Source organism: Curcuma longa, chromosome 15 (assembly GCF_044706935.1).
Source record: "Curcuma longa cultivar G26 ecotype Majalengka, Jawa Barat chromosome 15, ITB_CL_G26_1.1, whole genome shotgun sequence".
In the NCBI taxonomy this organism is placed as follows: Eukaryota; Viridiplantae; Streptophyta; class Magnoliopsida; order Zingiberales; family Zingiberaceae; genus Curcuma; species Curcuma longa.
The window spans coordinates 5077008-5198787 of NC_133875.1; the positions used below are offsets into that span (position 1 = coordinate 5077008).

At 38.5% G+C, this 121780-nt stretch overlaps 20 protein-coding genes and 1 pseudogene across 27 annotated transcripts; 9 read left to right on the plus strand and 12 right to left on the minus strand.

Annotated features, from left to right (window-relative positions):
* Window positions 1-5358: 5358 nt before the first annotated feature.
* On the minus strand, window positions 5359-6094 carry LOC141845811 (myb-related protein Zm38-like). The gene is made up of 2 exons (XM_074733815.1): window positions 5817-6094; window positions 5359-5731 (listed from the first exon to the last, which is right to left on the minus strand). The coding sequence occupies exons 1-2, from the start codon at window positions 6077-6079 to the stop codon at window positions 5410-5412; spliced, it is 585 nt and encodes a 194-aa protein (XP_074589916.1). The 5' UTR covers window positions 6080-6094; the 3' UTR covers window positions 5359-5409.
* Window positions 6095-9638: 3544 nt separating this feature from the next.
* LOC141845809 (3-dehydroquinate synthase, chloroplastic) lies at window positions 9639-13367 on the minus strand. The gene is made up of 8 exons (XM_074733813.1): window positions 12999-13367; window positions 12778-12928; window positions 12510-12677; window positions 12177-12403; window positions 11243-11366; window positions 10290-10352; window positions 10070-10213; window positions 9639-9997 (listed from the first exon to the last, which is right to left on the minus strand). The coding sequence occupies exons 1-8, from the start codon at window positions 13313-13315 to the stop codon at window positions 9866-9868; spliced, it is 1326 nt and encodes a 441-aa protein (XP_074589914.1). The 5' UTR covers window positions 13316-13367; the 3' UTR covers window positions 9639-9865.
* A 1445-nt stretch (window positions 13368-14812) lies between these two features.
* On the plus strand, window positions 14813-18513 carry LOC141845810 (rac-like GTP-binding protein 5). The gene is made up of 7 exons (XM_074733814.1): window positions 14813-15205; window positions 15773-15860; window positions 15949-16058; window positions 16136-16199; window positions 17805-17869; window positions 17948-18013; window positions 18098-18513. The coding sequence occupies exons 1-7, from the start codon at window positions 15107-15109 to the stop codon at window positions 18197-18199; spliced, it is 594 nt and encodes a 197-aa protein (XP_074589915.1). The 5' UTR covers window positions 14813-15106; the 3' UTR covers window positions 18200-18513.
* Window positions 18514-19689: 1176 nt separating this feature from the next.
* LOC141846144 (ubiquitin-conjugating enzyme E2 5B-like) lies at window positions 19690-20670 on the plus strand. Its single transcript, XM_074734139.1, has 4 exons — window positions 19690-19875; window positions 19947-20074; window positions 20158-20262; window positions 20362-20670. Exons 1-4 carry the CDS (start codon window positions 19806-19808, stop codon window positions 20503-20505), a joined length of 447 nt encoding a protein of 148 aa, XP_074590240.1. The 5' UTR covers window positions 19690-19805; the 3' UTR covers window positions 20506-20670.
* A 3075-nt stretch (window positions 20671-23745) lies between these two features.
* LOC141846697 (protein EARLY-RESPONSIVE TO DEHYDRATION 7, chloroplastic-like) lies at window positions 23746-27935 on the minus strand. The gene is made up of 4 exons (XM_074734730.1): window positions 27109-27935; window positions 26402-26568; window positions 24805-24889; window positions 23746-23935 (listed from the first exon to the last, which is right to left on the minus strand). The coding sequence occupies exons 1-4, from the start codon at window positions 27933-27935 to the stop codon at window positions 23746-23748; spliced, it is 1269 nt and encodes a 422-aa protein (XP_074590831.1).
* A 2590-nt stretch (window positions 27936-30525) lies between these two features.
* LOC141846698 (thaumatin-like protein 1) lies at window positions 30526-32722 on the minus strand. 2 transcript variants are annotated; one of them, XM_074734732.1, is made up of 3 exons: window positions 32566-32722; window positions 31793-32465; window positions 30526-30856 (listed from the first exon to the last, which is right to left on the minus strand). In XM_074734732.1, exons 1-3 carry the CDS (start codon window positions 32630-32632, stop codon window positions 30685-30687), a joined length of 912 nt encoding a protein of 303 aa, XP_074590833.1. In that variant the 5' UTR covers window positions 32633-32722; the 3' UTR covers window positions 30526-30684. The 2 variants fall into 2 exon arrangements, with proteins under 2 accessions (XP_074590833.1, XP_074590832.1); XM_074734731.1 differs by having other exon boundaries at window positions 31793-32722.
* A 1305-nt stretch (window positions 32723-34027) lies between these two features.
* Window positions 34028-37997, plus strand: LOC141846696 (uncharacterized). Of its 4 annotated transcripts, none has more exons than XR_012603353.1 (10): window positions 34028-34173; window positions 34259-34615; window positions 35344-35549; window positions 35674-36088; window positions 36168-36375; window positions 36998-37105; window positions 37211-37285; window positions 37365-37434; window positions 37584-37787; window positions 37880-37997. XR_012603353.1 is itself a non-coding variant. In XM_074734729.1 (9 exons), exons 2-9 carry the CDS (start codon window positions 34386-34388, stop codon window positions 37658-37660), a joined length of 1389 nt encoding a protein of 462 aa, XP_074590830.1. In that variant the 5' UTR covers window positions 34028-34173; window positions 34259-34385; the 3' UTR covers window positions 37661-37854. The 4 variants fall into 4 exon arrangements, 1 of the variants encoding a protein (XP_074590830.1); XR_012603354.1 differs by lacking the exon at window positions 34028-34173 and adding an exon at window positions 34198-34254 and having other exon boundaries at window positions 34354-34615; XR_012603355.1 differs by lacking the exon at window positions 34028-34173 and adding an exon at window positions 34198-34254 and having other exon boundaries at window positions 34384-34615.
* Window positions 37998-38997: 1000 nt separating this feature from the next.
* Window positions 38998-40211, minus strand: LOC141846622 (uncharacterized). Its single transcript, XM_074734657.1, has one exon. The coding sequence runs from the start codon at window positions 40127-40129 to the stop codon at window positions 39092-39094; it is 1038 nt and encodes a 345-aa protein (XP_074590758.1). The 5' UTR covers window positions 40130-40211; the 3' UTR covers window positions 38998-39091.
* A 3300-nt stretch (window positions 40212-43511) lies between these two features.
* LOC141846699 (uncharacterized) lies at window positions 43512-47306 on the minus strand. Its single transcript, XM_074734733.1, has 6 exons — window positions 47003-47306; window positions 46228-46427; window positions 45412-45552; window positions 45267-45347; window positions 43850-43974; window positions 43512-43766 (listed from the first exon to the last, which is right to left on the minus strand). The coding sequence occupies exons 1-6, from the start codon at window positions 47226-47228 to the stop codon at window positions 43715-43717; spliced, it is 825 nt and encodes a 274-aa protein (XP_074590834.1). The 5' UTR covers window positions 47229-47306; the 3' UTR covers window positions 43512-43714.
* A 785-nt stretch (window positions 47307-48091) lies between these two features.
* Window positions 48092-49845, minus strand: LOC141846740 (uncharacterized). The gene is made up of 2 exons (XM_074734780.1): window positions 49312-49845; window positions 48092-48266 (listed from the first exon to the last, which is right to left on the minus strand). The coding sequence occupies exon 1, from the start codon at window positions 49806-49808 to the stop codon at window positions 49317-49319; it is 492 nt and encodes a 163-aa protein (XP_074590881.1). The 5' UTR covers window positions 49809-49845; the 3' UTR covers window positions 48092-48266; window positions 49312-49316.
* Window positions 49846-51079: 1234 nt separating this feature from the next.
* LOC141845865 (lon protease homolog 2, peroxisomal-like) lies at window positions 51080-61657 on the plus strand. Of its 3 annotated transcripts, none has more exons than XM_074733864.1 (17): window positions 51080-51187; window positions 51391-51500; window positions 51585-51696; window positions 52530-52699; window positions 54482-54573; window positions 55003-55182; window positions 55392-55475; window positions 55569-55696; window positions 56260-56461; window positions 56567-56773; window positions 57866-57996; window positions 58139-58352; window positions 59127-59426; window positions 59532-59726; window positions 60347-60592; window positions 60751-60852; window positions 61337-61657. In XM_074733864.1, the coding sequence occupies exons 1-17, from the start codon at window positions 51081-51083 to the stop codon at window positions 61418-61420; spliced, it is 2664 nt and encodes an 887-aa protein (XP_074589965.1). In that variant the 5' UTR covers window position 51080; the 3' UTR covers window positions 61421-61657. The 3 variants fall into 3 exon arrangements, with proteins under 3 accessions (XP_074589965.1, XP_074589966.1, XP_074589967.1); XM_074733865.1 differs by having other exon boundaries at window positions 51391-51482; XM_074733866.1 differs by lacking the exons at window positions 51080-51187; window positions 51391-51500; window positions 51585-51696 and having other exon boundaries at window positions 52543-52699; window positions 54484-54573.
* Window positions 61658-62696: 1039 nt separating this feature from the next.
* On the plus strand, window positions 62697-63524 carry LOC141845868 (NDR1/HIN1-like protein 1). The gene has a single exon (XM_074733871.1). The coding sequence runs from the start codon at window positions 62741-62743 to the stop codon at window positions 63350-63352; it is 612 nt and encodes a 203-aa protein (XP_074589972.1). The 5' UTR covers window positions 62697-62740; the 3' UTR covers window positions 63353-63524.
* A 292-nt stretch (window positions 63525-63816) lies between these two features.
* LOC141845866 (uncharacterized) lies at window positions 63817-67737 on the minus strand. 2 transcript variants are annotated; one of them, XM_074733867.1, is made up of 2 exons: window positions 66782-67737; window positions 63817-63949 (listed from the first exon to the last, which is right to left on the minus strand). In XM_074733867.1, exon 1 carries the CDS (start codon window positions 67667-67669, stop codon window positions 66803-66805), a length of 867 nt encoding a protein of 288 aa, XP_074589968.1. In that variant the 5' UTR covers window positions 67670-67737; the 3' UTR covers window positions 63817-63949; window positions 66782-66802. The 2 variants fall into 2 exon arrangements, with proteins under 2 accessions (XP_074589968.1, XP_074589970.1); XM_074733869.1 differs by lacking the exon at window positions 63817-63949 and having other exon boundaries at window positions 66566-67569; window positions 67639-67737.
* Window positions 67738-69804: 2067 nt separating this feature from the next.
* On the plus strand, window positions 69805-71037 carry LOC141845867 (protein STAY-GREEN, chloroplastic-like). The gene is made up of 3 exons (XM_074733870.1): window positions 69805-70080; window positions 70157-70330; window positions 70418-71037. Exons 1-3 carry the CDS (start codon window positions 69949-69951, stop codon window positions 70913-70915), a joined length of 804 nt encoding a protein of 267 aa, XP_074589971.1. The 5' UTR covers window positions 69805-69948; the 3' UTR covers window positions 70916-71037.
* A 3552-nt stretch (window positions 71038-74589) lies between these two features.
* LOC141845898 (kinesin-like protein KIN-7J) lies at window positions 74590-85697 on the plus strand. Its single transcript, XM_074733901.1, is given in 15 exon segments — window positions 74590-74613; window positions 82518-82671; window positions 82740-82829; window positions 82907-83007; window positions 83096-83209; window positions 83294-83375; window positions 83441-83508; window positions 83601-83645; window positions 83722-83846; window positions 83941-84274; window positions 84358-84459; window positions 84539-84928; window positions 85022-85320; window positions 85393-85441; window positions 85443-85697. Coding segments are annotated over 12 exon segments (1917 nt in total). The 5' UTR covers window positions 74590-74613; window positions 82518-82671; window positions 82740-82829; window positions 82907-82953.
* On the minus strand, window positions 76873-78062 carry LOC141845886 (B-box zinc finger protein 20-like). The gene is made up of 3 exons (XM_074733889.1): window positions 77822-78062; window positions 77378-77737; window positions 76873-77295 (listed from the first exon to the last, which is right to left on the minus strand). Exons 1-3 carry the CDS (start codon window positions 78005-78007, stop codon window positions 77023-77025), a joined length of 819 nt encoding a protein of 272 aa, XP_074589990.1. The 5' UTR covers window positions 78008-78062; the 3' UTR covers window positions 76873-77022.
* A 9858-nt stretch (window positions 85698-95555) lies between the features above and the next one.
* LOC141846108 (aluminum-activated malate transporter 10-like) lies at window positions 95556-98048 on the minus strand (annotated as a pseudogene).
* Window positions 98049-99937: 1889 nt separating this feature from the next.
* On the minus strand, window positions 99938-104118 carry LOC141846109 (uncharacterized). The gene is made up of 8 exons (XM_074734097.1): window positions 103924-104118; window positions 103620-103764; window positions 103359-103527; window positions 101896-102166; window positions 101536-101801; window positions 101227-101442; window positions 100907-101015; window positions 99938-100402 (listed from the first exon to the last, which is right to left on the minus strand). The coding sequence occupies exons 1-8, from the start codon at window positions 104072-104074 to the stop codon at window positions 100341-100343; spliced, it is 1389 nt and encodes a 462-aa protein (XP_074590198.1). The 5' UTR covers window positions 104075-104118; the 3' UTR covers window positions 99938-100340.
* Window positions 104119-108361: 4243 nt separating this feature from the next.
* On the plus strand, window positions 108362-109203 carry LOC141845899 (protein TILLER ANGLE CONTROL 1-like). Its single transcript, XM_074733902.1, has 3 exons — window positions 108362-108560; window positions 108640-108706; window positions 108785-109203. The coding sequence occupies exons 1-3, from the start codon at window positions 108555-108557 to the stop codon at window positions 109201-109203; spliced, it is 492 nt and encodes a 163-aa protein (XP_074590003.1). The 5' UTR covers window positions 108362-108554.
* Window positions 109204-110456: 1253 nt separating this feature from the next.
* LOC141846676 (myricetin 3-O-rhamnosyltransferase UGT77B2-like) lies at window positions 110457-111979 on the plus strand. Its single transcript, XM_074734713.1, has one exon. It carries the CDS (start codon window positions 110507-110509, stop codon window positions 111878-111880), a length of 1374 nt encoding a protein of 457 aa, XP_074590814.1. The 5' UTR covers window positions 110457-110506; the 3' UTR covers window positions 111881-111979.
* A 1989-nt stretch (window positions 111980-113968) lies between these two features.
* On the minus strand, window positions 113969-121607 carry LOC141846311 (ABC transporter G family member 45-like). The gene is made up of 14 exons (XM_074734329.1): window positions 121272-121607; window positions 120336-120934; window positions 120075-120235; window positions 119857-119960; window positions 119395-119560; window positions 118366-118541; window positions 117937-118269; window positions 117451-117741; window positions 116713-116796; window positions 116504-116637; window positions 116194-116421; window positions 115952-116123; window positions 114823-115077; window positions 113969-114741 (listed from the first exon to the last, which is right to left on the minus strand). Exons 1-14 carry the CDS (start codon window positions 121566-121568, stop codon window positions 114472-114474), a joined length of 3270 nt encoding a protein of 1089 aa, XP_074590430.1. The 5' UTR covers window positions 121569-121607; the 3' UTR covers window positions 113969-114471.
* Window positions 121608-121780: the final 173 nt, after the last annotated feature.

A 121780-nucleotide genomic window follows, 5' to 3' on the forward strand; every position in this document is an offset into this window, starting at 1 on the left:
CTTCCGTTTCAACACCTGCTTTACACCCAACTCCCTATGAATACAGCAGCCTAAGATTCACAGCAAGAATTGATATTACTCCTTATCCATGCATCATGGCTTGCCATATTTGCAAGTTGTAAGACAATGCACAGATACTAAAACACTCATGTCCAACGTCTGAGTATGAGCATTTACATGAAATAATAGAAAATGATGCTATGAGAAGAACATTAAATGCACTCCTTACCTTGTACACGATTGAAACAGAAATACCAGCAATGAACAGAAAAAATGGCATTACGAAGTCTGCCAAATGTACACCGTCCCAGGGAGCATGACCAACATATGGCAACACAGAACCAGCATAATCAACAAATACCATCAGCTGCAATATAAAACTAGTGTTATAATTTAACAACTAAATCACCTAAAATTTCTGGTATAATTCGGCAACGTATCGCAAGCAGTTCAAATTTTATCCAACGTCTCCCAAAGAGTGAAATATCACAAGAAATTTCCAACGGAGAAAAAGACCTTCGTATGCATTTTCAAGTAAGGTGTCAAGATATGCTCCATATGTTCACTATGCCAATATCAAATCAAACATTTTAGTCTGTCATAACTCAACATGTCTACTTTCGCTCCAGATTCTCTGCAAACGATCGAACAAGTGGTGATATGGACCTCTCAACCATAACCTAACCATCATCCAGCCGCAGAACAATAAATACACCGATATCCATCTCGAGAGCACCATTTATTTCTTAGAAGAAAAAACAACAATTAAATCCGAGAGCTCACAGCGATCCAGAGACCTCGGAAGACGTCGAGAGAGGCGATTCAAGTGGCTGCGGCGCTCTTTCCTTCCTTCCTCGTCGCTCCGGCTTCTTCACCGCCGGCGTTCAGTTGGACGTAGTCGCCCATTCGTCCGCCGAGAGACCAGTCCGAGCAACGAGCGAGGAAAGCGTGGATAGGTCGCATAAACAACACTTTTTTTTCTCGTGGTGCGTTGTATTTTGCAACAACATTCGACGGAAGAAGAGATATGCACCTCCGCCTTATCCTGCACCGCCGTTGCTCCGCCAAAGCGCTCTGAGAAGTCTCCCGAGCGACACTTTTCTGGTGGAGACTAGCAGGTGAGCGGAAATGAAGGACGGGAAGGTGATCGTACTCGAGAATGTGGTTCGAGTGAGCGCCAATATCTTGGCGTCACTCCGTATTTGTTACCGCTATTGGAGAACTCGTTGGACCCGACTGTTTCTGCAATTACTAGTCGGGTAATTTATTGTGTGGGTAAGCCTGCGTGAGTGAATAATTGTGCGGAGGTCGCAGAATTTGGTACGTTTGGTTTGGAAAAGCAGGAACGGTCGCTTGCAGCGCACGGGATCATTAAATTATTTAGCGAAAATTAGGAAATTCTTTTAATTTTTTTATGTATATATAAGTTATCTACGTGACTACCATATGATACTTGAGCGTCATCCTGTCCCCGGAGCAATGGTGCAACGATAGAACATCCGGATTGTAACTTAGGGACCCACGGTTCGATCCCTAGCTACAATGTATTTGCAGGAATTTTCCTCCAAATGGGGAACGCAATCAAAGGATGCTGGACATCTGGATTGGCCGCCGTATGCGCTTCCCGATTTACCTGGTGGTCGGTGGGAAAACTCGCGGAAATCACCGGACCGACCACCCCCAGAGATGTGGCTACTGGGATTATCATTTTTTTAGCATCATCCTGAACAATGAACAATGGTACTCTATTAGAACATTCATAGTATCACTCAGATAAACGTGATTCAATTCCCAACTACAGTATATTGTTACTTATGATTTGATCCCCAACTACGACGTATTTACAAAAATTTTCTTTTAAATGGGGAGCGTAATCAAAGGATACTTGGCGTCTAGGCTAGTCACTGCGTGCACTTCCCGATTTACCATGGTGTCCGATGGGAAACTTCCATGGGACCGAACCGGTCATCCCAGGGATAGTCAATGAGACTAACTGGAATAGTGGAATTTATTTCAAACATGCCCCGAGGGCACATATCTTCCAAACATAGAGCCCATCATAGCAATGTGATTATCATCTCTCTTAGTTACTTTTGAAAAAGAGTTTTAGTACAACGATAAATTGTTGTCATGTGACTCTCGTAAACAATCACTTGTAAAGTAGGATAATTAAGATTACATATAATATTTTTTTTCAAAATCTCTTATTAATAGAAATTTCATGCACTAAACTGCATCTCAGCTACCTCTGTAATATACTAATCTTTTTTTCTTGAACCTCAATTCTACTTGTCTTGACCATGATTCATTGGAAGAATCATAGTTATTTAAGGTGGGAGACATCCAAAAGTTCATAGGTGCTATAGGTATATATTTTTACAATTCAAAATATATAGAGAATTGTTATTAAAATATTTCACTAATAAAATTATATACAATCTATAAAATATTAAACAATAACATAAATATAAAATTTACTAGTAAATAAATATATTATGCATATAATTTAAATTATTTTTTTAAATATTTAAATTATAAAAATCTTCATCATCTTTCTCAATCATATCATTAATATCATCACTAGATGTTTTAAATTTATATATCTAAATCTTCATCAATTTTTTTAATACTGATTTCTTTCCTTCTCTTCAACATTAAGACACGCGCTTAAGTCGCTTAGGCACAAGAAACTTGCCTAGCTACGTCTAGGTCTCTCTTATTGATTCTTCCCATAGTTATTAAAGATACTCGTCTGACAACACCTTTCTACCTAGACACAGTCAGGTGAGTACCTTTAATAACTATAAGAAAAATCAAGAACATAGTCCTCAAAGATCACAGAGATGGAGTTGGGCCTAAAAAATCATCACCTCTTATATAGTATCATTTTTGAAAAGAGGAGTCAAATGCCTTAGGCCCATTATTATATTAGGTGGTATCAAAAATATGTCACCCCGTCTCTAGAGGAGAGATTGAAGAAGAGAAAAATAGATGCATCGAGAAGCATCTTCATCATATTGTTTGCTACTGAAAAATAGTATGCACCGAGGAGCATCTTCAGAGATAGTCAATGAGGCTAACTGTGATTTATCATATTTTTTTGTCTCTCTAATTTCCCTTACAAATCCTTTTATCTTTAACTTACATTTTTTTTGTTTCATGTGATTTGGAAACAGCCTCTTGCCAAAGGCAAGGTAAGGCTGCGTACAATGGATCCTTTCCCCGGACCCCGCATGGTGGGAGCTTCGTGCACCGGGCTGCCCTTTACATTTTTTTTTTGTTTGTAATACAGACTAGAAAAATGGGAAACTTAGAAAGTTCAGCTATGAACAAATTAAGAGCTTGTATTCCTGCTATTGTTGCTCTTGTCTGAAGGATGTTTTCATGTGCAAAAAGGACCTTTTGGTTTCCAAAATTATAGTAGGGCATGTATCAATGCAAATTCTAGTCATCACCAACCTTTCATCATATCCTATTCTCTCATGTTTTTCCATGCCTCAAATGCTGCATGCATGCTTCACTTCATTTGGACGCATGCTGCTGTTGTAATCTGATTCGATTCTGTCAATCTATGCTTTAGAAAAAACATCAACAATGGTAGTTTTTTCAAGCTTGTATCAATCATCAATGCCCACTGAGATCTTCCCCCTGAAATCTAATTTGTTACGGCATCATCATCACCAAACATTTCTGTATCATGCTCAGCAATGACTTTCCTGCAGTGCAGTTTGTCAATCATGTGGCAGGAAAATGAGTAACAGAGGCCATTCAGTTGCTTAGACACTGTGCAGGCATTTCTGTAGCTTGGAAGAACAGATTTGCTGATGCGTCACAGTTATACATTTTTCTGGATGGAACAAAAAGGGTGATGCATAATTAAGAGGTGAGTTTATCCACTATTTTGCCAACTCGAATCCGAGTGTTCATCTTTAATTTTTCTGGTTCTTACGTGAGTAAATCTGGCTGGTTGTGGAATATATGCTACTGTTGCTTTCCTTAATTTGACATTTTAGTTTAGCATAGTGTTACAGGTTGCAACAATAATAATCCTTGTCTAAGTTGGTGCATGCTTCGATCATACTGTTGAAACAATTAGTAATTTGGTTTTGAGTGTTGAGTGACATAAGAGAATTGGAGATCAATAATTCAATGAATATACACTTGAATACTTTGGTATTCTATATAGACAGTTCTTCCATAAAGATCAATATATATCTAGAGCTCTTAATCATTTATGAGATGTTGAGAACATATGTTATACTTCATTTTTGGTTAGGGGGGAATAGCTTTACAAAGGTATGTAAGAGTTGTCTCGATTGAAGTCACAATAATGCTTTGTTTAAGTTGGAAATTAAAGAGAATTTTTGGGCCTTTTTAGTTGAAAGTAAATGCGACATGTAAGATAAATATTTAAATAGTCTAAAAATAGTCAATCAATATATAAAAGACAAAAAATAATCTTAATAAGAGGATTAAAATTTTTCAGAGCTTTCGAAAACAATTTTAATGATGATTTTGGATATAATAAATGTAAATCTGAATGAGTTTTGATTTAATATATTATAAACCTTGTGATTCTGATTCTGGAATTAAAAATTATAACTTCTCAATATTTAAAAACCAAGCTTGGTGCTAGTTTTGAGCACCACTTGATTTTCAAAATACAACACCACTGAGGTGCGATGTTGTATTTTGAAAACTAATACCACATAATATGAATTCTAATTTAATTAAATTAGAAATTTTAAAATTAAAATCAAACTAAATTATTCAAAATAATCAATATTTAAAAAAATCTAAAATCCTAAAATAACTAAATCAAACGCTCAAATTCAGTCAGTTAATTAATTTTAATCAAACTTTTACTTACCCCTAATCCTTAATCATGCATCAACTTTTATAATTAATAATTTACAAATAAAAAAAAAGATTAAAAAGGTGCTTGAGCCCTACCTAATCTTTTGGAAAGTGCTAAGTAGGTGATGGAAAGAGACCTCTCTCTCTCTCTCTCTTTCCTTGTTTTACATGCCGCATTTTCTTTAAAGATCTAAATAGATAATGCTCGCGTGCCATTAATTATTTTTCATGCATCACACCTAGATATTTATTTATTTATTTATTAAAAAAATATTTTTAACTTCTTATCTTATCCATCTAGCTACTTTATCTTTTCATAGATGGGAAGATTTTTCTATTATCTCCCTCTTCTCTTATCACAAACTATTTAACTTACCAGTCAATTATAATTTTTTAATTTATTTTTTCACAGACAATCATAGAATTGACCATGTAAACTACACCAAACTATTTAACTTAACAATTAAGAACAATTTTCTCAGTTTTTTTTTGTTGTTGGTTTGTTTGTTTGAATTCTATTAAACCACAAATTTTCTTTCCTAAAGATTTACTTCATCTGAAGGCTTCTGTAATCAACAACATTGCAGTGCTGATGAAGCAGGCGCCTTCCTCCCTGTTGCTGCGGCCTGGCACAGTCCTGCACTTGGGCGGCTCGGCTCTCGTTGCGCGCGAATTCGGGAGGCTCATGCACAGCTCCAAGTTGAGGTCCGGGCACTGATCTGCCGCCTCCTCGTCGGACGGCCGCCGGTCGATCGGTCGGTGCGTGATCGGATCTACTCCCTTGCTCAGTAGCTTCCTCTTGATGTGTGTGTTCCAGTAGTTCTTGATCTCATTGTCCGTCCTCCCCGGAAGTCTAGCAGCTATCAATGACCATCTACGTATCGAAAGTTAACAATCGATCGCTAATTAACGATGATTACAAATAAAAACGTTAGGATAGTGAGGAAGCATGCAATTACTTGTTGCCAAGGACGGCGTGGAGGTTGACGATGAGATCCTCCTCGTCCTTGGTGAAGTTGCCGCGCTTGAGGTCAGGGCGGAGGTAGTTGATCCACCGGAGGCGGCAACTCTTGCCGCACCGGAGGAGGCCGGCGGCCTCGGGGAGAGAGCGCCAGCAGCCTTCGCCGTGGGCCTTGATGTGCTCGATGAGGCGTCGGTCTTCTTCCTTGCTCCAAGTTCCTTTGTTGGTGTGAGCCTTCTCGCAACATGGAGACCTTCCCATGCTGACTAACTTAATTTCTCCTACCTTCTCCCACTTAATCTCTAGCTCTGCCTAAGTGGCATGAGGGTTGAGATTTATAGGACTTTGACTCGTAAATTCATTAAAATATTGTTTATTATTAAAATAATATTTTATTCCGTCTGACTATATTTTTATTTTTGATTTTATTGTAGTGGCTATCGAGATCTAACTAATACGTACAATATACATACTTCAATTTTGATCGATATATAGGCATCTGGGTTAGCCGCTGCATGCGCTTCTCGATTTACCCGGGTGGTCGATAGAAACTTGCCCTGGGACTATCGAAATCATAACTACTAGGGATTAAGTCAATGGGACTAACTGGGATTATCATTTTTAATTATAGTTGCTATCATATGATTGATTAATATTATATTTTAATAATTACGGAATTATAGTTGTTATACAGTTATAACATATCATCTTTATACAACATTATATTGTAACAATTACAATTCGTAATTGCTATAATATAGATAATTTATTTCTAATCAACACTGTTCAATATTCTATTGTACCAACTATAATTATAGTAATTATGAAATTATAACTATTACAATTGTATAACAATAAAAAATCATATATGTTATAATTATATAATAATTATAATTTAATAATTATTATAACATCATTCAAAATAAAAAAAATATTTTTAAAAATAAATTAAATTAAGATCCCAACCATCTGTAGGAAGAGACAAAGCCAGTTGGTCACGACGGAGGGTATTGCTCATATAAGGGCAGTCTTTTGCTGTAGCTCAGCCCTTACATTGCTCAATACTCCTTGATTCGTTGTGTATGAACTAAATTGATTGGTATAATTTAATTTGTTATTGTATGTATATCCATATAAAGTCAGATGAGATGCGTCAAATTAAACATGCCGAGGCAATATCTTTTATCGTGATTAACGGTAGTTTTTTGATTTATCTCCTCATAAATGATCATGAAATCAACTGTGTGGAATCGCTAAATAGTAAATTCCACCTTTTACTGAAGTGGGATGTGCCAAATAAAAGATCTCTATGACTTTATTATTATTATTATTATTGAATTTAAAAATCCCTCACAGTAAAGAGATGCGTGGGGATTTTAATACCAAACAAAACTTTAAAAGATAATAAGAAATAAATGTGTTTCATTAAAGAAGAGTTAGAGGATGTGTGTTACATGTTTTAAATTGGTAGAAGCATGAAGAACGCAGATGATAAACACATGAGCAAGGACGATCGACAATGGACTAGCTAACAATGCGAAGGGCACTAAAGTGACACTCACTTGTATGTGGCAAGCAAAGCTTTTACGTTGCATATTAGGTGTAATAGTATGGTGCTTTAATTTGTTGGTGCACTTCACATTTTGCATTATGGAATTGAGACGTGGATTTAGTTTTTATCATGTAGAAAAATCATGACTCGCACCTAACTAGTCCACTAACATCGAGCACGCGAACAAAATGGTCCGATCCATCGCAAGTGGTGTGATTTCGTGACTCGACTAGGGTACAAAAAGTATATCTCGAATCGACACAATGTATTCGGGTGCGGCACAAGAGACAATAGAGAAAACACACTTTAAAGTGTTTCATTTAATTTCTCACCGAGCACTTCAAAGTCGATATCACCATTAAGACAAAGACTCCATAAAACTTTGGTCCACCAAAACACTACTTGAGCTAGTTAAGAAATGGCTCGAAAAGTCGACAACTAGAAAGCTTGTATTCGTGCACCTAACCAATGATACGAAAAGGCAAGCCGCACAAACTAATTTGGAACTATGTTGGTGTTGGAGCCGATAAGGAATGTCGCAAAGAAGTTAATAAGACTTCAAGAGTCAATCGAAGACTTGCAACTTATCTTCGATCTTCTTATGCCCCACTTTGGATCTTCCATCACTATTCTTGGTGATCCATGTGCCATTTTAAAATAGGACGTTAAAGATGACAACAATGTCTTTGCATTAAGCATGAACTCATTTCGAGAGGCTTTTTAGCTAGAAGAGCATTTGCTATGCAAAATTAGATTTCAAACTTCAAATAGAGCAAAGTCTAATTTATAGATATTGTAAAGACGATTGAATTCGATAAAAGGAGAGGGAACAAGAAGCAAGATGACGATAAGATAAAGACACATAGCCGTGATAGAAAAAGTTGAAATTATAATTTCTAAGCTTTGAACTAAAGAAGTAGGATGAGTTTGACAAATAATTATTCAATGATATAGATAATATGTATTAGGTATCTTTGATAAAATCTAATATTCTTTTCTTTTGAATATTAATTAGAACATGAATAAAATCCTAAGAAGGTAAGTTGAATTTAGGTACCTTTCTAAAGTTGACTTGTATGTTGAGTGACCATTTTCATCGCTTTTTGTAGAATTAATAAACTACCTTTTTGAAGTAGGAGTCAACTCAAGCCCTACCCTTTTTTATTAGTAAATGCAGCTTGTTAAAAAAAATTATTGAGGATTCGATCATATTTAATATGTGATTTTTCCCCAACAATTATATATATATATATATATATATATATATATATATACACTATACTATGTTGCACACCTCATGAACATCTAATATATTTTTTATTTTTAATTTTCATTTCATTCAATCTAAATACTATACCATAAACTATAAACTATAAATCCTGAACCCTGAATATTATATTCTAAGTTCTAAACTCTAAAAAAATTTATACTAGATATTCACGGAATGTACAACATAAGATATGCATATATTTATAAAGATGATATGTGAGTATAATATATTGCACACTCATCCATAAGACTTTCTACGATTCAAATGTGTCTTGGAATATTTTTCTCTAAAAGATTTTCATCACTTTTGGACATTTAAATTTCCTTTGATATTTCATTTAAAATATTTGAAAATTAATTTGATTATAAACTTGTTTGTCAAATTACAATTTTCATTTTTAGAAATTTTTTCTGAAATAATTCACTTATAAATAGTTAATGTTTTCAAACAAACTATTATCTAAAATTATTTAAAGGAGTAGAATATGAGATGATAGATTTATTATTACATATGTGACAAGGAAAAGAGTGGATTTCCCAACTAATCATGTAGCTTTAAAAGTCGAATTAAATTACAAGTGGTTTCAGAAAACTCACAATAACTAGAAATGTCCTAAAATCAAAGGTAAGTAAATTACATTTATAATTAAAAAAGTATATGATCTTTAACTAATGAATTTAGGATGAATAATTTGAAAGAAATAATAAAACTGAAACATATTCAGACGTATCACATGTCATTTAAATGGATCAAAATTAAGTCAAAAGGTGATGAACATGTTGAACTTGAATTCAAACTCGTCATAATGATTGTTTAACTTGAATATAAACTAGCAAAAATGATAGTAGAACAATCAATCATTTATAATTCTACACGTTTAACTCAAATTCAAGTTCACAATAAAAGGAAGTATATATCTACTGCAATTAACTCGGGCAATTTTCTTTTCCTTTTGGTCCGAACTCATACATTTTATTGATGTCAATCTCTGGGAAGTATTTTCAGGTTCTTGACATCAAGATGAGTCAATGGATTAAGAATGAATGTTACAGTATGTAATGTATCGATACCACACCTAATAATTTAAACAATCTTCACTCTCTTGCACGAGTCGTTATTGTTTTATACAGAAAAATATTTGTTTAGGATCAGAAGAAATCTACTTAAGGAGTATAGGACTTACCTTTCAAAAAGCTCCACCATTGCAAGGCTACAATTCCAGACATCAGTTCTTGCAGAAGGCTCGGAGAGTCTCATCCAGTGCTTTCCGGTCGTAGTCGCCGGTGAAAACACAATTTCCCAATGGGCCCTTCAGAAGGATTAATCTTAACAATCCGTCAGCCACTTTCTTATCCACCTGTGACAAAATGAACCGTGAAGTTTAGCAAGGAGCTATCGAAAGAGAAGGTTTGTGGTTACTTGTACTTACAGCCATGACAGATTTGAATTTCTCCACCGTCATCACCTCTGGCGGATGAGTTGGAAGCTTGGCCTCTTGTAGAATTCTATGAACACGCTCCACGATAGAATCATCAATCCAGCCTAAGCGCCGAGACATATCGACCGCCATCACCTATTACCCGAGCATTGAATAAAAATTTCAGAGACGTGTACAAGAAAGGGGACAAGAATTGCAGGCGTTGCCTCACCATTCCAGCTGCAACAGCTTCTCCGTGGAGCCACTGTCCATAGCCATACACTGTTTCAATGGCCTGGACACAGTACATATGATGTCAGTAGGGTAAAATACATAACCTAGAGTGAAATGAAGGATAAAGGTGCACAAAACAAATTTTTACATGAACAATTAGGTTAAGTAAGCACACCTTACTCATTATTCTTCAAAAGGTTTAAAAGAGGGTAAAAAGATGGCCACTACTTGCCCATCTTGTCTTAGTTTTATTTCTCATCAGTTTAATTTTGTAGTTAATTGAACTTCTACAAACTTCAAAACCCACTTCCAGTAATTATTCGCTACAGAAGTAAGAATGTGCAGTAGGCTTATAACCCTAATCTGTCGCAACTTGCATTTCAATGTTCCTAGTGGATTGAATCATGGACCAAAACCTACTCATTCGTCAACGGTCAAATCCTTGCAGTTTTCCATGGCTAAGCCAGTCAGCTTTTACAGGGTTGTTTAGGGTGGATGGGACAGACATCAAAACAAGAATAGAAGCATCTGGCTGTTATAGGTACTTCGGGTAAGCAGTCTTCCAAATTTAAGGCTCTAGCAACAGATTGTGTATAGGGATCTAGATTCTAGACCATCACTTACACTTGTGTAGTCAGCCACGCAAATCCCATGATATTAAGCAATCAGACAGTTAATCGACCAAAACAATGACTACTATCAAACATCTCACTTTGGCTGTTAGACCCAACCAAGTACCCTGTTTGCATGATGTTAGAGAACTGTCTTATTAGTATGTAATTTCATGAAATAAGAAAGCCACGATCAGAAAGTGAAATGTTACACCAGTTAGAGACATTTCTAGGAATTTAGAACATATATAAAGGAACAGAAATAACCATAAGTAACAAAGTAAAAAAAATCCATTAGAAACAGAAGATAGTACAATAGAATTCTAAACTCAGAACTCACATGTCCAAATGTATGCCCCAAGTTCAATGTCGCCCTCATGCCACTTTCTTTCTCATCTAAGGAAACAACCTCAGCTTTGTTTTCACAAGAACGTTTAATAGCATATGCCACGGCACTTGGGTCTCTGCAGCAATATAGAAACACGACCCATAGAGTCGTACAACAAAAAGTTAGACTGAGTGAAGAAAATTTACAGTGATGAGAATCAAATGTTAAAAAGCTTCTTAAAAAGATTAGATATGAACCTACATCACAGAAGTTCAAGATGGATGTTAACACCATGTATAATATAGAAAAAAAGATACCCAATTTATTCAACAAGCTGCAATTATTACTGTAAAAAAAGCATGAAATATACCTTCCTTTGTTGGAAGGGAGTGTAAAGATCACTATCCACATTTCTAGTCTTTTACAATTCTGAAGAAATACACTTGTGCTTTTAAAATGACAATGCATAAAAAAATGAGTGACAGTACTAACATCAAAACTTTTAGATGTAGTTGGAAGCTGCAAGTGTCATTTCATCATTTCCTCCAAGTGAATAGAGACACCCTTTCTATGATTAATTTTATCAAAGTTTGAATTACGTTTTTTTTTCAATCTTTCATGGTTCTTTCCCATTGCATAAACCCAAAACAAAAATTGCTGCCAAGAAAATGTTGAATAGGATTCTAAAAGCATATAAAAGCAACCTTCAAGGGATAAAATTTGATCGAATTCTCTAGCTTTCTACCAGTCAAATTCTGTTTGTGAAACCATTGTTCAATTTTCATTTCAACAGGCTGTCTAGAGACCTTCAAATGAGGAAAAACATTTACAGAATTCACAAGATGATAAGGCTGGAATGGTCTTAAATCAGACAAACAACATGATGGTCAAACATAATATACGCATCATGGTAATAAATCATGTAAAGGATAAACTGTTGTGATACCTTGCCAAGAGAGATTGCATATTTCTTTCTTGCCACTCAAAGAAGTCAGCATCTCTTATAAGCCCATACTTTACAACCTCAGCTATGCCAGATGCTAGTTCTCTGTCAGGTAATGTGTTTAGAGTATCAGTATCTATCAACACACTTTGTGGCTGATAAAAGGCACCAATCAAGTTCTTCCCAAGTGGATGGTTTACTCCAGTTTTTCCGCCAACTGATGAGTCCACCTGAACAGAATCAACATCAACCCAATCAATTATCAACATTTAACGCCATCAATCACTACACGTCATTAAGCAACTAAGAGGGCAAAACTGTGTCTGAAACAATTGCCTGAGCCATTAATGTAGTTGGAATCTGAATGAAGTTAACGCCACGAAGGAAGGCAGCAGCAGCAAAGCCACACATATCACCGATGACACCACCACCAAGTGCCACGAAAGTACAGCGGCGATCCATTCTGCATTCTATGGCCTTGTCAAAGACCTTCATTAATGTTTCCTACACAAATCCCCAAACAGTCCAAGTATACAAAGCTCAGAAAAGTTAATACAGAGTAAAGGTAAACAAATCAAAATCGAAGAGTGTGCTTAGCACCAACCATGTTTTTATACTTCTCTCCATCCGGCAGAATCACACTCTCCACTGTGACGTCCGGATTCCCCAGAGTCAAGGCTTTGACGACTTTGTCAAGGTACAGCGGCGCAATCGTAGTGTTCGTGACGATCAAAACGCTCTTCCCATGAACATGCCTAAAGCGACCAATTCAGATTGCAAATCCAAGGAGGACTGCAGAACGCGAGGAAGCAATTAGCAAGTTACCTCTGGAGAAGATCGGGCATGTCGAGCAAGCCCGATCCGATGTAGATCGGGTAGCTCCTGCTGCCGAGATCCACATCGACGACGGTGGAAACCCTGGAATCGCGCCTCTCTGTCGCCTCCTCCATCACCGAAGCGGCGCAGGCCGAGATCAAGGGTCGAGTCCGAAGGCTGATCGGGGAGGGAAACGAGAGACAAGAGCGACCAAGGCGTTCGCGGCGGTAGGAAGGGAAAGCGCCGGTGGGAGCCGAGGAGACGGAGATCTTGGGCGAGGAGCGGAGGGCGGAGTTGATGGAAGGAAGAGGAGAGGCAGCCGCCATGGAGGAAGAGGAGGCGGAAGGTTGGAGGGTTGACGGAGGAGGCGGCTTCGCTTTTGGCCGCTTGTTTCCTTTTGGAGTAATTATAAGCTCGCGGCGGAGCGCGGGCGGGGTAGGTCGGACGGAGGAGGGTTGGTGGAGGCAGCTGGTGGTGCCGCACGTGCGAAACGTATGCGGACACTTCATTCCATGCGGATGATCCAGCCCAGCCCAGCACCAGCGGGCCGTCCTAACACGGCCCAGCCACACCTATAATAAATAAATAAATGAGGGAATATGATTAGTTGTATTTAATAATAAATTTAAGCAAAATAATGAGATTCACTGGTTTATATACATTCTTTAGAGGAACAATGCAATCATGAGAAGCAACAGTGTGGCAAGATGTTTTTTTTTAATAGAAAATGTAAATATTAATTATTAAAACAAAAGATATGTTTTTTTTATTAAAATAAATTATTATTAGTACGAGAGAAATATGAAATATATAATTGAAAAATGCTTAGTTGGTGGTTGGCAAATTGAAGAAGAAGAGCATGAGACATGGATTAGCCTAGCTGTCCTTCAAGTGTGCCAAAACATTGCATTTCACCAAAATATGTACCTTTTATGTCCTTATTTTTCTCCTATCCAAAATATTATATTTCCACTCAATATTTTTTATTAGACAAATTGCATGTGTGTCCTTATAGACATGTTATTTTGCATACTTACCATTTAAAATTTTAATTTTACAAATATAACTAACGTAAATATCATTAAAGATATTTAAAAAGACAGATCTGATATTCTACGCTACCCGGTATGTGACACAGCCGACCTCCACCGCTCTCAGCCGCCCTCGCCGTGCCGTCCGACCACTGTCGACCGTCGGACCGAGCCTAATCGATGTGCCACTCGCCGACGCGTCGGCCGCGTCGAATTCCGATCGGATTGTGGCTGGAATCCGACGCAATTTGGCCGAAACGCGACGGCAGTGGGACGCGCGCGTTCCCGGCCAAATCGCGATCGGAGACCGGCCGAGGAAGGACCGGCGTGCGACGACGGTCCTTCCTCGGTCGGTCTTCGATCGCCGATCGGAATCCGACCATGATTTGGTCAGGAACGCGCGCGTCCCATTGTCGATCGCGTTCCGGCCAAATTGCGCTGAATTCCGACCATAATCCGATTGAAATCCGACGTCGGTCGACGCATTGGCGAGTGGCGCATCGATCGGGCCCAGTGCGACGGCCGGTGGTGGTAGGACGGCGCATCGAGGGCGATCGAGAGCGGCGAGGGTCGGGGTCGGAGGAACACTGTGGACGATGGATGATGGATCGTGTGGTGCTCACGGGTGCGCACAAAGGAGTCGCGCAGAATATCAAAATCGTTTAAAAATATATCAAATACTGCAGGCCTATTTTAACAACAATAAAATCCTAAGGGGTATTTTTGAAAAAGTAGCACAAATTTAGTAGAGTAAGATGAGTTGGCTTCTGCGAGGAGTGCTTTAATCGCATGATTCCCGGCCATTTATTCTCTCTTCCGGCCAAGTCCAGTGCCAAAGTTGCGGCCCTCTCTCCTCCATCCTTCTCGCTTTCTCCAGATCTTCCACCTGCCGTCGCTAGGGTTGGGCGTAGTGGCGGAGATCTTCGATCTGGCTGCGGATGCCTTGCTGAAGCAGCAGTGAGCAGCGGCCGAGTTCGAGTCCGAGAAGAGGGAGAAAAAGGTCTCCTTTTTTTGTTGTTGCTGCTTTTCCTCCAATTTCGCGTCCCGTGTTGTCGTAGGAAGACGCGTCAGAGATCGGTGGAAGAGATGAGCGCGTCGAGGTTCATAAAGTGCGTCACGGTCGGGGACGGCGCCGTCGGCAAGACCTGCATGCTCATTTCCTACACCAGCAACACTTTTCCCACAGTGAGTGCTAGAAGATCCGATCTTTAGGGTTATTTGGTGCTTCGATTGTGTCTTTAACGCGTTGGATCAAGCTTGTGATAGCTTGTCAGCGTAGGAAAAACAATGTGCTGTGTCGCCCCCTTTTGATGGTCTTGAATTCTTGGAGTTTTCCTTTCCAATTTGTCCTTCGATTACCAGGAAAAATATTTGGTTGAATCTAGGTTATGATTAGTCTAACCATGATGCCCTTTTTAGATTTTTTTTAATGCTTATACTCTAAAAGAGGATCTAATTATCTAAAATATCTGTTTTCTAATTCTTCTGTTATATTTGAAGGAAAAGTGGCTAGATTATAAGGGTCATGCTTCCTCTAAACACATGCATTTTATGATTGAAATTTGGGCAATATGGTTTACTGATTAAATGTTTCATCTGCTTTATTTTGTTGTTTGGAAGTGCAAATGTGGATAACTTAATTGAAACTTTATTTTAATTTAACTTTTTATTGTTGTAAGCTTATCTGAGAAGATATGAAGATGTAATTAAAACTACCTTCAGAGATACTTATGCACTTAATCTTTTGAGCAGGACTATGTTCCAACAGTGTTTGACAATTTCAGCGCTAATGTAGTGGTGGACGGAAACACAGTCAACTTAGGTTTGTGGGATACTGCAGGTATACTCGAAGTCTGCCGTTGTTGTCGATGCATTCTCATTCTTTCTTTTAAATGGTAGTGGTATAATAAGACACTTAGATTGAATAGGCCAGGAGGACTACAATAGATTGAGGCCTTTGAGCTATCGAGGAGCAGATGTTTTTTTGCTTGCCTTTTCTCTCATCAGTAAAGCCAGCTATGAAAATGTGGCCAAGAAGGTTGTAAAATGATTATAGATATATCTTTTCAATTTTTAAAATTAGTGAATCTTTGATTTCATTTTCCCTATTTTCAGTGGATTCCTGAGCTGAGGCACTATGCACCTGGTGTCCCCATAATTCTTGTTGGCACAAAGCTTGGTAATGATTAATTTTATGATATATTTTCTTGTTACATTCTCTATTTGCAGTTTGGTTATTTGCTAGATATTGTTTGCATGAGATGTCCGTGACTTAATTACTTTAAGGCCTCTTATCCGCTGTGTGTATCCATCTTCGATTCAAGATTAGTTCAATAATTGCTTTCTGATTCATGCACTTGAATCAATGATTAATCAATATGCTGAGCAATGAGAATCTTAATGACTCTTCCCTCGATCGTCAATGGGGTTTGAAGAAATCAAGTGGAGTTTGTACATGACTTGGTGTACACCTAATTCATCCTGATCTCTTGCCAGTGAATATTACTAACCATAGACAATCCAAGCTACTGAAGTAACGATTAATTTTCACCTGAGTGTAACTTGGTATTTTAATTGATTAAAGTACTGGTTCTAAGGTTATCCTGCAATCTGTAACATATTGTCTACCAATTTGTCGGTATATGCTACATATTCTAGTTGGTTTAATGTAGACTTTTTGGATACTAGTTTTCCCAATCTCGATTGATTCTTATACAAAGTTTTGGCTAGCATGTTATTCTTATCACTTATCAGTCAAGCACTTGTAGGTGCTCCTAATACACCTTACTGCCTTCACGAAATGCCTCTTGTTTAGTTGATTATATAGACCATAGACATTCTGCTGTTTGGGATACTTTTGACAAGTATTGGGATAGTAATAGATTCATTTTTGCAATGCAACTTTTGAACTTTACTCGAGTAATCTTTTTAGTGTTACAGTCATAGCCATTTTCAGTTTTTCAGTTAGACATTCATTCAGGTAGTTGCTAGTTGTTAAAGTTAGATTAACATTCATCTTTATGCTTTCTTGTGTCGTTATACTCCATCTAATTGTGACACTAAATTTCCTAAGTTTCAGGAATGAGTTTGACTACTTTGAAGCTACTAATCCAATTAGCTACCAAATATTACCTCTTAATTTGGCCTGTTTTGCTTTTCTCATCTCCATTTATTTATTTTTTTATTTCTTTCACTGATACTGTTAGCTTCTGCTGAAGTTAAAGTTCTTGAACTAGGTGCTTATGCAGTTGTATTTGATACAAGGCATCTTTTTGGATTTACTAACAACTGTGATAAGAACTACTAAGGTGCAATAAGAACTAAGAATGTGTATTTTTCAAATCATTTAAGAGAGAGATGAGAGCGTGGCTCTATCAGTCAGTGCAATAGTTCATATCGGATGGTGCAACACCGACTGTGGGATGAGGACAGAAACACCAAGTGAGAGAGAAGCTGTGAGGGCATGGTGCTTATGTGGCAAGAGAATGGAGGAAATTAGTTTAGGTTTACTGGTTTGTGGTTTTAGTTCATAAAATTGTTATTTTAACCCTCTAGCATCAAGTGATAAAAGGTTATTTTTGGACTTACAACAAAGTCGGTTAGTTGGATCAGTTTTTGGCCGGGTGGTTTACATTTCCCTTCTGATTAGAGAATCAGATTGGACTAGGAACTGGGTCTAGTTTTTTCCAACCTATGTGCAGGAAAATCGACTAGAGTTATTTTTTCTTCTCGCTCCATTTGACAACTTTTCATGTTGCCTTAACTGTGGCAGCCGTGTTTGCAGATCTTCGTGATGACAAACAGTTCTTTATCGACCATCCTGGTGCATCTCTCATAAGCACCACTCAGGTAAAATATGGTAGCTAATTCTACAACTTCGTTTCATAGTTTCGATTTGCATCTTTTGCTTACCACAGTTGACTGTAGGGAGAGGAACTAAAGAAGCAAATAGGTGCTGCTGCTTACATTGAGTGCAGTTCAAAGACTCAACAAGTATATATTCCACGCAAATTTCATCTCGTTTTGTTTTTTCTGTTCAGCTTTTCTAATTGTATCTTACTAAAATGCTGTATATAGAACGTCAAAGCGGTATTTGATCAAGCCATCAAGGTTGTACTTCAACCACCCAAGAAAAACCGGAAGAAGAAAAAGCAACAAAAGACTTGCTCAATTTTGTGACCATTGAGCTTGCAAAAAAGGTTGAGGTGAGAAATCATTCTGCAGAAACTCACTCCTCGTGTTTTGAAGTCTAGCATTGACGTATGATTTACAAAGGTCGCTGCTTTCTGGGAGAACAGGTTATATGGCTTCATTTTGACTTGTGACGATTTGTAACTGACCTGTTGAAAATGTACCTTAATATGATCAGTTCGTGTTGATGTCTAGAGGAATGTTGTTTGATCCTTATTTTCACAAACATGGTGTTATTAGATTTCTGTATTTTAGACCATCGAAATCCTGTGATGAATGTAGTGCTTGTGTTTTTACCTAAAGACTCTGAATCATGAAAGCTCTAATTATGACTTACATTAATGTCATCAACAAGTCATGTTTTTTTCCTACTATTTAAAGGCACCAATGTGGATCTTATTGTGTATTCCATGATTCCATTGTGCAAAATATTGCTTGTGAATTGCTCTCAGAAAACAATATTTTGTGGAAATAAATTATCAGAATTTTGTTGCTAAATTTCTGCAACAGTTTTTGATGAAGGCATTTACTATACATCATTTTGTGTTCTTGGCATTCTCTTTCCTTTTGTGTTTTAAGATTTTTGAAGAATTTATTTTGTTCATGTTAACTGGATTGTATTAAATCAAAGTTAATTAGATAAAATATTGAAATGAAAAAAAAATCTACTGATTGGATCTACTCAAGAATTTTAAGTGCAACTTTTAATATGGGTTTCCTTAAGTTTTGATATTTGACAGATCATAATAAAAAAAGCAGAAGAAGAAGAATTTGAACAAAATAAACAACTAATGCTGCACATAGAATAAATACATTTTACACACAAGTTCTTATCAAGCTCTATACTGAAATGAATTTCCATACCTTTGTCAATAAATCAACCATTGCCATTACCATCATGTTCCTATCCTCAGATTCGTGTTCTTTGGTTTGAAAAAAAGCATTTGTTATCATCCATTCTTTTTGTGGAATCTACTCATCTTCTCAAGTAGAAGAAAAGCAATTGAAATTGTATTCTTTGTTGTTGATTTTCAATAAAGTTAGATTCCTGGGCTATACAATTTGAAGTTTGAGTTGAATGGTTTATTTGACGGAAAAGAAGAAACCCTAATTGGAGTCAATTATTGGCCAAATTGAACAAGGAGTTGGGTTTCAGATACCTAAAGTTGTGATATAAAAAATTAGACCAGTGTGAATAATCCTATCAAAATGGTGGCCGCCCAAAATAAAGTTGATATAGTAGTCCCTTTGGTCAAGATATGCCTCCAAAAAGATATTGTTATGATTCCAGATTCCTGCTTTATTTCTGTGGTGCACTAACCAAAGCATCCAATGCTCAGCCCTCATTCCACGGTCCCTATTAAGACTTATCAGTATAGCATGAATAATATGTCACATTATGATACGATTAACACGACAAAAATGTTGATAACACAAATTGTCGACATAAAGTCTCCACCCTCAGGCATCATGGATAGTCCATACCTTGTTATATAAGTAAAGCCAGTATGGCTCCTGCCTCACCTCAAGCTGAAGCAGCCCAGGATCAAACAATTAGCAGAGGAAAACAGTTGTCTCCTCATCCAGTGAAGCCATGGCCTTGAGGAGAATAATCAAGGAGCTCAAGGACCTGCAGAGAGATCCGCCAACTTCTTGCAGTGCAGGTATTTTGGAACTCTCTCTCTCTCTCTCTCTCTCTCTTGAAAAAGAAAGTAATGAACTATAATGTTCTCAGGGCCTGTAGCAGATGACATGTATCACTGGCAAGCTACAATTATGGGGCCTAATGACAGTCCCTATGCTGGTGGTCTCTTCCTGGTCACTATTCACTTTCCTCCAGACTATCCATTCAAGCCTCCAAAGGTATAAAAAAAAAAAAAAAACCCTATAATTTTAGAATCCTAATTCAGAGATGCATCTGTGAGTTTGCTGGTTCATATCTGAAGGTAGCATTCAAGACAAAGGTCTTCCATCCAAACATCAACAGCAATGGCAACATTTGCCTGGACATACTCAAGGATCAATGGAGCCCAGCTCTCACCATTTCAAAGGTCAAAAGGAAAAGCAAAAACACCAAGTTTAGTTATAAGCATTAAGTTTGATTATACTACGATAAAGTTAACCTATGTTTTCATAATTGGATATTGTAGGTGTTGCTCTCCATATGTTCACTGCTCACAGACCCAAACCCAGATGATCCACTTGTACCTGAGATTGCGCATATGTGCAAGAATGACCCCTTAAGATATGGGTCTACAGCCCGCAGTTGGACCCAGAAATATGCCATGGTTTAACAAAACCTCCTCAAGAAACTGAAAGATTTCTAATTATAATGCTTACATTTAATTGTACCATGATATATATTAGGGGTCTATATGTACACACCTCCATATTATATGTAATAAGCCGAGGAAATTTTGAATCAATCATGATGGCAAGAGTTGACATATTTTGGATCAGCAGTGATTGCAATGGGTGAAGCTAAGAGTATAATTTGGTTGTTTTGGTTTGTCTGCTATCCTTATCTCTGGGCTGACCTACACAATTATTATGACTTAATTCCAAAAACTTTAACTTGCTAGGAATGATCTAAAAAAAATTTCTAGAAATAACTATGCAGGATAACTAGAACAGTTCATATGCTGGATACATGTAACCAAATCTAAGTAACATGCAACCTCAGGACCAAGTTGGATGAGGATTAAGAGTTTAAGACCATGAATAAGTCACTAAAAAGTAAAAAATAAAATAAAGAAAAGAAAAGAAAGACTAGCTCAAGCAAGTAGAACCATGGAAGTACTAGGAAAATATTATGAAGATTTGCAAGCGAGAAGTTTAAACTCATGATCGATTCTCTAATATCATGAAGGAAAACAAATAATTTTTTGAATCAACTTAGTCTATAAGTTTTTTCATCTGCATAAGAACTAAATTAACATTATGAATCTGTACATTCCTAATGTATATCCTCAACTCATTTGATTCTGTATTGCTAAATTACGATATATATTTCCACAACTTCCTTTCTCTTGTTCAACTTATTCATACTCGCTAGCATGAGTTCAAACATCCATTGACATCATTGGACAAACTTAAGATGAGTAGCAATAGCCACAAGAGTTTTGAGTATGGAATTGAGAAGGGCAAGGATGAGGATGCAATTTAGTGAAAAGGTCAATAAGTTGGTTAGAAGAAGTAATATGGCAGGTTCATGTAGAGTGCTTTGTCAAACATATTGATTATTGAACTGACCACAAAACTTGACATGATTATCTCGTTCATAAAAGACTTCATTTTCAGAGAATATCAGCATGAAGTTAACTTGGGAGAAGCCCAATTGACAAAGAAGCCATCAATGCCACCACATGGCCATAAACATCACTAACAACACTATCATCAAGAGTGAGATGCTGAGTGAGACATGATAACTTATTATTTGCTATCTCGACACCAATTTTCAAATCACCGCATGGCACATCAAGAAGGATGGTTTGATGGAAACCACTTGTATTAAACACCACCTAAGCGCAATCTATCTTGACTTAATCCAAACTGCTCATCTGCAAACACAAACCCTGCACCATCCGCACGCTGCTGAGTCATTGCGTCCTGCAAGCAATCTCCATAGTTTCAAGCGTGTGAGTTGGTTCAAGTGGATAAACCTATCCTTTTTTTCCCTAAGACCTCAAATGTGATTTATATCTGCTTCTTGCATGCATAACTAGGTGGTAATCCTAAGCATCCATCAACAGTCAGCTATACCCTTGGACAAGTCACACAAACTCAGGTGGTGACAAGCAACTGACTATGCATGTCCCAGAGTTGCATTTCCAAGTGTATCTGAGTAGAGAACCTTATGCGTTTACAAGTCGTCGTCCATTTTCATCGTGTGTAATAGTACCCTTCGTGGAACAAAGATCCCATCTTACTTTGTTTCCTCATCTGTGAACCACATTGTCTTCTCTCCTCTCATCATGAGTAGCAAGGTGATACGAGGACACCTCCTACTATTATTGCTGAGTGACAACCATTGATTTTGAACAGTTATCTCCTATGCTCCTTATCCTGCTCAAGCATGACCTCCATTGGCAGCTTCTCCTGTACATGATCGAGAACCTTGCTTTATCACACAACACCACTAAGTTTGCTCCTGCCTTCTTATTACACTCTCCCTGTTGCTTCCCTCTAAATCTGGTCTTCTCTACATCAACATGGTTGCACACCAATGTCAGCTTCCCACGCTCAGCCAACCTAGCTTTAGCCAAATTACAACTAGCACTTTTGATCAACTTCAGTCAAATTTCCCTTTGATTTAAGCAACATATTGCTTTGTACAATCACTGTCCTAAATATTCTTTCTTCTTTGTATTCTTTCCCTCTACTTCTAATTATGATGTTCATGTGCTACTGATAAGTCACGTCGATCATAGGACCCTCGTTGAGTGAATTCCTTCTCCTTTCTTTAGTTGATCGTGACCACATGGAGAAGCTCACAGAAGAGATTTAATTTGTCACTTAGTGTCTAGTGTCAATTTTATTTTGTTTCCATGCAACGCATGCACCACCTAAAAGGCTGTGAAAACCTGAACATAGGAAATGCCATGTTTTCATATTGCAATCTATCCACCACCTAAAAGGCAATGAAAACCTGAACATAGAAAATGTCATGTTTTCATGTTGCTATCTATCTATTCTTCAGGATTCTCAAGTACTTCCAATTTTCCTCACTTAATCGTTGCCTCAAAGAGAAAAGCCTACTTGAGAGCTTAGTTCCATTTTCTTTCTTCTATTTATAGATCTAATGATTTCAGATCAAAAGCATATTGGCTATGTGATGATTTGAGGTTGAAGGGATTGTCTATATTCACTCCCTTATCTCAGTAAGTCTTATTTACCTAAATGTGAGTATTATGCTTGCATTTCATTGTCGTTTCTAGTCTATGTTTTTTTTTTCTTTTTACAACTTTTCTAGTTTATAATAAGCTGTCAGCTTTAATATTAACATTAGAGTTATTAGATTAATAAGGTAGACTACCTTTAATTATGCATCTATAATATCCATGCAATGGCTATTTCATTAATGATGTGCGACACAAGATTTCCTTAAGCACTAGAATATTAATTATAGAAATTGGACTAGACTAAATTTACATTATTTGGAATATTACAGGCTACGTTGGAACTTAGGCAAGAGCACCGGAGCCTCAGTAAAACATAGGTTTGTATTACTCTTTATATACTACTGAAAAACTCCCTGTAGTTATTATCTTAAGCTTCTGTATGAACTAATTGCAATTCATTTTAGTTATATAAATGAAAAACCAATTATATTAGAAGATGGAGATAGCAGCACAAATATAACATCTATGTTAATTACTCGGTGACAAAAGATTATGAGAGTCACCAAGACAACATTTTTGTTTATATCAAATTTGTATTTTCACAGGTTCATGATGAAATTTGAAGAAAAATAAAGAATTAGAACAAAGTATGACAAAGTAGAAGACTAACAGAGATGAGGATTTGTAGAGAGTCTACTTGCCATGCTTAGCCCTTAGCTCGTCGGCCGCAGCTTTTATTGCAGTCTTGGTGATGATGTGGGGTTTAATGGAGCTCTTGGGGTCAACAGCCTTCCTGATCTTGAACACAGTCCATGCGGCACCCACAGCATGCCCTGCAGCATCAAGGCCTTCGGTTGCTGCTTCAGCTGCTTGCTCTCCATACCTGAAACAATAAAGCACCCATATGGCTTGTTAAAAGAAGTGATTTTAAGCAAGACCAAAATAAGATTATACGGATCTCTAAAAATTGTTTTACAAAAAAATTCAATGGATGACTCTTTTTAAATTCTCTCTTCTGATGTAATGTTTGTTAGATTGAAATCCTAGTGACAAGATGTAACTAAATAAATTGAGTGTATGACACTTTCAATTACTATTCTAATCTGTTATTATCATATTTTCTTGAAATAATGATCTAAGCATGATTCAACTTGATTATCAGGAGAGTGGTCAATTATAACTTGTGAGGTCAAATATAATAATTACCCTCTCTCTAAGAAAGATGATCAAGTTTTAAAAATCATAAAGGTCAGAATCTGAAGTAGTCATGAAACAATTGATTAACTAAGAAAACATTATATAGATTTCTGCCTGTGGTACCTATTAAAGATTTAATTAAATGATCCTCAAGTAAAAATGTCATTTTGTGGTTTTAACATGCATGTTATTCTTCTCATTTACATGCGCACACCCCTGAAGAATTTCAAAATGCCATGACACTGAAAACAAGCTGCAATACATTCAGCTTCAAATCTCTTCTAAAGAAACTTAACATAAAAAGGCCGATCATGTAACTTTCTTAGGAAAGACCAAAAATTAACTTCAGTGTGTATGCATGAATGACAATTGTATTTCTTGGCATATATCGAGCTACCAAAGTCAACTGAATGGCCTCAAAGTTCCACAAGCCAACATGGAAGGAATGCACATTACATATACAAATTCAACATTAAGGTTGGAACATGTTCACTAAACTTATATGGCTCACCCAGACGATATTTAAAAAAAAACGATATTTATGGAGAATCATACTTGTGAGATACAAGCTCAGTGGTCACAACTGAAGATGTAGATAAAACACTCTTTCCAGCCACTTCCAATGCGTCACATATCTTGCCTGTTAGCACAACAGGAGAAAAGTGCTGCTAGTTAGTAATAAGAGTGGAGAGATAATTCAAGAAGGGAATGATTATTCTAGGTTCATTCACTAAACTTTTGCTTAAACAACGATTAAATATTAGCTGTTACTATATTGCCTAGAAGCTAGACCAACTTCATTCAATGGTTTTTTGGAAGGAAATTTCTTTCAATGTTTATGACATTGATTTTTCCTGTAATTGTAATTGAAAACTCATTGGTGATACAATAAAGTATTGGTATGCATGTGAATAAATGTACTGTCTTTTTTTTCTAGAAAAAATATACTAATGTCTATTAACTGTTCTTTTTTTATTAGAGGTAGTTTAGGAGAGCGTTATATGCATCTGATACTTGCCTTCAAAGGAAATCAACAATTAGGCCTTGCAAAATGTTTGCTATGACATCAAGCGACCATAAGCAACTGATTAATAATGACTAGAATCCATTTGTTGTGTAAATTATTTCTTCAGTTTTTATAGTCAATAGAAAATTAAATCAGAAATTATCCCTCGATCCTCTTCAATAATGCTTCTTTTCATGATATTCATGAGCTCTCTATCAGACCTACACTCTCATCGTGGCACCCACACACACACCATCCAACTCGCTCAAGCTTGCTAGTTGCTTGTTCCATCCGGATCGACCCACTTTGTTTGCCAAGGCCAACTAGTCAACTTCACCTGTTAGACTTACTCAACAAGCTCAATCCTCCCAAAACAATTGACCTACCTTAACCAAAATGATTTGAACAATTGACATCATCAAGTCACCTTGTCAGATTGGACTAATTGACTAATTCAAACTGCTCAACCATCTGGAACCACTTGGTCTAACAAGACACGCTAGCTCACCTAGGTCACTTGACCCAACCAATTAGCTGTCGAACTAACTAAACTTTAACTCGTCCGAACCATTTAACTCAACTTAGATTCTTTTCCCCTTTATGTGGTAACCACATAAGATGTTCTTCTTTGGAACAATTTTTTTCATGTATAATTTTATTTAAAATTATTATATACAAATAAAACATTTTACGTTTATTATAGTGTCTCTTACCTATACAATAGTCAGATGGAAAGCAAAATCTCCTAAGAACAACATGCTAAAAATGTTGGTTAAAGCTTATTCAATATTTTCCCAAAAAGTACCAAAGCATTCCGGGGAAAAACAAGAGGCAAAAAAAAAAGTCTGCCAATGAGGATTAGGAAAAAATAAATTGCAGGGCAAACACTTTTTTCAAGAAAAGTTGCTGGACAAACAATGTTCCTGTAGTCACTGTAGAAAACATGACAGACAACACATACGAAAAATCTCATTTAAGGGGGGATTGATCGACCATACGACACTGATCTAAGGTTAGCCTAAACAGCAGACTGAGATGACAAGAACACTTCAACTTTTCCATTCATCCGAGCAAAAGAAATAAAGAAAAAATAGATGATATAAATTATCTGGTAAAGGAAAAGCAGAGGATTCAAATATGACATACCAAATCCATCAAGAGAAGCAAGAACAACTTCTCCTGGCAACATGTCAAAAAACTTCTTCCCCGCTCTGGAATTCGCAACTGTGCTTGTAACATATCCTGAAACTTTGACAACCCCAGATAGCACCCCTGTTGCAACCTTGTCTGACATTTTGGTGAATTTTTTAACCCTAAAATTCAGCATCAATAGCTTTTGTCAGCTCAGTTGCTCTTAATCCTTGTTTTTAAACTCATATACTTCAAGATATGAAATCAAATATCAGTTAACATAGGGTTTAAGTATATCTAAGTATTCAAATATGTTGAGTATGTCATTACTAATAGATCCATCCTATAAATTTAGAATCAATGATTTGTTAGTCATGGTCACTACTAATTCAAATGAAAATAAGGAATCTGTGGTACCCCTCTGGTTTTGAGACCAAAGTTCATCTTAAATTTCTTTTCAAAATAATATGGTAATTGAAGCTTGTATTTCTATAGAACTAATAAAGACTAACTACATGTGTAGACTCAAATCCCTAATCTAGAAATGTATATACTGAAAAATAAAATAAAATCTAGAATGATTAATAAGAAAATTCTTATCACATTCTGAAAAATAGGTGTTCTTCATCTCTCTCTCCCGTGCAAATAGCTGGAAAATGGAAAGGTAAAGATAGGAAAATCAATCCTTCGTGTTGTCAAAAATTTGGGGCAAGAGATTTCACCTTTTGATCCTCTCCAAGGTTTCCGGGGTGATCTCCTTGGCGTTCGCGTTCGGCTCCATTCTCTTCTTGAGCAAATCGTTCCCCCACTTGAGCCGCTCCACCGTCACATCCCCGCACCATAAGATCCCCCTCACCACCTGGCCCGACCCTGCCGCGATCGCCTTCGACACCAGTCCGCTGTAATCCTCCACATTGGGCGCCAGCGTCGTCCAATACGCCGCCGATAGCTCCTCCATCATCTCCTTCTTGGACGCCTCCCGCATCGCCTCCGCGGGCGTCACCTCCCCCGCCACCGATCCACCCACTGCGTCCGCAGCCCCTTTCACCTTCTGCACCGAGAAGCTCCCGTAGGTCTCCAAGATCCGATCAAACTCCCTCAGGAGGTCCTCCTGCCCCTTCGAGGCGAAGGTGAGGCCGTAACTGAACACATCGGGCGAGTGCCCTACGTCGCCTCCGGGGACATGGAGGGAGAAGAAGTAATGCGAGTCGTCGAGCTTGACGGCCGCAGAATCGCGAGTAAGGGGCCACTGGACAGCGTCGGGGTCGTCGGATCCGCCGACGCGGACGAGGACAGCGACGAAGCTGTCGCTCTGGCGGAGGCTGACGACGGAGAGCTCCCCGGAAGCAAGCTCGACGCTGAGGTGCTTATCGACGAGGTGGAGGAATGCGCCGGGGACGCGGAGGAGGGTGGCCTTGGAGGGGGAGTGCCTGGGGCTGTCGAGTTCGTCGGGGAGGTCGGAGGGGTCGATGGAAGGGTACAAGGAGGAGGTCACGGGAAGGGGAGGAGCGGACGGAGGTGGAGGCGAGTAATGGTGCTGGGAATCCATGGACGGGAAGAAGAGGCGGTGGCGGTGGCGGTGGCGGTGGTGGAGGAGGAAGAGAAGGGAGGAGAGAGTTTGTTAGGGTGGCGATATAAATGGCGCGCTGGTTTGGCCATTGGTGAACACGAATTGTCCAGAGTGGCCTCTGCTTGCTCTTCAGGATTTAGGACGTTGGGGTAGGGCCCAGTGGATTGGGCCGGCCTGTCAAACTCCTGGTGAAGTCCATAACTAAGGAAACATAGGATTTCAATTATGTTCTATTTCTATAAGAGCTTGAGGAGATCTCTACGAACATAATCGAGTTGGTATTCGGATGATAAATTTATAATAATTGAGTCGGCCTCAAATTCCTTAGAGTTCATTTGCTTTGCAACAATGAGCAAGAGAGAATTCCTGAAGTTTATTCCCTTAAGGATTCAAACTCCTCCCGGAATCACTAAATATTGTAATTTACCTCCGTTGTACAAGTCTTACACTCTGTTTGGATGAGAGAAGGTTCATTAACGGAAGGGGAAGAGAGGGGAAAGGAAGGGAAAGAGAAGTATTTATAATTTCCGGGGGCATTAACGTAACATATATTACCTTATTTGGGAGGAAAGGAAAGAGAATGAAAGTTAAAAGTCAGATGATAAATTTATAATAACAAAGTAAAATTTAAATTCTAGATGTAAGAGTTCATTTAATTAAAATTAAATTTATAACTTAAATAAATCTTTTAAAGAAATAAGTTGACATACAATAAGTATACAAAATATAAAATTTGTACACTTTCGTACGACATAGGATAAATCTATATTTTTACATATATTTCTATAAAAATTTACTGATGCAAGAAAGGAGCGAAAAGATTGTGCTCAACGAGAGAAATTTAAAAAACTTAAATTAAATAAATTATTTAATAATTAATATTTAAAACATAGATAAAATTATAATAAATAATATTTATAACTTACATTCCAAATTGGAGTTTATCATCTTTTTTTTAAGTAAAAGGGTTAAAACTTAATCCTTCTCTTCCTGTCCTTACTCCTTTCCAAATAATTTAAAGTTCTCTTCCCCTTACTTACCATAATTTACCTCACTTCCTTCAAACAAACCGTTAGGGTGGACCATGGAGGGGGTGCGTGGAGCATGTGTTAACATCTTTTGCAACAATTAAGAAGCTCTAGGTGCTTTAAATATTTAACTCTTTAGATGTTCGAAGACGAGAGTCCAGGAGCTCGAACCAGAAGTTCTAGCTTCTCTGAATAGGAGCTTGAGGAGCTCTGAGTGCTCAAAGGAAAGAGTTAGCTATGCCAATGGCTAGAGGTACCATGGAGAGAACTGGAGAACTCTCTTGGATGAATGGGACCTTATGCAAGTAATTGTGTCAAAGTCCTTGAGTGAGCTTGAATTAACATGGAACTATACCTAAAAGGATAATGATTGTCTTGGGATGACTCCTTGTATAATTGAGTTGACTTAGACAATTTGACTTGGTCAAACTATCGAATTGCCGAGGTCGAGTGTCGAAACCGAGTGTCAAGACCGACTTAGCCAAGGTCGAGTTGTCGAGGTTAAGTTCCCGAACTGAGAGCTAATTGTCGAATGATTAATTGGTATAAAAAGTTACCAAGGCTTGTGTCACATAATTTGTTTAAAATAGATTCATCTCTTTCATGGTACTTAGAAGTCACGACGGACGTCTGTTTCCTAAGATACAATAGTGGACGTGATCACCACCAAACACAGATTGATCACGGTGAACTAAGTGTACCCGAATGCTATCATAGATGAAATTGTTGAGCGAATGCATGATAGGAAGAAAAAGACAATGAAAAAACGAAGTGGATAGAGAGTATTTGCTTGCACACACCTACTCAAGATCATGACCTCCTTTTTTATAGGAGCTCCAACCTTAAGCAACGTTAAATGGTCGATTAATGACTATTTACTATTTTTACCCACTCGAATCAAAATGCATAGTTGTTTTGCCTAGAGAGATTACATATACGCCATCAACATTAATTAATGCATCCGTTATGTTAATTGAGCAGGTAGCAAAATTGATGTGAGTGACAAAAATATTGATTCATTCATTTAGACAAATTTTGCTACGACCAATCTAGTATTCAACGAGTGCACAGGTCGTCCTTGCACACTAGTCAACTTAGATTAGTGTAATTTAGATCCTAAATTTACACTCTTTGCACACCCAACGCATAAAAGAGAAATTTTCATCACATACATATGTTCACAACATCAATATATATAATACAATATAAATCAATAATAAACTCACGAATGTAAAACGAAAATCAAGTACAATGAAATATCTTTAATCCACCTCTTCCATTCAAATCTCCAACAGCAGCTAATCCACGGCCGGCGGTGAGTGTGATCATTAACTCCATTCAACTTTATAAAATCGTTGTTTATCTGCAAATAATATTCGCACAAGGACCACTTCAGTTCCAAATCTCTCCTTCTCCGACTCGTAGCTTTATTCTGTTCGACTTTTGTGTAAAAATAATCAACAAACATACAATTTCATAGAGCCATTTACAGTTCGATCGATATGCAGGAATAAGAATCCCACCAAACTCCATCTTCAACATTCAGACGTTATTATCATTGTTTCTCAATGTGTTTCTTCTTCAGAGAAGAGAATATCAGCTCCTCACTTTATTACCAACTCATCAAACTCTCTCTCACACACATTGTCCAAGAACTGCAGCGGAAAGAACTCTAAAAACAATTCCATTCCTTGAATCTGTCATAGCAACAAGAAAACAAAAAGAAGAGCAGCTCCCGATGAAGCAGGCGCCACTCTCCTGGCCACGGCGCTCCCTGTCGCGAGGCTCGCCAGCCATGAGTCGTCCTGCAGCACCAGTCCTGCTGTTCTTGGCGCAGGGTCATGACTCTGGTAAGAGCTCGCTGCTTTCTTGCTGCAAGAACATAAAATAGTTTTAGGAGACTGTGAAAGCAAAGTGACTGGAATCGCATCTTTCTCATGCACCGAGCAGAGCTCCTCCACACAATCCGGCGAAGTGGAGAAGGAACAAAGCGAAACGAGAAAGAGATCATGAGGAACAATTGCAAAGCCTCTTTTGTGTGCATGAACTTTCCTTTGCTCTCTCTCTCTCGTTTCTCGATGGATCATGAGAAGAATCCGAAGACAAAAGGCATGGAGTGAAAGGAACAAAAGGTGCGACACTTTCAGTATCCTATGAATGAGATTTGATATTCTGCACGACCCGTGCTGCGCGACTCCGTGTACGACAGAGTCGATCCATCGCCGTTGCCGCCCTCGCCGTGCCGTCCGACCGCCGGTCCGGGCACGATCGACACGCGCCGGCGCTTCGGCCGGCATTGGATTCCGACTAGATTGTGGCCGGAATCCGATGCAATTTGGCCGGAACGTGGTCAGCAGTGGCACGCGCCGTTTCCGACCAAATCGCGGCCGGAGACCGACCGAGGAAGAACCGACATGTGATGGCGGTCCTTCCTCGGCCGGTCTTTGGCCGTGATTTGGTCAGAATCTGATCGCGATTTGATCGGAAACGGCGCGTGCCACTGCCGACGATCGACAGTGGTTGGACAGCGCGGCGAGGGCGACCGGAAGCGACGGGGTCGAGGGACGGAACACTTTGCATTCCCACATTTGGATGGTGATCTGACGCGCAATCGCGTGATGGACGATGAATCACGTGTCGCGCACGGGTGAGTCACGCAGAATATCAAAATAGTCCTATAAATTGTCCCTAAAGCTCGTTTGGTAAATTACAAGATAAAAAAGAAAAAGAATTCTGAATTAAGAGATAAAAAATAATTATTTTAAGGCATATTTATAATTTATGAGTAATTAGAGAAGTAAAGTGAACCTGGGAGTGGAGTTAGGACAGAAGGTAATGGCGTAGCGCTGGGCGGCGGCGCAGGTGAAGGTGCTCGAGGCGTCGTCGAAGGCGTAGCTGTACGCCAGGGGGCACGCGGCCTTGAACACCTCCGAGTACGCGGACGGGCGGCACGTGCTCGGGTTGGCGAACTCCCCCGTGCAGCACAGCTCCGGCGTCCCGAACGCGTCGCACGCGCTCCTGCAGGCGGCACCGCCGCCGGCCCTCATCTCCGCCGGGCACACGCGGTTCACGTCCGCGGCGCACCCGGTTTCGCCGCACCCCGGCGCCTCCGCCGCCACGCCCACCGGCAGGTTGTACCCGTCCACCAGGCTCACGTCGTAGAAGTCCGCCCCGCCGCCGCCGCCGCCCAGGGTGAACTCCACCAGCGTCGCCGGAGGCGCGGCTGCGGCGCCATTGCACTCCACCTGCCCGGACCCGCAGTCGCCGGTGGCGCAGGAGCCACGCCCGGCGTCGTCGAAGGAGCAACCCGTGCGCGCCCAGAAGCGGCCCGACCACCCTGACGGGACCAGCAGGGATCTTGCGGTGCCGGCGGGGAGCGCGAATCCGGTGACGCCCAGTGGAGGGCTGCCGGAATTGGAGAGGACTCCGGGCCAGACTGTATCGTCGCACCTGTTTATGAAGGCGAAGGTTGTGCAATCTCCTGCACGAAAGATGTTCGACGAAATGCTTATATAATAAACTACGCTTGCACTGCAAGTGTTCGACGAAATGCTCAAACGAAAACAAATGCACTCAGTTACCTGCAAACAAGCAACAGAGGAAAACAGAGACGAGAACCAAAATCCCATATGAGATTGTGTGATCCATTAGACGATCACGGAGGAGACAAAGGCAAGTAAGCCAAGGCAGTGCTTCCTGGAATGGTGATATAGTATTAGATAATGGATTCGTGGGGAGAAGAAAGGAAGCTTCACAGGCAGGTACTCAGCTTCTTCCTTTTTATCATCATCATGCCATTTTTCTTCATCTTTTTTGTTGCGTGTTAGATTTTCATATATTTAAGAAGATGCTCTAATGATTGTTCTTTTTATTCTAAAGAACACAACCAAAAAAGAACTTCCAACTTAGAAAAAGAACATTGATGCTTAAATCAAGTCTGTAGTATGTATGTCGAAACTCAATTGGCACATCATGGTGGACCTCAGGAATACTTCTGTCCAATGAAATTCTTCACAAGTCTTAGGATGTCGATGACTCGATACAACTCTGAAAATGCTTTTAATTTTCCAACAAATAGGTAGCTTTGAATACTTCTGTCCATGTCATGAGGACATTGTTTCTCTGTAAGCTCTTGTGGTTCCATTGAGTGCCAAGGATCTAGCTGCTTACTGTAACAAAATGGAGAAGAAATGGCAATCCTTGTTTCAGTCAAGTGGCTAAATTGATCCATCTGATCTGATCTTAAAAACAATGGTGCCAACAATGTTGGACAATGATCAGTCTTTGCAAGCAAACAATTTTGAAGAAGATACGGGTTGACTCTATGAACTTGGATATGATATGGTATGATACGTGCCTGCTTTTATTTTTAAGATCACATTCTTTTGCCATTTGCTTACTTTACATAAAGGCTTTGCACACTGATATGCTATGATGCATGCATGCAGAGTACGTGTGCTTTAAAGTGAAAAACTAAAGTGTCTTTACTCTTTAATTCTCCTACTTATAGATGCTTTTCTATGTGTACTTTATAAATAAGTCAATCTAATAGATCTGATAAGAAGAGGAATATCAAAATAGAGAGATTAGAGACAGAGAGAGGGAGTCACTTCATTTACAAGATAGCAGGAATGTCAAAATTAGGCTTTTTCTAAGAAATTGGTTCTAAATTTTGACCCTTGTGATGAACAATCTGAATGTATATACTCAGTTCATTGATCTTCATAAAAGAACTGATAAGTTTTGGATCCATGTTTCTGTGCCAATTATGAATCATAAACAAAATTAGATTCAAAATTTATGATTCTTGTGTTTGTATTTTGTAATTTCTTACTTTTATTTAAATTTTTGTATAATAGTTTGTCTACTCTTAGCCATGATTGTGGTAAACGGGCCGGCCCATGGGATAGACAAGGCCCACATGTCTATCTCCTTTTGAGTCTTTGCGACTTGGCCTTTTATTACCCTTTCCCTTCCTCGCGACGTCAGGCGAGAAGCCCTCCTTTCCGCCGCCGCCGCCGCCGCTCGCCGTCGCGTCGCCGTCGCCGTCGCCGTCGCCGTCGCCGTCGCTTCAAGAACACCTTATCGTCCGATGCAACCACCCCTGGTCGCGCGAGTTCCTTCTCCCTTCCCCTTTCCTCCACCACTTAGCCAGACGTCTATGATGCGCAATCGTGTCACAAGCAAAGGTTGAATTTTTTGCGACGTCTTTAACTGTCTTCGGCTGTGATGGGAGCGTTAATTACATCCTGTGCTTTTGCTGCTGTTTGGTAGGTTTTTGAAGAAAAAAGGTTTGGTTTGGTTTGATTGGCTTTGATTAAATGATCACGAAGGAAATGACGGCTCGGCAAATCGAAGTCCAATTGTAGGGTTTGAGTTCGTGCTGTCGGTGCTTGTAGCGATGCAGAGCAAAAAGAGGCGGCGAGTTGATCCGCCGTCGATCCACCCTCGGAATCGGTACTCCGAGAAGCCACCGGACTTTGCGCTCCTTGCCTCCCTCTATCCATCGTTCCGCTTCTACGTCTTCCCTTCCTCCCGTCCTGGTGGTCGACCCTCCATCGACTGGACTGACTTCAATGCTACTCGCGAGCTCACTCGGGTTCTGCTTTCTCATGATCACAGCGTGAATTGGTACCAATTTTCTATCAATTCCTAGTGTTTCTTTTAATATTATTTAGTATGCATTTTTTTTGAATTTTTCCATATTTCTCCATTCTTTTGGGTGATTTGTACTCAAAGGTTACATCTTTGACAAGGTTTGAATATAAATAACACTCGGTACAAGAGCATTAACTTTTTGTATTCTTGTTAACTACTCAACAATTAAGATTGTTGTTCAAAGGAATTTTCTTATGTCTACTTATTTCCTGAAAAAGTAAGTGGTGTTCTGAAGTTCTATCTTCCTAATTTTACCATGCCCTTGTTCAGTCTTTCAGTTATGTAGTTCTGATGCGTCACATAAAATAGTAGAAATGCTCTACTGGTGCGAATTCAACTAATAACTGAATTATATGTGCTAGGTGATCTACTCCTAAACTGTGAAATCATACATACAAAACAGGTAGTATTTCTAGGGTGATTTTGAAGCTGTAGAAGCACTTTCAATCAATGTCGTGCAGCACCTTAGTCATGGTTTCTCAATAGATGAATTAGCATCCATGAGATTTAATAAATTTTAAGACATGCAACATAGTGGACAAAATAAATGTTAACGCTTCAGGTAAGAAGTGTAGATAGTTGATTAATCTACAAAAGAAAATAAAGATTGGTGAAATAACTTGAAAATCAAGATATAGCAAGGTAGCTGTATGTATTTTTTTCACATGGAAAATGAAGGATTTTGTATCCAACACTTGCAGGTGGATTCCTGATGGTCAGCTTTGCCCTACTGTGCCAAATCGATCAAACTATATCCATTGGATTGAAGACTTACTATCCTCTGAACTTATCCCCTCATTGAATTTCTCTGATAAGAAAGTAAAGGGTTTTGATATTGGTACTGGTGCAAATTGCATATATCCGCTCCTAGGTGCATCCTTGTTTGGTTGGAGTTTTGTTGGATCAGGTGGGTTTGCAGGTTTCAGAATTCTAGATCTCTAGATAACATTTCAATGTATTTATATTTGATAAGTTTTTGATCCTTGAATATGCAGCATGGTAAAAAAATTCTTGCTCAACTTTGGTTGTAGATGTGACTGATGTGGCGTTAGAATGGGCTGCTAAAAATGTTGAGAGCAATCCCCACCTATCAGAACTGATTGAGATCAGAAATGCCAATATTACTTTATGTTCCATTGAAGATGTTTCTAAATCTGAAGAGAACATTGAAGGAGGCATGGAGCTTTCTGATAGAGAATCTTTGAAACTGAAGCAGAATGTAGAAAGCTACCATGAAGCTCACGTGCTTGTAGGCGTGGTCAAGGTGGATGAGAAATTTGATTTCTGCATGTGCAATCCTCCATTTTTTGAGAGCATTGACGAAGCAGGACTGAACCCAAAAACTTCATGTGGAGGAACAATGGCAGAGATGGTTTATCCTGGTGGAGAGGAAGCTTTTATTATGCGGATTATCAGTGATAGTGTTGTGCTAAAGAACTCCTTCCGGTAAGATCCCAATGCACTTCTGTTGTGTATTTTGGCACATAGTGGAAATAACTTAATATTTCTTTTTTTTTTATCATAGATGGTTCACATCAATGGTTGGGAGAAAGGCAAATTTGAAAGTATTGATCTCAAAGCTTCGAGAGATTGGGGTTTCTATAGTAAAGACTACTGAATTTGTTCAAGGTCAAACTGCTAGATGGGGTCTTGCATGGTCATTTGTAGCTCCAAAGAAAAATTCCATTATACTAAACACACCAATAAAGAGCCATCATTCCTTTACACTCCAGGTAGACTATGATTGAAGCAAATATAGTACACAATGAAGTCTTAACTCATGAAACGAATAAATAGTTCGCCGAATTAAGATAGCTATAATGATTTAGAAGCTTGAAAGGAATATGAGTTTTGCCCATGACAATATGAAAATCATCACATTGTTAAATTGGTTTCTGTTCTTATTCATAGAAATTATTAACGAACTATTTGAATGCTTTCATAGAATTACAACACAACTAGTCTAATAGCAATTCCTCTCTACACGATTCCTTTGGTCATCAGTATTCTTCACTATACTAGCCATCCCCTCCTTTGTGCAACCTATGGTTTATCCTTCCCCATCCTCTTTGCTTTGTGTGGTTCATCCATTTGATCATGCCAAGTACAATGCTTTACTGTCCCGTCACTTTCTTTTAGATTTGGAATCTATGTGTTCCTCAATGAGGGAATGTTTAGTGGGAGAATTATGCACGTACTCGACAAGCATCTTCGCTTGGTTAGCGAGTGTGTGTGTGTTCCAGGAAATTCTATTTGCTTCTGTATGTTATCGTAATGTTCGTTTATCTTTTCTTTGCCTTTTTTTCTTTTGTCTTGCTTTTTCAAAAGCTTCTTACTATTTCTCTGCTACTACAGGGTCTCCCACGTCAACTTGGGGCATTCCAGATATTGAAGGCTGTGGAGTCCTTTTACCTGGCCGGCGGCGCTGCTTGTAAATTAGATGTTTCATCATTTTCTGTCAAAGTAATATCTAAATTCCATGTTTTCTATTCATGTTATCAAGATCGTTTGCTTTTTAATGTTTCTATCGTGCAACCTTTTTCATAATTCACAGTATTGAATGATCAGGTAGATTCCATTTTGCCTCCATCAGATGCATCAAATGACCTGACATCTCCATGCACTCTGTCATTTTGTGTCTCGGTAATATTTTCGGCTCAAGTGGAATCAACACTAGGAAAAATTTGGGTGACGATGTATGATCTAATGCTTCTTCTCCTAGGTTTTTGAGCAAACTCCTGGAACACTATTAGTCAGGGGATCACTTATGCAGAAGAATGATCCACTTTCAGGTACATGTTTTTCTTGAATGCATTACTGATGCTATAGACTATTTGTTTGTTCAAGTATGATTGTGTCCTTAAAACACTATGTTAGAGGGACTAAAGTTGGTGATGTTGGGTATGGACCTTAAATTCTTGCTTTGATCTGCCTTTTTCAGGAATGTTTTCTTCTGTAATTTCGCATTTGGAGGAATCTTTGAAAAATGACTTCGTCAACAAGTCTCGGCCGAGTTAGGAGTAACAGAAACCTTGGTGCTCTATTGAACTATTTTATGGTTTTGTGACGTAAATTGAGCTTTGCTGTGTTGTTTAGAGCTCATCCTCCCATGACTCAATGGACAAATTTAATCTTATTGTGTTCAGTAATTGCACCAACTGACTGATTTCGATATAATCTCTTTCATTCGCAAGTAAATGATCGAAACTAAATCAATCAAATGATGTGGTTTTGTAGGAAACCTTCATATGTCTCTTAATAGGAGGATGTTGGAATGGCCCTCGGGGCACGGTGCGATAGTAAGAGGTAAGGATAATTTTCATAATGAGGATTTGAATTTCACATTTGATATTTTTGAATGTTTGTAGAGATTGTGACATTGGGATATTAGGATTCACTTGTGTTGGATATTAAGAGTTAGATATTTGAATTAAATATAAAATAAAATTTTAATGATGTAACTTCAAACATTTGAGATGGACCAATTAATTGCTTGCTAGAAATATGAGACAAGTTTTAAATACATCGAAGGGTATATAATAAATTGGTATCAATTAATTTGTTTTCTTGTTTTCAAATAATATAAAAAATCAAATGACATCCTTTCTTATCTCTTTAGCAATTATGGATTGAATAATGTGATGGCAATTATTCAAGCTGTCCATTTCACATCAACACTCATCATCACACGCCATTCGTGATTTTTTTTTTTTTCTGATGGAGTTGGTTTGGTTCAAATAGGGCCAACGCAGCATCACGTGGCTTGTCAATGATCGTACAAGTAATTAATTTCTCAAATAGTAATTATGAAATTAGACCTCACAAAAAAAATTGTCATTATATATATATATTGGAAATGATATACTGCGCGATGAGGAATGCGAGACTTGTGTGCAAATTGTGATTCCATTCGTTGTTGTCGCTGTCGGTGCCGCGCCGAGGAACGACATCGCGGTCGAAGATCAATCGAGGAGGCCGGATCTCGACCGCGATTTGGTCGGAATCGATCGCTCAGCACTGGCAATCAATTTTCGATTGATTTCGTCGGATTTCGATCACTATTCAGTCGAAATCCGGTGTCAGGCAGTGCGCCCGTGAGTCGTGCTTCCATCTTGCCCGGGACGGCAGCCGACGGTCGTCGGACGGCGAAGCGGCAGCGACGACAGTGGTGAGGGGAAGAAATGCGCACAGGTTGCGCCGGATATAAGCCACAACGTAACAAATTCGTGTATATATATATTAAAGTGTTTTTTAAAAACTCTTTATTACGATGATAAGATACATCTTATCGCTGTTTTTATTCACAATCACTTCCCACTAATAATTAATCCTCAATTATGCCAAGCAAACCCACATTAAATAAAACATGGCAATATGATTAAATAATTTAATTAACTATTAATTAAGTACTCAAATCCCTGTTTTCCTCCTCCTTGTTGTTTAATCCAATTAGGCTTTACCTTCCAGCCGCGCATGCGTGACGCCAGCGCACACGTCGACGAAGTCGCCGTCGATGAAGTCGGTGGAGTACACCTGCAGCCGGTTGGCCACGCCGCCGGCGAACGCCTGCGACACGAACAGCCGCGCGTACGGCATGATCTCGTCGTCCACCATCTTCACCACCGGGTTCTCTGCGTTCGGGGTCACCGTGTTCTCTACCCGGTAAAAGTACCGCCTCTCCGTCACCGGCGGCTGCTCCGACAGGTGCTTCATGTTGCTGTCGAACTTGGTCTTCGGCTGGAAGGAGTCGATCCAGTTGTCCCTCAGGTACCCTGCGCCCCACAGCTTGCTCCCCGCCGCCGGCGCCGGCGATTTCCGCGGTTTCCACACGCAGATTACCCGCCTGGGAAGCAGCTCGGCGATTGTCTTCCCGAACACCGCCTCGTCGTGGGGGATCAGCACGTCGCCGAGCTGCTCCACCAGGTAGTTCTCGAATTCCGGCGGGTCCTCGTGGCCGAACTCTGTTCGGATCTCAAGGAGCACCACCTCTGCCTCGGTCTCCGCCAGGAACTTCTTCAAGTCGTCGAGGACGACGTCGACGGAGTAGGATTTTAGAATTCCGTGTGCCACGTGGCGGCTCTGTTCGACGCGGACGTCGAGGGCGCGGGCGCCGGCGGCGAGCTGGTCGTAGATAGAAAGGGTTTGGCACTCGGCGAAGGGGCGGGTGACGAGGGGGACGCCAATTCCGTTGGTGGCGGAGTCGTGGGTTCCCGGCCAAACGATTTGGTTGATGCGGAGGCGGTCGGGGCCGAGCTCCGACATCCACTTCTTGCGGTCGGAGGGTCGGAAGTCGGAGCCGGGAAAGGCGTCGCCGGCTGATTCGAGGAGGGACTGGAGGGTTTTCCTCTCCTCCGCGAGCTGCTTCCTGCCGTCGACGAGGTGCGAGACGGCGTCGGAGGCGTTCTTGGTGGCGGAGGAGGCGGTGTCGACGACGGACTTGCTGAGGTTGGCAACGGACTTGCCGATGTCGGAGATGTTGAAGTGCATGGTGGCCGGCCGGCGACGAGGAGGAGGAGGAGGAGGAGGAGCTGGAAACAGAGTGGTGTTTGTGGAAACAAGGAGGATGAGATGTTTTCTTTGGTTGGTTAAATAGAATTTGGGCTTATTTTTAACATACTATTTAAAATTTTAAATATATTTTTATTTATTTTTAATAATATAATTTTATTTTATTTTAAAATTTTTATTGATCATTTTTCTAAAATTGGTGAAATACAACGATGATCACTTGCCTACTCTACAATGAGAAGATATTTTTAGCTCTTATATAGTTGAGTTGGTTATGACGGAGCAGATTTATAGAAGAGGATAAGAGTTTGAATCTCGATGAAGTCGAGCAATACTCTTCTCTATTATGATCAACTACAATTTCTCGATTTACCTCTTCATAAATAGTCATGGGATATATATGGGACTGTTGGGGTGATAAATTTCATTTTTTTTACATAAGAGAAGATATTTCTGTATTTAATCAAGTATTTATTGATAGTTTTAATTTGATGAAGACATTTCTAAATTTGATGAATTATATATATTTTTTTAATTTAATTTGATGATTGATAAAATGTTTTTATTTTTATGAAATCAAATTAATTATTTTTAAAATTATTCTATTCGAAGAATTACATAATATTTAGATTATTAAAAATAAAAATAATAACGAAATGACAACTTGCGGAGTGGCCGGCCAGGACAGTAATTAATTATTGACATATGCGACTTTGATGTTCTCTAATTATATTTAATTAATTTGGAGATTTAAAAAATATTAGGGTGATGGGGTGTACATTGCACAATGATGTTACTGATGAACTACATTATAATTATTATATTTCATAATTAAATTTAGGTTGCATTTGAATATTTTATAAAATTATATATCTTAATTTTTAAAAAATTTCTATTTATTGCATAGATTTTATTTTTCCTAAAAAATAAAACGTGTCATTTTGTTAGATTTAAAATTTAAAATTCCAAATTAGTTGTAATTTAGATTAAATCACTTTAATAATATTTTTAAAAGGTGATAGAATTTAGGGGAAGAAAAATATGATTTAGATTTGCCACGTGTTTAATGAAATAAATGGATAGGAACGGGATAAGATCTTTCTTTGGATATCTACGTCCATCCAATCGAATTTAAGCATTATTTAACGGGTAAGAAAACGTTTTAGATTGGACGTTGATGTTTCTTTTCATTTTTAAATTTTTTTCATTTCAACTAAATAATTATGATATTTTACCGAATCTCACAAGTAAATTTCAATATTATCTAAATTACATATTTAATTTTCATATTGTATTTACAAATCATGACAAATCAAAATATATTTATAAAAATATTTTTGTTATATTTATGTCAATAAATCTAAATTTGATAGTGTAAATTGAGAATACCTTTTTAAATTTTTTACATAAATATATAAGGAGATTTTAAAAATTTATTAATTTTTCAATTTACATTAAAAATTTTAATTTTCAAATAAGAGAAATCTTAAGAGTCCATTAAGAATATCATAAATATAATAAAAAGAGTTTTAAAATTTAGTTAATTTTAAATGAAATTAAATGAGTATTAATTTTTGTTAGAAGTGATTCAGAATTTTTTAGATCTAATAATTATACAGATACTTGATTTGAATATTATGAAAATTAGATACACGTAATAATTTAAAATATTTTTTAAAAACCGAAATAATTATATAATGGATAATAATCAAAGCCATAATTAAAAAATTATAATGGTAGTTGGTCAATTCTAGAGCAAGTTTGATTTAACTAAATTATAAGAACAAATATTTAGCTACTTAAAATATTTAATAAACAAATTTAAACAACGATAGGCAACAATGAAAGTTCCCACCACTTATTTCAAGATTATAACTTGTTATAATCTTGAATTGAAAGTATCAATTGAGATGGTCTAAATGAACATTGAAAGGAAAAATAATTTCTTTTTTTTTAAACTTAAACAAGTCACAGTTTAGCTAATAATATTCCATACTTTGAGACTAATGTTCTGTTTCTTTCAATGTGCTGATTGAGAAAGGAAACGAATAATGTGGAAAAAAAAAGTCCACAGAACGGAGGAAGAGAAGAAAAACGAATCCCGTGGAAAGCCTGCGAAAACAAAGACAAACGATGGAAAGGAAAAAAAGGGAAAACAAAGCAAGTGTAAAGCTGCGAAATCACCGCAACGAAAAACGAAGTGTAAAGTTTGTCAAACGGGCAACGCACGTCAAATGAAGCAGATCAATCCGTCAAAAATTCATCGTATGACTAAATGAACTGACCCATTAATTTGATTAATTTGAAAATCTTTAATTCAACTCAATTTAAGACAGATTACAAATTAGATGAGACCAACTCACGGATCTATAAAAAATAAAAAAATATTAAAAATTTAAATTTGAACTACAATTTAAATAGATTAAATTGAAAATTTTAAATTTGAATTACGATTTAGACAGATCAAACTTACTACTCTAATATATTTTCTACTTTAATTTTAAATTTTGAAAAAAAATTTCTCAACTCGCTGACTAACTCAAGCCCGCTATGAGTTGACTCATGCAAGTCGCGATCCTAAGTGGGTTAATCCATCCGAACCTAATTTAAAATGAATTGAAAAAATATCAATCCAATCCACTTAAATTGTTTGATAGGATTAACCAGCCCAACCTAACCACTTACATTGTTTGATAAGATGAACCCAACTCAAATTGGTGGCTCTACTCAAGTGAGGCCGACCGAGACTCACAGTCGACCTGAACCAGCGGTCACGCAGGGCCACCCTATGCAATACCAACATGTGGTGCACTGTGTAATGCCACCTCCTGCAACCCCTTGTCCTTTTCCAACAATGCAACTAGAACTACCAGTGAATCGAATTAAATTAATCAAAATTTAATTCAAAATAATCAAATTTTTAAATAAAAATTAAACAAACTGAATTGATAAAATATCAATTAATTTCAATAAAAAAATTAAATTCATAAAATTTTAATTATAATTTTTAAATATTATAAAAAATTTATTAATTAATTAAAAATTTATAAATTCACTTATTTAAAAATTTATTGATTATTTTTTATTTTAATTAAGGAAATTTAATCAAATAAAAAATTTTAAAATCAAAATAAATCGAATTAATCAATTTTTTTTAAAAAAAATCAAAATTCTCAAATAATAAAATTGAATTTTTAAATTCGATTGATTTAATAGATTTGTTCAATTTAATTAAACTTTTACTCACACCTAGATGGCATAGGAAGGAATGACTTTCCGTCCAATTTGAGTATATAAAAAATATACAAAAATTGACTGCAGATGAATTCATAAATCCATCACTCTATTATTTTATAATAAATAAATAGCAACGGGAAGGATAAGTAATCCCTTCTTTTTCATGAAATAAACAAAAGAAAACTTTCGGTGGCAAAAACTTTTCTCAGTTTTCCAGTCCGTCCTCCCAAGTAAACATGACATAAAGCACGAGAGAGATAAGACAACAGAGTACACATGAACAAAGAAATCCAATTTAACTTACAACTCATGTGCAAAGAGATCAGACTACACTATACCAGAGGGAAGCCGTAGCACCAGTTGTCCAGCAACAATAACACTGAAATAAGTGAGAAAAGGAGAAATGAAAAGTGAAAGATAAGCAAATAATCCCTCACTAATAACAAATAGTTCATCTATTACCTCTTAACGTAGTAGTAGCAGAAATCAGCTAGGATGAAAGTTTGAACAATCTCAGCAAGAAGCACCATGGATGGCCACAAGCCATACCCCAAGGCTGTCAATAATCTTCCACGGGTATCAAGGACCTACAAAAAATGTGTCCATGGCTTTGAGAATATTCATTGTTGAAAGCAGCTATCAGGGAGAAGCAAGTTTGAAGGAATTAAGTTATTTTTTGATCTAGTTCTGCTATTTTCTACTTGCTCATTGTTACTTGAAGAACTAGATCCACAGAAGTGTCCCTTTGATGTAATTCTGAATTTTGAGTGATTTACTGACTAAAATATGGATATAGCTTGGAACTTAGTTATTACTTCAATACTGAATTAGAAAACCTAGTTCATAGGTAGTTTATATGCATACACTTTTGGAGTTGCAGATACATACATAGTTATCTGTTTGATAATCTATTTCTTGCAAACCATATTTCACAGGATGCTCGGCAAACATGATTTATCTGTCATGTTATTACATTTTCTCCATCCCTTTCAAAACTATTATGTTTCCCTGCATTTCTATCTGTCCAAGTAAACAACGCAACGGAAAAACTGATCACTCCCACTTTTGTCTGTGCATTAAGCTTCCATCTTATTTTTCATCATCTGAACTAAACAACACCGTACTGTCTACAAAAGGTCCACATCTTATGCAAGTTCATAATTCTGGAAGTGTTAATTTGTTACCCAAGCATATGTCCTCATTACACGGCGGGACTATGCTGAAACTTCTATGAACCATTTTGTGCAGGATACATGGAACAAAACTTTCAAGGTTTCTTTCCATCATCCCAGATTGGAAAAGGATAAAATTAGCCTAAACCTAATAGAGTAGCATTCATAAACACTACATGAATGCATGTAATCAATATCGTATTCATACAGATCTTCACAGATGGTTGAAATTAAGAAATATACTCTGATGTCTGAACAATGCTAATTTCTGATGTTTGCACAAGTAATAGAATTATGACCTTAATTTAAAACAGACGGTCACAGAAAATAAAGAAGCTACTTTAGTTGGTGCATGGGCAAGAAAATATCAACATCAATATTCATCATTTTGTGAGAAAATGACAGGCACATCAGCAAATAGACAACTCAAGACTATAAAGATGCTTCAAAACCAAATTTGATATACATGGAAATACTATTTAAAATAAGGTGGGGCGTAGTGAGATCTTTTCCCCACCGCTAAAATATAATATTTGAGGCTACGCTAGTAGGGCTTATGAACAACCAAACCACTATAATATGAAGAGAATCTTATTTATAGATTTTTTTTTCAAAACAATTACTATTTCAAAAAAAGACAAGCAATGACTGACAAAGAAATCAAGATGCAAAATATTAACAAGATCAACATGAAACAACAACCAGACCTGAAGGACCCAGTGCGCACAACTCAGAAATCTTGCGACGCCTAGAGCAAAAACATAGTGAGCTGTGAAAGGTTCTACAATCTGAAAAAGCACATTTGAAGAAATTAGAGAATTTTCTCTGGAAAGAATGCAGTTTAGGTCCTACCTTTGTGTTCTGCATCAATCGTAACTGGGGCAGTACTGAACCAGCTTCCAGGTAAATGCAAAAGGCCCAACAAATCCGATTGAATATATTATGGGATGTTGTAGGATGAATCACAAGGGCTAACAAAGCACAAGGCACAACCTAACCATAGAAATAAAGGTAATGCTTATCAGATCATGTAAATAAACTGGAAGCTGTTTTTGACCAACAGGGAGACGAGTTTCAAGAGCCTTTAAAAGATCATAGACTGTAAATATTGTTAAATCTAGACTAGAAATTTATTATTATGCGTGGCCTAAAGTTCTAAGCAACTAATTTGGCAGGAACTTTCAAACAAATTTAACAAACTCCAATTAGTTTACTTCATCGACAATATTATTTGTACAATCTTATCTAGACTATCACCATTCTATCTAAATTAATTGTTACCAAATCTATTTTTATCCCAGAATAATCAAACCCATCACACTAAGCCACTTTTAATTGCAACGTTGACTAAACATGCTATCCAAGCAAAATTACATGTGCATAACCAAGAAATCAAACAGCTTCAGGATAGGATGACACTAGGGCATCCAGTACGCTGAGCTATCTAATTTGACTAAACACTAATGCAGGAACACACTCCAAAATAGTTTGATCTTCTGGATGAATCATTATCAAATAATAATGCAAACAAGTGCAGTTTTAAATAAAGCACAATTTTCACCATTACAATTAGAAAAGGAAAGGATAAATCTACATTGTTTAGAGTTCAAGTATGTAGAGGATGTTTTATTGAATTAGGATTTTCATAATCTAGATCAGCTGTCTCACCACATAATATATAGCAAAGTTGTCCTTGGCCGCCATATAACTTGTCCTCAATTTAAAGCGAATCATATAAATGACCCAAAGTGTAGTAGCAAGAGTCGCAGTATCTAACACTGTATGTATATCATATTCCATTACGAAGCTGCAATACAGTCTAGCCGCTAAAAACAAGGCTGTTAAGTATTGAGACTTCAGTGAAAGTCCTGCATATTAAGAAAGTATATATATATATAAAACCTTAACAAATTGAAGCATCAAAAGAATAATAAATCATTCAAGTTACTAATAAGAAGGACGATTCAATTAAATACCTGAAAATGCATATTGGTAAAATCTTTAAAGATCAGAGGATCTGTTTCTAGAAAACACTTAAATGCACAAAGCAAGCGTATCACAGACTCCCAATAGAGGTTCAACGATTAAACATTTGAAAACAAAATTGGGAATCCTGCAGATGGAAAATTAAAAAATAAAAAGAAAAAGAAAAGCTTTTTGCCAAAAGATAACAGAGATCGATCATCAGAGAATTCAAGGCATGCTCTTTTTAATGGAAAGTTGAGAATTTCTTTCTAGTCATAGTTTATAGGTCATCTTCTACTTAAATTGGCCTTCAAAATCTCTACATGCACAATTAATCAAGTAGAAAGCATCAAAATTTCTAAAATATACTCCGACGACATGAATACCAATTTCACAAACCGAGAGAAGATTAAAACAAAGCAAACCAAAAACCAAAACATACAAGCGAAAAAACAAAAAGTCGAAAGAGGGCAGGCACCGGCGCAAGTCTTCTCCTTGGTGAGTTTATAGATTAAGACAGAGATTCCAACGGCATGCACAGCCTCAGCGGCGACGAACAGATTGTCATGGTCGTGGACGATGAAGCGAAGGAAGACCAGCGCCGCCATGCCGGCAACCACGCTGAGGAACGCCTTCACCTTGGGCGGCTGCCGCTTCACCCATGCCACCATCGCAGGGATCGGCCTCCTCGCGCCCTTCTTCATCACCAACGCCGCCGCGCCGATCGGCTCTCGCCGTCGAATTCCAACAAATAAAACAAAACAGGGCAACCGAGGAGCACTTTTTTTACCTCGCTTAGGAAACGGCGAAAGAGTGACAGCTCTCATTTATAGGCGAAGAAATTTCACTTAACACCCTAGAATTTGAGCCATTTCAAACTTTTGATTATGACAGAAATTTCTAAATTGTAGGGGGAAATTTTTTAAAAATTAAGATTTTTTTTAAGATAAGTAAAATTAATATAATTTTAAAGATTTTAAGTAGTCAAACTTGTTTATAAACTTTCAATGACAAAGTAATTTTTTAAAACACAAAAAAAGAGAAAAAATGAAATCAAAGAAAAGAAAAATAGTGTTGTTTGATGCACTACATTCCCTTGGCATTTGCATCATCTAATTATTGGAGCCTTTTTATATAGTGAGATATAAGTGCTCATGGCACTATTTTTAATTTATTGATAAAGAATTATTATTATTATTATTATGAGCAAAGTAAAAAAAAATCACTTTTTTATTAATCATCAAAAGAATGCCCCATTATATTTTTTATCTCGAGATAACAACTATATCATAGTTTAACTTCCGAAGGTGGAATCGTCACTCCATCGCCCTCACACGGTCAACCCTTCAACTATATATGAAGAGGTAAATCGAGAAACTGCAATTGACCATGATGGAAGAAGGATATTACCTCGATCGTGGTAAAAAGACCATCTATGTTAAACTATATCATAGTTTAACATCAACACTTGAGTTGTGGTAAAAGGACTAATGCATTCAGCAATCCAACAAATTTTCAAGAACTGATCCTTTTCCACTAGATTGAATGAAAAGCTTGTGCCCACAAAGAGGGCCATTCAACTAATTTTCAAGAACTGATCCTTTTCCATTGGATTGAATGAAAAGCTTGTGCCCACAAAAAAAAAAAAAGAATTCAAACTAATTTTCAAGAACTGATCCTTTTCCATTAGATTGAATCTTGATCATTTTTTTGTATGTAAAGCTCTTTTCTCAGTGATTCATCTGCAAAACCAAACAAACACCTGAATTAGATTGCAGGTTATTGGACTGATTGATTTGTTTGATAGAATTAATCATGATATATCATATTAGATTGTTGGCAAGAATATCATTTTTTTCTTCAAAATTACACATGAAAAGCGAATCTAAGATCAGAGTAAAGTTCACAAAAAAATCGGATCGATACTGTAATTAACCCACAATAAAAAATGCTGGAGCAACGAGTCTGAATCTGCATATAATTTTGTTTTCTTTAGTTAAATCTCAAGATAGATTAGATTGTGTAAAGTAGATGCAACATCTAAGGCATAGATTCACCGCTATGGGCAACACAAATTATACAAGTGAAATCCCATGTTCTTAGATTACAACTAATTCTTGAACAAAACGACCTTTAAGGATTTCAAGACAAGAGAAAGAAGAACACTCAGAGCGATGAACTCTTGCACTTCTCTGTCTGTATCTTCAGAGGGACAAATGTCAACATCCTTAGACCAATTGGATAAAGGAACACCGAATTTGTCAACAAAACCTATGCCCTCCTGAAGTTTGATCCCACATGATGTATGAGCTAACTGGGAATTGCCATGATTCTAGCTTTAGATTTCAGGTAGGTAAACAAAGTTGCAGTAGTTTTAACCCTGCGCAAAAGAAGTTCTAACTCCTCCTTGAAGTTCTAACACCTAATGATTTAGTTTTCGAAGTCCCACATACGTTTTTGGATGGAAATTCTTCATCCTTTTCTTTCTGACTATGCTCTCATAGTTTTGTTGTTATTGTTGCACTTTGCAGACTGGTTTTTGGCAATGCTTAGCCAGCTTACAAGTGTTACAAGACCATGGAATTGAACAAGTCAGAGATTGAGCGGTTGCGTTTCTGCTGCCATTATTGGTCAGACAAGCTTTTTCTGTATTACCATATTAAATTCCTCTGTGTGTTTGGATAAACAAACATGACATGAACAATTCAATTCCTTTTCAGGATTCTAGTTGCATTATGATTACAATACAGTGTGCAAATTAAAGGGAAGTTCCCAAAAAACCCTTACTTGATTTAGGGCGAGGCTTTGAACATGGCGGAAGGGGGCAAAGGAGCGGAGTCGAGCTGGTAGAGGCCGAGCGCAGGGCCGACGAAGCGGAAGAGGATCCACCCTCCAGCGATGACGAAGATCAAGGCGTAGGCGATCTTGTTGAGCCAGAAGAGGAGACCCTTCTCTCCCATGTAGAGATCCACCGCCTTCTCGCCCGGCGTCATCGCCTCCCAATCCTTCCTGGGCGGGGGTTGCTTCCGGGGGGCCCTCTGCTGCTGCTGCTGCTCCTCCTGCCGCCGCACCCGCGACCGGGACCGGTACTTGATATTGAGCGCGGGCGGAGAGGGGGCGGAGGGAACCGCCGCGCTCTCGGCCTGCCTGTCGCCGGCGTCGGTGGCGTCGCCGTCGGTGGTTGCTCGGGGAAGGAGAAGGCGAGGACGGGGGGAAAGGCGGGGTCTTGGGACGCAGCACGGATTGGGAGAGAGGGATGAAGGATACAGCAATCTGGAATCCATGGCTGCACTTCGCGTTCTCTTCACTCACACTTCACTGGTTTGAGGCACATCCAATCTTATCCTTACCTGGTTAGTTTTACATTTTTGCCCACAAACTCCATAAAATTAGTAAATTCGATGGACTCATTTGCAAAAGGTAAAATTCGTCATCTTAACGGCTTTACATAATCGGTCTCACGGTCATCTATGAAGAGGTAAATCGAAAAACTACAGTTGATCTCACGACCATCTGTGAGGAGGTAAATCGAATAACTACAGTTGGTCACAACAGAGGAGGATATAACTATGCGTCGAAATTTGAACCCTTGTTTTCTTCTGCAAGTTTGTTCCGTCATAATCAACTCAATTATGCCCCAGAGCATTAATGACGGACTCATGATTGAAGGCAAAGTGCCTTTAAATGGTTCTTAATTTCAGTTTTTATTCCTTTAACCATAATTTTTTTACAAAAGGTGAAATTCGTCATCGAACGGTTCCACACGGTCGGTCCCACAAGCTTTTACCAATCTTTGACATTATTGATCCATGATTAACTTATTTTTCAATTGTTAATGAACACTAATCTTGACATTGAACTAACCAATACATAATTAATGACCTTGTCAAACTTTTACCAAGTCAATATGATTCTTCATTAAGAAAGCATGAAATAACAATTAATTACCTTGCACGACTTTTTACCAAGTCAATACGTTTAATCATTAACAAAGGACGAAAATGTAACCATCAATTATTGTGTCGACAATAAAGTTGTGAAGATAAGATTGATATTTAATAATAATAAATTGACGTTTTTGAATATTTAAATTTGAACTAAAACTTTTTTATATACAAGGAGGAATGAAACTATTCGTGAATATTTATATACAATTTAGGGATTTTTTATTATTATAAAAATAAAGAGCGTCTTTTAAAATTCTCCCCACGTATTTTATTTTAATTTTTGAAACGTGTTTTAATAACACAGAACAGCCGCCGAACCAACCGTGGGACGCCACGTAAACATCGTACGTCGGTGTCGCATCGCCACGTCGTGTGTAAGATGTGGGGAAAAGACTGCGGTTGGACGCAGAATACGTCATCTGCGACGATATCCCGATGGCGTCACCTGCGTTGCGTCACCCACTCTTTCACCGTTTTTCAGATACGGCCGATGCGCGACGGGCCCACACCCACCGTGTCCTGTCCCGAGTCCCTTCCTCTCTGGTCCCTTTTTATACCAGAGCGGTCTCCAACTCCGTTCGTCGATCTATCTCGTTCTGTCACTCGGCGATGGCAGAGACGGTGGAGCTCCCGGGCAGGCTGGCGATCCTCCCCTTCTGGAACAAGGTCCTCTTGCCCGGCGCCGTCATTCGAATCCGCTGCACTTCGCCCAGTAGGTAATCCCCGTTCTCCCAACCGGTTCTCCGAGCATGTTGCGTCGATAGGACTAGAGTTCTTGCTTCGAGTCAGCTAAATTTGGGGCTTTTGTTGTACTTGTAGTATTTTTTGAGTCATGTGGCTTTGGATACTGTAGTTATCGATTTAGGTGTCTATAACATGTGGTTTCCGGGAGTCATGGTACTGGTATGTCGTGATGCAGTGTGAAGTTGGTGGAGCAAGAACTGTGGCAGAAGGAAAAGAAGGGATTGATTGGCGTGCTTCCAGTTAAGGGCAGTGAAGATGCTATTGTAGGTTCGTTGTTATTTTCAGGTTATTTTGGTTGTCCTTTTGCCATTTTGTAGATAATGTGCATCTGAGAAAGGGAAATTTGGTCTTACGTTTGAGTATTTGTAGGTATCGGGAGTGATTCTTGGGAACAGGGTCGTAAGGGAGAACCAATTGCAACTGGAGTTTTTCACAAGCAGGATGCAAAGAGACCAAGGGAACTTGCTCACTGGCATAGCAGGTTGGCGCATAGATGTATTCATTTTCCCTGAAAATTTCACGTTTTTTAAAATAAAAACTTCATTTTTTTTATTAGACAGCCGCGACTCATTTAGTTTTAACTTGAAATTTTAGTCAATTAAAGTTTGTCGTTGGTTATGCTCTAAAAAGTTGGTTTTGCTGTAGTTTTACTTTGTGGATTGCCCATAGCACTCATTTCTTTATGTATTTGATAAAAATAATATGCATCTCTTTTTGTTTCTTAAAAGATAGTCTTAAAAAAAAAGTATCTATGTTAAGCATCGTCTTCTTTTTTTGATGGATGAGTGGAGTTGAATGTTAATGGTTGTAGAAAGATGAAAGTATTCTCTTTTCTGGCATGGCACCATGTATACTTTGTGAAAGTGTACCAATCGGCAAGGCCAAATGCTCCAAAGATTGCAACATAAAACTTTTTTAACATAAAAAGGAGCAATTTGAATGTTACTTATCTGTCTTTCTTCCATTGTTTATCCAATGTGCAAGATTAATGTACATGGTCAATTGACCTTTATCCATCCCAAGCATCGAGATATAGACAATGCATACCTTTTTACATTTGAGAGTTACATGAGATTGGTAGATTAAACTAGGGATTCCTATCATCATTAACTTGGTTGAATGATTATATAGAAAACTTTATCCAAATAATTGCTCATATTAACCGGGTAGTTCTATTGAGAATAGCTAATTGATTGTCATTTCATTTGTGAACCAAACAGATTCTGTTTTCTTCATGTATTAACAACTTTCAGACACATATATTTAAATATTTTTGTTGCCTATAGAATCTTAGTTATCAAATTATGATTTTAGGGGAGTAGCTGCTAAAGCACTGCACCTCTCTCAGGAAGTTGACAAACCAAGTGGAAGGGTTATCTATATTGTTGTTCTCGAAGGCCTATGCAGATTTAATGTTCAGGAACTCAGTGCAAGAGGAATATATTATGTTGCACATATCAGCAGTCTTGATTTGTCTAGTGCTGGTAAGGCAAGCACGCCATTACCTAATACATTTGTTCCAATTGGTTCATTCTTTTACTATTTTAATGACTTATATTCTAAGAAAGATAGGGTTCTTTGGGCATGGTATTTCTGATTCTGCATATGCATATTCCAAGAAAAATTATGTTTCTTTCTTTATGGTTGATTCTATATTTCTCTTTAGGATACACACACTTTCTACTTAACCATCTTAGCTTGTGTTGTTATTGTTGAATAATGGACAATAGCCTGAAGAGTAAAGTTATTTTCTATGTCAATCATATGTATTAGTATCAGGTTCGTCAAGATAATCTTTTCTCATAAGTGATATCAGATGTAAAAATTATCATATGCATGACCAAAAAACATTTTTCTTCATGATTCTGAAAACATCTCTTCATTCTCTAATACTGCAACAAAAATATAGGAAATTTAACTATAGTATGTGGTTATGGTTGATGAAGAATTTATCTGCATGAAAGAAGAAATCTAATAAAAAATTGGTCTGCCTTGAACAATAATACTTGAGAAGGTGTGCTTGCCCTTGACATCCAATCATCAGTCTTCTTATAGAATAAAAGACCTACCGTAAGTTTGTGTAATTATGTAATTCAGTTACATTTTGCCTTCAAAACTTTTGTTGTCAGTTCCTTTCATAGTACTTATCAACTCATATATACTAGTGTTTGATTTTTTGGGAATGCAACCTAAAATTAAAGACATTTCTAAGAATTGTTTTCCTTTCATCTTTCTCAATATACAGGGCAGAGTGAAGTGATTATTCCATAGTAAACTTACCAATAGCTCTGATAGAATCTTGCTAGCACGTGCGCATTCTATGGAAAGTGCAATCTGCCTTTGTAGTTATGCAATAAACTGTATTTCTAAGTGCCTGTTCAATCTGATTTGTGAACCAAAGGAACAGATAGTCCTATGAGACTCCGACTAGTGCAAGGTCTATTCAGACTTATCCTTGCACTAAAGTAGATGCTTAAAAATATGGTTTTCATGAATCAAACTTATTGTCTTAGGCTTTTGTGCTTTATTGACACTCCTCCAAGTGTACCTTGACAATACTTCCTGGTAGAATTTTTTTTTTTACTTTTTGTAAAAATAGGATCGAAAAAGAATGTTCATTCTGTGCTTCTATTGAAATAGAGGTTAAGATACAGACCTAACATCTTAAAACAGCAACAAAAAAAAAGCATGTCTGACATCAATCCAAAAAACTATCACCAGAAACATTGAATAGAAAGAGCATATCTGATATGTACAATCCAGGTGATCATGTAGCTAAAGAACAATCATCGATCCCAGACTACGCTTCTTGGTAGGTTGTTTCTTCAAGGGTTTGGAGCTTCAAGTGTAGAAAAGTTTCTTAAGAGAAGTCATTTTGCCAGTATCCTATTTAGAAGCGCACTATCTGCATCAGAAGCCCTTACTCCTTGAGAGAATGTACCCGGAAAATATAACACTTAAGATTTTTCTTTATTTTAGTACATCCTCACAACATTATAATAAATAACATTGTTTAGTTTTGTTTTAGCTTTTCTATCTCTATATTCAAACATGCTAGAGGTGCTCCTTGGTATGTGTAACAAGCTATAAAATTTCTTTGTTTTTTCGTGGATTTCCCAGGTTGTTAATATGCCTATAAATCTGAGTTGTTACTACTAGTGCTGAACTGTTCACTTGCATATGCATTTTTCTTATGGAAAATCCTTCTGCGATTGTGGTGCATGCTAATAACTAAAATTTTCATGATTGTTCTCCTTCCTGCTTAGAGTTGGAGCAAGCAGAACAAGATCCAGATTTCATTTCATTATCTCGCCAATTTAAAGCTACAGCTATGGAGCTCATTTCTCTTCTTGAGCAGGTTGGTGTTCTACCCTGAAGGTCTGTCTTCACGATCATTAAATTTTTATTGTGTTAGAATTAAGGTTTGATTGTGTGCATGGAGAAATGGTTTAGTAACAGTAAAGGCAACACAAGCCACCTCCTTTTTCTGTTTTCCTTTAATATGCTATAATCACTAATCTTTTGAACTGGAATTATGTCTGAGTTATAAGGAACGTCTTCACCCTTATTCTATGATATTTTGCTAAATGGGCCGTTCTATTGCTGTGTGGATTGGTCGTTTCTCTCAGTAATATTTGAAGGATTTCGTTTACTTTTGCCCTTTGAAATTGTTTCATGTTCGTTTAAGTTAGTCTTATATCACCAGCTGCTTGTTTTTGCTTTATCTGTTAGTTTGTCATAGCTTATTATGTAGTATTTCTCACTTGCTCTTGCTAACTATTTGCAGATGCATAAACTTGAGGGTAAGAAAAGATTTCTCCTGGATACAATTCCTGTGCATAGGCTGGCAGACATATTAGTTGCTAGCTTTGAAATAAGTTTTGAGGAGCAATTATCGATGCTTGATTCTGTTGATTTAAAAGTGCGATTCTCTAAGGCCATGGAACTGGTGGACAAACATATACAGGTCAAGTTCACTATCTGTGTTTTAACCATCATTTCTAGCATCTCAATATACTCCTGAAGTTTTATGTTTTTTAAATTGTACAGCAACTGCATAATCCATCAAAATTATAAAATACCATATCATTGATTTTTAAGAAGTCGAATATCCTATGTACTCAACCTGATTACTTGGTTTATCATATATACTTAACCCAATTACTTGGTGAACAGTCAATTCGTGTGGCAGAAAAGATAACTCAAAAGGTCGAGGGTCAGTTATCTAAGTCCCAGAAAGAATTTCTTCTCAAGCAGCAGGTTTGTATCTTTATATACTGATCACATTGATAATGTCTACTAGTTTGTCAACAATTGCTCTATTCTCACACAACTTAAATAATCGTTTACTAGATGAGGGCTATAAAGGAAGAACTTGGTGATAATGATGATGGCGAGGATGATGTGGCTGCCTTGGAAAGGAAGATGCAAAATGCAGGAATGCCTCCTAATATATGGAAGCTTGCTCAAAGGGAACTGAGGTTGGTTTTCAAATTGAAGTAATGATTTATCATCAACTTGCCATGTGCATGTGAGACTACGATCAAACTGTATGTTGAATTTTCTTCTTCAGTACAGACTGCATATCCTACCGTTGTTGTAATGGTACCAAAAAAATTTTCTTTCCACCCACTCATTTCTGTGAACATCTCAATTGCTGACATGGAAGCTTTCTGAGCCATTCCTGAAAACTCAATTCCTTATTCATTGCATATCTTTTATTAAATTCCTGCAATTTCTTAATTTCTCCCTATACCTTTGGTTGCCTTTGTTCAACTAGGGAAGAGTGTTCAAACTCTAGCAGTATGAGAAGTTGTGCTCTTATGTACTACGTCTGTTAATCAGAGTCATAGATAACTTGTACATAAAGTATGTTCACCCATAATCTATTGGGAGAAAAAAAATAGCATTATTGTACTTTTCCAAACATATCGAATAAAAGCTTAATAGCCTTAAAAGAATTTTTATTTCTCAATTTATACAAATTTCCTGTCTTCTAAGCTATTTGATGCAAAAGATGTAACTATTAAAACTTTCTATGCAGACGCCTAAAAAAGATGCAACCTCAGCAGCCTGGATATAACAGTTCATGTGTATATTTGGAACTTCTTGCTGATCTTCCTTGGCAAAAAGTTAGTGAAGAACCTGAACTTGATCTTAAGGCTGCCAAAGTGAGTCTTGACCGTGATCACTATGGGTTGCTTAAAGTTAAGCAACGGATCATTGAATATCTAGCTGTTAGAAAGGTTATGTCTTATCCTTGTTTCCTGGTTATGTTTGCTTATCCTTAACACTATTAGCATCTAACAAGAGTCCACACCAGTGACACAAATATACTACTATTTTTGCAGCTTAAACCAGATGCACGAGGTCCTGTGCTTTGTTTTGTTGGTCCTCCTGGAGTTGGAAAGACATCATTAGCATCATCAATTGCAAGTGTCCTGAGTAGAAAATTTATACGGATATCTCTGGGTGGTGTGAAGGATGAAGCTGATATCAGAGGTCATCGAAGGACATATATTGGAAGCATGCCGGGACGACTTATTGATGGATTGAAGGTTTGTTTTAGGACATTATGCCATTGCAGTTCTATTTCTTTATTGTCTTTTCAATTATAGATCTTTGAGATTACTTTTGAAGTGACTAGTGTTATAGCTCTCATGGATCAAAAAAATGGGATGGACACAAATGACACATACCTCAAACACTTCATTGCTTGTCAACTGTTGTCATCTTCCGCAACTAGGGTTTTGCTGCAGCAGCTTTGTCGGCTTGCGATCTCATCTTCTGCAAGGGTTCCTGTTGGAGCTTAGTGCACATTATTCCTTCCACATTCCTTCTGTTTCTTCCCTCAATTTCTTCTAATGATTGGTGCCGATTGGTACCACCTTGGTAAACCCAAAACCTCAATGTGGAATAAGACTTCAAACCTTGCGTGAACCTTTAAACCCATTAAATGTTTCGCTATTTACTTATCTCGATTATCCCAACAGCATAGATCTCTTATGTTCCATGAGGTAAGCCACTTTTTCTTTGGTTCTTCTTGATTCCACCCTCCTCATTTGTGCAACAGACACCACATGTCGGGATACTAATGCAACATTGGTACTTTTTGTTCCAGCTAGAATCGGGAACCTAGGCTTGGAATAAGACTTTAAACCTTAGGATAGAATATATATGTTGTTTTTTTCCTTTCCTTATTTGTGATTTATGTTTTTTGACACCATCACGTGTTCTAATATTTGAGAAAAAGGCAATTATTGCTAACAATACATAAAACTCATATAGCTGTAGGATCATATAGGCTGCCTTTTTGTTTGTATACATCGTCTTTTGTCATTAGCAATCCTTTAATTTCATGAAATAAAGGTTTTTAAGAGTATTAAATGCCATGTCATATTCCCAGAAAGAATTGAAAACAGTTATGACCTTAGCAGGCCAATTCTGGTACCTTGCCTTCAAAACTTTTTCATCTGACCTTCACTGGTGCAGCCTTTGCAAATTCTGAGTTGTCCTAGCTTCATGGTTTATTATATTCTCATTTAGTAGCCTCTGTAAATTATTCATGTCCACCAAATATGTTTGATTACCTATTGGCTTGTTGTTTCACCTGACATACATCATCCATATTTCATTTAATTAATCTGCAGAGAGTGACTGTCAGCAATCCAGTTATGCTGCTTGATGAAATTGATAAGACGGGTTCTGATGTCCGGGGGGATCCAGCATCAGCATTGTTGGAAGTTCTTGATCCAGAACAAAATAAAACTTTCAATGATCAGTATCCTCACTTATGCTGCTTGATGAATTTCTATTGCATACGACTTCCCTACTAGCTGGATGGATACATTTAGTAAAATACTATTTAAATAGGATTAATTCTTATTTTTTTTATTGCAAAAATTCCTTAACTTGTTTTTCAGTTATTTGAATGTTCCTTTCGATCTATCAAAGGTAATTTTTGTTGCAACTGCAAATAGAGTTCAACCTATTCCTCCTCCACTCTTAGACCGAATGGAAGTCATTGAGCTTCTTGGCTATACACCTGAAGAAAAACTAAAGATAGCTCTCAAGCATCTTATACCAAGAGTCTTAGAGCAGCATGGACTAAGCTCTCAGTTCCTTCAAATTCCTGAGGTATATTTTCATCAAATTTAGGTTTGTTAGATTAGAAACAAACTTCTTCAGCTGCTGAAATTTTTAATATAGGTATCTAGTATGAAAGTTTTAACAATTTTAGGCATAAAAATGTTTTTTCTCACTAGAAATCAAACAATTCAATAGTTCCTTTTATAATTTTGATCTTCTTTAGGTGTATATGACAAAGATGATACTACTAGTAATTCTGCATTAAAAATTCTAATTTTTCTTTATGTTCACTAGTATAATTCTAGTTATGTAAAGAACAATCATTATTGTCATGTGAACGGTAGCATAACTTTTTTAATCACTTGGAATGTGCATGGAACTTTTTGCAAATATGTATGTTATAGGTAGATATAAAATGTTTATGTGAATATGTGATTATGTATAGTGGTTAGAAAAAATTTTGGCATGAATAAATGTATGTGTGTGTATATAATAACATCATTTTATGACTTATTTGTTGTCTGTTTCACAAAAATTTCTGTGATTCACAAAGTCTTAACATTAATCAGCCCATATATCTGGAATAGCACACATGACTTCTAGTTGTCCGTGAAACATGCTCCTTATCAGTCTAATTTAAAGGTACATTTATGATTTTTTTTCTTTCGGTTACCATTCTCTTTATCATAGTCACTGGTCTTTACTGGTGGAGGAAGCTAGGCATCACATGTATGCGCAGAGTGGTAGTTCATGTTTGAACAAAGTTTTTCTGGCATTAGACTTTGTTATAAAATTTTACATGTTTCTAATATTTATGTGCAGGGCATTGTGAAACTAATTATTCAGAGATATACTAGAGAAGCTGGTGTTCGTAATCTTGAAAGGAACTTAGCTGCTCTGGCTCGTGCAGCTGCTGTCAAGGTTGCTGAAAAAGACTATATGGTTCAGCTTGGCAAAGACAATCATCCAAAGACTTCTTTGATGAACACCAGGCTTGTTGATGCTTCTGAAGTTGAAATGGAAGTCATTCCTCTGACTATCAACAGTCAGGGAATATCAAATTCTTTCTCAAGTGCCTCAGTTATGGTAATAGATGAGGCTATGCTGGAAAAAGTGCTTGGGGTAGCGGCTTTTATCTTAGACAATCAAATATTTTTTATACTTTCTATTCAGCTTTATCTGGTCTTCAAAATACTTTTCTAAAATATAATTAGCTGAAAATTGCAGCCTCCTAGATTTGACGAGAAAGAAACTGCTGATCGTGTAGCTACTCCAGGAATAGTCGTCGGTCTTGTCTGGACAACCTTTGGTGGTGATGTTCAGATTATCGAAGCCACAGCAATGGTGGGGAAGGGTGATTTGCATTTAACAGGGCAACTTGGAGATGTTATTAAAGAATCAGCACATATAGCTCTAACATGGGTATTTTTCTTGCTTGATGCATCTACCTCTTGTTGAATTAATTCATTTTGCATCTACCCCTTTTCTTGGGATAGCATAATGGAAGATTGAATGACATTCATGTTAACTTTTAACTTATAGTTTAGAATCCTTGAATTATTGTTAAATCTTCTTTAAACTTTATGCATAGAGACTGAGACACATCTCATGAGAATTCCTTTAGGACATTCCAAAAAGCCAAATTTCGTTCCTGCATCAAAAAATCCAAAATATGATGGCCATCAAGTAAATTCAAGCTACACTGCAATTTGTTTCGAGGTTATCCAACACACATTCTGAATTCTGTTGCAGTTCCACATATTCTCTTTTTTGAACTGCACAATTGCTTGAAGAACATTGCATCCATATACTTATCTTTTTCAAACAAGTAATAAGTTGTCATCGGAACTCTTGTTCAATACTTCTGAATCATACTTACTGGAACATTTCTGAATAATACAGAAAACTGATCCCATCTAAATTGCTGCTAATTCAAGTCTTTACCCTACTTCTAAAATCTGTGCTGTTCACAGGTGCCTAAAATATTTTAAAGAACGAAAAGTTTCATATATCGAATTATATCTCATTTTTATACATAACAGGTGAGAGCAAGAGCAGCAGATCTCAATCTGTCAACTGCTGGTGATATCAGTTTGCTTGAGAAGCAAGATATTCATATTCATTTTCCCGCTGGTGCTGTGCCGAAGGATGGTCCATCTGCAGGAATTACTTTAGTAACAGCCTTAGTATCACTATTCAGCCAAAGGAAAGTTAGAGCAGATACTGCAATGACTGGAGAGATGACCCTCAGAGGCCTTGTTTTACCCGTTGGCGGTATCAAGGATAAGGTTGGTGCTACGATAACTAAGTTTTGTTTCACATTTCTTTCGAAAAAAAAGAAGTTAAACAATCCCTTCTCTTACTGAATTATTTTCTTAGTTGTTATATGATATCACACCTTCACTTTATTACTAGTTCTGATAGGAATATTTGGTTACTTCATAAGGTACTGGCCGCAAATCGGTATGGTATCAAACGAATAATATTGCCTGAACGAAACTCAAAGGATTTGGCTGAAGTTCCATCAGCCATTCTTGCCGGCATGGAGGTAATGCATGCTTGCCTTCATATAAATGTTCATCTTTTGCTTAACCTTCTATGATGCACATACACTTCATGGATTGATGTAGTTGTGCAAATTTTGCACCCACACTTAACCTGACGATGCTTTGTTATCGAAATCAAAATTGTGCCAAAACTGGCCTTAAGATAATACCTCCAATCAGTTGGCAGATTTTTAGTCCATCAGTTGTTTCAACAAACACCTTGATGAACAACATTGTGCCAAAATTATTCTATATGACACCAATACATTCAAAGATCATATCGATAATTTGTCACAATTTTAATATAAAATGTTGTTTTTAGGTGCTTTCAGATGGTAGAGGTTATCGAAATTGGAATTCCTCGATTAGCAATGACAGTGATTGAATGCTCATACTTGTTTAGCAAAATTCTATGATTCTTGATAATAGTATAAATTGCTACGCAGAGAAGTAAAATTACTTCAACGATCACTATATACTTTGCAGATACTGTTGGTGAAGCGCATTGAGGATGTGCTAGAGCATGCATTCGAAGGTGCAAGCCCATCGAAACCGGCATCAAAGTTATAGCACTGCCTCACTCTACTTTGAAGAGCATATAAGTAGGCGAAGATGGAGCTACATCTTCGACTTCCACTTGCAATTCCTTCCTATCGAGCGATGAGGAACAGACATCTCTTTGGGTAGGCAACTGGTGGCTTGCACAGTTGCACATGGCATATCGCCTGTTCATATGTATCTAGAGTTCATATACCTTCTTTGGCAGTTAGTCCATCAGTGAAATAAAGTTTAATTATTATTGTTGTATGCCTTTTCTGGCAGTAACTTCACAATCCGAAATTGTATCTTGAAGGTAAAAATCAAGTCTTTCGGAACATAATTGAGTTAATTACGATAGAATAGATTTACTGAAGTGACAAAGATCAAATCTAGATGAAACCAAAGTAATGCCTTCCTCTATAGTGGCCAACTACAACTTTCCGATTTATCTCCTTATAGATGGTCGTGGAGCTAACCGTGTGGGGCCACTAGGATGATAGATTTTATTTTTTTATTGAAAAATTGAATTAAGTAAAAAATCAAAAGGTATCTTTTTTTATTTTAAATCGTAAAAAGGTATTCTATTTTAATTTTTTAATCAAAAGGGGCATCCCATCCTGCATAAAATGACATAATTATTTTCTAATACTGTTCTCATTATTATCTAACATATATCTCCCATATAACTTCTAAATCAGTCGGACGCATTATAGCTACTATGGTATCATAGCTATTATAACTGTAATAGTTATAACAATTATGAAATTGTAATTGTTATAGCATAAAAATAACTTTAAAAAGATTAATTTTTGAAGTCTAACAAATCTTTAAATAATATTTTTTAGATATCAATTACATCCAATAACTAATGTAGATGTCTAAATAAATTTCAATATAATATATTATATATTCTATGATTCACTCTAACATAAAAATTATGAATGTGTTCTTGATTCAGGATTTAAATTAAAAATATAAAAGAGAAATAATAATAAAAAATTAAAAATAATATAGTAGAAAATAATTGAATAATTATACACACAGATAAAAATTCTTTTTTATAAAAAATAAAAATGAAACGGGACTCCACAAATAAATGGAATCCTTTTGATTTTTGTCCATTCAAACAAGAATAGGCAGGGCTGCTAGACTAATTCGACTGAACTCGAACTCAAATTGGACCGTCATGAGCCCGGTCCGGTTTATGCCGAGCCAGACCTGGCCGTCTGAACCGGTCGACACGTGTACTCTCAGTCGGTCTTAAATCCTCCACTCTCTCTCTCTCGCTCGTCACTCCTTCGCATCTTCTTCTTCTCGTCCTGCTGCTCCTCCGCAGCTCGGAACAGAGAGATGAGCGAGAAGAGCAATCGTGCCCCCCGCGGCGCCCGCCTCCTGCTCCTCTCCCTCCTCCTCTTCCTCTTCCTCGCCGGCCTCACCGCCCTCATCCTCTACCTCGTGTACCGGCCCTCCACCCCCCGCTTCTCCGTGATCGCCGCCGCCATCTACGACCTCTCCAACGCCTCCTCCTCCTCCTCCCTGCCCACCGCGCTCTCCACCAGCATGCAGTTCACTCTGCTCATCCGCAACCCCAGCCGGCGCGCCGCCGCCTTCTACGACCACCTCTCCGCCTACGTCGCCTACCGCGGCCAGCCCGTCACCCCGCCGGAGCCGCTCCCGCCCGTCTTCCAGGACCCCGAGAGCACGGTGGCGGTGTCCCCGGTGCTGGGCGGCGGGTCGGTGCCCGTGTCCCCGGACGCCGCCGCGGGGCTCGCCGCCGACGAGGCCTACGGCATCGTGGGGCTCCGACTCCTGGTGGTGGGCCGGGTCAGGTACAAGGCCGGCCCGTTTAGGGGCCGCTGGAACGGCATCTACGTCCGCTGCGACGTGCTCGTCGGCTTCAAGAAGGTGCTCGCCGGTCCGGTTCCGCTGCTCGGCGAACCGGACTGCGACGTCGACATCTGAACCGGCTCCAGTGCTTAAGCTTAGTTAATCGCATGTTAAGAAAGACAAAAACAGGCTGTAATTTTAATGTGCTTAAACCGCTGTTTCATATCTCTTCTATAACTCTGCTGCGTCGTAACCAACTCAGCTATACTTCGAGAGCCGTTGTTTCATATCAATCAATAAACAAGTCGTTCCCTCAAAACGTTTATATTTTGAGAAATGATACTTACCATGAAATGGTAAGTATGAAAGCATGACACTCACAATTGCATGTAGTAGGTCCCACTGCATGCCAGTGGAATCCACTGTCAATGTGAGTATTATGTTACGATTTTCATGATTTCATGTTGTGTATCACCACTCTTATATTTTCTATGATTTTTCTCGAAACAAAACAATGAAAACTCCTTTTCCAGAAATTTCTACAATTTTCTTCTTTTATGTCCAAGAACACAGTGCTCAGAAGAATCCAATTCTTCAACTTTCAATCTCGAATCCACTATGTTTAGTGCATGGAGATCAGAACAAGAATAACAACTTACTTTGCTTGGAGCATCCATTCATGTTCTCTACCTCAATCCCAACATTGTCTTCCTTTTGCTATTATGAGGGACCCTGTAAACACAACTTTAGGAGCTCAATTGAAGGCCATCAAGATTGAATGATCCATTCTAATCAATGAAATTTACAAAAAGTAAGGTGAGGTAGAATTCAATCAATGATCACACTTTGGTGGGCACAGAATCTGATGCCCTATGAACTACTAGTGTGTGATGATGACTGCAACCACAATGCTTTCTTCCTTTACTAGTTTATGGGGCTTTACTAAAGAATTGATGGAAAACACAGTGCTTCTTTCCTGGTTTTTTGGCTTTACCAAAGAATTGATAACCTACCAAATCAGATAACAATCAAGAAAAACAATTGATAACATAAGAAATGAGGTATCTCATTGTATTCGAGTGAAACTCTATCCACCAGAAGTGAATTTTTCTAAAGGTTTCCCTCTCCTTCCCCATATTTTTCAGACAGCTAGAATTTGAAAGTAATCGAAAGTGAAAGAAGCATTTTGTCTACAAAGTGATGTAAAAGACAGTAGTTTTATTTAGTGATGGATCCGAAATCATGCCTGTGTAACATTAGTGATACTTCAAGGTATACTTCAGTCACTCAATTTAGGAGTTCCAGGAACATGAACAATCTACTTACCAACTAAGACAAACATTTTTCATAGAGAGAAATCATAGAGTACATACTTTTTGTCATGCTCCACCATCTCACTACAACTAATCTTTCTTGGCGAGAAGCTTAGTTTAGCTAGTTCAAAGAAAAACAGAATATCTAATGTGTTCATACACGAAAATGTGTTACTGAAAAAAGAAACAAAATGGATAATAAGATGCATCCACAAGGAGATTAGAAACAGTTAAATAAATAAACAATAGTGGATTTAGAGCCACTACAGAGTAATAACAATGCTATCAGTTTCTGTTTTAGGGGTAATAATTACCTGACAAGAACCAGCCCTCAAACAAAGAACTTGCTAATGTTTTATGGTAAAAACATTAAAATGGCATCACCAACTTACGATAAATAAGTCATGTTCCTTTAATCTTCATGGAACTACACTCATTCAAACCATGGGGAACAGGGATGATCATATGTCTTTTACACATTATTTGATGGAGAATATAAATTACAAAACACCTTACGCTATCATTGGCACACATATTCACAATAAGTACCCCCAAACATTTCAAATGCTTAAGCAGTTTGATACAGTGCAAAAGCTAAAAGTATAAAAAATACAACAGAATTACCAAATAGTAACTGACAGATTGCCAAAATGGAGCCAAATTTCAATCTTTAGAATAAGGCTGTCATTCACATACGATATTAGAATACAAGAAGACTTTGATCTACTCCATAACATATATGTTGGGAAATATACAAATTCAGATTGAAAATTTAGCCAGTCAACATAATCAAAATATTATATTTGTTTTGTAGAAATAAAATGACAAAATGGATCCTTTGTTCTGATGTTTTACTCAGCACTCTTCTCTTAGATAATACAACATTTGGATAACTAAGCATGAGATTTCCTACAAATTTTTTCTTTCTGTAGTAAACTACCAATGGAACTTACTCTATAATTTGAAATTTGAATTTGTTTGAATAATTTCTTTGAGTTAGAAGTTTAAGTTAATAGAATTTCTATTTGTTTAGTAAATTATTCCCACTAATCATTTTTCTCTCTTTATTTGTTCACAACTTCCTATGAATCTATAAACAACAGTTCTAGCAGACCCAGAAAAGGAATGGTAATCTTTGACAAACAAGAGAAAAAATAATTATTGTTTCGATATAAGATGGCAAAAGAAAAGGGATTCCTTCATTTTCCTTATGTCGAATAGAGGATTCATAAAGACCAGTAATCCTTCCTAAAAGGATTTCTTGTTTTCCTTTTTTTCTTTGGGCATCCTTCCCTTGTATTCTCTTCCTCTATATGACTATAACTAAGAATAGGATACAAGTAATGGATTCTCAGACATCCCACAAAATGAAAAAAAAAAGGCATAAACGAAGCAATGAAATTTTGCATGTTTAGCCAACTTGATGTTGAGAAATCCCCACACCTAGACACTAATTATGTGAGATTGAAACTCTGCAAACTCCTTTTTAAGAAGTAAAAAAACATGTGCCGAAATAGCAGACACAGAGAAGAATAAAGGGCCTTGGACTCTAATAGGCCTGCAAGACAACTTCTGCGTGTCCCTAACCAAAGTCTCTCATATTGGGATTGTTTATTAATGATTGATCAAGCTTAATGGATTCATCTTCTGAAACAAGAAATTTTGGTCCTAGAGGCACAATATCAACTACTTGGTGTCCGTCCTATGCATCAATAACAGTTATCTATATCCACCCCTTTTGTGAATTGATCTAACATTATAGACTGTATTGCTACTTTTATTAAGATAAATCTGACCCCTTCCTCTATTCCCATCTACATATATGTTATATATGGGATATTTGAAGTAGTGAACATTTTTCTTCGTAGCAAGATGGGAGAAAAGATACAAACATCACTTCGGCAAAAGAAGAAAATATGTAATATAGCACAAATTGTTACAGAAAAACTAATCAGGCATAGGAATTTCAGCTGTCATGTTGTTCACATACTAATTTACTATTGACATTATACAAACATCACGTTGGCAAAAGCAGAAAGTATGTAATATAGCATAAATTGTTAGGGCAAAACTAATTTGACATAGGAATTTCAGCTGTCATGTGGATTACATACTAATAAATTATCAACATTGTTCAAATCTTTCAATACCCTCACCTTATACACCAAAACGGAAACAAATTTCTATAGTAATTGCAGATCATGCTTGGGAAATAGGTTAGTAACTGTAATAAATCTAACCAAAATTTCACCTTTATCTACCCAAATCATCACTAGGACTGCTGTATGATGCCATTAATATCAACCCATTTCCAGAAGTGCCTCCTAACAAAAACTGCCTTCTCCACTGCCACAACTCCCTCACCATTCTCTTCCGAAGAGAACTCTCCCACCTCCGGCAGTCCTTCCACTTCGGCATCAACGGAATGCAAAATGTACCTTGCAGGCAGGCCTGGGTAAGAGGCGGAAGCCCTTTCCTCCACCCTCATTTGATACGAGCCAGGTAAAATCCTTACCACATCTTTCCCCAATTCTTCACGAACTGCACGCTGGGCAGCTTCCTCCACAGCCTCCCCGGGCATCATCTTCTCGGAAAGGGGGCGGGACCTGGATCGCACCGTGCCATCAGAGAGAAGCTGGTGGGATTCGACAAGGACTTCGCCTCTAGAATTGCGGATCCTGACGATAGCCACGTTGACAACTCGGAGGACGGTAAAGGCTCCATCTTTTTCGCCTATCGCATCATCCTGGGAATTGGGTTGAAGTTCGAGACTCGTCTCGCCATGGTTGATCTCGAGCCACAGATTACTAAGAGATTTGGTGCCAGGAACCGCACCCCATGAGGCGACAGGGTCGAAGGGGAGGTGAGGCCGAATCCAATCGGAGAGAGACTCGGGAGACGAGAAGGTGATCGGCGGCGGGGAGGAAGAGGGCGGTCTCATGGGAACCACGTGGTAGAGGCGACGGCGAGGTGCGGAAAGAAGATTAGCGGGAAGGGAGGGGGGTTTCGATAGGTGTAGGGCCGAGAGGGCGGCGGCCTCTGCGACAAAGAAGAGGAGATTAGGGGGAGAGGGAAAGGGGAAGGCGGAGAGGAGGGCGGCGGTGAGACCTGCAGTGATGCGAGAAAGTAGAGGGCGCATCAGGCGGCGACGGCGATGACGGCGACGTGGTGGTGGGAGATCTCCGTCGCCATGGCCCGACCAAGTTAACGAACGAAGTAGCGTGGTTTGCGCCGTACGGCGGTTTTCCGGAGATTTCTAGGGCTAAAAAAAACCCAAGCCCAAACCGGTTTGAGCCGGCTCAGAACGTGAGGATTAATTAAGAGGGCATTCGATTTGGAAAATTTTTTATATTTTATATTTTATATTTTTTTATCTAATTTTTAAAAAATAAATTTGATATGATATATTATTTTTTATTTTTTATAAAAAAAAATTTAAAAATATATTTGATTTGTTAATATGAAAAATTATAAATAAAATAATTTTTTTAATAAAAAGACCATCCAAGAAGGGGATCAAATCTAATCCGACTATATGGGACCGTGAGATACAAAATAAATTAAAATTAATTAATTCAAAGAATTGAATATCTAAATTATAAAAAAATAAAAATAAAATTTATCAAATAAATAATTATAGTATAATCAAAAAAGGATCGGCATAATTTGATAGAAAATTTTGAAAGGAAAAAAACATTCAAGAGATAAAATACCAAGTAAATTGGATCAAACAGTTTATTTTTGAGATACAACCATGAAGATTTCTATCTCACCAACACATTATTTGTGTCGACGGATCAATTCCTACATTTTGATCCTCTTGGATGCTTCCTTCCCTGTTCCCATCCCTTTAGGAACGCGAATAGTAAAAAAGAGTTTGTTACTGCCTCGTAACGATTCTGAGCTTGGGTTCTGGTTATTAAATTTTCAAATTTGTCCAAGCTTCTCTCTGCTACTCGGATATCCCTCAGCGTCGGCCGCTTAGAATCATGGAAAGAGTTATCTTAGCGCAGGACCTACTTTCGTTGCCTCCCTCACCGCAAGCTCACACCTTTCGCCAACCCCTTCGATGCCAACTCCCCTTCGTCGCCGCCCGTTTCACCTCTCCGGTCCTCGACTTTAACTCGGAGGAATGAACTCCATCGCTTTTGATGTTGAAAGCTGCCTTGGACCCCCAAAGGCCGCTCCTTTCCTCTCCGCTTTATGGTAAACAAAATAAAGGTCCAATTTTTAACGTCGGCATCACGGTTCCCATTGGAGGCGCAGGGTTCGTGGAGGGCGAGGCAGAGATGCCTTAGTTGTTGGGGTCAAAATTGCAATCCTTAAGTCGGGAAAAAAAAGAATTATGTGATGAGGTTGTGACGTTAGGGAGAAATTTAAAGGTGTGCGACATTACTGTAGTCGCGTTTTTGTATTTTCTATTTTTCAGCCGCAGTTTTCATTCTCTATTTTATCATTTTTTATTATTTTAAAAAAATAATTTTTTATTTTTTAGAGAATGAGATTGAAAAATACAAAGTAAACAGTAATTTTTAAAAACTAAAAAAATAAAAAAAAAATGATGAAACCAAAACCCCAATCCCCCCCCCCCCCCCCCCCCCCCCCCCCCCCCCCCCCCCCCCCCCCCTAATACTCATCAACAATAATTCATTTTAACTAAAAATAATTTTTTTAAAAAAATTAATAGTAAATTTAGAAAGAGAAGTTTAATTAATCCACGCCATTTGAGCACTCCAAAGTAAAGCACTGAAAATTAGAAAAATCTAGAGTCCACTTTGAATTAATTTGGAAACGACAATTTCTTCCATTTGGTCCGACCGGATAAAGATGATGACTCGACCGGCCCTCTCGTCAACTTTCACCGATTGAAAAAAAAAACCTAACCGAACCGATCAGCCAATCCGAATCTCAAAGCGCACGCGTCGCACTCCAACCGTCTCCCACTAGATCCCCACCGAATCCAGCCGACCAAAATCTGAGTTACGGTCAACCCGCGCGTCTGAACTAAATTTCTATCCAAACTCTCCTCGAACACACCACGACACGTGTCCAACAAAAAAACAAATAAAAGCAATTAAATAATCGGGAAAAAATGGTTTTACTTGGTTGAATTCCCAGGGAAGCAACCGGCCGGCTGCGGCAAGCGATCGTGATTCGCACACGCCGCCTCTTCTTTCTCACCGCTACTGCAAGCAATCTCACTGACTTGCCGCTTTGGCCAACCTCCCTTGTCCTCTTCCTCCCCATCAGCGTGCATTTAGAGATCTCACGTTGGAAATCACGGAGAGAAACGTGGCGATTCCTCCATTCTGATTCGTATCGCCTTCTAAAGCCTTCTGTTTGTTTGCCTCTGACTTCCGTGGAAACCGGAGGAGAATTCCTAATTAGGGTATCGCTTCTCCTTCTTTCTTGGTGAGGATGGGATTCGCAGCCGCCATGTTGCTGCAGCCTGTGCAACTGAAGCAGCGGAGTGACTTTGCAGAGCTGAGAAAGAGTCCTGTGTTCGAGTTCAGCAAGCAGAGAAGAGGAAGAAGACGATCCGTTGTTCCGGTATCATCTCTAGTGTTTTTCTTCTTCTTCTTCTTGTTCTTGTTTTTCATTTTGGAGAGTTGATGGTGGTGATTAGGTTGCAAGGCTGTTTGGGCCAGCAATCTTCGAGTCGTCGAAGCTGAAGGTGCTGTTCTTGGGAACGGAGGAGGAGAAGCACCCGGGGAAGCTGCCGAGGGCCTACACGCTCACACACAGCGACATCACCGCCAAGATCACGCTCGCCATCTCCGACACCATCAATCGCGCTCAGGTAAGTCGATCTTTTGATCGGATCGGGCGAGCGTCGGATGTTCGTCGCGTGTTCTTACTTAGTTTTGGATGCTCTGTTTTGGAGCAGTTGCAGGGGTGGTACAACAGGCTGCAGAGGGACGAGGTGGTGGCGGAGTGGAGGAAGGTGCGCGGGAAGATGTCGCTGCACGTGCACTGCCACATCAGCGGCGGCCACGTGCTGCTGGACCTCATCGCCGGCCTCCGCTGCTACATCTTCCGCAAGGAGCTGCCGGTGGTGCTGAAGGCCTTCGTCCACGGCGACGGCGCGCTCTTCGACAGCTACCCGGAGCTGGAGGAGGCCACCGTGTGGGTCTACTTCCACTCCAACCTCTTGGAATTCAACCGCATCGAGTGCTGGGGCCCGCTCAGGGAGGCCGCGTCGATGGGTCCTCCTCCTCCGGCGGCGGCGGCGGCGGCGGAGGAGGAGGAGGAGGCGGGAGGAGCGGCGGTGGAGCGGCCGCGGCGGTGCGAGGCGGATTGCAAGTGCTGCTTCCCGCCACAGAGCTTGATCCCGTGGAAGCACGACTTGCTGGACGAGTACCGGGGAGCCTGCTCCGGCGACTAATGTTAATTTGGAAATTGGATCGAAATTAAATTAAGAATAGATAGAAGATCATAATTTATTCTTTCACATGATAATAATTAATAATATAATTAATGTGATGAAGGCTAAGAACGATTTGTAAATATGTAAGTGCCCTCGATTATAAACCTATGTGTTGCTAAATTTATCAAAAGAAGACAAAAGAATTTCCTTGATTACTCAATTTTACTATTTTACAATTGAATGGATCTTCATGAGTCCATGTGCTTGAGTATTGTTGTCCATGTGCTTGTCCATGAGGCAATGGTGCAACGGTAGGACATTTGGATTGTGACCTAGGGATCTGCAGTTCGATCCCTAACTACGGCGTATTTGCAAAAATTTTCTTCCAAATGGAGAACGCAATCAAAGGATGCTGGACATCTGGATTGGCCGCCACATGCGCTTCCTGATTTACCCTGGTGGTCGGTGGGAAACTTCCGTGGGACGGGACCAGCCACCACAGGGATTGAGTCCATAAGACTGATTGGGATTTATCATTGTTGTCCATTGTCCCCAGGGCAATGGTGCAACGGTAGAACATCCGGTTTGTGACTCAGGGACTCGCGGTTCGATCCCTAGCTACGGCGTATTTGTAGGAATTTTCCTCTAAATGTAGAACACAATCAAAGGATGCTGGGCATCTAGATTGGCCGTCGTATGCGCTTCCCGATTTACCCTGGTAGTCGGTGAGAAATTTCTATGGGACCGGATCAGCCACCCCAAAGATTGAGTCCATGAGACTGAGATTTTATATATATATATATATATATATATATATATATATATATATATATATATATATATATATATTGTTGATTATGGACAGTCTTAAGTGGATAAAAATCAAATATGGATAAAATTAAGATAATATTTTTTTTATAATAATCAATTATAATTTTTATAAATGATCATGAAACTCACTACGTGGGATCCTATTTGTCACACTTTTATACGATTTCAGTACAGAGAGAGACGATGCATTATAAGAGACTACAATGATAACGTGCTGCTCGTGCTACATGTGCTTGACAGCTAATACATTTAGGATGCGTCCACGTTTCTTTTTATTAATGATTTTTGTTTACTGTTTCTCACAGTTCGCAAACTAATTGGTGCGTCTCTCTTCCTCCTTCTCTCATAAACTATTTTTTAAAAATAATAATAAAACATAAAAGGTTTCTAATCTTATTTTTCATCCAAAACATATTTCTTTAGAATAAAATTATTACATATAAAACATTATTAGACCTAAATACTCAATTACCAGGTAGGTGAGGAGTTGTTTAAGTTTTCGGATTTATTTGAATGGACGAAAAGTCATTCATTTCCAAATTAATTGGGTAAGTGAGAGTCTGAATATTTAAATTAAAAAAATTCAATTACAACTTATTAAAATTATTTTAATTTAGTTAAAATTATTTAATATTATATTGTAACAATCAAAATTGTTTATGACAATTTTAATTAGAATTGTTATGATAATATTAAAATAAAAATATTTTTAAATTGAAAAATAAGATAAATGCTTATAAAAAATTAAGGCATCTTTTCAATGACAGTGAATTTTATTTTTTTAATACTTATCTGATTATTATTATAATTTGATATTAATAATTAAGTAGGACTAGGAGCACGTGCTTAATTTGTTTTGTCTTTCCCAAGTTGGTTTTAGGCCCACAGTCAGATGAGCCATTCACATCCAAGATGTTCATCACATTTAACATGATCATTATATTTTTCATCATGTCTCCATGAAACTCACTCGGATTCATTTTTTTTATATTTTTCATCATCCTTATTTGGTATTTTGTTGAGAAATAAATAGTGTCATTGAACCAATTTATTTTTAGCAATTTGAGGTAAACAAAATTCTAATCTCTCTCTCTATATATATATATAATTTAATAGCTTGCGCATGCGATGCGCAATAAAAGATTCCAGAAACAGTGTCATTTTTTTAGATGTCCGACAATATTATTTTTTTATTTTTATTTCATATTTTTATTTGATACATTCCATTCCATGAGTAATTAAATTTTTTTATATTTAATATTATAATCTAATTTTTAAATCTTAAATAAAAAATTTTAAATGACTTAATCGTAAATAAAAAAATAAACAAATAAAAATAAAAATGACATTATTACTGTTTCAATTATCTAAAATACTTTCCGAAATATTTTATCACAGATGAGACCCGCAGAATATCATATAGGTAAGAAGAATTTTATCTTAAATTAGCAAAAGTGAACTTCTATTAGTTTGAAAATTGTATGTGCTTGTTAGACTAACTTGTTAATATTCTCTTGTGACTAGTTTAGAATAATAGAAGAAATTAGAATGATTTAATAGAAAGATAGTGACACAGACCAAACCTTCCTCTTAAATTGCCTCATATGGTTGCCGAGAACCTTCCGAATGTTCCAAGTCCTTGCAGAACGGAAGGTACAGTGCCAGTAGAACTTAGTGTATATAATACTGTTTGCATTTTGTTATTTAGAGCATCTGCAAAGTGTTACCATGTTATAACACTAAAAAATTTAAAAAAAATATATGTGGTGTCTGGCTGGCCCACCTCACTGCGCATGAACGCGTTCAAAACATTAAACTCGTTCATGTGCCATATCATTTTTTTCTCTCTCTTAAGGTGTTATTAATGTCTATTAATGCAGCGTTGCGATTGCCCTTACACCAAATTGAAGAATTTGTTAGTACTCTAATGAAATTTTGATATGCAATCAAATAAATTTAAAATTATATTTTGATTATATTTGATATATGTATTTAAGTATACAGACTTAAGATATCACACATAATTCAGATGAGAAACATTGACAGAAGAAGTAAACAAATGAGAAGAATGACACGAGAAAAACTGACGGACTTGGTGCATCTAAGATACAAGGAGTTGTGAAAGAATACTCCGAAGGAGCAAGAATGATGCACGGGAGCGTGCATCCGAAGGACGAGAAGCTAGAAGGAAGACTGTGCAAGATGATCAAGACAGAACGAAAGAGGAAAATAATTAACACAAAGTTGACCACTCCATATGCCTAAATCCATTACGAGCGCCCTTAGAATCCAAGTGTCTGGATTCATTCTAGGCGTTTGGATACTCATTCCAAGTCAGAGCAAGTCATTACGGATGAAGTCCACATTTGCGAAATCCAAGCGCTCGAATCAGTTCCAGAACGTTCGGATTGCAAGGAAGCATCCAAACCCGTTAATGGATCGTTGCTAGAGTAGATTAAGTTCGACGAATTCAGACGTCTGGAAGGCTTCCAGACGCTCAAAAGTGTCACTCAACAATAGATCGAAGAAAAACTATAAATAAACTGAAATTTGAACAACAATGTACACACTTGATTTTATTTACTTTCGTTCAATTTATTTTAGTGTTTACACTTAACCATTGTACGAAATTTTTCATCTTCGGATCATTTCTGATAAGAAGATTTTTTAATGGAGCCTTCATAATTTTTTTCTGCAAAAAAAAAAAAAATTACGGAGGTAGTGTGGGTCGACGTATCCCGGCAACTCCACCACCATGATCTGGGCAGCACCACAGCCCTCGAGAACCACCTGGGGGTCTCGGATCTAGGCCCAGCCCAGGCCCACGTCAGCGATGAATTGGAAACCATGCCGCCGGAGGAGGAGGAGGAGGCGGCGGTGGTTCGGTTGGGGGGAGGTCAAGTTCGCCGCCTCCGCGATGGTCGGGGAGGGAGGAGCCAACACTGTCTACCTCGCTCGCTTCTCAGATTCCTCCCTCGCTGCCGTCAAGCTACCGTACCGAAGCTACGCTACACGAATCGAAAACTCACAGATGGCGAGGAGAGGGCGAGGGCCGTCGTCGTTCTGAAGGATGATCGGGGTCTCTCTTCCGAGGAACTGGATGACCCTTGTCCGGTAATGGATCTCCTCCGTGGCGCCCGCCGTCGGATCACCTCGCGGCTCCTCCGCCGCCATCCCACCAAACCGCCGATGCTCGGAATCTACTTCGCCTGCGATTGTACGCCGTCTCCGAGCTCTACCTTTCTTGTTTGTCGGCGGACGAAACCCTAGAAAAAAGGGGGGATCGAGGAAAGGAGGAGGAGGATGACGCCATGACGGCGAGGGGCAACAAGCGGCATTAGCATGAGCAATCCCGACCGTCGAATTGAACCGCAACGGCCATGATTGGTCCAAAAATCGTATAAGATGAAGGAACAAATTAGCCCGCGTTACTTTTCTAAATCATTGTGATTAAATATCCATGTTAACTATTTTAGGCTTAAGCCAATACAAATATTAATAAATTGAAGCATATACTTTTTGTTTTTTTTTCTTTTCCTCCCACGTCAGCAAATACCAAAATAAGCAAAAAACGGTACAAATCGAGTGAACTACCAGGCAACGGCAACTGACACTTACCCCATCGAATACCCGCGGGACCCACCGGCATTCCTCCCCCTAATAGTTTAAATTCGTGCGTCGCTCGCTCTTCCTCCGCAGCGTCTCGCATTCAGCTTCGCCGATGGCCACCGGAGACGGCGACGGCGACGGCGACGGCAACGAAGACGACGTTCCCGCTGCTCCTTCATGGCCTATTCGATCATCGCAAACCTCCAGTGTCGCAGATCGCCTGCCCGCGTTCGCGTTCCTTCCGCACGAGCTCATTCGCCCTCGCCCTTCCTCGCAGCGGGAGCAATTCTTTCCGGAGATTCCTGCTCCTTCACTGCCTCGTCGATCATCGCCAATCCCCTTCGCCGATCTTTCGCCACCGTTCGCTTGCTTTCCTCACGAGCTCATACCGCACTGCCTTTCATCGCCGCCAAAGAAATCCTTCCAGGAACAGGAGATTCCTACTCCTTCACAGTGTCGTAGATCATCGCAAACCCCCACCTCCGATGGCCCGATCCCGTTATCTTTACTTCCTAAGGAGCTAATCCCCGCTCCCCTTTTGTCACCGCCAAAGAAATCCCTTCCGGATCTTCCTGTCACGCTCTGCAATCCCAACTTTAGAATACCCATACCCCGAAACTTGCCTCCCGGGCCATGGGATCCCGCCGAAATCTGCCCTGCATTGTCCGATCTTAGGATCTCCGACGAGGCGGACCTCCTTCCGGACTACATCAGCGATTGGGAAGGTCCTCGAACACTGGGGAACTGCAGCTTTCAACGGCCGCCAGATCAGGGAGCTCCAGAACGGAATCCAACGGACGGTCGAAGAAGCGATTGCAGTTTCAGGCGGAAACGAGCAGCGAATCGGCGATCTGGTTTCGACGATTACTGAATTAAACAGCTAATTTCTCACTTTTCAGAGAGAAAGCATAATGGTAAAGATTTGATTTGGATTTTCGAAATTTTTCCCCCCTCTTTGTAGACTTCTTTTATCAAGAAGCAGAAAATAATTCCTCAATCAAAAACATGCACAGGCACGAGCAGTTCATTACATTAGAATATACTCTGTTTTTTCAAGCTCATGACTTGTTCGTCTGCAGATTGAAGCAGAGTTACTTCTGTTTCCACAGGAGGGGGCGGCCTTCAGATGATTTGAAGATGTTTGTACCAGGATTTATTTCAGTTTGTAGGTCTTCAGATGATGTAAAGAGAAAGCAAAACGAACCAGGAAAAATTGACTGAATGAATGCTGAATTGTATCGCATCATGTGCTAATTCTTTTGGATTTCCAAACAATGACAGTTGATAAGTGCTTTCAAGCATCGATCGCAGCACCACCACCAACCATCGCATGTTGTTAAGAACTCTCAAGATACAAAGGTACTTTGGTTGCTTCAATCAAGCTCAAATTTATTAAAACAATAAATTCTGTTTGACATTTGGTTGCAACCTGCAGGGCATTACTAGAACTCTTATTACCATGTATCATAGAAAACTATAGTCTTCTCTCTTCTTTTGATAGAATCAACATCTTAGTCTGAACTAAGTAAGAAAGCTGGGGAAACATAAACATTTTTACACTAAATGAGTCTGGAAATTTGAAGCTTCCACAAAGGCACCAGCCAAACCAAGCTCTCTCCATGGCACAGAACTTCATCCTAAAAACTAACAGAGTCGAAACTATGTGAGCCAAAAGGCCGGCCAAGTCAATAGAACCAAAGTGAGTGCCTTGGCCTCTTGGTGGGAGCTGAAGCAGGGGAGATCTGTGGCACCGTGAACGCTTGTTCCCTCCACTGCTCTAGCGCTGTCACCTTGCTCCCTTGGCACGGCTGGTAGTGTCCGGTGCCGGCGACGGAGGCGCTGGCAGGGAGACACGGCGGAGAGAACTGGGGCACCTGCAGCGCCCACGCTGGGAGCTTGTCTGCCGCCGGATACAGCCCCCCGCCGTCCGGCTCCGGGAATGGAAGCAAGCCGTTCCCCTGCGCAATGAACAACAGAACTCCCTGTGAAAAAAGATGCGATTTTTTAGGGTTAGGAAAGCGAGAAAGGGCACCCACGAACCGTTGTGAAATCCACCATCGCAGCGGCTGCCTCGTCGACGAGAAGGTCCTCGACGCACCATCCCGGGCACGTCTTGGTTAGGTATTCCGAGATGCTGCTGGCGTCGCTGATGCCGGTGGTGCTGCAGCTGGTGGAAGCGTCTGCGACCGATGTCTTATTCTCTTGGCTCACGGACACGGCGGTCTTGGTCTCTGGTCCAGTGGAGGGAGGGGAGGAGATCGGCACGGCGGAGAGCCGGACACCGGCGAGGAGGAACCTATTGTGTTTCATGGTGAGACGATTGGCGCCGTGGACGGAGGCGTCGCAGTCCTTGCACAGAATCGCCCGGTCGTCTTGGCAGAACAAGAACCCTCGCTTCTCCTGCAATTCCCAAAACCGAAACCAACAGAGGGGGGTCAATCAAAACCCAACCTTTCGCCGTCGATCTCAATGGCCGAGGCGGACCTGGCAGATGTCGCAGAGCGGGTCGGACTGGGCGGAGGGGGCGGAGAGGGAGAAGCGGCGGTGCTTTCCGGCGACCTTGTTCGCGCGATGGACCCGCTGGTCGCAGGCGTCGCAGAGCGCGGCCTCGTCGGCGCAGCAGAACACCGAGGCTTCTTCTTTGAGGCACACGCCGCAGACGATCTTCATCGCGCTCCCTTCGTCGTCTTCGACGTCGCCAAGGACGATGTGAATTGGAGCTTGGGGCCGCCGTAAGACTTAATATTCAGTAAGCCTCGGAAATCATGCTGGAATTTATGCCGATGAGACGGCGACCTGGGAGCTTTGCCATCAGCTACCACTTTGTTTTAAATTTTACCATCAGCCCATTTGGTCCATCGAAGACCGAGAGTTCGACCAAATATCCCAGAGTTGTAGAAGAGGGCAAAGTATAGCTGAGTTGGTGAGTTGGTTACGATTTCACTTTTTTTGCTGAAGAGAGACTAAATATAGTTACAGAACAGACTTATAGAAAAAAGTTTAAATCTCAATGAAGTGAGCAATATTCTTCTGTGTCATGACCAACTGCAATTTTTGGATTTACCTTCTTCATAGATGGTCGTGGAGCCGACCATGTGGAATCGCTATGATGGCGGATTCCACTTTTTTTTTTTTTTGCAGAAGAGAGTTTGACCAAATGATTTGTCTCCGGGGCATAACTAAATTGGTTATGACGGAACAGACTTATAGATGAGAACAAGAATTAGAATTTTGACGAAGTCAAGTAATATCCTCCTCCACCGTAATCTGTCGTAATTTTCTTCATTTATCTCTTCACAAATAGTCGTGAGACCGACCATGTGAGACCGTTGGAGATGACGAATTTCATCTTTTATAAAAGAAAGTTAGATCAAAATTTAAATTCATTCAAAAAACAAATTCATAAAAATAATTTTATTATTTTATTTATCTAGAGTGAAATTCTTTCAAATCTGATATTAAGTTTAAAAAAATTATGATATTAAATAGTCAGTCAGAATTTATTTATATTTTTTGATTTATTTTATTGATTGATAAAAATTCCATCACTTCTAAAATTAATTAAATAATAAAAATTATATATATATATATATATATATATATATATATTAAAAATAAAAAATCAATTGGAGCATCATTAATTTTGAAATGGTGGGGAACTTTTCCAAAAAAAAAAAAATTCGTATTGCTTTATGGAAGTTACATTGCATGACACTCTTTGCTCTTCCACTAATTACTTTATAAAATATTTTTAGTCTCTTTCCCTCTCTACTTTCCAAATTCCTCGTGTTTCTTACTTTCTCAATAATCATATTAAAATTTAATCAAATTGATTAATGATTACGTACTCATCTAGTGGTAAATGTGTTAGATTCCAATGTGAAAGTTTAAATTTATATAATGATACTATTGAATTGATAAAGATATTTCAAAGTGAAATTTGATGCAAATGAAATTTCATTTGGTGGTGTTTAAGATGTGTGTAATGGGGTGCGTCCTTAGGTCATGGGTGACACAATACGAGTTTTTATTTTATACGTAATGTGATCGATCATATGAATAGGATTATTTAAGTGTTATTTATCTTAATATAAAATTCTTCAAAAATAAGATTAAACTTTATTTTATAAATACAATTAACTCTATGGCATGAGATTAGTCGCATGTAAAATTACAATTAATTTTAATATGAAATAAAATATTTTTTTAATTAATATAATTAACTCTCATTGAGAATTTTAAATTTGAGAAAAATAAACAAGTCATAAGTTGACAAAGAAAATTTTCAAATATATGTATTTCAACTAGTCAACAAAATAATATTTTGACTTTTATGTGGTGGAAAGTGCATTGGATGACTATATTACATTAGTACTATTTTTATTATATTTTTTATTGATCAAGTTGCTTACTAGTATCATGTGCAATGATTTTTTAATTTTATATTTTCCCAAAAATATTTTAAAATTATAAATCAATAAATAAATATGAACATTTATTATTTCTTATAAATAAGAAAAAAATAATGTAAAAAATATTTTAAATGTTTTTTTAAAAAAAATCTAAACAAAGCATTATGTTAGAATAATTAGCTAAATTTTCTTTAAATTTTTACTATAAAGAATATTTAAAAAAATGAGAAATTGCTAAACCAAGGCATTTTCTTATTCAACTTGTTTGAGTTGAGTTTGAACATCCTATTAAGATTAATAATTGAATTTTAATTCACTTAAAATTACAAAAACTTAAATATCTATAGACTTTATCCACCAAATTTGATATCTTAGAACTTAAATATCTAAGGTCAAAATTACACCACTAAATAAAATAATGTATTTGTAATGATAAAAACTATGAAATCACAAACTTTGAGGAAGCATCTCTCTACTTTCAAGTGATTAGCCACTTCCTTTCATTATACGAATTGTGCCTTTTAATCTTATTTAAAACACAAGGAATCTTTTTTTAAGTTAGAGTTGAAGTCAATTTATTATCTTTTTCAAAAAGCAAATATTGCACCAAGCACCTCTGATAAAAATGACAGACCTCATTTTTTCATTCAAAAAATAATTAAATAAGTTCTTTTGCATCAAATAATTTCACTTAACATGGTTCTAAAGTTATTCTTAAACTAACTTATTTAAGTCTTAGAAAGGATGTGTTTGGAAAAAAATCAACTTGGTGAATAAAAGAGCTTATTAAATAATTTTTATTGTCAAGATTTTCAATTAATTTTGGATTAACTCTTCTTAGATATATATTTAACCTTTTATATATATATATATATATTGTATTCAATTTTTTTATTCACCTTGTCTACTTGAATGAAAAGAAGAAAAAACTTAGTTATATTTATTAAATGTTTAAGTCTTATTTGTCTTTATTTTTTTTTCAAAAGGATTGCACATAAAAAATTGTCCTCATCTCTATTTCTTTTTAAATGAACAATAAAAATTTCATATAAAATCATGGCCGTTCCATTTTAAATTTAATTTTTATTAAAACAAGTATTTCACTATTGAATTGTGTATAACTACTCAACTGTCATTTAGTATTATTATTTTTTATTTAATTTTTGAATCGATCAAATATATTATAACAGTTAGTGTTTATATTTGAGATCATCTCCAAATGAATCATCGAGCATCTGACTTTTCTGTTGACAGAGTTGTGCATGATCTATGATCTACGGATAGGATAGAGGCGGGGGTGTCATGATTTAACCGTTCCAACGCTTAAGTAAGTTCACTAGCGAAAAATAGAGAAAAAAAAAGGAAAGGAAGCATGGAAGGAGAAACTATTCATGGTGTGTATGTGCGCGTACTTACACCCACGAGAAACGAGGACATTATATGGAATCATCAAAAGAAACATCCCATCAACGGTAAAGAGTGTCACATCGAAGGTAAGAAGAATATCACATCATTATAGTAGTTAGAGGTCCCATCACCCATGCTTGTGTGGTCCAATACCATGTTGTATTAGTAGGGTAGATGACCTACTATTGGGTAAGAGAGCGAACTTGATAAAATTGAGCTAATTGAGGAGTTGACCTCTATCCGGGATATCATGGGGTAAATCGGGAGTAGAGTCGGTTGAGCACTAAATGGGTCACGGAATCGATCAGGCGACCATAAGTCGACCATGTGGGCACGGAGTTGGTTGAGCTCGAAGCCAAGCAAGAGCTCAGACACCGAGTTAGAGAGGGGAGTTTGGGTGTAAAGCTCGAACGGGGAGCTAGGATAGGTGCCTAGCCGAGTTGGGTGCAGAGTCGGTCTCGGAGTCGGGTGTAGAACCAAGCTAGGTGCTGAGCCGAACTAGCTACAGGGTTAGGCGTTGTATCTGACATATCGTCGCCAATGAGACTAATCTTTCTTTAACTAAAATATACTAACTCATAATAGTTAGGAAATCATAACTACTAAATGTGAATCAATAAAACTATAACGGCGTATCTAATCAATTCAAGAATTAGACAATAGTAACAGTACTGAGGAGGATATTTAAGTAATTATACATTATTGGCCACTAAAATAATTTATATTTTTGATAAAAAATTAAAATGCAGCTTCCCTACCTACGATGATTTAGAAAACTATAACAGTCATCTAATGCGCTTCCCGATTTAGACAATAAATGGTGGTCGGTGGAAAATTTGAGTAATTATAAATTACCACCTAAAGTAATTGAGTTTTGATAAAAACTTAAAATGCATTTATCATTTTTTCAGAAATGCAGGGCTTCTTTCATTTGCGAAATTAATTGGCTATAAATTCAAGAACAATGAATTAATTAAAACAAATAGAAGTTAATTTTAAGCTTTTCTTTTTCCTCTCTAGTCCCTTAAAAATGAAGTAAAAAGTGGAAGGTCAAGAACAGACCTTCCTCGCCTGGCCATGCACTCTTTTTTTAGTTTCATGCAAACACCTCGACAATCTATTCCAAGCAACCAACAGATAAACATCGGATCAGGGAGGAGGAGATCCTGGAGAAGAGAAGAGGGAGAAACACACGCCATTAATTTCTTCTCAACAGAAACAACATCTCTTCCTTTCTGCAATCCAATTCTGTTCCACAAAACAGAGATGGCACAGGTTTGTTTGTTCATGAATTTCCTGACGCACTGTTCGTAAAATCTTTTCCTTTTCTTTCTCTTCTGCAGGATTTTGGGACGGCGGAGGAGAGGATCTCCGTCTCGGTGAGGCTCAGGCCTCTCAACGCGAAGGAGGTTGAGAAAAATGACCCTGTGGACTGGGAGTGCATCAATGGCACCTCTGTCGTCTTCAAGCCTGGCCTATCTGAGAGATCCCTCTATCCCTCTGCCTACACATTCGGTGTGTTTTCAGAGATTTATCTGTTCATATATAAATCGACACGAACTGAAATTTGATGAACATATCAGACAGAGTATTTGGATCTGAGTGCAGCACCAGGCAGGTTTATACAGAAGGTGCAAGAGAAGTAGCTCTTTCAGCTGTCAATGGAATCAATGGTTAGAACAATCGAACAGCCCGTTTAAACATTCATATAAATTATTAAAAAACATATATTCTTGATCTTTTTTGGCAGCGAGTGTGTTTGCATATGGACAAACAAGCAGTGGAAAAACATACACCATGAGTGGAATCACTGCATACTGCGTAGAAGACATATATGACTACATACAGAAAGTATAAATTACTCCAAACTTCTCTAGTTTTTAATTTTTTTAAAAAAAAGTTTTGTAGAACAATATCACTTATTTATTTTCTGTAACAGCATGAGGAGAGACAATTTTTCTTGAAGTTCTCGGCAATGGAGATTTACAATGAATCAGTGAGAGATCTTCTTAGCGCAGACAGCACTCCTCTCAGGCTTCTTGATGATCCAGAGGTTGCTAGAGAATTATTCATCTGTTTATTATTACTTTTATTATTATTTTTTGGAAGAAAGAACTAGGAATATCATTCTTCTCAGAGAGGAACTGTTGTGGAAAAACTTACAGAGGAACCTCTGGCGAACGAGTTCCATCTCAGGGAACTGCTTGAAACCTGTGCAGGTAAAATTCCATGACAAAGAAATGCTTAAATTATTAGCTTTTATAATCTGTTTTTTTATTTTCAGCACAAAGACAAATCGGAGAGACAGCTCTGAATGAGACGAGCTCTCGATCTCATCAAATCCTGAGACTGGTTCGCCTCTTCAGCCATATAATTTTAGCATTAGACTCTCGAAAATGGAGAGAAAATATTATGATGATTAGTCTGTTTATGGATTACTGCAGACAATCGAAAGCAGAGACAGTTCGAGCACTTTGTCAGCTGCTGTGGTACGTTCAGTCTGCTGTCGTCTTGTTCATGAATGAAAAGCTGAAGAGATAACGAGGGTCGTCGTCTTCTTGGCAGAATTTTGTTGATTTAGCAGGAAGCGAGCGCGCATCGCAGGTGTCGTCCGCGAGCAATCGGTTGAAGGAAGGCTGCCATATCAACAGAAGCTTGCTCACGCTAGGAACTGTGATTCGCAAACTGAGGTTGCAGAAATGAGTTTGCGTGATTTCTTTCTTCTCGGCGTTCTGTTTCCGTCTTTGTCGCTGATCGACGTCTTTCCTTTGCGGAGCTGAGCAGCAAAGGGAGAGGTGGGCACGTTCCATTTAGGGATTCCAAGCTGACGAGGATACTGCAGCCTTTCTTGGGAGGCAGCGGAAGGACCGCCATTGTTTGCACGATGAGCCCCGCGAGGAGCCACGTCGAGCAGTCGAGGAACACCCTGCTGTTCGCGAGCTGCGCCAGGGAAGTCGCGACCAATGCGCGAGTGAACGTGGTGGTGTCCGACAAGGCGCTGGTGAGGCGCCTGCAGAGGGAGCTCGCGAGATTGGAGACTGACCTGATGAATGCAGGACTGGAAACTCGCGTTCATCATTCTGATGCTCTGAAAGATAGAGACGCTCAGATCGAAAAGGTTGGTAGGGATATCTTGTTCCTGCGTCCTCAACCTGCAGAAAAAATGCACCATTTTGATCGCGTGCTTGTTCTTTGTTTAAGATGGAGCGGGAAATCAAGGAACTCATGGCGCAAAGAGATCTGGCTCAGTCTCGACTCGATGATCTGCTCCACGCTGTAGTCGATGAACAGTCGAGGCATTGGGTGCTTGTTTCTGCTCTGAAAACTGCTGTGTTCGCTTACATTTGTCTGATCATCTCCTTGTTTCTTTCACTTTCTTTAGGAAGAATCGAGTATGCACAGTGACTGCGAAGATGGCCAGAACCCAAATGCACACCAAAGCATCATCGAAGAAGATTGCAAGGAAGTTCGATGCGTCGAGGTCCATGCATTGAGCAAAGGGTTGAATACTGAAAACGAGAGCTTGCTTCCGCTGAATGATGTAAATAGTTCAGCAAACAACAGTGAGAACTTGATTGAGCTTGAAGTAGAAGCTCCAGAGAAAAACGTAATGAACATTAAGGCGTTTGCAGTGACCAGAAGTAGAAGCTGCAAGCCGAGTTTGATGAGCAATTCAATCTGCTCTTTTCTTGAAGATGTCGAACAAGATAACAAGGAGTTCTCCCTAACGCCTGAACAAGTAGAAGAATCTAAGGCCAATCTGCAGGATCAAGTATTTTGCTATGAACTGCTTCGATCCTTCCATTGGATATTTTTGAGGACGATCAATTATTCATTAAGATTTCGAATCCGCCAGTTTCTGCAGGAGGCTCAGCGAACAGAGTTGGAAACTGATGGAGAAGGGGAGAAATGCTCCATGGAGTCTCTCTCGCGGCCATGGCCATTGGAATTCGAGAGAAAGCAGCAAGAGCTCATCCAGCTTTGGCACTCATGCCATGTCTCCTTGGCGCACAGAAGCTGCTTTTTCCTGCTCTTCAAAGGCGACCCAGCCGACTCCTTCTACATGGAAGTAGAATGCAGAAGGCTGTCCTTTCTGAAGAACAAGTTCTCCCACTCCCAGGGAAATACTGTTGGTGATGGCCACACATTCTGCCCTTCTTCAAGGTATGGCCATGGCCGGGAACCAATGTAACTTCCTGATCAGCTAAGGTTCTGAATGATCGACACTTTTAACAGCATGAGGCATCTTCGTCGGGAGAGGGAGAGACTATGCAAGCAGATGGAGAAGGGCACTCTCGCCGGAGGAAAGGGAGAGCCTTTATGTAGATTGGGGAATAAGCTTGAACTCCAAGCAGAGGAAAATGCAGCTATCGCAGCTCGTGTGGACTAGACTAGACGTCGAACATGTCCGGCAAAGCTCATCGCTCGTCGCAAAGATCATCGGATTTGCAGAGCAAGGGGAGGCTTCGAAGGAGATGTTCGGACTCAGCTTCACACCACAGCCCACTCACAGGAGATCCTTCACATGGATACAAGGGTAAACTATAATCTCCTCTGTTCTTCGAAATCCATCACTTCAATGGTCTCACACGATCGATTTTACGACTATCTATAAGATGGTAAATCGAAAAACTACAATTCACTATTACGGAAGAGGTATTACCTCATAAGTCTGTCCATATTAATCAACTCGGTAAGTCTGTTCTCTTCTCCTCTATTTCCTTGTTGGGGTAATATTTATTTTAGATGTTCTAAAAATATTTAAATTTTTTAAATTATTATTATATGATCTTTAATATTATATATAAGTGTTATATATAAGAGAATAATATTTAAAGTATAATAATTTGATTCTATTCGTAATTAGAAATTAAAGTTAGGATATTTAATTTAAAATTACTAGCAAGGTTTATTATATTTTGAATGAAATGATCTTATCTGGAATATGAATGTGATTATGTGAATAAGTAGAGGATTCATGATTAATCTATGATTGTCATGTAAAAGTATTTTGAGTAATTAATAGATTTTTATTTATAATATTATATTTTTTTTGACTTATAGACTAATGACACAAATGAGAGTGTTAAAAATTCTTGGTATTTTAAAATATAATAAAATAAATATTAACATACAAAATAAAATTCATTCTATAATTACAGAAGTTCATAAAACTTACTTAGTTTTGATTATGAATTATTCATAGATGATTGATTTATATATAATGACTATATCAATAAGTTATTTATTTTCTTTGAGTAATTTTATATCTATAATTTCAATAGTAATATTGATATATTAATTAAAGTTTGAGATTATAGGTTTATAATTCTCCTATCATTACTACTTTGAAAATTTATGATGGAAATATTAGATTTATTAATTTAGAATTGTTAAAATTTAAATTATTATACATTTTTAATTTGGCAGAGGAAAAATATTTTCTTTTATAATTTTGTATTAAAATTTATATTTTCTCTCATAGGGTGCTCATGTGCTGAGGGCCACCATAAGCACTAAGTGTATTTTTTTTTATCTTTTATTATTTTTTACTTCTTTTAAATTAAATATTAAATTTTAAATTCTAAATTCTAAATCTTAAAACTTAAATTCTAAAAAAATTATTTTTTTTATAGTTAGTGCTCACGATGGTACTCACAAATGATTCCCAACATATCAAAATCCTATATTCTTGTGTGATGCACGGTGCAAGACTGTGTTGGCAGATTTTTTTTTTTTTTTTAAATTTGTGGTTAAGCCATTTCAAATTTTACTTTCAAGGTTTAAGAGTTGGGTTATAGGGTTTGTAGTTCAGTGTTAGATTTAATGTTTAAGCTAAAGAAAGTAAAAAATTAAAAATAAAAATTAACACAAAATTCTCAAGGTGCTCACAGACAAGTGTCATCCTTATATAGAGGAATGTTAGAGGAATGTTATGTTGAGGATCATTCATGAGTACCATTGTAAGCGTATTTTTTTTATTTCACTTCTTTTGAACTAAATACTAAATCTTCAATTCTAAACTATAAAATCTAAATCCTAAAAAAAAATATTTATTTATTTTTACACTTGGTGCTCACGGATGATGCCCAGCATATCAAAATTCTATATATACACACACACGGAAAGGTTATGTTACACATTTACCCGTGAGCACCTCTTGTTATTTTTTAAAATTTTTTTTAGGGTTTAGAATTTAGATTACAGTGTTTAGGGTTCGAGATTCAAGATTTAGGGTATAATATTTAAGTTTAAAAAAGTAATACTAGATACTCACCGAGTGTTCATAGCAAGACATACAATATATCATTCCTCGTATAAAAGAATATTATATTGAACATCATCCGTGAACATTAAATATAATTATTTTTTACTTTTTTAAATTAAATACTAAATTTTAAATTATAAAATCTGAATCTAAAAAAATTATTTTTTTTCGCACAGAGAGAGAGAGAGAGAGGGAGAGGACTAGTTCCATATCGCAATTCTTCAAAAATAGCATCATGCTTAAGGGCGGGGCCACGCTTATTTATATCTGGACTGTAAGCCAAGGGATTCGATAACAGCGAAAAGAAAAAAAACTTAAATTTAGAAAGGGAAGAAAAAAATTTGAAAAACTAGTCTAGATACATTGTCAATGTAGCCTAAGAGTTTGAATCAGTCCCGGATAAATCATCCGGACTGACTCCACCATTGATGATGCAAAATTCCGTCATCACTCCGCAGACGCCATGCTGAGAACAGCAGCAACGTGCTTGAAAGATGTTGAAAGCGATAACTCAAGCACGTTGCTCCTGGTCAAAGACAGATAGCTGCCCAATAGCTCAGCCGCAAATATCACAATATCACATCGTTGATGTAAAAAGATATATACCGTAGGCGTAATCCAAAATGAATCAAAATATCAAATTAGAATTTGAGATTTTAAGATTGATCAGATTTAAATATGAAATCAAACTTGATTTTTTTTTTTTTTTTTTTTTTTAGTCGGGTGGGATTTGGATTGGGTTCGAATTTATTCCGTTTAATTTAAATTTAGAAAAAGAAATTATTTAAGATTAAATTAAATTTTATTTAAAAAAATTGAAATATTTTATGTAGGTAGAAGATTACATTGAAATAGAATAAAGAATTATTAGAGAATTTTTTTTTTTAAAAAAAAATTCTTTTTAATCGAATCAGTCGATTTATTCAGATTACTTAAATTATCTAAATTATTGGGATGAGATATTTTATGTAGTAAATAGTAACGGTAGAAAATTACTCTGTTTAATCCTTCCATGTCGGCAAGTCGCATTGCACTCTGGTCAGAAAAGACGAGCAAATCAGATGAAAGATGGGAAAACGCAGCTGGGACCCACTTGGCAGCCATTCACATTTCGTTTTGGCACGACGCAGAGTAAAAGATATGGATTGGTGACCAAGCAATCCTAATAATAAATATATAAAATATATACTTTAATTTATAATAATAATTAGTAAATAATAAATAATTTAAAATAAAAATTTAGTTTGGATTTAATTTTAAAAATGATATAAATGAATATATATCATTTAAGATGGACTGGTCCCACTGCTTTGACTCGAACCGGCAGTAGGAAGTTTCCAGAATAATGTTTCAGGTCATTCTATATATATATACATCATCGTCGCTGTTAGCTTTAGGTCTATCCCCAGTAGTTACACTGTGAGATCGTTACTTTATGAAGAAAGAGATGGCAGTGGCTCCGATCGACGGCCTTCCAGCTGTCCCTGGCCGCGATGGGCACGGGCGGCCACTTCTCCGGATGTGGCTTGGTTTCTCGGCGATGGCGTTCTGGGCGGGAGAATTGCTCCGCGCTCTGCCGCTCGCGCAGGGAGGAGGCGGCGCCGCCGCCATGCACCTCCTGGTCCCCTACGTCATGTGGCTGCTGGCGTTCGTCGTAACGCTCACCGCGGTGGCGCCCCGGACGCTCCCGAGGGCGGTGGTCATCGACGTGGCTGATCACCAGCTTGCTTATTCTTTCCTCTCGATGGCCGTGTTCGCAGGTGGCCTCCTGCGCGCTCTGGCGGAGGTGGAAGCTGATGACGAAGCGCTGCTCGTCGACGCTGCGGCTGCAGCCCGCCTCGTCGGAGCCTACGCGATCTTTCTGCTGGCGCTCGTCGCCACGCTGATGCCGGTCGTCGGATTGCCTCGGAGGGCGATTCCGTCGGCAACATTTATGCTGCTTTCCGCCGTCATCTGGTACCACCTTCAGTTGTGGCTGCCATAATTAAGATCTCGCATCTTCTCATTATATTCTGCTTTATCATGCACGATTCTGAAAAATGAACCTTGATGTTGCGTTGTTATGATCAAGGTTTTACATATGTGCTTAATTATATATGTTCGTATGTCTGATCAATAGCCTTCTTTCGGTCTGAAAAATAATAAAAAGTAGTGTTTAATTAAATACCAAGAACTAGCTAGCTAGTAGCCATCGATGAAATATTGCTTGAAAATATAAGCAACAGCAAGAGGATATATATAGTGAAGTGAACTCTATGGAAAATATTGGAAGGAGCTATCGTCGTCGGCCGCGACTCGTCGGAGCTCAGACGAGGGATCGAGGAGAAGTGGTGGGGGCTGAGAGAATTAAAGGAGAGGATATGGAGGAGGTGTTGACCGTAAGTTTATTCTTAAGTTGACTTATTCAACCATAGTAGTCAAAATCAATTTATTTTAATGACTCTTCATTAATTATGCAAAATTCAATTATATTATTAAGTTCAATAAATTTTTTTATGACAAAAGTTTAAGGATATAAATATGAACATTCTGTTCTATGATGATCAAATAAAGAACAATAAGAAGGAAATATATATTTCTCTTGAGAAAATCTCTTTTTGATTTTCTCTTCACACTTCCTCACAAAGACTCTTCTACATTCTTATCTTTTCATTCGAGATCCATCAAATTTCAATAAATTTAGTATCCGAGTCATATACACCAATGACTTCGACAAGCTCCTCCAAGTGCTAAAGTTAATCAAAGATAATTACAGAATGTCAAGTATATAAATGGAGATTCTATTAGGATCCCTTGATGTATGAGACCATGTGGAGATCGGCTATATACTATAGCCGAAACAAGAGATGGGAATGAGTAAGTTCTTAAGGCGATGATGAAAAGAAAGAAAGCCTTATTCACTATCGATTGAGGCGTAGATGAAGTCGCTTTTAAGTTGATTACTTTAGCAACAACATGACAAAAGGCTTGGAAGATATTGAAGATAATATATATATGATGAAGTAAATAAAGTAAAGAAGATTCACATACAAGTCATGAAGCACAACAACAAAAGAATTCAAAAATAGTTTTTAATTATTTCTTCTGAGTTATCTTCATTGTTCATAAAATGAGACAAAATGACAAGGAGCTAAAAGATGTTCAAGTCATAAAAAAATCTTAAGATCTTTAGACATGAAGTTTGATTTCGTAACTATGACAATATAATCGAGGAATCAAAAGATTTAGAGATGATGACTGTGGAAGAGCTTATAAGATCCCTTCAAGCATACAAACAAATAATATTGAAGAAAAATAAAGGAAAAACTTTAGAGCAAGCACTCCAATCCAAACTATCATTCAAGAAGAATGAATCATACAGAAGAGGTCCTCAACAAGGAAGGATTTTTACATGGAAAGAAAGAGGTGGTTGTACTTTTAACTCCAATGAGCACACAAAATCTGAAGGAAATGAAGATAGTCAACAAGGACACATGGGCATGGAAGAGATCGTGGTGGAAGCTAAGGTCAAGGTCATGGACGAGGTAGAAATACTAGATGGAGGTATGATAAAACTAAATCTCAATGTCGCATTTGCTAGCTAGAAGTATGATCATCACTATAATGAATGTTGGTATAACACTAACAATAGAGAAGAAATAGTGAACCTAGACAGTGAAGGACTAGTATTGTTGATGACATGTGATAGGTCAGAATTTCTCCAGCCTACTAGATGGTTCTTAGATACAAAAGCATCAAACCACATGGGTGGGAGGAAGGAGCTTTTCACAAAGCTGGATGAGAGGCAAATATGTGATATCACCTTTGGAGATCTCTCATAAAGGCTAATTAAAGGAAAATTAAGGTGATATTAAGGAAAATTCACCTTTTCATTTTGAATTGCAAAATGGAAAGAAGGTATGCATCTCAAATGTTATTATGTTCCTGATATAAAAAATAATCTTTTGAGCATTAATTGATCAATTATTGAAGAAAGAATATGATATACAGATGAAGGACTTGCCTCTTAGTATTCCTGATAAAAGTAATAATCTTATTACTCATGTCACAATAACTAAGAACAGAATATTTCCACTGAAATTGAGCATTAACGAAGGGAATTACTTTAAGGCAAGCACTATGAATAGTTTCATTCTTTGGCATTTTCGACATGGATATCTGAATTTTGAGATATTAAAGTTACTTTCAAAAAATAACATGGTATTTGGATTGTCAAAAATTGAAAGTTTCAACCATCTATGTGAAATATGTGTTGTATGAAAGCAGTAGAGAAAGTCATTCAAAAAGTACAATATGAGTAGGGGTGAGCAAAAATTTAATTAAATCGAATAACCTGATTGAACTGATCAAATTTAAAAATTCGGTTCAGTTATTTCAGAATTTCAATTATTTTTTCTAAAAAAAATTAGTTAATTCGATTTGGTTTTGATTTTAAAATTTCTTATTAGCTTAAACCAAATAAACTGAATAAATCAAATTACTAAAATAAAAAAAATAATTTATAAATTTCTAAGTAAGAAAATGTATAAATCCTTAACTAATTGATAAATTTTTATAATATTTGAACAATTCAGTTATTTTGGTTAATTTGGTCAAAAAATGAATTAATAAGCCTTTTATAGGTTCGGTTTGTTCGATTTTTATTTAAAAATTCAGTCGGTTCGGTTAGTTTTAAAAAAAATTGATTCGGTTTGGTTTCGATTAATTCGGTTTAGTTCGATTCAGTTTTAATCGAATACTCAGCCCTAAATATGAGGTGATCATCTTCACAACTTGAATGTATGCATTTTGATGTTTGTGGACCCATCAAACCTATCTCTATTGGTGGAAATATGAATTTCTTAACTTTCTATCTTTTTTTGCTTGTATCCTTTAACAACCAACCTTATTTTGTATCTTTCAACTTCTTCTTTTATATTTGCCTTTATTTTGAACACTCATTTAACTCAGTAGCTTGGCATAAAATAGTAAGACTACTCATTTCTCTTTTAGCTCAAAAAAGATAGAAGATATATTAAATGGACATAAAATCTACTTTTTTTAAATGAAAATCTTGAAGAAAAGGTTTATATCGAGCAACCACTAAGTTTTATCCTCAAAGGCAAGAAGAAAAGGTATACAAATTAAAGAAAATTCTTTACAGACTCAAGCAAGCCCCTATGACTTGAAACTTAAGAATTGATGAACACTTTATAAAGGAATGCTTCACAAAGTATCCCTATAAGCATTCTTTATACTTGAAGAATAATTCATATGAAGATAGTCTACTGGTATGTCTTTATGTGGATGATTTAATTTTTGTAGGTAATAATATCTATATGATTAGAAAATTCAAGCAATCAATAGAGAAGGAGTTTGAAATGATAGATCTGGGATTGATGAGATACTTCCTTGGCTTTGAAGTATAACAAAGAGAAGAGGGAATCTTTGTATCATAAGAAAAATATACCATAGAGATTTTAAAGAAATTTTCAATAGACGATTGTCATGATATATAGATACACCCATTGAGTATAGCATTAGAATGACTAAAGATGAAGAAGGCAAACTTGTGAATCCAACTTATTACAAGAGTTTTATGGATTGCTTCAAGTACCTGACATGTACAAAGCTTGATATATTATTTGGAGTTGATTTGGTAAGCAAGTATAAATTATAAAAACTTCTCACTTATATGTAACTAAGAGAATTCTTAGATATGTAAAAGAGACAATTGATTATGGACTTCTCTATTCATTAACGAAAGATATGAAATTTTTTTATTTCGATAACGATTGGGTTAGAAGTTATGATGATTGCAAGAGCACTACTGGATACATGTTTTATCTTGGTAATGTTGTTTTCATTTGGTCTTCACAAAAACAATCAATTGTTTCTCTATCAACTTGTAAAGCAGAGTAATAGAGTATATTGCTACAGCCTCTTGTGTTTATCATGCTATTTGGTTAAAGAGATTACTTCAACATCTTAGATTGCAACAAAAAGCTACAACTAAGATCTATGTGGACAACAAATCAACAATTGTTTTAGCCAAAAACCCAGTTCATCATGAAAGATTCAAGTATATTGATTCTCATTTTCATTTCATAAGAGAGTATATTAAGTCAAAAGAAATAGAATTGTTTCATATGAAGTTAAGTGATCAAGTAGCTGATATATTTGCAAAGTCTCTAAAAGCAAAAGCTTTTCAATACTTAAGGAATTTGTTGGGAGTTAAGGAAGAACAAGTTTAAGAAGGGCATATGGGGCATGTAAATTTATTCCAAAGGCAAGTTGGCATGTAAATTTATCCCAGTCCGAAGACAAGTTGACTTCTCCGACCAACCATGCAATGCAAAAGTAGTCAAAATCAATTTGACTTTATGTGACTGCTTCATCAACTATGCAAAGTTCAATTATCTTACTAAGTTCAACGAAACTCTTTATGACAAAAGTCATTAGTATGGAAAAAACATAAATATAATTATTTTATGGTTAATGATGTGATGTATTAATTATAGAAGGATAGAAGGATATGGAAGTATGAGTCTAAGTGTATAAACAGGGACCTTGTATGATGATCAAATAAAGAACAACAAAAAGTAAACATTCCTCTTCATAAAGTCTCTCTTTCATTCTCTCTTTGTACAAAAGGCTCTCTTACATTCTTGTTTCTCATTCAAGATCCACCAAACTCCAACATGATCAATGATTTAATAATTTGAAAGAGAATTAATAATTCAAAGAAAAAACATGTAAAATTTCTATATAACGATCGATTGCACTAAAAATATTATCCTTGTTCCGGTTAAATACTGTGGACGGTCAATTCATCAGTCAATGAATAATCCAACGTATATACACATCCTTCAGAGATCAGTAACGAGGAGGATAAAAAGACCTAAAAGACATTTTGACAGAGAATTAGAATGATGACGAGGAAGAGTCCCAACAGACTAATTAATCCGATGCTCAAGTTAAGTTTTACTCCTTGTGTCCAAAGCAATAAAAAGAAGAAAAACCCAAAAGAGTTTAGTAGAGTACCTGCGAAAAAGTCCCTTCTCCTAACCCCTATGGGGTTTATATAATTGTTAGAAGAGAATCTGCACATTAGATGTTACCTTCCTCTTTATCATCCCTATGCGAGCTAGCAATGGACCAAGTCTGACAGTTGTTGATGGCCTTTCTACTAGCTGAATGTCATGTGTCTAATGCATGGCATCATGGGGACTAGCCTTGATAACTACATAACTGCTTCATTATTCATATGGTGCCCCATGTTTTGGAATATTCACAGTCGTTGTTTGCACGTGTTCTTAGTCAAAGGGTTTTATAGAATGTTAGTTCAGCCTGAAGAGGGATAAACAAATGAGGTCGATGTTGAATGACTTGAAAATAGACAATGTCAGTAATTGGAACAAGACAATGAGGGTGCCTAGACTTAAAACTGATATAGAAATGGTAGAGATAGACAGAGATAGAGATAGTATCGAAATCTGAGATTGAGACTGATACAGAGGTGGTATTGAGATCCGAAGTTGAGACAAAGATGGTGTTGAGATCCGGGGCTGAGACAAAGATGGTACTTAAATTCGAGGTCGAGACAGAAATGATATTGAAATCCGAGACCGAGACACAATGATGTCAAGACTTATCGGCTGACTTGTATCCAAACTAGATTCTAACCCTTGGGATGAGTATACAGAGTGAGCTCAATCGGACCTGAACATCACATTGGACAAGGTTCAATTTCTGTTGGGCCATGTTTGATTAAGTTGACTTTGACCATCACGTCGGCACAAAGTTAATTATCAACCCCAGGTGCCATATGGAGGCGGTAGGATTTGCCACATCAAACCCCAAATTGTATTTATCTCCAATTGTTCTTTCAATTGGATGATATTAAAGGTTGCTAATTGTGTTAGCAATTAGGAATCACATATGAAACTTAAATAGAACAATTTAATTCATGAGTAGGCATAGGTCTAATTACACATGAATAAGATAAGATGAAGAGTCCTGTCTTTGTGAGCATGTTAACACAAGCATACAATTGCAAGATCTGCAAATCCCAAATGCATTATTCTCGGCGTTGTTTCAGAGCACCAGATTCATACAGAAAACTACTCTCAATTTGGCAGAGATACACGCCTCATGCCATGGCAGGAACCACCTTGTTCAGAACCTTGAGTTCATCATCGCCGTCAGCAGGCTCGAAGCAAGACAGTCCAGTGACCTCCTTCGTCTCGACCGCAACCCATTCGACTCTCTGCGATATCTTAATAAGCAGAGAAGCCACCGTGAGGAGAGGTAAGGTCTCCATGATCAGCACAGTCGCTTCCTGGGGGACAGAGCTCAGTGCAGTTTGAAGCTCATCAGCGGTGTTCTTCATGTCCTTGACCAAATAATCCACGCTCGACGGCTTCCTCATCGACTTGAAAGATCCGGCCAACTCTTTCAGAACCTTCGCCGAGTCCGAGCTCAGTTTCAGATACGCATCGGCGAGATGCCTCCTTACTGAATCAGGCAGCTCCTGCAATTTTAAGCAGTAAGTCATGAATTCATGCAGATTGCGTGAATGCTAGATCTTATACCAGATTCTCAGAGCTTATGCAGTTAGTCAGCGATTCGATGCAGTACGCGCAGTGGCGCATGGCTGCGCCGATCTTGAGGTACTGCCTCCATGGATGCCCATACGAGAAACGACCATGAGGGGGCTCCCATCTCGCCAGGTTTGCCTATATATATATATATATATATATGAATTCCAGCAAATCGAACATGAATAATGTAGAGAATTAATGTATATATTGATCAATTACCAGCGAATCCTCAGATGCCTTGGAGTTAAGAACGCATTTGAATCCTTGTAGTTTCTGACTGCACGTGTGCTCGCACTCCTCGCCGTCTTCCTCTCCTCCTCCTCCTCCTCCTTGAGGTATTCAGCTACTGACTCTGATAGTGATCATCGCATGCAGAGAAGCAAGATGAACAGTTGTAGTGTTATTATTTGCTAAGAAATTATATATATATTTGATATAATGCGCGACTATTTTCTGCGTGCCTGTGAGCGACACAGGATGCACCGTCCATCATGCGATCGCGCGCCAGATCTGACCGTCCAAATGTGAGAATACACAGTGTTCCACCCCCGATCCCCCGCCGCTGCCACTGTCGCCGCCCCCGCCGTGCCGTCCGGCCGGCCAGGCGCGATCGACGCGCCGCTCGCCAGCGCATCAGTCGGCGTCGGAATCCGGCACTATTTGGCTGGAAACACGGCCGGCAGTGGCGTGTGCCGATTTCCGACCAAATCGCGACCGGATTCCGGCCAAATCGCGATCGGATTCCGATCAAATCACAGCTGGATTCTCACACGTCGATCCTTCCTCGGTGGTCTCCGACCGCGATTGGCCAGAAATGGCACGCGCCACTGCCGACCGCGTTTTCAACCAAATCGCGATCGGATTCCGGTTGCAATTTGATCGGAAACGACGCACGCCACTGCCGACCGCGTTTTCAACCAAATAGCGATCAGATTCCAGCCGCGATTGGGCCGGAATCCGACGCGCACCACTGCCTACCGCGTTCCAATCAAATTGAGTCGGATTCTAGGCACAATCCGGCCGGAATCCAATGCCGGCCAAAGTGCCGGCGAGCAGCCTTGTTGATCGGGCCCGGGCCGGCGGCCGACGGTGGTCGGACAGTACGGCAAGAGCAGCGACAACGGCGGAGGTCGGCTCTATTGCTCACGGGACCGCGCAGCACGGATCGCACAGTATATCATTTCTCTTTATATATATATATATATACCTTCGAGGGACTCTGCGAGCTTTTCCATGTTGCGAGTGGTGAGGCGGTGGAGCTCCTCCCCGGCCCAGACCGGGCAGACGACAATGCACACGGTGAGGCAGATGCAGAAACCGAGCGTGATGGTGCAGAACCGCCACTGGGCCAAGGCCAGCAGCTGCTCGACGCGATAGCCGGACACCGCCACCAAGGTGAAGGTCAAGATGAAGATCATGAGTCCGTAGTCGAAGCGGGCTTTGAGGGTAGGAATGAACCTGAAGAACGTGGCGGCAGAGGCTGCATGCATGCTATCGATTAGCAGAAAGTAGGTACGTAGCTAGTGATGGTTTAATCATTTCTTACATAATAGGAAGATTGAAGTTCCGAGAATGATGTGATCGGCAGTTTTGCCAGATTTGATCGCGAGCCAGTGGAGGCCAAACGCTAGAGATCCGGCGCTCACTGTTGCAGTAGCCCTGTTCAGTCCTTTGTACAAGGTGCCACCTACTGTGAACTCAAAGACCACCACGACGGTCATCACAGCCCACATAGCAGTGCCGCCGACTCCATCATACAGCGGCCTGGTGTAGTAGAACACAGAGGTGAGAGCCAATGCGAGCCCCACTTTCATGCCATGGATCACCTTTCTCGGATCATCGGCGCCGATCTGCCACACCTTCCTCCCCAAGCTCCAGGCCTTCAGCCTCAAGCCTGACGCCAGATTACAAACCCACAGCAGTACGGCGAGTGGCGGCGCAGGAGCAGGCTGAGCCTCCAGCTTCACCGACGACGAGCCGGAAACTGTCACTCGCCATTCCAAGTCCAGCCCCTTCCTCGAAGCTTCTTTCTCACCAGCCATTTCGAAACAGAACTGGAATGGCATGCATGAGCTAGCTTCTTGGCTTTTTCTGGGCGATCAGCTTTCGATGCTTTCATATAGCTAGCTAGGAACGGATTCATTATTTATTTTATCCAAGGAAGAAAGTAAAAAACAAAAAACAAAAAAAAGCAACAGTGCATCATCAGATAACAGCTAGCAGACATTAAGTGAGGATATAATGTTCATTGTTTGATACCTAAAAGCAAAGGTTTTGTAAAATGTGCATGATGATTTCATGTTGCACAGCACACTAAATTCCTTGCTAGTGGATTTAGTCTGGTTTAAAGCAGCTAGCACACAGGGGACCTTTAATTATGGTGCATTCCCTTAGGTAATTAAGGATATATATGGCAGAGACAAGACCTTGGTGCCTTGTGGATGCCCCTCCTTTCCACCTCATTTCCCTCCTTATCACATAAACGGTTCTTAATTAGGTTTGCTCCCTGCTTTTATTATTTGAGAGATCATGGCTCATATCACCCCCTCCTTTTATTATTTATTTCTGAAAACCTAACTGGCCTATCTCAGATCACTGTTTGGTGATCCAGGAGAAAGAGTTGCAGAGTGTTTGTTCTCCATGAAAGTCCTCTTTAACTTGATCAATCTCCTTGCATGATACAAAATCTTTATGTTCCATCCAAAAGGTCGTGCATGGCTCTTTTATGTCAATTTGAACCTTAGCAGAAGTTATTAAATCCGTTGATTTATACGTGAATATTAAAAATAATCTTTTAAAATTTATTAATTTAATAAAAAATATTTAAAAAATAAATTATCATTCTTAAAGAAGGAGAGGGCAAAAATATTATTAAAAAATCCTAACTTACGAAAAATGAAAATACCCTTGAACTATAAATCTGAAATTATTAAAAATAATAATAATAATATTCAGAATCTTTGAAAATGCTCTAAATAATATTTTTTTAATCGGACACTGGCCCATTATGAATTTCACCTAATAATAAACTTAAATCTGTGAATGAGTTTCAATTTAACAGGTAGAATATCTCATTTTAATACCCAAATCAAAAGTTATGATATCTTTCAAAATTTACAAAGACAAGTGTACCATTGCCACGATCTCAAAAATCAGATGTCCAATGCAGTGTAACTAATTTTGACTATTAAATAAATCTAGAACAACTTATTTATATATACTCAGATTTTTTTTAATCCAAATATCCTAATTAATTGTGAAGATAGATAAATTCAAAGCACAACTTATATAAATTTAAAATTTTTTTAAAAAATCTAAATGTCTAAATTTCATCTAATTAATTGTGAAGATAGATGATCTTTCCCTAACTCAACTCTGAAAAAAATTCGAAACACACATTTGATATTCAAATTTATCACCTTATTATTGCTACGAGTGCTTTACTATTCCAATGGTGCGGATTCGCTTGTGGTCACTTTTATAAAGCGGTGCATCTACGAAAGATAAATGAGGCACGTAAAGGTTTCCTTGTTGCTTAAGCTAAAAGCCCTAAGCCATTCAACTCATCGTCAGATGAGACTTAGTCATCCCTTTTGATGGTCTATAGTGGAGAAAGCTTAGTGGCATCACCCACATAAAGTAATTAATTGACCTAACTAAAAGATGCAATACAAGGCTTGGATTTCATGTAAAGCAGGCAATTACTAATATGTTTTGAAAACAAACCAGGGAGTTGAACTGGTCGACTTCTAGGACCAGTGTCTACTAGTGTTTGAACCATACTGGTTCTCCTGGTTGAACCATGTCGAGTTTGATATCTCGAACACTGATAACAAGCGTAAAATTAAACATACATGCATACATGATTAATTGTGATTGTATAGTCAACATCAGACAAACATAATGACTATTTACTGCAGCAAAGGAAATCTAGGAAAATCAATTTGTATTTAATTTGAAGACTGTCGATATTGATTACATTTTGAATGCGCAATGAACTTAACGACTAAGAAACCATGAGTGAGAAAATAGAGAAGGAAGCAACCAAAACCAAAGAGATTTTAGGAAAACAAATTCTGGAATTGACTTGATCACTGCAATAGACAAATACCTACGAACTTTGCAGAGCTTGAACAAATTAAAAAAAAAAGAATCTAGAGTAAACCTCGCTTAATTTGGATCCTTGCTTCTCTGATGCTGTTTGGCTGGTAGCATACTAGTCCACTTATGAGTGTAGCAAACTTATTGTGCATCAGCTTATCAACGAAAGGAACCCCTAAGAACTATGGCGAAAGATCGCACCTTTGTGTTTTGAATGCCACTTTTTTTATTCATCATATGTTCAGTGGCTCTGCTTCAGCATCTCTCTCCTTCAAAGAAGACCAATCTTGAGACTCTGCTAAGAGAATTAGTCATGAGAATATTTGAATGCGAAGGAAGTCATTTAAAATAGTCTATCCAATACTGCCTTCTACAAGGCTCCTTATGAACTAGTTCCTTGAGAAAAACAACAACAGCAATTTACATGTATAATCAATTCGTTGATTGTTGAATTCCACATTAGGTACATGGCTCCTTATGATATGTTTAGATCATTGTGATCTTTCATGATCAAACTGTATAAGCCCCAAATATTAGGGATGGAATGATAACGTCCATTGAGCTCTATGCAATGCCATAGTCAAAAATTATGATAGAAGTAAACGTTTTACTAGCAAGTGTGCCACACTAGTTACCTGACAATACCAACAACCATGAGATGAATGTTGTAATCATTTCATGTTGTACTGCCTAGAGTAAAAGTTGTATTGGAAGATATTATGCAGAATATTAAATCATTCAAAGCTAAACAGAAATTTAGTTCATCAATAAAGTACAACAAGGAGATATGTTGTATTACTTGATCTGTGGATCTCAGCAACGGTCATCAATCTCCTCTGTAGAATTGCAGCAAGGAAAAGGAAAACAGAGCACATGCCAAACATGACGGTCATAGGGAAAGCACTCACCTGTAAATTGTCATTTCAACAATCATTATAAGGTAAACTACTTTGTTTTTCCTCGATCTTACAAATCATGGCCACTGTAAGTAGTTATTGTGATATAAGGCTTTAGTTGGTTGTGTGAGTCAAGGAGCATCAAATACATCAAATTAACCACCATGAACCCTGAACTATAACTTGCTGGCAAATATGTTAAGAGATTGAATTGGATGCTTACATTGTAAAGAACAACGCAGACAAATATGTTAAGGGGAATGCGGAAGAAGTTCATGATTGTGCTCCTAGCCTCCTCAGGAATGTACTGGGATCGCATTTTCATAATGGATGGCCAAAATATTCCAACACATGCTTCAAATGTACAGAATCCAAAGAGCTGAATACAACCCCCAAAAGAAATGCCTCCGCCTTTAACCGTTGATGGTGCTATCAAGGACTGCAGGATAACAAGGATGGAATCAGACCATCTGTGTGCAAGTAATGAGTAGAAGCAAAGAAGAAACCAATAGAGGTACTAAGAAGCTCATACATTGGTAATAACAGGTAGGAGAAGAGTAATTGCTGCAATTGAAAATACAAGCTGCATGTAAGATTCAACTTTGGGTACAGCACGGGCCAATAGCCGAGATGCTGTGGAGCTCCCTAACATCGACGAGAGCATAAAGGTGGCAAAGATGAAACCATGAGGAATATCCTCATCATTTGGACTTAGAGCAGGAGTCCAAAGGAAGACAAATGTATACATAGAGCCTTCAAACAGTGACTGAATTGCTCCCAGCAAAGCAATTTTCTCATCTGCGAGAGCATATTATCATCACAACCATATTCTTTTAGCTTTTCATATTAATAATTTCTTAAAACAATGAAATGAATAGATAAGAATACTAACCAGAAGAAATAGCTGATGCAGCAACCTTAAACTGGGTAAGCAAATCCTTGCTTTCTGAAGGATCTCCATAGTTCTCAGTCCATGTTGACAATATAACAGCCATGCCAATTGCAAGGAAGCATGCAGCAGCATCAAAGGGAGCAACAGGTCCAAAACCCAAGTTATCTGTCAGCAAATTAGCAAACAGCCCAGATACAATGGCAACCAGGCCATTGCCGAGAAATATGGCCTTGGAAAAAGTTATAGACAACCATTGTGGTTCGAAACCCCTCTGTATCATCAGACAAACAAATGAGAAGAGAAGCATGTTAGTAAAGATATATGCTATTAATCTCTCCTAACATAACTCACATCTAGGTTCTATAGCTTTTGCATAGTATGTGTTAAATTAAATGTTTCTCATCAAGCAGCAACCAAACAATGTATTGGATAATCTAAGTGAATTCAGTACGAAATAGTTCAAGTTCTTAGGTTTGCTGCTTGCAGTTTTGCTTTTATCGAAATTGATACAAGATGTCACAGCCATCTCAAAGGAAAATGCTTTTATCAAATTTCATAGAATTGGAAGAGTATATTATCTTGTCAATAACAATCTATAGTTGTCCGACTTGAATTAAAATTTTCAATATCTTGAAAATGTTTTGGAACACAGATTATCTATAAATTCTCTTTAATAGCAGACTCTAATAGTTGGAGTCATCATTTATCTCCTTCATTCCTGTGTCAAATACCAACACTCCAAGTGGAACATCTGTCCCTTTTAACCCCATTTTAAAATTTTCAAAAATAACTAAGTTGAACACTAGGATCCACACTGGTGTCACATAAATCTTCACAAGCTATAGCCCCGAATCTAACTGATAGCTTAAGTCTTCACATGAGTAAGTTTGCAAATAACATTGAAATGTTGTGCATTTCTTGAAGGAAACAATCATAAAATTGCTCTTCACATGGTCTTTTCTAGAGTCCTTAATGTCAACTTTCTCCTTTTTCTTGTAGAACATGCAGTCAAACAACAAATTGACTAAGTAAACCAGTTTGGATGACTCTACTATAGGATTTAGGAGTAAACAAAAAGAAACAATAATTATGTATAATAATAAGACCCTTATGACAACTAAGTTCGAAGCACCAAAGTTATATAGTAGGTGAGCTGACACAATGAACTCTGAATTTAAAAGTGTATACATTCAAACAGCTATAGAATCTGCCAACAATGATGTTATGGAAATGAATCAGAACAGATCCGAAGAGTCAAGAATTAAAAAGGAGAAAAATTAAACGGGCAAAAAACATATGGAATATACAAATGAATGTAGTCATATATCAACAAAATTTTCCAGTCACACTTTCTGACTGATAACATACTCTCACTACCTTCCGCAGAGAAACGTGCTAAGGAAAATCTCAGAAAAAACGGTAACCATATCTTTGCACCAATAAAAGTGGTAATTTAGGTCAACCTTGTTGTGTTCTGCAACAAGCCATGATTCAAACGCAGAAAACAAGAGCGACGTGGCGATCCCGCCCAATATGCGTCCCAGCATCAAGACCTTATATTGTGGAGAATGCTTGGTGATGCAACTCAGTATGTAGGAGATACAGTATGTGACAGAAGCTCTCTTCCGACCCCTTAGCACACAAAAAAAGGAAGAGAATTTCAAAGATTACTCTGAAAGGAAACAAAATGAAACACAGATCGACCTAAATGGGGAAATGCTCACTGTTTGTCCGCAAGTGAACCGACAATGGTGCCGAACAGCATGGAAGATCCGAACCCAGCGATGAACAACCGACCAATATCTCCCTTATCATACCCATACGTAGTATAGAGATAGTACACGTAGGGACCCTGCAACCAGTCTCCAGCTGCCTCCAAAAAACACGAAGAACTCGATTCAGACATGCGAAGAAAAAAGACCGAACAACCTAGCAGCCCAACGAAGGCCGAGATCTGGCCCTAAACAGATCAGATCTGCAAAATGCTGAGCGAACGAACAGATCTAGAGGAGGAAGGAGGTGGCTTACCCATCATGAGGGAGTAGACGAGGAGGTAGTTGTTCTTGAAGGAGTTGAAAGCGGCGGAAGTGACAGCACGGTCGCGGCCGGTCTTGCTGAGCTCGAGCACCACCACCACCGCGGTGAGCCCGCCAAAGAGCAACCAGTAGAAGGCCTCCATTCTCCGGCGACCTTCCCCGCACGCAAACGGAAGAAGGAGAGGAGGGCGAAATAGCGGAGGAGAAGTGGGAGTGGGTGTGGAAGCGATGTGAGATCGGCTACTAAATAGGCGCGGTGGGGGGACGAATAAATAAAGGAGCTAATTGATAAATACTATACATTTGTGGCAATTCTCTAAAATGACCCTTTTTATTTTTATATCTAAAATACCATCAATCTTAATTCTTATGAAAAATTAAAATTTAAGTAAAATGTATAAAAATTGAAAGAAAAAAAACTCCACCTAAACTAAATATATTGTAAATTTCTCAAAGGGAAAATGTCCATCATAATTTTACAAATATAATTTGGAGTTGAATTTTATCTCCTCATGTAACGACCCGGCCCGTCCGTCCATGGGAATTCTATTTATCCCGACCCCTATTTTCTATGGGTCATGGGCTATCGACCATCAACTGTGCCGTTACCTACTAGATCTTTCCACCCCTGCCCAGTAGATTTTTGTCAATACTTGGTTATCAGATTCAAGAAACTTTAGTACTTTAGCTTGCAGGTCTAGAGTTCGAATCTGGGGAAGACAAAAATCTACTGGGCAGGGGTGGAAAGATCTAGTAGGTAACGGCACGGTCGATGGTCGACAGTCAGCCCATGACCCACAGAAAATAGAGGTCGGGATAAGTAGAATTTCCATGGACGAACGGGTCGGGTCGTTACAATAAAAAGAAGCTTCTCACTTGGTTATCAGATTCAAGGAACTTTAGTACTTTAGCCTGCAGGTCTAGAGTTCGAATCTGGGGAAGTAAAAATCCACTGGACAGGAGTGGAAAGTCCTAGTAGGTAACGGCACGGTCGATGATCGATAACCCATGACCCACAGAAAAATAGGGATCGGGATAAATAAAATTCCCACGGACGGACGGGCCGGATCGTTACATCTCAAATATACATATAAATCAATAAAAGATTATTTAAGACTTCTATCCAAATAATAATAAAAAATATTGGAATTTATAAGATAAATGGAGACAATAGAAGAATAAAAAAAAAAAAAAAAGCTAAAAAGAATTTGACTCTTTGTCCTCAAAGCCTAATATTCCAATCTGTTTAGGCCGAATGAATTAGCCACCAATTAGGCAGCCTTCCTCTTCCAATTCCATGCAAAGGTATGAATGGCGTTGACTACAGATGATGATGGAGCACTAGGAGGCATACTGCCAAGTAAACACTCCTTTGACTCTCTTCAATAACAGCAAGAGGTTCAAGGCTCTCCCTCTGCCGGCCAACTTTTGGACTCATCATTATATGTATGAAGCATCATCTCGATAAGGAACCAACAATGTTTGTGTCTGAAAACTTGGTAGATTAGTTCATAAACCTTGCTGTTTCTTGTTTCTCAGTTTCAACTTGTATGGAATCCAACTCTTGATGATTCAGTTCAAATATGTTAGTTTTTCTTTCATAATGATCATCTAAAAACTACTTTCGGATAAGTTTGTAAGACTCTTTACCTTAAGCATGTTCAATTTATCAGGCATCGCAAGCAATCGTTGAAGACATTCTTGTGAACCTTGCCTGTCCTCCTTGACTCACATGGTGATCACCAAAGTTTTCGTTTAACACAAAGATTGAAACTCTAAGGAAGACTAATTTTGGTTGTCTCAATGACACTGTTCTCTTACACAAAGTTGTAGAAATGAGTTCATTTGGAGAGTTGATGTAAACAAACCGCAAAGGAAATGCTTCACTTCTTATCCTTCTGTTCTTCAAAGTTGTTTATTAAGATTCTTTAACCTTTTTACAGGCATGTAATGCCTGTAACTTAGTTTGTAGCATTATGCCTCTCAAAGTTCCTTGTCAGAAGATGTAGATGAGAACAATAACATTTGTGGTTCCTCTGAAACTACTGACAAAGATAGAGAGAGATTAGAGTCTGTATAAAGCTACAAGCTTTCCTGAACTTATCCTTCATTTGACTGTCATTTCTGTAAGCTGTTTATCCAGTAAGAGGAGAACTGGATACACTTGCTAGGTTACTGTGACCTTTTTTATTATGCAAATTTGGAGGAATTGGGGATATGTCAACAAGACAGTCATGGAGTTGTTATAATGAACTTATTGAAATGACAGAGATATCAGCTGCAAACACACAGGGAACTTTGAGGTGCAGCTCAAGGAGCCCATGCAACTGCTAAACTCTGTATGTTAACTAATATAATCCAAAACATGTATTGATACATGCTTTATCTCCTAAATTGGATCAGCTTCTGCATGGTTGGCTTTTTACTCAAAAAAGCCTTAACTGGTCTAAGCAGTTGAAGTTTATGTTGATGGTAGGTTCTTGTTGGGACTTGTTTAGTTTTCAAGAGCTGAACTGTAGAGAGGGAATCATAATAATTTGTCTTCTTTTAGTAGAAGCTCGGAGTAGAATAGGTAAGATCCTTTCCCATTATCTTTTATATTTCAGAGTTGAGTTCTGCACCTCTGTTCATTTCATGGAAAGAACTTATAATCTGATGATTGAGTCGATTCCATGATTATAAGTTCATAACCTCAACTCATTCTCATTTTGAACGGAACAAATCTACTAATTTTTTTATTCCAATTAGTATGAGAGATCTCAAACTAAGAAAGAGGAGCTAGAAGTTAGATGCAACCGTTCAAGGGGTTGAAGAGATTTCCTTCCGATATCAAAAATAGCCGATTTCCTTTCAATATAAAAAAGAGAGGATTTAGTGGAGTTACTTGGGAGAAAGAGCTAGCCCCTTTCCATTACTTTATCTAGGGTTTATATAACTACTAGAAAAGCATCTCCACGTTGGACATGTCCTTCTCCTCAATCTTCCTCGCATGAGTAAGCAAGAACTAGATTTGGCAACCGTTAGTGACTTTCTCCATTCACTACTGCTTCGTGTTTGATGGAAAGCATCTAGAGGACCAATTTTGACAGCAACATAACCACTTCACTACCCACACTGTGCAATGTGTTTTAGAATATTCGCCGTTGTTGTCCATTTTAAGAGTGACCGAGTTGAAAGAGGAGTCAGGATGATCAAGTTGAAGAAAGAGTTGGATGGCCAATATGAAGAAGAAGTTGAGAGGTTGAGCTGAAGGAAGAGTCTAGTGATCGAGCTGAAAGAAAAGTTGAGTGACCGAATTGAAGGAAGAGTCGAGTGGTCAAGTGGAGGAAGTCAGGTGATTGAACTTATGGAGTCGGATGGTTGTTTTGACCTCCACCAATACTTAACTATTAACTTGACCTCTCACGTGGCTCTACAACGTGTGAGTTTCCTTATCCACCACGTCAAGGATATCGAATTGGGTTCAACATCAAACACAAACATGTAAAATATCTTTCTAAAACATTTAACACTTGGATTCACACTCGTATCAAATAGAGACTCATCTAATATGCTAAAAGAGGAGGGTTCCTTAGAACACAAACTACTCTAGATATCTCGATGATTGCCTCAAGAGGCTGGTTTAGGGTAGTCAAGAGGTTGAATTGCAAGAAACCTCTCATCCAATTATATTCATAATGTTTTAAAGTTATGATTCAACATAAACCAACCTTGTTGCCATGAAACTTCCAATACGAAACTACTACTACTCTCCTTGAGGCAAACAGTTGCCATGAATTCAAGACCATCGTAGCAACCTGGAACTTATCCAAAATTGTGCATGTCCTAGTTCACGAGGAAGGAAGGAAGGAAGGAGGAAGGAACTATCCGGAAAGGTCGTAGAATCATTCAATACTGAATCCAAATACCATAGCCTGCTAATATAAGACAGACTAGATTCCTTAGAACGCTGTGGGGTTTTGCCAGTTGCAAAAGCTAAAGTCTCTTTGAAAATCGGTGGTGCACAGGAAGCCACTTTGTCCAGTGGAACCCATTGCCCACGTCTAAATCCTGCTTATGGTTGCTTGGATTGGAGAAAAGAACATCTTCTGTTTGGTTTGGGCTTTGCTTAGAGAGGTGCATTGCACCTAATTTACTCTGTTCTATCTTATCCATATAACCAAGTCGACCACTCATTCAAAAAGTTGGAGTCTGTGTCCCCAAAGGATGTTTGACTGTACATCAAACCTTCAAATCGAAAGCTAGGGGTTTCTTTTTAAGCCCAATAACTGAAAAGGTTGAGGTGATGCTCTCAGAGGACCCAGTAAAAGGTTACTCTTTGGAGTCGCCATCTGCATCATCTTCAAATTAACCTGGAAAGGTGGTATCAGACAGAGGCGCATGCAAGTACGTAGATGTTCTTCGGTGGAATCATTTCAGAGTCGATTAGCTCCAACACACTCCATGCAAATCTTGATCTACTTGGTTTAAGCATCACACAGTGACTTCTAGATCCATGTTAGCTCCGAGTGTCCTTTCATGGAGGACTTGCCTTTCTCATCCACAGTCTCTCTCCTCTTATTTAACTCCAGCCCAGCCATTCCATTGCATGCCACTCAGTTGGATTGATGCACTGGCTCTTCGATGAAGGTGAGTTACTACATTGATTGAGTATTAATTCTTCCATATCGTGTATCGAATCCAGTTCCTGATTGCCTCCGATCGGTAGATCTTCAACTGGATGCATCGCAGATTGCTCTGCTTCAGCGACTACTCCCATTTCTCTGAGAACAAAGGTTTGTTTCCTCATTCATTAACTCGGTGAAAAATGCTCGTCGATTACTTGTCTGGTTAACTGTTCTGCTCGGCTGAAGAATTGGGCGAGAGAGAAGAGGCAGCGCCGGTGGCGGCGGCGGAGACGGAGGCCCTGCTGCTCCATGACATGCTCAACGGCATTCTCGCCATCGGCACGGTGGGACGCCACCACCCGCTCATCTCACGCTGCCACTCTGCCTCCTCCGAGACAGAGTGCTACAGCTTCGGAGACGACGAGGCGGAGGAAGCCGCCGACGACCACGGCCGCGGCCGCGATAAGGAGGCGGCGGTGTTTAAGATCAAGCTGTCGGTGGAGGAGGAGACGAGGGGAATGGAATTCCTGAAGGTGTGCGAGCTGGCGCACCGCGAAGCGGAGGAGGTCCCCGAGCTCCCATTGCTGAAGCGGGAGCGGCGGCGCCGGACGACGCTGGCTGATCTCCTCGCCGTCAAGGCTACCCGGGCGAGTGCGGCGGAATAAATCTACGCCGATATCTGTGTAATTATCTTATTTTTTTACTGATACCGCCTTGGAATGATTGAACGCGATCCGACACTCGCATCAGCGCGTAGATCTGGACTCACCGAGTGAGCGCAGAGGGAGGGCCGTGCCCGTGGGCCGACGAGCTGGCAGCCATGGCCGTGCTGATGGCTGCATGTAGTTGGACTGGTTAGATCGAGCCGAGCAGTGGGAGTGTTTGATGCGCGGGGGGTGGTCCATTGGCCTGCAGGCATGTTGGGCGAGGGCATTTTGTCGAGTGGGTGGTAGGCTTCGGTTGCTTGCTTGTTTTGGATGTGATTTGTCGATAGGATCGGGTCGAGACACACACGATGAATCCGAAGACAAACCTAACTATCGAGTCGCTAACAGAAAACCTACATTGTCGGGAAAAGCTAGCTTTCAGACGAGGACTTAGGTCGCGGTCTATTAGGTCACGAGCACTTAGGTTAGGTCACTAATCTTATAAGTCCCGCTCGAGTGAGTTGATCGGGCAGCGAACGGGATGTGCCAAGTAATCCTTGCCATAATTTGAGCGAGTTAAGATGAGCTAAGTCAATCCGTGCAAGTTGGACAATCTATTGATTGGTATAAGTCTATCGACTCAAAAAGATGAGTTAGTTTGAATTGAATTTGTGATCTTATTAGACTATTGAATCTAAGAGTGATTTTAAGAACAAGTTAATGGTGAGACTAATCAACTTGGATGGACTAGATTGCTTTTTTCATAAAAATATTTAATGTAATATTATTTCTCAAAAACCTTTCAGCCAAACCTTTCAGTCAAGTTTCTGATAAGCATCTCAGATAGATCGAATGATAGTAGATCAAATTGTCCCCGGGGCATAGGTGAATTGGTTACGACGCAGCAGACTTGCAGAAGAGGGCAAGGGTTCGAATCCTGACGAAGCCAGGCAATACTCCCCTGCGTCGTAATCAACTGCACTTTCTCGATTTACCTCCTCATAGATGATCGTGAGGCCGATCGTGTGGAGCCGTTAAGATGGCGGATCCATCTTTTTGCAGAAGATGATAGTAGACCGAATGAATGAGTAGATCTAAGTGATGGTAGTTTGAGCGGACAGTCTGTCGTCTCGGGTAGGTACAAAGAGGTAGGTAGAGCGAGTGATGATAATCTGAGTGGACCTCGTCTTCAATTATTGGTACTCCACAGCCATTAAAAGCTGGACGACAGCTCGTTCCTCAACTAGATCCCTCGTGGTTTTGACTTTCTTTTTTCTCTTTCCAACCTCCAAGCCTTTCTCCCAGTCTCCCGCTCGACGACATGAGCTCCGCCGCTATGCCGCCGCCGCCGCACGTTGCTTTCATCGCCTTCCCGTTCGGCTCCCACCCGCTCTCCATCTTCCAAATCGCCCGAGCCGTCGCCGCCGCCGCCCCCTCCGCCGTCGTCTCCTTCCTCGCCACCCGACGCGCTCTCTCCTCTCTTCCCCCCGCTGACGACGCCCCCAACCTCCGGTACGTCCCAGTCTCTGACGGCCTTCCTCCGGACGCCTCCTCCCCGCCAACCAAGGACATCCTCCACCAGATCGCGCTATTCGTCTCGTCGACCCCCGGTAACTTAAAGCAGGGCATCTACGCCGCGGCTGAGGCCAACGGCGGTGTGCCGGTGAGCTGTATTGCCAGCGACTCGTTCATGTGGATGTCTGCCGATGTGGCGGCGGAGCTGGGCGTGCCGTGGATCTCGCTGCATGCGGCGAGCTCCTCTGCGTTCCTCGCTCATCTCCACACCGATCTGCTCCGCCAAAAGTTCGGCGTCGACGGCGCCGTCGGCCGCGAGGAGGAGCTTCTAGACTTCATCCCCGGCCTCGAAGTGCAACGGGTCCGCGACCTCCCCGAGGGAATCGTCGCCGGTTCCATCGATTCCCCCGTCTCCGATCTCTGCTACCGCATGGGTCAACGGATTTCCAAAGCCACCGCCGTCGTTTTCAACACCTTCGAGGGCCTCGACTCCGCGATCGATGCCAGTTTAGACTCCGCCGTAACCAGATACCTCCCGATCCCCTTTCTCTTCTCGTCGTCCTCGCCGGCGAGGGACCCCAACGGCTGCCTCCCCTGGCTCGACCGCCAGGCCCCTACCTCTGTAGTCTACGTGAGCTTCGGCTCCATCGTGACCCCGCCGCCGGCGGAGCTCGCCGTGCTAGCGGAAGGCCTCGAAGCCAGCGGCGTGCCGTTCATATGGTCCCTCAAGGAGGCGGCGTGGGAATGCCTGCCGCCGGGGTTCCTGGCGCGTACGGCGGCGGCGGGGCAGGGGATGGTGGTGGGGTGGGCGCCGCAGCGGGCGGTGCTGGGCCACTCCGCGGTGTGTGGGTTCCTGATGCACGCCGGGTGGAACTCGGTGATCGAGGCGATCGCCGCCGGCGTGCCAATGGTGTGCCGTCCGATCTTCGCCGATCACTTCATGGCTCTGCGGTCGATGGCTTTGGAGTGGGGGAACGGGATGGGGTTCGAGGGGGAAGCGATGACTAAGGAGGGGGTGGTGCATGCTCTGGATGCGCTGCTGAGAGGGGAGAGGGGGAGAAAGCTGAAGGCGCGTGCGAAGGAGCTCAAGGATGCGGCCATGGCGGCGGCGGCGCCCGGCGGGAGCTCCCACAGCAACTTCGACACCTTGCTCAAGTTGATGCTCGGAAATCAAAAATAAGTATTTTCAGTGTTATTTCAAAAAATAAAAGTATCTTCGTGTAAGTTTCCACTTTTATCATCTGTGCATGTGATTTTGATTTTTGGACCGGACCGAGCGGCCGGTTCAATTGGCTGAAAACTCAGGCTCTACATGAACCGGGTGGAACCCGCGTCAAATACCATGTGTTTCCCGGGGGAAAAAATAAAAAGGAATTAAAAAAATTTAGATTTATTATTTTTTTAATATTAAATAGATGATTTTTTTTAAATTTATATAAATTTAAAATATAATTTATATCTATTTAAAAATCGACTTTTAAAATATTTAAAAATTCTTCATCTTTTATTGATCGTGAAAGAGATAAACTCAACCGACGTCCGAACTATTGCGTGGATCACGTGATCAATTTCGTACGAACTTAATTAATCTGAAAGAGAGATGTTGTACATTGAGCGTTTGTTCGATGCGTCAAGCCCTAGCGCTCGATCGATGGTGCGGCGCACCGAGTGATCATTTCGTCGGAGTCTGAGCACTCGTCATTGCTCGGGAGGAAGCAGGTCGCCCGTGGAGCGGAGGCGATGACCATTGAGCTTGCTGAGAGGGAAACAATGCTCGTTTGAAGCGTAAGTGATAACCAGTGAGCTTCCTCTCTCCTCTGTACCTTTCATGTCTTCAGTATTTTGATATTCTCTACCTTTATCTCTTTTTTTTCTTGGGCATGGCAACGAGTGAGTAGGAGAAAAAGGGGAGAAAAAGGGGATGAGATGATCGGGGCTTTCAATAATCAAATTAATTTAATTAAATATTTGTATTGCTTCATTGATTGCTTTTATAAACGAATGATTTGTCAACATAAAAAATATTGTTAAATTTAATTGATCAATTCCAACTAATGATATTTTGAAAGAGAAAAGTAAATAATATATCTAATGGTCTATTCGAAAGGATTTTATCATCCCACTGTCTTTCAAAATAGTCATGTCCTCAAGGTTTATTTTTTTTCTTTTTCTTTCAATGGTTTGCATAAAATGTCTTCTCATTGCAGATCAATTGAGACCTCCTATCATTCTTTGATGATGAGGTGTATTGTGTTGGGTCTTCATTGAGAATTTATGAGCATGTGAATACTTTCTTCTGTAGGAGCAGCATTGAGTCTCCCTTTGCTTTGCCTCGTGTCAAGTTCGCATCGAGTTAAAACAAAAACATACTCCATGTCATGCCTTTATTGAGTAGTTAGTGCATTAAGTTGTCGTGTGATGTTTTTCTTTGAGTAAAAATGAGTTTGATAGTGTCACTCTAAGGGAATTACTTTATGTTGTCGATTATGGCAAGATATTGTTGCTTTGTTCTCTTGAATGATAGAAGTAGGGATTGTTGTAGATGTAGTAACTTCAATTATAGGTGTTGCGTTGATTGTGATAGATGAATTCTTTTGGTCATTAGCAAGGTTTAGATTTTCATATGAATTATCTTTGTAGCGATCTTGTTATTGTTTAATGATTTTTTTACCTTTATTGTTTGTAGAGTTTGTAATTCTTCTAAGGCATGAACTGATATCACCATAATGTCATCTTGTACTTCGTTGGCACTTTCTTGTGCTTCACTTTCTTCCTTTGAGCTCTCTATTGGTTCACCTTTACAACTATCTTATTGTTTTTTAATGAATCCTTTTACCTTCATTGTTTGTGGGGTTTGTAACCCTTCTATGACATGAATTGATTGTTTGCTATAGTGTCATCTTGTACTTATTGACACTTTCTTATGTGTCACTTTCATTGAGATCATCTTCTTCCTCTAAGTTTTCTATTGGTTTAGCTTTATAGCTATCTTGTTGTTGTCCAATGGCTCCTTTTACCGTCATTGTTTGTGGAATTTGTAACCCTTTAAGGCATGAACTAATATCAGATCATTGATGATGGTATTATAATGTAAGATAATTGATGGTGTTGAAGGTATTATGATGTAAGATAACTCATGATGCTTGTGATAAACTTCGCTTTGTTACCAAATTGATAGAACCCGCATCATATCTCATAAGAAAACAAATAAAAGGAGAAAGAGGCGATGAGATGGCCATTTCAAGGGGATCGACCTCCAATAATAATCGCTTCAAAGGGATCAATCTCTAATAATCAAAATAATTTGATTAAATAATTGTATTATTTCATTGCTTATCTCTATAACTTACATAATGCCTCTATACATAAACACATAAGCATGCCTTGTCAACTTAAAAATTAATAATAAATCTAACGACATATTCTAACTAATAATATTTTTGAAAGAGAAAATTTATAATAAAGCTAATGACCTATTCTAAAGGATAATATCTTTAATTTGGATATGTATATGGCTTGCCAATATGATAAATACAAAAATGATTGCTTTCTCTGTTTCTTGTATCTACTCCATATAAAGCTTGATTGTATTCAACAATATGCTGTAGATGTTACAATTTGCCCGAGTGATATGAACAATTGAAAGGGCTGTATTACAGGTTGAGGCTATCACTAACTGTCATATGCTATTTTGTATAAACCCACTCCATGTCTTCTTTTATCTGGAGTTGATTGAAACTAAATCTTGGTTGCACAAAACATACAGTTCAGCTATCTTCTCTGAAAATTCAGATACTTGATGCTGAAGCCAAATACAAACAGAAATAACACGATTATTGCAAAGTGTAGGGACACAATGAGTGGCAGATAGCTCTCTTGTACCCCAAAATATTGCTTGAGAAACTCCTTCACTAACATCTTTACCCCGCCCACAATTTCCAAACTGTCATCACCGTCACCTAGCTGTGTAACCAGTAGACCATAAACAGTCCATGCAGCAGGATCAGCCCAATAATACCATCTCCACCAAATTGGTATCATCTGAAACATAAACACCATCAACATATGTTGGAATAGGTTGTAGTATCAACATAAGCTGCAGAAGTACCAAATACCATATACCTTTTGAGGAATGAAGAATCCGGAGAAGATATTCCACGTAACAAAGAGGAAAAAGGAGAGAAGCGCTGCTATTTCTTGGTTCGGTGTTAGTGAGATTGTCATCATTCCAAATAGAGCAAAATAGACAAAACTCAAGACCAAGAACAAAATGAACCAGAAGAACTTTGCCACTGTAAATGGGAATCCAATCATTGGATAAACAATGGCTGAGAAAATTAAAGCTTGGCTCACAACGTAAGGAATCTCGATGGCCACCTGAAAATTAGAAGTCATCAAGGGGGGTGTAGGTAAATTTTGTAAAGGGCAATATCTATAAACTAAGATATTCTTGTTTTGCAAACCAAAATATTCTACTGGGCACTCCAAGTTCTCATAATAGAAGCATCAGAATGGTTGTTGGTCAGGATGAGTGATATGAGCTTCTCAATTTTATATATTGTTTAGAAAGTACTGAGACAAGTGTCATGTATTAGATGGAAGAAGTGATTCATGTAGCATTCTAGTGGGATCAACCTCATCCTTTTCTAAAAATAATCTTGCTAGGGCATCTAATATTTGAATTGGTCGTTCTATATATCTACACGTATATCTCAGTTATTCATTAGAAGCTAAACTTAGATTGACATCATAGAAATTGAAACAGACATGACACATACTTTGGTGCTTTTTACTATATTTTTTTACACCAAAGAGTTACAATCATAATTTGTAATCTAATAATTTGGTGGTGTCAAACATAAATATTTTATGGGTGTAAGTGCTTATTCTTTTATTGATTTTTCATGCTTGCAATGAAGCACTTATGAATTTTAGTGGGGTAAGTCATTCCAACAGAGGAATATTTGGCTCTGCCACTGATTTCAAGGGCCTCAAGGGCCTTTATATTGTGTCACTTCTTGTAGGTATTTTTTGCATTCTCTAAATTGAAGAATTTTACTAGTGTTATAGAAGTTGTAGATAGATCAATTTCCTGAATCCTAATATATGAGAGTTTATTTAAAAAAAGGATTGCAGACAAATAGCCATGAAAAAACTTTTCTAGGATATTTTACTCTTTTTGGTAGTCAACCCCTTATTGTTTGTTTGTTCATCCACCAGTGTCTATGATTATATGAATTAGCAGTTGTACCTGAGCTATGGCATATGGCATAGAAGAATACATCCCAGCTGCCTTTTCACGGTAAAATACAATCCTCTCCCTTTCCACAATAGGTTGTACTACACTAGCATTTGCGAAGCCAATAAACAGTGCTGAACCATACATTGCTCCTAGAATGTTGAAAATATCTTGTTGTGTGTCTCTGTTTTTTTATTACAAATTATTAGTCAACAATAAAATTAGAGTAAATAGACTGAGTCTTGGTTTCTTACCTTCTAGAGCCAATTTTAAAGAATACTAAACCAAATAGAAGTGATACTGAGAATGTGATGATGAAACGAACTACATTATGCTCTGGATTCTTCCAGTAAGATCTATGTTGTTTCCACAGGCAGGATATACACTGAGATGAAAAACTTTGTGTATATTTGGATTTGAAGTGAAGGTCTTCCGTGTTAGTCTGTCTTTCACTCAACTCATCAACCAGGTTAATGTTGTCTCTGAGGGATGCAAGAAGCACATTATCAAATTGATGGATGATGCTTGTTTATACATCTATCAAGTTGGATATGGTAAACTTACTTGTGAAGTGATGAATTGCGATATATAGTTCCAAAATCTATGCCAAGCTTATACTCCATGGCAGGAGAAGTGACATTTAACATCCACGTTGCAGGATTTTGACCATCTATGATCATTGGTACTCCTGGAATAGCCTGAAAAAAAACATAGTATGTGTTTAAACATGTTCGTTCTTTCTCCTGTTAAACTGGCTTAGTGATTTTTCTTACTTCAAAGTATTGTCTCATGTTCCTCGATAAATTGCCCAAAGGTCCACTGTATATAAGCTGCCCTCCTCTTTTCATTAGAAGTAACTGAAAATCACAAAATCAACAAGTTCAACAATCAACCTATTTGGGGTACAGGCAGGAATAAGTCGCACACGGAACTTCTATACAGTGTCTTAAATATCTGTATGTAGTCCCAATCTACGTACTTATTCTCTGGTCTCTGTCCTACTATGATACAAAGGCTTTAAATTCTTGCCTGGTCTGTGTTTCCTTGTTGGACAATAGTTATCACATACTTTGTGGACATAGCTTATACCTTCAAGCATATTCAATTACATCTCATCATCATTTCGTTGATGTTCTTAATACATCTTTTACTTTGTGATTCTTATTAAATTATTGTGAACATGATGCTTACTACCACACCTATGTTTGTGTTTCATATCCAATATATCAGCTAGCACAAGAAGCCTCTAATTTCTGACTACAGTCAATGGTTTATATGATGTGTCATGGTTTTAATAATACTAGTCTCTTTGAAAAGGAAGAGAGAATTACTTTCATGCATATATGCTAAAGTGTTCAAATAGTCTATTGATTCCCTTGCTGGTAGTGTGCACAACTAACTTATAGCATGATAAGAAAGTTGGTTTGATTAGGAAAGATGTGGAAAGCAGCTATGTGCTTGGTAAATACCTCTAATATTAATAGACTAAACTGGCCAGCTTTGGTAAATACCTCATCGAAAGCTTCAAATATCTCAATGCTTGGTTGATGGATTGTGCAGACAATTGTTCGCCCGGTGTCAGCTGCCTTTCTAACTGTTCTCATGACAATTGCTGCAGCTCTAGCATCTAAGCCTGTTGTGGGTTCATCCATGAATATGATAGAAGGGCTTGAAACTAACTCCACAGCAATTGTTAGACGTTTGCGCTCTTCTGCTGCTAGGCCATTTACTCCTGGTAAACCTACCATTGCGTTCTTCAGTTCGTTTAGCTCAACCAATTCCATAACTTCATCTATGAACATCTGAAGCAGAGGAAAAAAATACACAGAGTTGATTTACTTGAGAAAACAAAGGTATGACAGTATGCATGAAATATGCAATGTAAGCTTTGCATGCATGATGCAATGTAAGCTTTGCATGCAAAAGGATTGGCCATTTTGGTTATAAATGTTCTAGTTTTTGTTGGTTTTCTGGAACTATGATTTGGGATAACTTACACTTCTTGTGTATGTGTCTATGTCTGATGGAAGACGAAGCCGTGCTGAGTACCATAAAGATTCTAGAACGGTTAGACAAGGAGAGTGAGTATCTGATTGTTCACAATATCCTGAAATCCTGGCAAATGTTTCCTGCTTTTTTGGATATCCTGATATCTTGATGCTTCCTTCAACGTATCCTGCTGTTTTTCTTCCGGCTAAAACATCTAGTAATGTAGTCTTTCCAGCACCTGTCACTCCCATTAGTGCAGTTAGTACTCCAGGCCTGAAGACTCCAGAGACTTGCCGTAGCAACTGAAGCTTATCCTGCTTCACTCCAGCTTGCTTCAGTTGCTATAAACAGTTAGAGAGAAGAGCTTAGTCATGTAACATACTAGGTGCACAAAATAACCGATCTTGTGTCTGAAATGATAAACTTTAGCCATTTACCTTAGGCATGTCTACATAATAATTAATATTTTTGAATGCTACGGTCAGAGGTTGAAATGGTAGAGACATCCTTCTCTGGGGTGTTGCTTGAGCTGTTAATGCTTGGGCATCATCTACATTAACCTTCTTGAAATCTGTAGGTGCCATATGTATGTTGGATCGGCTTCTCAATGGAGCTGCATTTGTTGGAGGAATTTATTAAAAGAAACTTGATTGGGTATCATTCCACACATGAGACTAAAGATGGATGCTATAAATCAATCATCCTATCTGCTAAAAGATCTATGGTTCAAATGAGTCTCGAAACCAAAAAACAATTTGAACTTTGAAGTAGTTTTTGCATGTTTTGTCGTGTCAATGTGGAATCAGTTTTCAACAGCATTTCTGCAGTGAACTATTATCATCATCAAGCTGAGTTTGCTCATCTCCTAATTATTTGAGGTTTGCTATTTGAAAGGGAATATCACTAGTAACGTTTTGTAGTAAAGATTGGTGCTTATTGCTTGTTAGCCTCACAAGGCTGAGAAAAAATTAAATTACCTAATTGGAAGGTCTTTTCCCTTGCTCATAGGTTTTGGCTTTAAGCTAAAAACACTCAAAACTCACCAAACTCAGCTCATGCCTAGTCAAACACTACTCACAACAGAAATCCAATTCTCATAGCTGTAAACAAATTTTTGATACCTCTGGAAGCCCAGTTTGTTGTTGCCAAGTAGAAGTTTATGCTAGAAGTTGAAGTTAACTACAGACTATTTTGTAACTGTTTGAACTTTGTTGGGATACATTTCTAACTAAAAAATTTAGCAAGGACAATATGTCTAATTTAGTATGAATACAGTCATGCTATTTTGTGATTTTCTATCGAACTTTTAGATATTCTAAATGCTGTTGACAGGCTGAATTTTCATTCTGAAGTTTTTGTGCTGGGTAGTTCACCATTATTGAGGCTATATGCTTGTTAACTCTAGATAATATTCTAGATAAACGTATGCAAGTGTATGCTTGAAGATGAGATCTGGGAATTTATACCTCGTAGGTACTCAAGTGCAACAATGCTGAGAATGTTGAAAACCAGTGCAAATGCAAGCAATATCGCTACAGAGTACCAGTACCAGTGCCACTCTGTTAACATCCCTCTTTGTCTAAGAATGGTCTTTCCAACTGTATCTTCGGTGCTTCCTCCATTGCCAAATTTCTGTTAGAATAATTGCTGATAGTGAGTTATCCCATTGAATAAGGAAGCATTACTAGTTTAAGAATTTAAGCATTATTAATTATATTTTCTTCTGAAATTACTAATGGATAAGGAGAATTATCTATTATTCTTGTGAAAGCAAATATAAATTGCTTTGCTCATTTTGTCATCAAAAGGCTATGACTGTGGAGTCATAAACTTTTCTTCATATGCATTTTCAGTGCTTTTCAGAATATTTACTGTAGCTAGAAGTTTCAAGCAGTGAGTTTGGAATTTTTATTGCCTTAATAGCATACCGTACTCCATCTTTGATCAAGAAATTCATTGATTGCTACAGCATTCTGACCATATGTCAAAGGCGATAACCAATAGCCCCAGACCAACCATGATTGAATAGCATCTGTTTTCAACGTATTAAACAAGTTTTTAATGATTAGGAAAAAAAGGTTAAAGCAGGATAGGACCAGATTTACATCTTATAATACAAAAAGTGAGAAACCATAAGTAAACTAACCTTTGGATATGACAAAACCTCCTAGAATGTAGACAGCCACTAAAGTAGCTGTCCCTAGTGTGTTAGCCATCAGCTGTGTTCTTCCGATAACCGCTATAAAGCGGAAAAGTGACATTGACATCTGATGCACACAAAATAATGCCAAGAACTGTAGCAAGAATCTGCAATGGAACAAATATATGTTTTTTTTAAAAAAAATTCATTGCAAGTGTTAAGTCCACCATATCAAGATTGAGGAACAAGATCTATGTGTGGGCCTACCTAATTGCTGATGGCGCAAAGCCAATCACATAGTATGTCAGACTTGTCCATAGACCTGCTTCAACAAATGAGGCTGGGATGCTGAGGATTGTAATAGGTAAAAGGAAAGCCCATCCTGGCAGAAATAGGACTTCCCTCTGCTTGTAATAGATAGGAAGTCTTCTGATGATAATTTGCAATTCTGTCATACCATTGAATTTTACCATCACCACTCCACCAAATATTGCTCCAAGATAATGGTAACCATCAATTACTGTCTGATGTTTCATTGTTGTTCGGAGGAAAATTGTCATAGTAATAAATGCCAGCAAGATGATCTGTATTGCCTTGAATATGTGAAATGGAGAATTTCTCTTCATTAGTAGCTTTTCCCTTGAGAAGCTGGCCTTGAATATCTCCCACTTTGGGACGCTATACATCTGGTTTAGTTTGATAATTTGATCACCCTCCTCAATGCTGTATGGCTTTTGCAAGTGTTCTTCGAGTTGCTGGCCAAAGCTGGAAGATCTGAAGCATTCTGAAAATTTTTGTATGGATATGTACTGATAAGTACTTTTGCTACCTGTCCAGTATTGTGATTGATCCATCTTTGATATTATCTGGATAAGTTCATTCGACACCGTCATTTCATCTGAGAAATTTCATAGACCTACATATCCAGGTTTAACATTTTTTTTTGTTTGATATTTTTTATTTTTTAGTTTCTGTAGTGGCATATTCAAGCATGCTTAAACCTTTTCTTTTGTTAGTCAGAATTCTTGAAGCTTTTTCCATTCTCTGTTCTGAAATATGCTTCTACTAGGGTTTTCATTAAGTTGTAAATTACAAAGAACTTGTAGTCAGTGCCTAGCACATCTATTCCAAATTATATAATTAATTCTTAATCAATAATCCATGGGAAATCAGTTACTTAAAGGAACAACTGGTAGTTAATACCTCTTGCAGGAAGTCTGCAACGTTCTTTCTGTCAGGACATTTGAAGCCCATCCATTCAAAATATTTAAGGACATGTTCTCTTGGTCCTTGGTAAGCAATTTTTCCCTCACATAGAAGGATTATGTCATCAAATAGATCAAATGTCTCTTGAGTAGGCTGAAGCAAAGATATAACCATGGTGAAATCCAAAGCATGTGTAAGCTGCTGCAGAAACTTGAGAATCTGAAAGGTTGTGGAGCTATCAAGCCCTGTGGAAATGTCATCCATGAAAAAACATTGTGCTAGTCCTACTAGCATTTCACCTGCAGGTATTTTTTTTTCCAAGCCAAACAAATGTCTCAGATTCAGAATGAAAGTCATTTCAAGCATGTGAAGATGGTGAAGATAATAAATATGATTATAACTACTGCTTTCTTATATCTTGTTTTTGCTTCAAGAGATTTATCATAGTGATGATGGTCTCTAGATTGGGGACCCTGTTTGTCTGTCGGGATGGTAACACACTTCAA

What these genes read in the sequence shown, in the direction of transcription:
- LOC141846144 (XM_074734139.1), top strand. Translation starts at nt 19,806, where the DNA reads ATGGCCTTGAGGAGAATAATCAAGGAGCTCAAGGACCTGCAGAGAGAT. An exon ending in ATCCATTCAAGCCTCCAAAG is followed by an intron (nt 20,075 to 20,157) that starts GTATAAAAAAAA and finishes TCATATCTGAAG; the next exon opens with GTAGCATTCAAGACAAAGGT. An exon ending in CAGCTCTCACCATTTCAAAG is followed by an intron (nt 20,263 to 20,361) that starts GTCAAAAGGAAA and finishes TGGATATTGTAG; the next exon opens with GTGTTGCTCTCCATATGTTC.
- LOC141845809 (XM_074733813.1), bottom strand. Translation starts at nt 13,315, where the DNA reads ATGGCGGCTGCCTCTCCTCTTCCTTCCATCAACTCCGCCCTCCGCTCC. An exon ending in CAACTACATTAATGGCTCAG is followed by an intron (nt 12,404 to 12,509) that starts GCAATTGTTTCA and finishes GATTCTGTTCAG; the next exon opens with GTGGACTCATCAGTTGGCGG. An exon ending in TGGGGCATACATTTGGACAT is followed by an intron (nt 10,353 to 11,242) that starts GTGAGTTCTGAG and finishes TACTGTGTCCAG; the next exon opens with GCCATTGAAACAGTGTATGG.
- LOC141846676 (XM_074734713.1), top strand. Translation starts at nt 110,507, where the DNA reads ATGAGCTCCGCCGCTATGCCGCCGCCGCCGCACGTTGCTTTCATCGCC.
- LOC141845865 (XM_074733864.1), top strand. Translation starts at nt 51,081, where the DNA reads ATGGCAGAGACGGTGGAGCTCCCGGGCAGGCTGGCGATCCTCCCCTTC. An exon ending in CACATATAGCTCTAACATGG is followed by an intron (nt 59,727 to 60,346) that starts GTATTTTTCTTG and finishes TATACATAACAG; the next exon opens with GTGAGAGCAAGAGCAGCAGA. An exon ending in TTGGCGGTATCAAGGATAAG is followed by an intron (nt 60,593 to 60,750) that starts GTTGGTGCTACG and finishes TTACTTCATAAG; the next exon opens with GTACTGGCCGCAAATCGGTA.
- LOC141845868 (XM_074733871.1), top strand. Translation starts at nt 62,741, where the DNA reads ATGAGCGAGAAGAGCAATCGTGCCCCCCGCGGCGCCCGCCTCCTGCTC.
- LOC141846311 (XM_074734329.1), bottom strand. Translation starts at nt 121,568, where the DNA reads ATGCTAGTAGGACTAGCACAATGTTTTTTCATGGATGACATTTCCACA. An exon ending in TTTGCGCCATCAGCAATTAG is followed by an intron (nt 120,236 to 120,335) that starts GTAGGCCCACAC and finishes GTTCCATTGCAG; the next exon opens with ATTCTTGCTACAGTTCTTGG. An exon ending in AGGTTTTGTCATATCCAAAG is followed by an intron (nt 119,961 to 120,074) that starts GTTAGTTTACTT and finishes CGTTGAAAACAG; the next exon opens with ATGCTATTCAATCATGGTTG.
- LOC141845899 (XM_074733902.1), top strand. An exon ending in CCATTTCTCTGAGAACAAAG is followed by an intron (nt 108,707 to 108,784) that starts GTTTGTTTCCTC and finishes GCTCGGCTGAAG; the next exon opens with AATTGGGCGAGAGAGAAGAG.
- LOC141846740 (XM_074734780.1), bottom strand. Translation starts at nt 49,808, where the DNA reads ATGGATTCCAGATTGCTGTATCCTTCATCCCTCTCTCCCAATCCGTGC.
- LOC141846697 (XM_074734730.1), bottom strand. Translation starts at nt 27,935, where the DNA reads ATGGATTCCCAGCACCATTACTCGCCTCCACCTCCGTCCGCTCCTCCC. An exon ending in ACCTTGGAGAGGATCAAAAG is followed by an intron (nt 26,569 to 27,108) that starts GTGAAATCTCTT and finishes GCTGAATTTTAG; the next exon opens with GGTTAAAAAATTCACCAAAA. An exon ending in TGCTTCTCTTGATGGATTTG is followed by an intron (nt 24,890 to 26,401) that starts GTATGTCATATT and finishes TTGTGCTAACAG; the next exon opens with GCAAGATATGTGACGCATTG.
- LOC141846698 (XM_074734731.1), bottom strand. Translation starts at nt 32,613, where the DNA reads ATGGGATTTTGGTTCTCGTCTCTGTTTTCCTCTGTTGCTTGTTTGCAG. An exon ending in TGTCCTAACTCCACTCCCAG is followed by an intron (nt 30,857 to 31,792) that starts GTTCACTTTACT and finishes ATGTTCTTGCAG; the next exon opens with CAAGAAAGCAGCGAGCTCTT.
- LOC141846699 (XM_074734733.1), bottom strand. Translation starts at nt 47,228, where the DNA reads ATGAAGAAGGGCGCGAGGAGGCCGATCCCTGCGATGGTGGCATGGGTG. An exon ending in GTGCGCACTGGGTCCTTCAG is followed by an intron (nt 43,975 to 45,266) that starts GTCTGGTTGTTG and finishes CATTTTTTGTAG; the next exon opens with GTCCTTGATACCCGTGGAAG. An exon ending in TGCTACTACTACGTTAAGAG is followed by an intron (nt 43,767 to 43,849) that starts GTAATAGATGAA and finishes CACTTATTTCAG; the next exon opens with TGTTATTGTTGCTGGACAAC.
- LOC141845811 (XM_074733815.1), bottom strand. Translation starts at nt 6,079, where the DNA reads ATGGGAAGGTCTCCATGTTGCGAGAAGGCTCACACCAACAAAGGAACT. An exon ending in CACGCCGTCCTTGGCAACAA is followed by an intron (nt 5,732 to 5,816) that starts GTAATTGCATGC and finishes TTCGATACGTAG; the next exon opens with ATGGTCATTGATAGCTGCTA.
- LOC141845867 (XM_074733870.1), top strand. Translation starts at nt 69,949, where the DNA reads ATGGGATTCGCAGCCGCCATGTTGCTGCAGCCTGTGCAACTGAAGCAG. An exon ending in GAAGACGATCCGTTGTTCCG is followed by an intron (nt 70,081 to 70,156) that starts GTATCATCTCTA and finishes GGTGGTGATTAG; the next exon opens with GTTGCAAGGCTGTTTGGGCC. An exon ending in ACACCATCAATCGCGCTCAG is followed by an intron (nt 70,331 to 70,417) that starts GTAAGTCGATCT and finishes GTTTTGGAGCAG; the next exon opens with TTGCAGGGGTGGTACAACAG.
- LOC141845866 (XM_074733867.1), bottom strand. Translation starts at nt 67,669, where the DNA reads ATGCGCCCTCTACTTTCTCGCATCACTGCAGGTCTCACCGCCGCCCTC.
- LOC141846696 (XM_074734729.1), top strand. Translation starts at nt 34,386, where the DNA reads ATGCAGAGCAAAAAGAGGCGGCGAGTTGATCCGCCGTCGATCCACCCT. An exon ending in CATGATCACAGCGTGAATTG is followed by an intron (nt 34,616 to 35,343) that starts GTACCAATTTTC and finishes CAACACTTGCAG; the next exon opens with GTGGATTCCTGATGGTCAGC. An exon ending in GTGCTAAAGAACTCCTTCCG is followed by an intron (nt 36,089 to 36,167) that starts GTAAGATCCCAA and finishes TTTTTATCATAG; the next exon opens with ATGGTTCACATCAATGGTTG.
- LOC141846622 (XM_074734657.1), bottom strand. Translation starts at nt 40,129, where the DNA reads ATGCACTTCAACATCTCCGACATCGGCAAGTCCGTTGCCAACCTCAGC.
- LOC141846109 (XM_074734097.1), bottom strand. Translation starts at nt 104,074, where the DNA reads ATGGAGGCCTTCTACTGGTTGCTCTTTGGCGGGCTCACCGCGGTGGTG. An exon ending in TCCTACCTGTTATTACCAAT is followed by an intron (nt 101,443 to 101,535) that starts GTATGAGCTTCT and finishes GTTATCCTGCAG; the next exon opens with TCCTTGATAGCACCATCAAC. An exon ending in TGCTGAGATCCACAGATCAA is followed by an intron (nt 100,403 to 100,906) that starts GTAATACAACAT and finishes TTCTCTTAGCAG; the next exon opens with AGTCTCAAGATTGGTCTTCT.
- LOC141845810 (XM_074733814.1), top strand. Translation starts at nt 15,107, where the DNA reads ATGAGCGCGTCGAGGTTCATAAAGTGCGTCACGGTCGGGGACGGCGCC. An exon ending in ATGAAAATGTGGCCAAGAAG is followed by an intron (nt 16,059 to 16,135) that starts GTTGTAAAATGA and finishes CCCTATTTTCAG; the next exon opens with TGGATTCCTGAGCTGAGGCA. An exon ending in GCAGTTCAAAGACTCAACAA is followed by an intron (nt 18,014 to 18,097) that starts GTATATATTCCA and finishes TGCTGTATATAG; the next exon opens with AACGTCAAAGCGGTATTTGA.
- LOC141845886 (XM_074733889.1), bottom strand. Translation starts at nt 78,007, where the DNA reads ATGAAGATCGTCTGCGGCGTGTGCCTCAAAGAAGAAGCCTCGGTGTTC. An exon ending in CGCTCTGCGACATCTGCCAG is followed by an intron (nt 77,738 to 77,821) that starts GTCCGCCTCGGC and finishes TGGGAATTGCAG; the next exon opens with GAGAAGCGAGGGTTCTTGTT. An exon ending in CGATGGTGGATTTCACAACG is followed by an intron (nt 77,296 to 77,377) that starts GTTCGTGGGTGC and finishes TTCATTGCGCAG; the next exon opens with GGGAACGGCTTGCTTCCATT.